The sequence below is a fragment of the Dama dama genome, chromosome X, assembly GCF_033118175.1.
Source record: "Dama dama isolate Ldn47 chromosome X, ASM3311817v1, whole genome shotgun sequence".
In the NCBI taxonomy this organism is placed as follows: Eukaryota; Metazoa; Chordata; class Mammalia; order Artiodactyla; family Cervidae; genus Dama; species Dama dama.
In genome coordinates this window covers 52756276-52900454 of record NC_083714.1, presented here as the reverse complement: position 1 = coordinate 52900454, position 144179 = coordinate 52756276, and the positions used below count along the sequence as shown (strand labels likewise).

General features: G+C 38.6%; 1 protein-coding gene and 1 pseudogene across 1 annotated transcript; one reads left to right on the top strand and one right to left on the bottom strand.

Moving 5' to 3' along the window:
* LOC133052654 (interleukin-31 receptor subunit alpha-like) overlaps positions 1-47236 on the top strand; it is a 63242-nt pseudogene extending 16006 nt beyond the window's left edge.
* Positions 47237-59249: 12013 nt separating this feature from the next.
* On the bottom strand, positions 59250-137691 carry LOC133053037 (probable ATP-dependent RNA helicase DDX4). Its single transcript, XM_061137822.1, has 22 exons — positions 137633-137691; positions 136514-136594; positions 123281-123341; positions 104462-104539; positions 101511-101588; positions 99124-99174; positions 95591-95650; positions 86902-87021; positions 85874-85954; positions 84510-84557; positions 82630-82677; positions 82479-82526; positions 81777-81919; positions 81008-81160; positions 79030-79184; positions 76433-76562; positions 74885-75051; positions 70512-70657; positions 63047-63146; positions 62007-62277; positions 60648-60758; positions 59250-59996 (listed from the first exon to the last, which is right to left on the bottom strand). The coding sequence occupies exons 2-22, from the start codon at positions 136583-136585 to the stop codon at positions 59910-59912; spliced, it is 2208 nt and encodes a 735-aa protein (XP_060993805.1). The 5' UTR covers positions 136586-136594; positions 137633-137691; the 3' UTR covers positions 59250-59909.
* Between the last annotated feature and the right edge of the window lie 6488 nt (positions 137692-144179).

Here is a 144179-nt window from a genome sequence, read left to right as displayed (position 1 = left end):
GGTAATTGCTTCTTTGCTTTTCATTATGGTATTACCATGTAGGCCTGCATCCCTAAACAATGTCGTTTGAGATGGTATATAAATGGAATCCATATGCTTTGTATTTTCTTTATGTTTGACTCCTCTCTCTCAATATTGTTTTTAAGATCCATTCATGTTTTACAGTGCTGGTGTTTATACATTTTTATTCCAATGTAGTCTTCTGTTGCATGTACACAATGGAATCATGGCTTTAATTTGCATTTACCTGACTTTTAATGAGATTGTATGTCTTTTCATGTATTTATTGGCCACGTGGAATCCTTCTTTTTGAAGTATTGATTTAAGCCTTTTGCACACTTTTTTTCTTTTGGAAGATCTGATTTTTTAATTGACTCATAGGAGTTACTTGCATATTCTGTTTATGAGTCTTTATTTTTTATGTGTCTTGTAAACATCTCTCACTAAGCAGCTTGCCTTTTCACTTTCTTAATGGTAACTTTAGAGGAACAGAACTTCTTAACATGAATACTGTCAAATTTTATCAAGGTTTCCCTTTATATTTATTGTCTCTTGCATCTTGAGAAATATTTTCTTACCTCAAAATTCTGAAATAATTATCCTATTTCCATAATGCAGTCTGATATTATATCAACTTTCTATTTCTAACCAACTTACATTATTGACTCTTAGCTTCCAGCCAATTAAATCATTTAAATCTTTAAGATTTCCCCCCCCCAACACACAAAAGATTTTCTAGTAAGAATATTCCCACTGTCTTATAACTTATCCCTTTTTAACCTAAAATGCTGATGTTTTAGTTATTCCTATTGAATTTCTTCAGGTTGGTCTTATCCATCATTTTGGCCTATTGAGAATCTTTATTCTATTACCCAAAGCTTGTAGTTAATTTTCTACTTTCTAACTTTTCTATAAACCTTCTAGTTAACTTTTTACTTTCTAATTTTTTAATATCTTCAGATTTGATAACATTTTTATACCTTCATCTAATTGATCAAAGAATGACTACACTGGAGCCCACCCAAAGACATCAGCCTCTCCTTTGTGCTAAAAGAAGCTCATTTACTCAAGCTTCTTTGAATATAGAAGACCACCACAATCATTAGCCTACTTTTTTCATCTTGGCCATGAGGCCATCACTAGACTTTTTCCTTTATTGAAGCCATGGTACTATATCTAGTGCATCCTCCACTAGACTAGAACTCTTGCAGAAAAGAAAACTGGTTAAGTTTCACTTGTCTTATATTCAAGTCAAGAGAAATAATGAGTTCACTCTTCCTCTCAGCTTCTTTTCTGTACCAACTCTGGATCCATTCTCCTAGAACTGACTATATGAACATAAGACTCACTGATGGGTAGTTTCTGGAACCCAGAAAGGAACCCCTAAGTAGGGCACTCCCGAGCACAATGTAAGCTCATCTTCATACCACATAACATGGGCTCAGTGAATCTGAGGAACTTCTGTGTGATCTACTGTCTAGCAACCCTTGGTTTCTTTTGTCTGATCCCAGAGTCCTGTGACTACTTTACAAAATCCAACAAGAAAAAGAAGCCAGGAGCTATATTCCTCTGGAAAATTACTAAACCACTTACAATACTAAGTGAGGGCAGCACATGCAAACTACTTCAATCCCTAGCATCCTGTACCCCACCTCTTTGAAAAACTTACCTGCATCTGTACTCATCTTTGCCTCCTTCCTTCCGAGGTCCTTCCTCCTGCTAACCTGGAGAACGTGGGAAGGAGAGTGGAATGTACAACCAGAATCTCTCTCCTTTCAGTTCTCAAACACAACCAAGTCTAATCAGTTCTAAATCCAACTAAACCAATCCAGTCTTCTCTGGATGGTTCTCATCCCATTGTCAATGGAAAAAGATCTAAATTCTTAACCCTCCAAGGCCTGGCCCCTATCAAGCCCTCCAAACTCATCTTCCATCTTGCTCTTGCTTCTCTAGTAGTTCTGAATTGCTAGTTTCCCTTGTGTCATGTCATTTCATTACTCTCTGCTTCTGCCTAGAACAGCTCTCTGCTTTGTACCTCTCCTCTTGGCCTAAACCTTGCTAGAGCCACTCATCTCTCAGATCTCTGATCTGACATATTTTCTTCTGGGAGTCTGAGATAGGTACTCCTCCTCTGTCATTGCACTTAACATAGTCACTTAAACTCATCTCTCCCCATATTTGATGATAAGTTCCTCAAACACAGAAACCTTGATTTTCATCTTAGTATTCTCATTGCCTGCCACATGTGCTCAATAAATGTTTAATTAAACTATACCACATAAAAAGCAATTCCAAAATCCCAATATGTTCATATAACAAGACTCATATTTGTGAGATGCTAATATATGGGTTTGCTTCCCAGGTGGCTCAATGGTAAAGAATCCTACTTGCCAGTGCAGGAACTGCAGGAGACTTGTTTTCAATTCCTGGGTTGGAAAGATCCCCTGGAGGAGGTAATGGCAACCCACTCCAATATTCTTGCTGTGATAATCCCATGGACAGAGGAGTTTGGTGGGCTACAGTCCATGGGATTGCAAAGAGTCAAATATGACTGAGTGACTGAGCACCCATGCACACAATATATGGGTTGCAGAGTGCTTTTTTATACTGCAGGCTACTTAATCCTTGCAAATATCATATAAATTGTTGTTTTTTAGTTAATAAGTTGTGTCTGACTCTTTGCAAGACCATGGACCATAGTCTGCTTGGCTTCTCTTTCCATGAGATTTCCCAGGCAAGAATGTTGTTCATTCGCTCAGTCATGTCCGACTCTCTCCAACCCCATGGGACTGCAGCATGCCAGGGTTCCTGGTTCTTCACTATCTCCCAGAGTTTGCTCAAACACATGTCCATTGAGTTGATGATGCCATCCAACCATCTCATCCTCTGTCACCCCTTCTCTTCCTGTCCTCAGTCTTTCCCAGCATCAGGGTTTTTTCCAATGAGTAGGCTTTTCACATCAGGTGGCCAAAGTACTGGAGCTTCAGCTTCAGTGTCAGTCCTTCCAATGAATGTTCAGGGTTGATTTTCTTTCAGATTGACTGGTTTGATCTCCTTGCTGTCCAAGGAACTCTCAAGAGTCTTCTTCAGCACCACAGTTTGAAAGCATCAACTCTTCGGTGCTCAGCCTTCTTTATGGTCCAGCTCTCACATCCATATGTGACTACTGGGAAAACATAAGCAAGAATACTAGCGTGGTTTACCAATTCCATCTCCAGGAGATCTTCCCAACCCAGGGATTGAAACTGTGTCTCCTCCATTGGAAGGTTGATTCTTTACCACTGAGCCACCTGGGAAACCCCTCCTATAAATAAGATATCACTATTCTTCTTGTTGTTGTTGTTTAGTCAGTAAGTTGTGTCCGACTCTTTGTGACCCCATGGACTGTAGACCACCAGGCTCCTCCTCCTTGGGATTTCCCAGGCAAGAATACTGGAATGAGTTGCTATTTCCTTCTTCTGGGGATCTTCCTGACACAGGAATCAAACCCACATCTCCTGCATTTGCAGGTGAATTCTTTACCACTGAGCCACCAGGGAAGCCCCATTGTTATTACAGATTAGTAAATTGCAATGCATTGGAGAAGGAAATGGCAACCCACTCCAGTATTCTTGCCTGGAGAATCCCAGGGATGGGGGAGCCTGGTGGGCTGCCATCTATGGGGTCGCACAGAGTCGGACATGACTGAAGTGACTTAGCAGTAGCAGTAGCAAATTGCAATGTAGAGCACTTTGGTCATCTGTCCAAGATTTGTAAGTTACAGAGTTGAGCTCAGGTTTTGTGACGCCAAGTTCAGTCATTCATTTGACCATACTTTAGCCTCCAAACCACCTTCCCATGGCCGTAGTGGAAAGGGTTTCTACTTTTATAAAAGGGAACCATGTGAACACTCTACCAAAGGATTTCAAGACTGTTTTAAGAATTTGACTTAAGCTTTGCTCCAAAACTTCTGACTCATCTCTTAAGATATAAACACTTGGGATAAGCTAGGACGTGGCACAAAATATAGGTTGCTAGAAACAAAACTGGTGGTTAACTAGTGTTTTGGTAGGAGTCCATTGCTTGTTCTGAGTTTGGGGATTTTTAGATTTAAGCCTGTATATGGAGGATCAATTGGTCTTGGATCCAGTGAGGACCAAAGCCATATAGCCTGGAAAAAAGCCACAGTAAAGAAGCCTTAGAGGAGCACTCTTTGGAACTTTAACTGCATTTTTTTACTGCCCTGAGGCTGGGTCTGGGAATAACAGGTTTGCACAGGTACAGTAAAGAGAGCTTTCTGATTGTGAGGAGACCCAGCAAGAAACCAAGCATATGCTGAGGGTACTAACAAAACAGGAGGAAAATTTTGAGAAATTAAAAATAGAAGAAGAATATTATATATTTTAAAAAGCATGGAAAGTAAAATAGAATGTCATTAGACTTCCTTACATGTGTTTTATGGATTAATACTCTTTTTATTTTGATTTATGCATGGAGAGTTCCATGTGGTTGACCTTCTCTCAAAGGTCTTAATCTGGTTTTAACTGAGCCCCATAACTGAGGCCAGTTGAGGAGGCCACTTCCCCGGAGATGATGAATTGTCCCAAGATGTGTTCCCAACAGCCCTGTTCTACCACTGCAACGTCTCCAGGGGCTTTTGCAGGAAGGTGCTCAGGGAACCTGGGGTTCAGCAGCAAAATTGCCCTCAGGCCTGGATGCTGCTTCCTTGCTCTGATGCCATCTCACTAGACTGGGAGTTCAGAACCGTCCATCTGCAGCTGGGATGCTCAGCTGTTGGCCATATAGACGCATCCTGATTTTGCCCCAATTTCCTTTAGGCCCAGCAGCTATAATTGTGTACCGATTTTCACAGTTGTTGTTGTACACATAAGTGATATCAGGACTTCCTATTCTTGCCAGATTCTATGGGCTAGTGTGCATCCTCACAAAGTAGTCATGTCTGTAAATAGAGTTTATTTTCATTAATAAGCTCAATATAAATTTATATAAACCTACAGCTAAAAGTTCATGTTGCAGCAACAATGATCCTGCTCAGTAAGACATAGCTGAATTTCTACTTTCTTGTGGAGAGTTAAGTCCAGAGGGACTTTATAGAAAGCAACACGCTCATTTACTAACAAGGAAACCGAGGTCTAGAAAGGGGAAGTGGTATATTTGCCTCTCCCTGTTCTGCACACTGAGAGAGTGTCAAAATGAATTTATGTATCTAGGATACTGAGATCTTTAGCAACTTGACTGATCACCCAAAGACCAATCATTTGAACTGGGAAGTTTGAATAAAAGGAAAGAGTCTGGGCGTGAGGGGATCTGTGCTCTGATCCTAGTTCTGCTGATTATAACTGCTGAGGTAGTCCATAATCACTTAACTTGTCTGGGTTTTGCTCATGACATGAGTTTGAACTTAATGTTGTCAAAGTGTCTTTTACATACTGTTCCTTGAGATCTTATCTCTAGGTATTGTTGTCATCTCCAGAAATTAAACTGAGGCCTGTATTGGGTGCCAGGACTCCATCCGCCCTGCATCTTCCAGGACAGCAGGATTCACTCACATCCAGCCCAGAGGCAGAAATATCTACCTCACAAGCTTAGAAAGAAGAAAGGGGATGGGTGGTGGTTCTTGGGGTAACCCCTCTATTTGATGCTAACAGTCTCCAAGCATGTGTAGAAGTTTATTTGTGAAAATTAAAAAATTTGAAATATAATGCTACTAGTTCAGAAAGGTTAGAGAGGGTTGGGGAGTAAAGAAGAAACATGGAAAGATAACATGTGGTCTCCCATCCAGCTTAAGGCTGTCTTTGTCTTTTAGATGGAAGTCAACTTCACCAAAAGCTGTGTGAATGAAGAAGAAGCATATAACCTCACAGGACTGCAGGCTTTTACAGAGTACGTTGTGGCTCTGCAATGTGTGGCTCACAAGTCAAGGTTCTGGAGTGGCTGGAGTCACGAAAAAATGGGAATAACTATGGAAGAAGGCAAGTTGGTCCATTGTGGTTTCTTTTTTGTCTGCTCTGGTTTAGGGCAAACTGAACTGAGCCCTTGTGGATTTTGTCAAGTACTTTGCCATACTTGGGAATGATGGAATCCCACAATCCCAGAGCCAGAGAGTCTGTACAGTGCACCTCCACAGGGCATGCATGGCACATGCCTGAGCCTACAGGATAAGCTGGCCTTCCCCTGATGATGTTAGTGACATTAGCAGCTTTCTGCCTTGAAGGCAAAGGACCATATCTTGAATACTTGTATAAAGTTCTTATACTGTGCTTGAAGTAGTATAAGATTATTTAAAGATGTCCTATGATAAATTAAAGATTGATGTTGCAAACCCTGAGCTACTGCTAAAAAATAAATGTGTAACTAATGAGAAAAAAGGTCACATCTTTAATTATAGTGAAGGAAGGAAGAAGAGGATTGCACCTTGATTGAATGGTTACCATGAGTCAGGAATGGTAATTAAGAACACTATTGGGTTCGCCAAAATGTTCCTTTGAGTTTTTCTATAACATCTTACAGAAAAACTGGAATGAACTTTTTGGCCAACCTAATCTGTGGGCTTGATATAAAATCCAGCCTGGCTGTGGAGTAACTTTGGGCAAGATACCCACCCTCTAAGAGTCAGTCTCCTTACTAATGTTTCCCCTTTTCCATAATGGACTATAATTTATAAAATTGAGTTAATAGTAGTACCTACTTTTTAGTATTATTTTAAAGATTAAATGAAATAATTGTGTTTAGCCCATAATCAACATTTAGTAGTTGACAGATTTCTTACCAGTGTTATTAATTCTCCTAAGAGCCCTATAAAATATGTAGAATCACCTCCATTTGCAAGTGAGATAGCTGAGATGTTAATTTGTTCATTGTCATTCAGCATATTACCATGCTCTATAAATCAAGAGCCTTGCCCAGAGCCTGACCCCAGTAGACGTTCAGTAAGTGTTTGATGAATGTGTTCGTTTCCTGTGGCCACTGTAACAAATTGTGGGGGTGTGTGTGTGCTCAGTTGCTCAGTCATATCTGACTCTTTGTGACCCCATGGACTATAGCGCGACAGACTCCTCTGTCCATGTAATTTTCCAGGTGAGAATACTGGAGCAGGTTACCATTTCCTACTCCAGAGGATCTTCCCAACCCAGAGACCGAACTCCCCTCTCTTGTGTCTCCTGCATTGGCAGGTGGCTTCTTTGCCACTGTGCCACCTGGGAAGCCCACAATTTTTTTTTCTTTTCTAATTCTAGAATTCAAAGGTCCAAAATCAGTTTCACTGGACTAAAGTCAAAGTGCTGGCACAGTTGGAGATTTTGAAGGGAGAACATATTTTCTTGCCTTTTCTATCTTCTAGTAGCTGTCTGTATTCTTTGGTTTGTGGCCCCTTCCTATAAACAAAGCATATTGCTCCAGTCTCTGCTTCTGTCATCACATTACCTTTTTCTCCTCTTCCATGTCAAATCTGTCTGCTTCCTTCTTGTAATGACCATTGTGATAACATTTAGGGCCCACTGGGATAATCCAAGATAATCTCCCCATCTCAAGATCCTAACCCAATCACATGTACAAAGTCCCTTTGGCCATAAAAGGTAACGTTTATAGGTGATAAGAGATTTGTACTTAGATTTTGGGGGTTCATTTTTCAACCTAATACAATGAATGAATGACTAATTAAATGAATGCTTATCAAAGGCCACACATCTTCTGAAATATGTTAGAGAAACAGAAAAATGCTGATCATTCTAACCTTCTGAGGCTTTAACTTTGTTTATGAGACATGTAAGTTCTAGACCATGAATTTCCCCTCACCCCACCGTAGGCATGATTTCAGGCCCTTTTTAATCAGTCTTACAACAAGTCCCTCACTGATCTTATGCAACATGTGGGGTCAGCTCCTGTGCTCCCTGGTCTATATGGCAAAAGTGTATTCCCCTGGATCCTGGTTGAGTTTCCCATGAGACCCAAGTTAGTGTTAACAGATATTTGGCATGTTTGCCCATATGATCATATGTCTGGGAATAATCAGGTGCCTTCTGAATTTTGTATCTCCCACTGGAGATGTTCATGCTTAGTCTGGACTACTCATTGGTGGATGTAGTTACAACAAAGATTCATGTGACACACATAGAGGATTGGGCTGGATGGCCTCTGAAGTCCCTTCTTACTCTGAGATTCTGTTCATCTATGGCATTCAGGCATCCAGGCTTCCATGCTCAACTGTAAGAATACAGGAAAAAGTAATACAAAATTTCTAATCCCTATGTGTTTATATGCTTAGAACAGTGCCTTACAAATGGTAAGTGCTATATAAATTTTAAATAAATAAAAATACATGCATGATTAAAACAAAACTAGTCAAGTTGTGGACCTAATGTGAATTTTTGATTGAAATTATATGCAGTATTTGGGAACACTCTATAGACATCATCTTAAATAATCCTCAGACGGTAAAGCGTCTGCCTACAATGCGGGAGACCTAGGTTCAATCCCTGGGTCGGAAAGATCCCCTGGAGAAGGAAATGGCAACCCACTCTAGTACTCTTGCCTGGAAAATCCCATGGACAGAGGAGCCTGGTAGGCTACAGTTCATGGGGTTGCAAAGATTCGGACATAACTGAGTAACTTCACTTTCACTTTCAAAACAAATATACTAGTTTACAAATACCAAATAGCACTTAAATTGTACAATATAAAATGACCCAATGGTTATAATCTGTTGGAGTGCTCAGTTATTGCTGTCTGTGGCTTGACTGACCCCTATCTTTTAAAATATTAGAACGAAATGCAAGCAATATCCTTGTGTAAGTTGTCCTCTCCCTCTGCTATACCTTTCAGCAGGCAATCTGGGAGAGTGAGTTCTACCCTGGGTTTGATCTTGTTTTGTACAGTTCTCCTCCCTGTAGCTGTCATTCTTCTTAGAGACCTAACATCATTATGGTTCACTGTCTTAAGTTCATCACAGTCCAACCACTTGCTAATGTCAATTTCATACACTTGTTTCACCACTAGAAATGAGATTTACCATTTCAACTGATTTGTTATTTCAGCTTGCTTGGCTAAGATTGACTACCAAAACATTAGATGCTAGTGTCCTCTGTGCCCTGTGCTAGTTAAATAAAATGAACATCTGTCAACATTACCACTGGACAATTTTTGCTTTTCTTAATTTTTTCAGAATCCCAGAAGAAACTAATGAAAATGTACCCACCCTTGGCAAATCCTAATTTATCCTCTTCTAATTCATAAAGTATTTCCCTGTTTCACAAAGAAATGCCAGGTGTTTTATACACACTACCTCAAACCTTTTCTAATTTGAAAATTTCCGTTTTAAGTTGAATATGAAGTACTCTTCCCTTTTGCATTTCAATATATTGATTATTAGGATTATTTACTCACATTTAAGCATATAAATATATACTACATGAAACACGCATACTACACGAAACAGCCGATTCATGAGAAAAGACCCTGATACTGGGGAAGATTTAAGGCAAAAGAAGAAGAGGGCAGCAGGGAATGAGATGGCTGGATCACATCACCAACTCGATGGGCATGAACTTGGGCACACCTCGGGAGACAGTGAGGGACAAGGAGGCCTGGAGTGCTGCAACCCTTTGGATTGCAAAGAGTCGGGCATGACTTAGTGATTGAACAGCCACAGGAAACATATAATAATATTCAAGTCCTGGCGCCATTACTTAAAAGTTATATTGGGCAATTTTCTCACTTCTTAACACCTCAGAAGAGGAAACAGTAATATTGATGTACCTAACTATAAGCCTGTGGAGGTTAGATGAGATGATTCAGGTAAAATGCTTAGTATGTGACACTTGCTAAAAGTGAGTGATTCTTAGTGTTAGTCTTCAGCAAAGGCAGCAGAATGTGTCTAAAGTGCTGATTGGTGGTGACTGTGGGTATTTCCAGATTGTACCTGGAGCAACAGAGCAGCAAATTCTTACTACGTCTGTCCAAACAGTTGATGCCTTGGAATATGTAAACTCCAATATGTAATTGGAGAAGGAAATGGCAACCCACTGCAATATTCCTTGCCTGGAGAATCCCATGGACAAAGGAACCTGGAGGGCTACAGTCCACGGGGTCGCAAGACTTGGACATGACTTAGCGGCTAAACCACCACCACCAATATGTAAATATTTTGGCAAATTTGTAAAAGCTTAGTATTATTCTTTCACAAATACAGAATTATCGCTTTTCCCCATTTGGTTAAGTTGGATTATTAATTTATTCATTATCAATTTATGATCTTGGAAAATTGACTGTAATAATTGTAGATGAGGGTTTTTCAGATGGCTCAAGTGGTAAAGAATCCACCTATGAATGCAGGAGATGCAGTTTCAATCCCTAGGTTGGGAAGATCTCCTGCAGGAGGAAATGGAAACCCACTCCAGTATTCTCGCATGAAAAATTCCATAGACAGAAGAGCCTGATGGGCTACAGTCCATGGGGTTGCAAAGAGTTGGACACAATTGAGCATGCACATGTAATTGTAGAAGATTTAAATGCTAGCCATTTGTTTTACTAAAAGTCGCGTCTGTAGGAAGTCTACATCAGAAAGACTGTTTCTCTTTGGAACACATCTGCAGGAAATAGTGACCACAGTGAAAGAAGAAAATACCTGATTAAATTCATTCGTCAGCACTGTTTACCATCTACTAGAACCAAGTGGCTGCCTATGGGGTAAATCTAAGTAGAATTTTACTCTTTCTAATCAGTGACTGGAATGATTGATTATTTAATGATCAGTTTATTTGTTTATTTTTTCACAACACAATACCTTTATTAGCCTTAATATTTTTTTACTGTTATTAAATATTATGTTTCCTAACCTTGGAATTAAAATCAATAATCATTTGAGAACAGTCATATAATACAAATCTACTTTTTTTTTGACATAGGAATAATTTAGGTGATATAGTATTTGCAATATATTTTTGGGTGGGACTGTCCCCTCCACTCAGGATTTATGAATTTTTGAACACAGAGAAAACACACATAACCATTGTATTGATTATACTAAGGATATTGGTTCTTTTTTTTTGTTTCTCTCTATGCTTCACATGAGTATTTGGAACTGGTTTGTAATGAAAACTTTGCCTTTAGGTTTTTTCTTTCTTATTCTCCATATTATTATCCCAGAGTCTGACTTCCATGTAACTGGAACAGAGAGACTCTGCAAGTAAGAGATGGATTGAGAGTCTTTCCAGTTCTGTGGGTCACCTATGAAGGTCTCATGACTTTGTAGCTTTGTGCTGAGAAGACTGTCTTCTGGGAGGAACACTGTCTTTGCTGACATCTCAGGCTGTAACCTGTTGACAGGCTGAAACTTGTTCTCTGTCTGAGAAAGTTGAGTCCTGACTGTCCAGTCTCTTGATTTGGTAAAGACCTTTGGGAAAACTCCTGGCAGAGCTTGTAAGACAACATTTCAATGGAATGAAGATTGAGTCATATATAAAGTTTAAATGTTCCAATTTCCTTATATGGCACTTACATGGAATTACAATAGGTCTCATCGGGACACTTGGAACCTAGCAATTAGACTGTGTTAACCACACTTTGACTTCTGCAAGCATAGTTGTAGAAATGTCACCCTTCATTGATGACAAGACAGGTCATTGATTTAATTGCCCTTTAGTGCACTTTTCTACATTATGAAGTTGTCTTTAATTAGGGTTCAGTGTGTAATTTCACATTAAACACTCAATTACCTGAATTAAAAACAAACAAATCCCTAAAAATAGTCTCTCAGTACTAAAGTAGTTTAGATCTTGTCCTGAGTAGCAGATCCCATTTTTTGCAGACTGAATTACATTCTTTTCATCCATGTGAATTCCTCAAGAAAAGATTTAGTGTTCATAAACTTCAGCTTCAGTTAGAGACATTTCCTCAATTACAGGCCAATAGCCTCCTGAACAGTTCTTTCGAACCCTGCTTTCCTCTCTTGACTAAAGTGTATGTGTCATTCTTTAATCAGTAGCTCAGCATTTGAAATTTCAGGTGCATGTCAGAAGCTTCAACTATAAATTACCAGTGGCCCACTTTGTGCCAAAACTCCTTGAGACAAGATATTTGGGAGATACAGTCTGGAGGTCAAGTGTAATAGAAATTCCTCTCTCTCCTTCTCTCTTTTTTTTTAAGTTTTATCCCTGAATAGTTAGATCATCAGAAGCTAACACACTTGAACTATGCTGTCTTCAGGTATGTTGTTTTTCATGGGAGAAATGCATGAACCTAGCTTTCACATTATGACCTTGTATTTCATAGAAGACAACCATGAGAAGTGTACACCTGCCATATTTATGTACTTTCGTTCAACTGTGATTGCAGACATCAGCTTTTAGATTATCTTTTGTCTTTTTTGACTGGATCTACAAGGTAATTCCATTTATGAATTTAATGCCCATAGCCTGAAAAAACTTGCCTCTTGACAATGATTTCTATGTGTTCTTTTTATCAGCCCATAAGGAATACACAACTAAATTTTATTCTTTTTCACTCTTCCTGCCTGGAAGATCAGCATTAAATTTAGAGCTCAGAGAGGGGCTTAGGAAAGATTATTTCTCTGCTTCTTTCTTCTTTGATTCTTTGTTCTGCTTTATAACATTGTAAGTGTGTGGTTTCATCTCTTTGGGGAGTAGATATGGCATAGTGTAAGTGAAAGTGAAGTCGCTCAGTCGTGTCTGACTTTTTGCGACCCCGTGGACTGTAGCCCACCAGGTTCCTCTGTCCATGGGATTCTCCAGGCAAGAATACTGGAGTGGGTTGCCATGTCCTTCTCCAGGGCATCTTCCCTACCCAGGGATTGAACCTGGGTCTCCCACATTGCAGGCAGACACTTTAACCTCTGAGCCACCAGGGAAGCCCAGATATGGCATAATTTATATATAAAATCTCTTTAGCAGTTATCTATGTTATTCCTAGCTTTCATGTATGTGAATGATGAGGACATGAGATGTCATATTCCAATCCAGATTTGAATAATAAATTATATTACGGTAGGATCTACTGTAGTTTTATTTTAGCTTACCTTAAGTCATCAGATCCAAGAGCAGTTTTAATTTTTTATTTTATTTTTATTTTTGCCCTACATGATTGTGGTTTTATTTTTTTCACAAAGTAAAAAGCTTTTCACCACATTATAGTAGTGTTCTAATACAAGAAAATCCCAACATTTTCATTGCAGGGGAAGAGTGATTTATATATAGGATATTAATTTTGTAGATCCTTTGTTATTTTTGACTTTTGGTTGATTCTAGTCCTTCAGCCACAGGATGAAGACGTCATTGCAATGAAGTCTTCCACTCTCCACCTTACTCCTGCTGGCCCCCTCGAGCAAATCCTCCCCAACTGCATTTTCTAGACAGACAGCCTCACTAATTTCAACATCTCCTGCTACAACTCCCTTCTGTCTCTGCTGAACACCTCACTCCTATTCTTTACAGCTCCACATGGCCTGGATCTATGGAGAGTCCTGAGATTAGAGAAAGTGGATGGAAAAAGGCTGGTGCAGTTGTTGTGGAAGGTGACCTCTCTCTGGGTTATTTATTTACAATTCTGTGTAAAAGCCTTGGTCTCTTATACCTCTAAGAACTGTGATTATGGACATTTTACCTCCTTAATTTCCTTCCTTTCCTTTGATGCCCCAAATCTCACAATGGTTTCCTACCTCAGAAAAGCCCTGGATGTCATTTTGTAGAAGTCCTGAATGGGCAATGCAGACCCTGAGCCTTCTTCTTTGATCTGAAATGTTAACACTTGGAAATGTTAACACCTGGGACAGGTACAAAGTGTAAGTGCAAGTGGAAGTGCAGGAGGCTCCTTGACCTTCTGGAGAAAACTGTCGCTGGCTGGTCCTCACTCTAAGGCAATGTAAAATTATATAGTCCCCACCCGCACACTGGAGAAGAGCACTGCCTTGGGGGTGAGCTTACCAGTGTGTCCTGAGGTCATTGCACAAGTGCCCCCCAGAGCACTGGGGTAGTGGGGTGCAAGGATAGAACAGGGGCCCAATGGTCCTTTGTAGGATGGAGGCCTCGGAATGAGGAACAAAGGAGGATCCGGGTGGTTAATACAGAGGATACGAGAGAGGGGATGAGAGGTGACTGTAGGAAAAAGGACAGAAAAGAAGGGGAAGAGGGAATCAGTGGGAAAGAAAAGGGCAAACAGAGGGGAAAAACCAGCCAGAAAGTAGGAGAGAGGAGTTGGGGGAAAGAAGAGAGGGAGAAGAGCAGTGAGATGCCCCAACTCTTTGGTGTGTCTCCAAATGGCTCAGGAAATACTCATTGGGTTATCTCATACTTGCTCAAGTCTGGGCAAGTTTCAAATGCTCTTGAAAATGGAGAAATCACCTGCTTTTTCCAAATGACATCCCAATTCCAGTTACTTCAGGGTTGGAGCATCCTTCTACCTTTCTCCTCTCCCCACCCCGAGGACAGAAGGACACCCTCAGTGGCAGCATGCAAGGGAGAACACAGCCAGTGGTGTTGGGAAATCTTCAAGAATTGATCCCAGATGTTGTGAGTTCTTTCTCAGTCATCAAGTGTGGAAAGGAATTACTCTGTCAACATATTTCTGAGAAGGAAAATAAACAAGAGCACATCCTGTGTGTGGCCAGACCCAGATAGATCAAGTAGGCCAACCTGTGAAGTAGGTGAGATGAACTTGAATGCCCTTCTTCTTCTCCCCCTCACCTGGGGACTGGTCTTCCTTTTGCTTCAATAGAGTTTTCTAAGAATCAGAGCTGCTTAAAAAAGAATGAACTAAAATCAGATTGTGGTGATGATTGCACATCTCTTGACTATCCTAAAAGCCAGTGAGTTGCACACTCCAAAAATGTGAATTTTCTGGTATGTGAATTATATCTCAATAAAACTATTATTTTATTATAAAAAGAGAATGAGTTGTCATGAAAGATATATGCTTCCCAGTCATTAGGAAGATTTTTAATGGACTTTTTATGTCATGGGAGGTTTAAAGGAAATTCTCAAACCAGAAAGGCAGTGGGACAAAGTGACTTCTGAAGTCCTTCTGACCTTATGTTCAGTCATTCTGCTCATCTCTGTGTGTTATCAGTAACAGAAAGAGAAAAACAAGGAAGCCCTCTAATTCCTGAGAAATACTCAGCATGCTGACCTCTAGCAAAACATATGATTAATAGGCTCAGGTTCAAGGCTGAAAAAAAGAGGTTGGCCTGGAGCCCCTGGGGTCACCTTCATTTCTCACCAAGGATTTGGTCTGATAGGGTAACCTTGAATGTTCTAGTCCTCTTAGCTGGAATGTCTGGTTGGGGAAGCTAGCTCTCTCCTTGGAGAGGGTGGTATGCAGATAAAAAGACAGGGCACTCTCCAACCCCTGAAGGTTTCCATGAAAGAAGTGACCCAGGGCCAGGACAGACTTGCGATTGGCTCAGAGGAAATGCCTCAGCTTTTAAGTTTATGCTTCTCTGTCCATTACCAATATCCATTGGATCATAGAAAAAGCAAAAGAATTCCAGAAAAATATTTGTATCTGCTTCATAGACTATACTAAAGCCTTTGACTGTGTGGACAACAACAAACGATGGAAAGTTCTTCAAGAGATGGGAATATTAGACCACCTTACCTGCCTCCTGAGAAACCTGTATGAAGGTCAAGAAGCAACAGTTAGAACTGGACATGGAACAACAGACTGGTTCCAAATTGGGAAAGGAATATGTCAAGGCTGTGTATTGTCACCCTGCTTATTTAACTTATATGCAGAGCACATCATGTGAAATGACAGGCTGGATGAAGCACAAACGGGAATAAAGATTGCCAGGAGAAACATCAATAAACTCAGATACACAGATGACAACACCCTTATGGCAGAAAGTGAAGAGGAACTAAAGAGCCTCTTGATGAAAGTGAAAGAGGAGAGTGAAAAAGTTGGCTTAAAGCTCAACATTCAGAAAACTAAGATCATGGCATCTGGTCCCATCACTTCATGGCAAATAGATGGGGAAGCAATGGAAACAGAGAATTTATTTTCTTGGGCTCCAAAGAGCCCACTGTGGATGGTAACTGCAGCCATGAAATTCAAAGACGCTTGCTCCTTGGAAGAAAAGCTATGACAAACCTAGACGGTGTATTAAAAAGCAGACACATTACCTTGCCTACAAATGTCCATGTAGTCAAAGCTATGTTTTTTCCATTAGTTGTGTATGGATGTGAGAGATGGACAATAAAAAAAGCTGAGCACCAAAAAATTTATGTCTTCGAACTGTGGTGCTGGGGAAGACTCTTGAGAGTCCCTTGGACAGCAAGAAGATCAAACCAGTCAATCCTAAAGAAAATCAACCCTGAATATTCATTGGAAGGACTGATGCTGAAGCTGAAGCTCCAATACTTTGGCCACCAGATGTGAAGAACTGACTCACTGGATAAGACCCTGGTGCTGGGAAAGATTGAAGGCAGGAAGAGAAGTGGGTAACAGAGGAAAAGTTGGTTGAATGGCATCATCGACTCAATGAATTTGAGTTTGAGCAAAGTCCAGGAAATAGTGGAGGACAGGGAAGCCTGGCGTGTTGCAGTCCATGAGGTTGCAAAGAGTCGAACACGACTGAGCAAGTGAACAACAACCTCTCCCATTGAAGACAGAGAGCAAGATGCTGCCTAAAGGAATAAGGAGTGGTTTGCTTGCATTGGTTTGGGCATCATGCTAGTTTATCTTTGTGGAATTAGATTTATGTCAAGGGTTGATACCAAGAGACCATTTAGAAATCACCTCTCCTGGCATTTGGAGGGTTAACATGGCACAGTGTATGTTACTCATCCCAGAGGGATCATCATATGATTATAGTTTAGCACCTAATAATTAATATTACCTCCCATCCCTGATTCCCATCACTGATTACTGTCTCAATGACTTTCTTTCCTTGCTGTTAGCAGTAAATTTTGTTTCCTTTGTGTTCAGAAGGCAAAAGGAACCCCAGTCCTGGAGAAAGTACTTGGTTACAACATATGGTATTTTCCAGAAAACAACACTAACCTCACAGAGACAATGAACACTACTAACCAGCAGCCTGAACTGTACCTGGGAAACCAGACCTACTGGGTACATGTGATTTCTTATAATTCTCTTGGGAAATCTCCAGAGGCCACCTTGAGGATTCCAGCTATTGATGAAAAGTGTAAGTATGACATAAACGTCTTAGTTAGATGCCTTACCCCATCTGATTTGCCAAGGAGTTGTCCCTATCCTCTCAATGGTTGCTGTTTTTTTAGCATCAAAATGAAAATGAAGTAAGGACATTTTAGGTTATGGTGGGGTGATCATAATCATGAGCTTCTTGAAATAACGTTCTTTTGGAATAAAGCCTCTGTTGAAAATCAGAGATTTCATAAATCATAGGATACACAGTCATGAGCCTAGAAGTTCTATGTGCAGCAAGTCTTTGTTTTATTCTGAGTGAATATAAGCTGGATTGAGCATTAAAACTGTCAGATCTGCCATGTTTATCCTCAGTGGCTAAGAGATGTCTTTCGAAATCTTCCCTTCACAGTTCTGACCCCATCCTGGTCTTGATTTGTTCACTCTCCTGTTTCCTTCTTTTTCTCCCTTCCATTTGACTATCTAGTTAGGGATAGTTCTAATGTTAATTGTTGTTGTTGTTCAATTGCTAAGTAGTGTCTGACTCTTTGCAACCCCATGGACTGCCCCATGCCATAGGCTTCCCTGTCCTTCACTATCTCCCTGGAGTTTGTTTGGATTCTTGTTCATTGAGTTGATGATGCTATCTAATCATCTCACCCTCTGCCCCCCTCTTCTTTTGCCTTCAGTCTTTCCCAGCACCAGGGTCTTTTCTAATGAGTTGGCTCTAATGTTTATTCTTGCCAGTAATTGCTCATTACACCTTTAATTAAGTAATTTGAAAAATATTACTACTCTCATGCAAACTTATATCCTGTTTTGGAATAAAATAGCTTCTTTGAGTGTTATTCAAGGAATTGCAGGCAATCTATTTCCTCTTCCTGGCTTTATTTTCTCTATAGATCTTATTGCTGTTGTTCAGTTGATAAGTCATGTCTGACTCTTTTGTGACCCCATGGGCTGTAGCCCACCAAGTTTCTTTATCCATGGGATTGCCCATGCAAGAATACTGGGATGAGTTGCCATTTCCTTCTCCAGGGGATCTTCCTGACCCAGGGATCTAACCCTTGTCTCCTGAGTCTCCTGCAACAATGTGCAGCAGTGGCAGTGATGAGTAGTTGCCACAGAGGAGGCCTGCAAAACCTAAAATATTTACTATTTGACCCTTTACAGACCTTTTTGCAGTTCCCAGTCCAAGACATTTAAGAATGTGATGTTTTACAGAATTTTGTTTACTAGAGTTGCCTGGAGAATAGTTATAATAATAATTGTAAGTTTAACAGTCATTAAGTATAATTATCCAATATTGTCCATTAGGATATGTCAGACATTGTGCTAAAATGATATGATTCAATCTAATTTTAGCCTCACATGACCCATGGGATAGGTGCTATCAGGTTTACTTTTGAGCTGATGAAGCTGTGATTCAGGAAAGCTTAGTAATTTGCTCAAAGATCTCTCAGGTGGACTTTAAGCACAGGTCTACATGATTCCAAACTTGTCCAATATATTTTATCCAGGACCTTGGACTTAGTAAAGTGACTTAGAAATCTGATCACAGCTGCTGTGTGACACTGAATGATTCTTTTCCTCTGTGGACCACTGTTTTCCTATCTTTCAAAAAAAAGAATTGGAACAGAAACACCTTCAGGTTCTTTTTGGCCCCAAGACAAGAAGCTCTGCTTCTAAGAGACCTTAGCCAGCAGACAGCTGTGGAGTGGTCTGAGGCAGGACATGGCAAAACATGGCCAATTGTCCGAGGAGGAGGTTGGTCCTGAGTTGAGGGAGGGTTCAGGTTGGGCTAGGATGGTGGGCAAAGATGAAGCACTACTAGCATCTGAGAATGATATTTGATGGGCCCAGAGTGACTGACTTCATGCAAATCATAAGAAATTAACAGCATTTGCAGTCTTAGTGCCTTTCCTCTTTTCTCAAGAGGAATCTATTTCCTACCACATCTGGGGGTGTATTGTGTTTGGAGAAGTTGCTGAAAAAGTGATTGTTGAGTGATAGAGGCAATTAGTCAACATTCAGTAGAACAATGACTTGGAAACTTCTTTCAGCAACACTTAATGCTGCCCAGGCTCTTTCATCTTGCTAGGCTGACTCATGGCTTGATTCCATACCCTCTGTGGTCCTGAATCTGTGCTTGTTTCTTAACTCTTTAGACCTGACTTCTGCTCCTCAGAGTTCCAATACTGCTAAAGAGAAAGAGTGTGGGGTTAACAACCAACACTCACTTCCATCTTCAAGTTGGGATGTTCGTGCAAGTGGTTTATTAATCAGAAAAGGAAGGAAGGCCAGGGAAGAGGAGGAAGAGGAGGCTGAGCCAAAGATGTTGATTGATTTTCCCAGATCTTCCCAACAAAGCACCATAGACTCGGTGACTTCAAACAACAGAAACTCAACTGCCTCATTTTTCTGCAGGCTGAAAAGTCTGAAAAGTCTGAAAATGAGGCACTGGCAAGACCGTGCTCCCTCAGAAACTTCTAAGGGAGGATCCTTCCTTTTTATCCCAGCTTCTGGAAGCCCCAGGCTTTCCTTGGCTTGTAGCAGTCTAATTCTAATCCGACTCATTCCTCACATGACCAGCTTCCTGTGTGTATCTGTCTCTGCATTCAAATTCCACTTTTAAGGAGACCAGTCATATTGGGCTAAGGACTCTCATCTTATTTTAACTACTTATTCCTGCTTTCCAGATGAGGTTACATTTTGCAATACCAAGAATATCTTCTGCGGGCACACAATTCAACCCAGAATGGTTCGATCTGAGTTGACAGTCCTGGGGAGGGTGGTTCCAGCCTGACCCTGCACAGGAACTCTGAAGTTTGTTACAGCTCAAAGTTATCCCAAGCAGGCGACATATAAAGACAGCAAAAAGGCATCGGAGGGGATCGGTTGGCAGTTTAGTCTCTAAGTCGTGTCCGACTCTTGTGACCCCATGGACTATAGCCTGCAGGCTCCTCTGCCCATCGGATTCTCCAGGCAAGAATACTGGAGTGGGTTGCCATTTCCTTCTCCAGGGGCTCTTCCCAACCCAAGAATCGAACCTGGATCTCCTGCATTGCAGGCAGATTCTTTACCGACTGAGGGGATCAGGGAACACTAATGTTACCTGCTTCAAGAGGCTGAATAAGTTTGCAAATGCTCCAATAATGACTTTAAGCCTGATTGCAACAGTGACTAAGGATGCTTAGAGGCTGTGAGCAGGGAAGGGCAGGGAGGAGAGAGCTGGAACGCTAGGGCTTAGGTGGGATTGATTTCCTGGCTCTGTGCTCTTTGCCCTACTCCAGCTTCACGATTTCTCCATGTGTCAGTTGCCCTTCCTCAGAGCTGCCCTTTCAAGTTGACAGATTCTCTGGCCTTGCTTCTAGACCAGACGCTAGAGTCTCTCATAAAGGCCTAGTACGGAGAAAGGACTCCTTTCCCTTCCATTGTGAGCTTCAAGAACAGAGGCTGCTAAATATGTACACAGCCCTCTGGGGTTTGTTGTTGTTCTGTTTTCCTTTTATTTTATTTATTTTTAATTTTAAATTAATTTTTATTGGAGTCTAGTTGCTTTTGGAGTGGGGAGCTTCCTTGGTGGCTCAGACACTAAAGAATCTGACTGCAGTGCAGGAGACCCGGGTTCAATCTGTGGGTCAGAAAGATTCACCTGGAGAAGGAAGTGTCTACCCATTCAAGTATTGCTGCCTGGGAAAGCCCATGAACAGAGGAGCCTGGTGGGCTACAGTCCATGGAGTTGCAAAGAGTTGGACACGACTTAATGACTAACACACACACAGTTGCTTTACAGTGTTGTGTTAGTTTCTGCCATACAGCAAAGTGAATCAGTTATACATATACACATATCCCCTCATTTTTAGATTTCCTTCCCATTTTTTGGCTTCCCTGATAGCTCAGTTGGTAAAGAATCTGCCTGCAATGCAGGAGACCCTGGTTCAATTCCTGGGTCGGGAAGATCCCCTGGAGAAGGGATAGGCTACCCACTCTAGTATTCTGGTGTGGAGAATTCCATGGACTTTGGTCCATGGGGTCACAAAGAGTTGGACACGACTAAGCAATTTTCACTTTCCCATTTAGGTCACCACGGAGAACTGAATAGAGTTCCTTTTGCCATAGAGTAGGTTCTCATTAGTTATCTATTTTACACATAGTAATGTATTTGATCTCTGGGAGTTGGTGATGGACAAGGAAGCCTCGCATGCTGCGATTCACGGGATCGCAAAGACTCAGACATGACTGAGCGACTGAACTGAATTGAACTGAACTGAATGTATTTGTTGCATAGGCATAGTAGAATTTAGTACCGCTTGGCCTCTTATGCTAAATCTCTATACTTGCCTAGTTTTCCAACTTCCAGAGGTATTTTGGCTTTTTTGAGGGACTCCACCTCCTCTTCTGCCCTCATCCAGAACCATCTTTGATGTTACTTTAAACATGCTTCCTGTAGTTTCCAATTCTATAGGCTCAGGTATGTTGTAGGCAGTGAGGAGTAGAAGACGGGACAGCCACATGCTGTGGTCTTCTGAGCCCCACTCCTTCATGCCCTCCTTCTCCTCCTTCTCTCCGCACATCTCCAGTAGTCCTCTCTTCTGCATATTCAGAACATTTTCATTAAGGGAACTCTCTGATTCTGATTAGATCTCAGGTACTAGACTTGAAGCCACATGTTCAACTTTTCCACTAAAGAACACTGTGGACTGTTTCCCCACCTGTCTTTTTGCTAGGTCTTCAGGGAATGCAGTCATTTACTTATTGGTCCACATCTAGGTGCTTTAGTTGGGTGTGTCTATATCCTTCTGCAGCAGACACAGTTCTTCCTACCTGAAGATGGGACTGCATAGCCAGGTTGCATAGCACCAGTTTAGGTAGTTGAAATTAGAAACCATCACCCTGGTATGATTTTAGGGTCACCAGATTCCAGCTTCCCAGTCACAAAGTTATAGATGCCTGAAATTCTACCTTTAGAGATCCATTCTTTGTCTCAGGCTTACTTTCCTTTTGATTTGCACAGACCCCAGAGATGCCCGGTAATTCTTCTTAGGCATCAACGGTCTAGTAAGGTTCTCTGCTGGCAACAGGCAAATTTGGGGAAGATAACAAAAGGCACTTCATCAAATATTAAGAGTAAGGAAAAGGGATACAATAAAAACATTGAAAACAGCATCCTAGTGGAAGGTGGCAGTGGAGATCCTGAACTTTGACCTTCTTTACACTTTGGGCAGTGAATAGATGTAAATATGGTTGGTGCGTTTGGAGGATGAGTTCGGTGTTGTGAAGCAGTCTTTTCCTCTCCTTTCAGTGTTCCAGTGCATTGAGGCCATGCACACCTGCCTCACTCAGGACCAGCTGGTGGTGTAGTGGCAAAGCTCTACTCTGGAGGTCGATACATGGATGGTGGAGTGGGTCACAGACGGACTCAAAGCCCTTGGCCATTTCCTGGGAGTCTGTGTCTCATACCAGGAACTGGACAATCCAGCAAGGTAGCCAGTGCGGACCCCACAGGTTCTTGCTGTGTAGGATTCACGATTGTTTTCACCAGTTTTAAAGTCCTTAATTTTGTCTTCAAACCTGTAAATTATGAGTAATAGAATTTGACAGGCTAGGGCAAGCTTAGTGACGTGTGCTTCTTGGCATTTCCCAGAAATGCAGGAATAAGAAGCCGTGAGTATCGGACTAGGCAGCTGATGTCCTTCCAGGCGGAAAGCACCATCTTTGGTGGTGGACACCCACCATCAGAGAGCTCTTCCCAGATACCAGGATCATGTGGATACAATGTGGAAATCATGCGATTGTGTGGAAACACCAGAGTTTGTATCCCATCTGTCCTATTCGGGATGCCTCCTTCAGTTCTGGCTACATGTTTAGGTTCTAGGGCCCTTCCCCAAGTGACTGATACAGAGAATAGCCTTCTTTTCAAGAAAGTCCCTGCTCCATATAAGACACATAAGTGAGGCTTTACTCTCCCAGTCCTATCACTCCAGCCATTTTTTAATACTTAGTAGCATCTATATGAAGAATTATACTTATGTAGGGATGCAGACAGACAGAAGAGCTAGAATGTATGGTAGCTGAGTTCTCTAAGGTGATATGCTATTGAAAGAAGAATTAAGTTTATTCTGTAGTGCTCCCCAAATGATGTAACAAAATCAGTGATGAAGGAGAGCCTGGATCTCTTACTTCTCCTTTCCTGGGTGGCTCAGCCATTTTGTCAGAGTGGTGCAGGTTTGGTTCCTTTTAAAATTTAATTAATTTTAAAATTAATTAACTTCAAAATGTTAGAACCAACATAAATATTAGAGACCATCCAAGTTAACTTCCTTATTTTTCAGATGTGGAGATGACTGAGAAATAAAGTATCTTCTGTAAGTCACAGGTCATAAGTCTTAGTCTGGCATTCCTTCTTCTATGCCATGCTCTGCACCTAACGCTTCTTTCTCCCTCCCTCACTCCTTCTCTCTCTTTCCCTCCCTCTGCCCCCCTCCCTCTTTACCTCCCCCTTTTCTGCAGATGAACTGAAACCCTTCTGGTGCTATAATATCTCTGTGTATCCAATGTTGCAAAACCGAGTGGGCGAGCCATATTCCATCCAGGCTTATGTCAAAGAAGGTGGTATGTATGGACAAGGTGCCATTGGGCAAAGGAAACTCTGGGGCCTGTCCAACATTTACTCAAGGCTGTGAAGGCCTGTAGCTTGTTCACAGTTGTTTTAGTGCTCATCCGTGCTGCACATTTAGCTTGTAGTAAGCTATGTATACTTATTACAGTTTGTAGAAGTTGACACAGTTGTGGTCAGAGTATGGAGTCAATGAATTTTAAAGCTGCGGTGGACATTAGAGATCATCAAGTCCAAGTCCCTCATCTCACAAAAGCAAGGCTCAGAGAGGTGAACCAACTTGCCAAAAGTCACAAAGAAACAGTGCTAACAGCTCTATAATCAGAAAAGACCAAGCTAGGGACCCTAAGCGTTAACTGTAACTTGGAGATGCTAAAAAATTGTATTTGATTGTATAGCAATAAGCAAAGGTTTTATTGGTGAACCACTCAGACTGTAACTTCTGCCTTTTTGGAAGTTAACATCTTCCAGATTCAACCTTAGCAAATATATCCTGTCACTCAATGATAGCTCATGGAAGCATAATCTTCAACTGTTTGATAATAGCTATTACACGTCTGGATGAAAAAGCTGGGTGCCAAATTAGTGAGAGGTCTATGAGGAAGTACTCTTTCTTTGGTCCTTGTCTCTGCTTCTCTTCCTGTTTGACAGGCATGATTTCAGACAACAGCTTTTCAAGACAAGTTGATTCATCGTTTCCCTACTCTGCCCCACCTCCCACCCCCAGCACTGATTACAGTTTGAGGACTGGGCAGAGACTTCATAGGGGAAAGACCTGCTGGGGTGTGATTTGGTGTTCATTTGTCTCCCTGTCCTATAAAGTTCCATCAGCAGGTCCCGTGATGAAGGCAGAGAACACTGGTGTGAGGACAGTCACAATTACATGGAAGGAGATTCCCAAGCATCAGAGAAATGGTTTCATCAATTACACCATATTTTACCAAGTTGAAGATGGAAAGGAATTCTGTAAGTGAGCTTATATTAGAGCTTATAGTCTAGCTCAAAAAACCCTGAGCCCCAGATAGATGCTGTGGATAGACCTGCTATCGGGGTAGCTCCTATGGTGGGTGCCCTGCCATTTTGCAGGAATCACTTAACTTCCTTGAGATTCTCTGAAAACAGTGTCAAGGGTGTCCATCTCTTGAGTTTTTAAGAGTCAAATGAGATTGAAATGACTGTACCTGAGAGTGCTGTAGGGACCAGAGAAATTGATATAATTTGTGCCCATCAGGCTGTGAACAGTGGGCCTCCATGGAGCTCTTGATCTTTACTCCAGAGTGGGACATGCCTAGATTAAAGGCTAGAGGGGACAGACCCTGTTTGGTGGCACTTGCTTCAGTGCAGGACCCTTTACAATGGCTTCTACCATCCACTGCCTTTTTCTTGCATCTACAATATTGCCTGACATCCTCAATTGTGGGCTAGGCCTGGGTTTCTGTTTAGGCTAATTTTTTTTTTTTTTGTGGTTATGGTAAAATACATGTAATGTACATATAATGTAAATTTTACCACTTCAAACATGTGAAAGTATACAATTTAGTGGCATTAAGTATTAAACATCCGTAATGTTGTAACCATAATACTACTTAATGCCACTCCAAACAGGAACCGTGTACCCATGAATCAGTCACTTCCTTACCCTTGACCCAGAGTCCGCGGCAACCACAAAACTCCTTTCTGTTTCTATGGGTTTCCCTACTCTGGATATTTCATATAAACAGAATCCTACAATATGTGACGTTTTTTTTTTTTTTTTTTTGGCCTGGCTTCTTTCACTTAGCATAATGTGTTCAAAATTCATCCATGTTGTAGCATATGTATTAGCACTTCATTCCTTTTTATGGCTAAATAATATTTTATTATATCAAGAAACATCTTTTAATCCATTCATCAGTTGATAAAACATTTTAGCCACTGTGATTAATGCTGCTATGAACATTGGTGTATAAATACCTGTTTGAATCTCTGCTTTTAATTCTTTGGGGGGTATATACTAGGATTAGAATTGCTGGGTCATTTGGGAATTCTAAGTTAACTTACTGAGGGGCCACCAAACTGTTTTCCATAGCAGTTATACCAATTTGCATTTCCACTAGCAATAAATTAGAGTTCTAATTTCTCTACATCCTTATCAACACTTGTTATTTTTCATTTTTAAAAAGCATGGCTGTCCTAGTGGGTATAAAATGCTATCTCAATGTGGTTTTTTAAAAATGTATTTATTTTTAATTGAAGGATAATTGCTTTACAGCATTGTGTTGGTTACTGTCATGTATCAACATGAATCAGCCATATCAATGTGCTTTTGATTTGCACTTCCATAATAACTAATGATGCAGAGCATCTTTTATATGTGTTTGTTGGCCATTTGTATATCTTCTTTAGAGAAAGTCTTCTCAGTCTCTTTGCTCGTTTTTAAATCAGGCTGTTTGTCATTCAGTTGTTGAGTTGTTAGGGTTTTATTTTTCAAAGCATTCTGGATACAAATTCCTTATCAAATGCATGATTTGCAAGTATTTTTTCCCATTCTGTGAGTTTTTCACTCTCTTGATAGTGTCTTTTGATGCACAAAAACTTTTAATTTTGATGAAGTCCAGTTTAATCTTTCTGCTGCTTCTGTGCTGGTGTCATATTTAAGAAGTCATTGTCATATTCAAGGCCATATAGATCTACCCTATGTGGTTTTCTAAGCGTTTTATAGTTTTAACCCTTATATTTAGGTCTTTGATCCATCTTAATAAGCTAATTTTAACGGATAGAGAGATAGGAGTTTTAGATGGCCAAGCTTGGAAGCACAGGTTCCAGTGCTCTTATTTGAACTCCAATAAAGCACAATTTTCATTTGGGTTTGGCTGTGGTGTTTGACTTCTGTATTTTTCCTTTAGCCAAGACAGTCAGCTCCAGCATCCTGCGGTATGACCTGGAGTCCCTGACACGAAAGACCTCTTACACTGTTCGGGTCATGGCCAGCACCAGTGCTGGGGGAGCTAATGGCCCCGGGATAAACTTCAAGACATTGTCAATTAGTGAGTACTCTTTTAGTCCCTGGGAATGTCTCCTTGACATTTCCTTTAGGCCAGTCACAGATGGTGTTTGCCAGGGGCAGGGGGAAGCCAAAAGAAAGGGCAAAGTAAGAAGAACCATTTGTTGTCTGACTCACTGGCCTTCCAGGAAAGCATATGAGTGATGGGAGGGAGAGCAGGAAGATTGAGAGCTGAATTTGGAAAGATGGTTCGTTTTGCTTCTTCCTCACGGGTAGCCCCAAATCTTCATAGAGAAGAGGGATCAAGTTAATGCCAACTTCACTGACACTTCAAACCAGCCCCACCTCAAGATTGTCCCCAGTTCACAGTTGTCAATCCCTGTGTGTCAAACAAGGAAAAACCTTGCACCACTGACCCACTTAATGTCATCATTTGTGGAGTCTTTTGAGTAAAAAAAGTGCATAATATGTTCTAGTAATCAGATTTTATATTAAAAATGGGAGCAAGAAAAATTTAATAAATAAAACAATAATGTAAAATATAATGTGATGCATCTGATGCTCGTGGGGGCTATTCAAGAGGGGGAAAGAAGATGGGCTGAGAAGGGAGATGAAGGAGAAAGAAGGAAGGAAGATGGGAGAAACAGGTTAATTTTTCCAAGCCTTTGAATGACCGAGATTTGATTGTAAGGATATACTAACACTGTTCTTAAAAATGAAACTTAAAAGTGAAGGGATATTGCAAAATTTCAATAAAAGCTAGAAACAGTCTAAGTATTCTTGGAAGTCCCTTGTTTATCATCATGTTTCCAAGAGAAGAAAAGCAGTTTATGGTTCTAGAAGATGTGGGTATAGTATGTGTTTCTACACAGAAAACACGTTCTTTTTTATTGACTGAAGCATTGTCTTTAGGGACTTCTTTTTTGATATTGCTCTTTAAAATCTTTAAAAATTATGTTATCTTTTTAACACTAGACACAAATTGCATTATCTGGTGGAATTTCTCTAGGGGTCAACTTGAAGGCAAAAGTCTACCTTGGAGCCTAGAAGTTTTTTACCCTTGGTTCTTATAGATCTCCCTGCTTCTATCTTTGATCCTCTACCATCTGTTTTCCACACAACAGCCAGAGTTTAAAATCCTAGACTCCTTGCTTAAAAGCCACCAATGGCTTCTGTTGTATTTTAAATAAAACCTAAACTCCTTCCCAGATTTCAGGACACTTCCTCATCTGTCCCTTCCTGATCTCACCTCCCACCACTTCCCAATTATGTTCCCATTTATGCTCTTGCATCTGCTCTTTTTTTCTGTCTGGAATGCTTTCCCCAGAATGAACATGGCTCGTTTCTTCTCATTATTCACATTAGCTCAAATTTCACTTCTCCCAAGAGTCTTCCTTTGCTATCCTATCTAAAGGTGCTAACTCCTATCCCACTTTACCCTAGTTATTCTCTAATAATAAAATAATTTTAAAAATACCCATTTTATCTGAAATAATCTTACATTATTTATTGTCTGAATTCTTGTACCAGAATGTAAACTCCATGAGAGTAGGGATTCTTGTGTTTCTTGCTGTTTATTTATTTTATTACTCAGAATAGTGTTTGGCAAATTATAAGTGCTCAGAAATGCTTATTAAATGAATGAAACTGGAGGGTGAACCTGGGGAACATAATTTCTGTCAGTATTATTCAGGGAGAGGAGAAATGGAATGAGTTTAAATTAAATTGAAAGAAAAGTGGCAAGGAATATGTTGCTAAAACTACTGGAAGGAAATATTACTCTTTGATTTTTGTCAAGAAAGTAAGGAGCTCAGCCTACTACTGATTTTGTTCTCCTTTTCCCAAAGGTGTCTTTGAGATTTTTCTTGTAACTTCTCTGGTTGGAGGGGGCCTTCTTATTCTCATCCTCCTGATGGTGGCATATGGCATCCAAAAACCCAAGTGGGTTTGGAGACAACAATGCGGGCCCTCAAAATGAGGGGTGGAAAGGGAGTGGAAGGCACCATGGGTGGAAGAGGGTGCTCTGCTATTTAGGCATGTTCATTCATTTTTTTGTTTTTTTTTTACCTAGCTACTGAGTTTATCATGTGCCTTACACTGTGGCACATTAGAATTCTAACTGGAGCAGAGGACCTCCACCCCCAACAGCCCCATGCCCCAGGCCTAGGACTTTTTGAAGCCAGGGAGGTGTCAGCTGCTTTACAGGCTTTATCTACTATGTTCTAAAATTGATACTAGAGTTGGGGAGAAGATCCTCTCTCTCAGTGTCTAGTGGGGACCACTGGCAGCAGCAAAGGGTCTCCAGGTGGCCAGCTTCTCTTCTAGGTAGAGTAGGGAGCAGGGTACCCATGGAGTTGGAGCTCTGGTCAGCGCATGGCCAGGATAGATTGATCCTTGCTAATTACACAGTGTTGGAGGACTGGCTGAAGTCCATTTGTCCTGCCTGCTCTGGCCATTGTAGGGAAGGAAGTCTGTCTTCAGGGTCTTGTCCTTTCTCTCCCCAGGGAGCCTCATTCTACCCTGAGGGTCACGGGCTCCCTCCCTGGTAGACCTCTCTCTCCAGAACTGCACAGTTGTGAGTCTTCTCTGCCAAGCTGCGCTTGTGTGTGCATGTGTGCTAAGTCACTTCAGTGGTGTCTGACTCTTTGCAACCTTAGAGACCCTAACTAGGGACCATAGCCTGCCAGACTCCTCTGTCTGTGGAATTCTCCAGGCAAGAATACTGGAGTGGGTTGCCATGCCCACCTCCAGGGGATCTTCCCAGCCCAGGGATTGAACCCATATCTCTAAAGTCTCCTGCATTGGCAGGTGGGTTCTTTACCACTGACGCCACCTAGGAGGACCAAGCTGTGCTTAGTTATGGTCAAACTAAGTCAACCTCAATTCCCGTGGATTGTAACTGAATCTTCAGCACAAATTCTTGTAAATTTTGCATATCTAAAAGCTCCCAAGTGGTGACGATGCTGCTGGTTGGGAACCACACTTTGAGAATCACTGCTCTAAAATATGAGTATCTTATAAGACTTAGAGTGTTACCTTTCCTGGGGAATAAATCTCAAACAAATGGCTCTGTGATAGTGTGATTCTTGGCACCAGGACCAGGGGGTGGAGATGCGGTGGCAGGAGAGTGGGAAAGAGTAGCTTTCTGGAGAAAAGTCTCCCTCCATTACGTCGCACAAGTGACTTGCAGTTTCAACCCCCCCTCCCTCCCCGCAAAGTACTTTGCTTTCTCAGTTTCCATCAGGAGGCTGTGAGCTTGCCATTATTCAATAGGGGGCCGTACAATTCCCCATGTGTGTTTGCATGCTCAGTCGTGTCTGATTCTTTGTGACCCATGGACTGTAGCCCACCGGACTCCTCTGTCCATGGAAGTTTCCAGGCAAGAATATTGCAGTGGGCTGCCATTTCCTTCTCCAGGGGATCTTCCCAACTTGAACCTGGGTCTTGCGTCTCCTCCACTGGAAGGCAGGTTAGCATTCTTTTGGCTTGGCCATGCAGTACAAGGAAAATGCTTCTTGGACTTACTTCCTGTTTTAAAACCAAGTGGGCTTTATCCCAGGAATGCAAGGATTCTTTAATATCCACAAATCAATCAATGTAATACACCACATTAACAAATTGAAAGATAAAAACCATATGATTCTCTCAATAGATGCAGAGAAAGCCTTTGACAAAATTCAACACTCATTTATGATTAAAACTCTCCAAAAAGCAGGAATAGAAGGAACATACCTCAACATAATAAAAGCTATATATGACAAACCCACAGCAAGCATCACCCTCAATGGTGAAAAATTGAAAGCATTTCCCCTGAAATCAGGAACAAGACAAGGGTGCCCACTCTCACCACTACTATTCAACATAGTGTTGGAAATTCTGGCCACAGCAATCAGAGCAGAAAAAGAAGTAAAAGGAATCCAGATAGGAAAAGAAGAAGTGAAACTCTCACTGTTTGCAGATGACATGATCCTCTACATAGAAAACCCTAAAGACTCTACCAGAAAATTACTAGAGCTAATCAATGAATATAGTAAAGTTGCAGGATATAAAATTAACACACAGAAATCACTTGCATTCCTATATACTAACAATGAAAAAACAGAAAGAGAAATTAAAGAAACAATACCATTCACCATTGCAACAAAAAGAATAAAATACTTAGGAGTATATCTACCTAAAGAAACAAAAGACCTATACATAGAAAACTATAAAACACTGATGAAAGAAATCAAAGAGGACACAAACAGATGGAGAAATATATCATGTTCATGGATTGGAAGAATCAATATTGTCAAAATGGCTATTTTACCCAAAGCAATCTATAGATTCAATGAAATCCCTATCAAGTTACCAACGGTATTTTTCACAGAACTAGACCAAAGAATTTCACAATTTGTATGGAAATACAAAAAACCTCGAATAGCCAAAGTAATCTTGAGAAAGAAGAATGGAACTGGAGGAATCAACCTGCCTGACTTCAGAATCTACTACAAAGCCACAGTCATCAAGACAGTATGGTACTGGCACAAAGACAGAAATATAGATCAATGGAACAGAATAGAAAGCCCAGAGATAAATCCACGGACCTATGGACACCTTATCTTTGACAAAGGAGGCAAGGATATACAATGGAAAAAAGACAACCTCTTTAACAAGTAGTGCTGGGATAACTGGTCAACCACTTGTAAAAGAATGAAACTAGAACACTTTCTAACACCATACACAAAAATAAACTCAAAATGGATTAAAGATCTAAATGTAAGACCAGAAACTATAAAACTCCTAGAGGAGAACATAGGCAAAACACTCTCCAACATAAATCACAGCAAGATCCTCTATGACCCACCTCCCAGAATATTGGAAATAAAAGCAAAACTAAACAAATGGGACCTATTGAAACTTAAAAGCTTTTGCACTACAAAGGAAACTATAAGTAAGGTGAAAAGACAGCCCTCAGATTGGGAGAAAATAATAGCAAATGAAGAAACAGACAAAGGATTAATCTCAAAAATATACAAGCAACTCCTGAAGCTCAATTCCAGAAAAATAAATGACCAAATCAAAAAATGGGCCAAAGAACTAAACAGACATTTCTCCAAAGAAGACATACAGATGGCTAACAAACACATGAAAAGATGCTCAACATCACTCATTATTAGAGAAATGCAAATCAAAACCACAATGAGGTACCATTACACGCCATTCAGGATGGCTGCTATCCAAAAGTCTACAAGCAATAAATGCTGGAGAGGGTGTGGAGAAAAGGGAACCCTCTTACACTGTTGGTGGGAATGCAAACTAGTACAGCCGCTATGGAAAACAGTGTGGAGATTTCTTAAAAAACTGGAAATAGAACTGCCATGTGACCCAGCAATCCCACTTCTGGGCATACACACTGAGGAAACCAGATCTGAAAGAGACACGTGCACCCCAATGTTCATCGCAGCACTGTTTATAATAGCCAGGACATGGAAGCAACCTAGATGCCCATCAGCAGATGAATGGTTAAGGAAGCTGTGGTACATATACACCATGAAATATTACTCAGCCGTTAAAAAGAATTCATTTGAACCAGTCCTAATGAAATGGATGAAACTGGAGCCCCTTATACAGAGTGAAGTAAGCCAGAAAAATAAAGAACATTACAGCATACTAACACATATATATGGAATTTAGAAAGATGGTAACGATAACCCTATATGCAAAACAGAAAAAGAGGCACAGAAATACAGAACAGACTTTTGAACTCTGTGGGAGAATGTGAGGGTGGGATATTTCAAAAGAACAGCATGTATACTATCTATGGTGAAACAGATCACCAGCCCAGGTGGGATGCATGAGACTAGTGCTCGGACCTGGTGCACTGGGAAGACCCAGAGGAATCGGGTGGAGAGGGAGGTGGGAGGGGGGATCGGGATGGGGAATACGTGTAAATCTATGGCTGCTTCATATCAATGTATGACAAAAAAAAAATAATAATAATAATAAAAATAAAATAAAATCTTCTCTCTTATTAACAAACTGAAGCACCTATGTTGGCCTGATGTTCCCAGCCCTGCTGAAGGCAGTATAGCCATGTGGTTTGGGGATGATTTCAAGGTAAACACTCCTGTTTCTATTAAGGAGACTGTGAGCAGGCTGGTTATGGGAGGTAGACAGGATGATGCAGGTGGGGAGCAGTCATGGGCTGAGATTTGCACAGGGTTCCCATAAGGGGCACTCGAGGTTTAAACGTCCCAGGGAATGGCTGGCAGGACAAGTGGAATCAGACTTCCTGGAACAACTTTGACCTCAATCTTTGGACAAGAAGAAAGGGCTTCACCAGGCTCATAGAACCTGGTGTTTGCTGGGTATAGAACTGGTCCTATAAGGGATGCCACAGAAGAAAGACATTGGCCTTACCTTTAAGGACCCGACTGTCCAGTTAGAAAGCAGGAGAGCCCAGCTATAAGGTTGGAGGCCATTGAAACAGCAGCCAAGAACAAATTAATCCAGAGACCACCTGGGGACTGCTTATGTGCATTTCTGTCCGAAGTCTAGGGCAGGCTGCATCAAATTGTTTTTCTCAGATTGGAGAAGTTGGCAATGGGTATTCTCATGAGTTATTCATAATAGAAAGTTTCCTTTCACATACATTTTGAAAGTGAAAACTGTTCTGAAATTTTTAAGGTTTAATTTCCTGGTTAACTAGAAGTAAGCCCAATCAAGTATAACCTTTAAATCCTTATTATTGAAGGACTATTTTCAGTATCCCTTGATGCAGGAATTTTTAGTATTAGCCCTCATTTCAACTCAGAAGACTTTTTTAACATGGGCATTAAAATTATTTTATTATTTATTTAATTAAATTCTTGTTATTTCTATTTTCTTCTCTCATCATTCATGTATTATCCTATTTAATTTCCTACTGATCAAAAGTTATTAACAGAGTAACAATTCATAGGAAGTATTGTTTGATGTCTAAAATGTTTTTTGAATTATCTGCAGTACCCACTTATTAATCACTCAATATATGCCAAGCATTGAACTCGGCACTGGGAATGCAAAGATATCAGACCCTGCCCCTGCCAGGAAGCCATCTTTGATTTTTCTGGTGATGTTGGGAAAGTCATTTGTCCTTATGACTGTGATTTTTCCATCTGTAAGAGTTTTAGTTTTGATGTTTCCATTTCCACTGGAATTTTGTGAGCCCATGATTATATGAAAAATAGCTTTGGGCTCCCTAGAAGAAGAAATTATTTGAATGCATGCCAGGCATCCCTGTTCTTCACTATTTCCTGGAGTTTCCTCAAGCTCATGTCCATCGAGTCTGTGATGCCATCCAACCATCTCATCCTCTGCTGCCCCTTCTCCTGCCTTCAGACTTTCCCAGTAACAGGGTCTTTTCTGCGATGAGTCAGCTCTTTACATCAGGTGGCCAGAGTATTGGAGCTTCAGCTTCAGCATCAGTCCTTTCAGTGGATGTTCAGGGTTGATTTCCTTTAGGATTGACTGGTTTGATCGCCTTCCTGTCCCAGGGACTCTCAAGAGTGTTCTCCAGCACCACAGTTGAAAGCATCAGTTCTTTGCTGCTCAGCCTTATCTATGATCCAACTCTCACATCTGTACATGACTATTGTAAAAACCATAGCTTTGACTATATGGACTTTGTTGGCAAAATGATGTCCCTGCTTCTTAATATGCTGTTTAGGTTTGTCATAGCTTTCCTTCCAAGGAACAAATGTCTTAATTTCGTGGCTGCAGTCACAGTCCACAGTAATTTTGCAGCCCAAGGAAGTAATATCTGCTACTGCATCCACTTTTTCCCCATGTACTGGCCATGAAGTGATGAAACCAGATGCCATGATCTTCGTATTTTGAATGTTGAGTTTTCAGCTGGCTTTTCCATTTCCTTTTCACCCTCCTCAAGAGACTCTTCAGTTCCTCTTCACTTTCTGTCATTAGAGTAGTTTCATCTGCATATTGGTGAATATGTTGCAATCAGTGAATATGTTGTTCAATAAAGTTCTTGGTGAAAATGATGAAAAATGTGTCTTCTGTTTTTGCTTTAAAACCGCAGGAACTTTTTGGCCAACCCAGTACTATAAATTAGCTTTATCAAAGAATTGTGAAAGGAAGTTTCTGAACCTGGAGTGGAAAGGACTGACATTCTTTGAAATATGGTGATGCTCACGGTTAATACCTTTTATTTATTTTTTCCCATTTATTTTTCTATTAGTTGGAGGCTAATTACCGTACAATGTTGTAGTGGTTTTTGTCATACATTGAGATGAATCAGCCATGGATTTACATGTATTCCCCATCCCGATCCTCCCTCCCACCTCCCTCTCTACCCGATCCCTCTGGGTCTTCCCGGTGCACCAGGCCCGAGCACTTGTCTCATGCATCCAACCTGGGCTGGTGATCTGTTTCACCATAGATAATATACATGTTTTGATGCTGTTCTCTCGAAACATCCCACCCTCGCCTTCTCCCACAGAGTCCAAAAGTCTGTTCTGTACATCTGTGTCTCTTTTTCTGTTTTGCATATAGGGTTATCATTACCATCTTTCTAAATTCCATATATATGCGTTAGTATACTGTATTGTTCTTTATCTTTCTGGCTTACTTCACTCTGTATAGTGGGTTCCAGTTTCATCCATCTCATTAGAACTGATTCAAATGAATACCTTTTAAAAGACGTTAGAGGTGCTTCCTTTTTTTGTTCTCTATGTTCTTTTTGTGGAGATAATGTTTCAGCATAGGTATTAGCAAGCAAGTTATTAATAAGCTGTTTGTGTCTTGAGACCCCATACTAAAACCAATCTCAAATGATTAGGGGCTCATTATTAAATGACTTATCTTTGACGATAATCTTGAATCTTGGACTTTGTTTTAAAAGTCAGAGGACTGAATGAAATAGAAGTGAGTATGTCTGTTTATGTCATTTTGTGTATTTATTCTCCTGTATTAGTGTTAGTCTATGACAAAAATAATGCTTTGGGATATTTAACAGTCTAGTCAATCATTGATAGCACTATCCTGTAATATTAGCTATGAAACTCCAGTTCACCTCTCAACCTAATTCATCAGATTTTGAGATATCTTATAGTTGTCATCAAGACTCTAAAAAATGATATTAAATTTCCTTTGAGGGTGCTTTCTGGGGGAATTTAAAGTTGAGGCAACTGAAAATTATCAATTTTCTTACAATTCTTCATATTTATTTGAATATTATTAAATCTCTGAAAGGCACTGGGAACTTTGGATTTGAACTTTGAACTCATTCATGATTTATTTTAACTCATTGAAATATCAGTTTTCTACTTGTTTGGAATAAAAGGCTAATTTGACAATGCAAATTTCAGGTTTACTCAGGAAAAAAAAAATAGATGTTTCTGATTAAACTGGAACTTTTATGTCAGTTCCTGAATATCCTTCATATTTTCCTCAACCCTGATTGCTACTTTTTATTAAGGCTGACTGAAATTTAAGAACCTTTCTAGATTTTCCTCTTTTCTGGTTTCCTAACATTCAATAATCAGTGAAAGTATCATCTCTGGGAGTTCAAAGAATCCTGTTTGTAAATTCAGCCACATCCTAGTTTAGTTTAGGAACCAATACAGTGGAGAGCATTGGTTAGCAAAGTAAGTCAGAACCATGTAAGTGTAAGCATGTATTTCCACCATTGTTTAAGCAGGTAACTTTTTTCCCTACTCTGACTTGGTTATTGACTTTTCATCTGTTTCACTGCTACTAGAAGGATTATTGCTGTCTAAGGAAATATCTAGGGCTTCCCTGGTGACTCAGACGGTAAATATTCTGCCTGCAATGCAGGAGATTCAGGTTGGATCCTGGATTGGGATGATCCCCTGGAGAAGAAAATGGCTACCTACTCTAGTATTCTTGCCTGGAGAATTCCATGGGCAGAGGAACCTGGTGCGCTCTAATACATGGGGTCACAAAGAGTCAGATATGTCCATGGGGTCACAAAGAGTCAGATATAGTAAGGAAATGCCTAGGGTTTCCCTGGTAGCTCAGATAGTAAAGAATCTGCCTTCAACATAAGAGACCCAGGTTTGATACCTGGATTGGGATGATCCCGTGGAGAAGCGAATGGCTACCCACTCCAGTCTTCTTGCCTGGAGAATCCCATGGACAGAGGAGCCTGGCAGGCTGAGTCCGAGGGGTCACATAGAGTCAGACACAACTGAGTGACTAAGTATCCATGGGAGGAAATTATGAAGTTTTCCATTGCTGCAGTGACATACAGTTGACCTTGAGCGATGCCAAAGTTAGGAGCACAGGCTCTCCCCACAGTCAGAAATCCACTCAAATAACTTCTTTCCATACACCCAGTTCCTCCCCATCTGAGGTTCTACAACCTTGGGTTCAACCAATCACGGTCAGTGTAGTACGACAATATTTACTATTGAAAACAAGACACACAGTTAAAATCCATGTTGTTCAAGGGTCAGCTGTACTCTATAACAGGACAATCATTAGACTTCACCACAGCCTTGATGAAAGATACCTCAAAACCCAAAATTTCCATGACTGCTCTGATTCTGTGAAGCCATTTCTGATTATTAATAATTTAGCAATTGTCCCGATCCCGAACAAAGGATGTAAGTCTTCTAGTAATTAGAAAAGACTACCCTCCTTTGTTTAAACCTACCAGTCTCATGAAGTCTTACATGCGGTAATCAGCCTCCCCAAATCTCAGCAATTCTGGGTGCAGCAAGACTGTGGGCTACAGAAAATTCACGAAGACTATCCTGAGCTCTTAAGGAGAACCATTAAACCATTACCTTCATTGCCTGACTCATCAGCGCTAACTTTTAAAATGCAGCAGCTTTGAATACCTGTCTCCACTAAGGAGGCACTTCCTAGGAAATACACACCTTCTCATTAGTGGTGCCTGATTTGAATACAACAGGAGCTCTGGTATTCTCAAACAACACTGTGAATATTCCATACTGAACCAAAAGACTCAGAACATAAAGTGATGCCACTTGAGTAATTTTTAGTGTCTTATCTTTAAAGTAGTAGCTACTGTTAGGAGTACAATGACTGGAAGTGAAACCAACCAATCATTGCTGGCTTCAGCAGTGGCTGGAGACAAGAAAACAAAGGAAGAGACTCTGCTCTTGCCAGCTGATGTGAAACTATCCCTTCCTCTCCATATTCTATCTCTTATCACCCAACCAGAAGCAATAGCATGGCTGTTTTCCTCTCTAGCAATCTCCCATTACACACACACAAACACCTCCACCACCCCACACGCAGGCTGTTCTTTGGAGCTTCAGTTCCCACTCAAGGCTGTGTCCTGGAGGCTGTTTTACCTGATTTCGCCTGCACACAAATATATCACTATATGACCCTGCTTTCATTCATTCATTCATACATTTCCTCAGTTAATGTGTGCTGATACCCATGCTGTGCCACAAACTGTGCAGAGCATGGGATTGAGTTTTTAAAGGATGGACAAAGAAGTAAATTCTAGGGATAGTAACATACTTTTAGGTTGAATTATACAAAAATGCTATTTTCATAAGTCTAAAACAGTCACATATTGACAATTTCAGCCTAGTAAACTAACCGTATCTTCTTTTTGGGTGAGGAAATGCTTATGTACCTTATCAAGAGGAGATTAAGAGCTGTCAGCATGGTGACCAATATGTTAATATTAGTTAATTAATACTGTGCTGTATATTTGAAAGTTGCTATGGCAGTAGACCTTAAAAACTCTCATCAGAAGAGAAAAGTTTTGTAACCATGTATGGGCTTCCCTTGTGGCTCAGCTGGTAAAGAATCCGCCTGCAATGTGGGAAACCGGGGTTCGATCCCTAGGTTGGGAAGATGCCCTGGAGAAGGGAACAGCTACCCACTCCAGTATTCTGGCCTGGAGAATTCCGTCCGTGGTGTGTCGAAGAGTCGGACACAACTGAGCAACTTTCACTTTCATGGCAGTAGACCTTAAAGGCTCTCATCACGAGAGAAAAGTTTTGTAACTATGTATGGTGGTATGTGTGCATGCTAAGTCGCTTCAGTCGTGGCCGACTCTTTGCGACCCTGTGGACTGGGGCCTGCCAAGCTTCTCTATCCATGGGGATTCTCCAGGCAAGAATATTGGGTTGCCGCACCCTCCTCCAGGGGATCTTCCCAACCTAGGGATCGAACCCACATCCCTTACATCTCCTGCACTGGCTGGCATGTTTTTTACCATTAGTGCCACCATACATGTTACCTTAAATAGACTTAATGTGGTGATCATGTCACACTGCATACAGATATTCAATCATTATGTTGTATACTTGAAACTAATAAGTTAATTATATCTCAATTACTTTTAAAAAGAGTTATCAGGAAACTGCATTCAGTTTCAGAGTATAAACCCATTTGAGGTTCAGGCTGCTTTCACACAATGAATACTTTGAGACAGCTAGCAGGAGGATTGGCAAAAACACAAGTATGATGCGACATTACTACAAAGTCTACAAAGTCCTGATTGCATTACATAAGTTACACCTGTCCTTCCTAAAATCCCTGCAGAGTTGGTATTATTACCCCTGCTTTACAGATATGGAAGTTGTGGCTCACAGTATCACTTCATCAGTCCAAAACTCTCATAGTTTGTAAGTGACTTCAGTTTCATTTTCAGTTCAGTCACTCAGTCGTATGCGACTCTTTGCGACCCCGTGGCTGGATTCAAACTTACGCTTCTCTTATTCTAAAGCCTAGATTCTCTCCATCAAAATCAAGCAGAAGTTATTATTGGTTTACTCTCCCTCAGTCCTCCTGCCACAAAATGCCATTACACACAGGGATTTTCTTCTGAATCTCCTAGGTCTAATTTTCTACAGCCTCAAGTTCCCAGAAAGATAAACCTTTAACGTTCCTATGTTTTCCCCAGCCCCTGATCGCTGTCCTCCACCATCTCCCACCCTAGCACCAGCATTTTAAAAAAGATATACTGCCAGAAGATTAGATTCCTTGTCACCGTCAATAACCAGTCTAACTACAGAGTAAGTCATGCAGCGAGTTCTGACCGATAACTTTATTGAAGAAAGCAGAAATAAACCCTCATATAATAGAAGAAGGGACCAGATCTGCAGGTGTTTGCGTTATCAGCTTCTGTGGCCTGATACTCACCTTCCTGTGTGGGGTGGTATCCCACAGAGGTTCTGCTGTTTAAAAAGATCCACGTCAAAGGTGCCCTGTCTTCCACAGCACAAGTGAGAGCAAGGAGAGTGGTTTGTAATTTATCAACACAGTTATGCAAGTGTTTCCTCTCTGGTCCAAGGGCTTTTCCTTTGCTTTTAAGCCCAGCTCAAGCCAGGGTGGCACTTACCCACTTATGCTGGGAAATGGAGTGCATTATTGTAACTTTAAAAAAATCTGCTTCTGTGAGACCACTCAACTTTACAGAAAAAAGTGCTATCTGAAAGTGCCATAAACAACTACAAGGAATGACTAAATTTAAAATGTTCTATACAGGAAGTCCTTACAAATGCAGGTGGTAATGGGTGAAATGCTAAGAGTATGTTTAGTTTCAGAAATATATCATCATGCAATGATCTTTAAATGAAGAAAGAGATGGAGAGAAAATAATGGTAGCTAACTTGGAAAAAGAGATTTATAATTCCTAAGCATGTGTTGGGTTGGCCAAAAAGTTCATTTGGGTTTTTCATCCAGTGTTGCGGAAAAACCAACGTTTTGACCAACCCAATACTAAGTATACTAAACTGGGGGGCTGGAAGCCAGCTAAATTACTAATTAAGTGACTTAATATAATAATTAAATATATATGGAGACCTTACTACATGTCAGTCATAGTACTACAAACTTGAAATTATCTCAGTCTTCACAACAATTCTATGACATCAGTTATATTTTTCCTCTCATCTTATAGATGAGGATACAGAGGCCAGAAAAAGACACTTGTCCAAATCAAGTAGTAGAGCCAGGAACTGAACCAAGACAGCCTGACTCTCAGTAGCCTATAAATCAAAGGTTAAATCTGATGGTTTCTGGGATCACTTTAGGCATTATAATTTTATCTTTTTGTAGCTGACAAAATCATAAAGTCTATGGAACTGTCTACTGAAAAAATGATGCAAAAGGAAAGAAACCTAAGCTTTAAAACAAGATATGCGCTCCAGCTGAATATGGTTTTTTATTTAGTAATTTTTTAAACTTAGTATTTATTCGTTTATGGCTGTGCTGGCTCTTTGCTGCTGCATGGGCATTCTCCAGTTGTGACGAGAAGGGGCTAGTCCTTCTTGCAGGGTGCAGCCTTCTCACTGCAGTGGCTTCTCTTACTGCAGAGCAAAGGCACTTGGGCTTCAGTAGTTGAAGCATGCAGGCTAAGGAGTTGCAGCTTATGGGCTTCGTTGCTCTGAGGTATGTGGAATCTTTCTGGACCATGGATCAAACCCATGTCCCTTACATTGGCAGTGTTCCAACCACTGTGCCACCAGGGACGTCCCCATATATGTCTTAATTTAAATTTATTTCCCATCTTCCTTAGTCAATGTTCTACTAAGTAGGAAAGTTTAGCAGAAGTAAGGAGGAGAAAGTTTTTTTTTTTTTTTTTTTTTAACATAGTAAACTATGAGGTACTAAAAAAATACTGTTATAATGTACTATCTAGGACAGGTACATTTTTGCATGAAAATAGCAGCTCTTTAATTTATTCAACAATTACTTAGTAAACTTATTATACATATAACACGTGACTAATGATGTTATACAATAAAATTCTGGCTCCATGGTTGATTGGATATATACTTTTCTCTCTGCTCTATCAGATAACTCCATGAAAATGACGGTAAAGGCAGAGGAAAGCTACAAAGTCACACAAAACAAAACAAATGGGAGAAGAGACAGCAAAACATGGCAATAAGAGAGGTCAAAAAGTTTTGGAGTATGAGAAGTGAGTCAAGCGGCAGCGGGATGAAGAAACATGAGAAAGTTGAAACCTAAAAACACCTAAAAGGGAGGCCACCAAGAAGCAAGATCTGTGCCATGAATCTCATAATTTCAGAAGATGAGATACTACAGGGGCACAATCTATCCTCATTCCCCATAGATTCATATTTGCAAATTCACCAACTCTCTAAAATTCACTGTGTCCCCAGAATCAGTCCTTGAGCTGTGCCATGGTCATTCACAGACATAAGCAGTGGCAAGAAGCATACATTCCATGCTGAGGTTGAATAAGTAACACTGCTCTTGTACTGTACAAACTTTCTTTTCATGATCTGTTCAGTGCCACAGTTTTCACATTTTTGCGTGCTTTTTGATGGTGATTTCGCCATTTAAAATGGCCCTCAAGCATAGTGCTGAAGAGCTGTCTAGTGGTCCTAAGGAGAAGCTCATGATGTGCTTGACAGGACATACGTGTGTTAGACAACCTTTGTTCAGGTGTGAGTTATACTGCTGTTGGCTGTGACTTCAAGGTTGATGCACCAACAATATACATTGAACAGCTGCTGCTGCTGCTGCTAAGTCACTTCAATCGTGTCCGAATCTGTGCGACCCCATTGACGGCAGCCCACCAGGCTCCGCCGTCCCTGGGATTCTCCAGGCAAGAACACGGGAGTGGGCTGCCATTTCCTTCTCCAATGCATGAAAGTGAAAAGTGAAAGGGAAGTCGCTCAGTCCTGTCCAACTCTTCGTGACCCCATGGACTGCAGCCTACCAGGCTCCTCTGCCCATGGGATTTTCCAGGCAAGAGTACTGGAGTGGGTTGCCATTGCCTTCTCCGATACATTGAACTAGGTGCCTTTAAATGGAAACACATATACAACAAGGTTATGTGCTGAGTATCTGACACGAATGTCGTGACCAGAGGTTCACAGGAACTCAACCCTGTGTTTCCACGAGGGAGAAGTGTTCAGTATTCACTAACTCCGAGTCCACAGTGCCTTTATAAAACATGATTACCACAAATAACACGTGCAATAGAGAAGATAAATGTCAACTGAAGGAAGAAGGCAACTTGGACTTTTAGGGACCATTGAAGCTATGGCAGCAGGAGTTTACTGATAGGGGCTAAAGTCGATCTGAGCATATGACAGAAAGCATGGGACAGAGCACGATAGGAGACAGTGCTGGCTAGAATGGCAAATCAATACACTTGAAGAAAGTAACATTGAGGTTGGAGGAGGAGAGATGAAACCCATGCATTCCAGCCTTTCAACTCAACTCCACAAACATAAGTCAGTGTCAGATCTTATGCTTGAGCTTGTGGAAACAAAGTTGAGGAAAGCAGAGGTCTCAACTAGGAAAAACTCACAACTTAGGTAGGAAAACAGACTCATAAACAAAGGTGCTGTGTGCTGTGCTGTGCTAAGTCGCTTCAGTCGTGTTTGGCTCTGTGCGACCCTGTGGACTGGAGCCCACCAGGCTCCTCTGTCCATGTGATTCTCCAGGCAAGAATAAACAAGGCACTATAGAACAAAGTGGCAAGTGCTGTTAAATGTGTGTATAAAGTGCTACAGGAAACGGGAAAGAGGAGCCATTAATTGTGCCCTAAGGCAAATGGATCCCAGAAAGTAAGAGAAAGGAACATTTTAGCAGAACATTGAAAGTAAATGGAAAAATTATAAAAATAACATGTTTCTGGTAGAGATGTGTAATAGCCTGACATGGCAACTGGCTAAAGCTTATCGATTCTTATCAATTCTGTTTTTCATTTCTTCAAAAAACAGTTCATGCCTTCATCAATCTTTTCTATTGGTTTTTTTCTCTAGGGGGGCTCTATTTCATTTCCTGATTGATCTTTACTATTTCCTTCCTTCCACTGACTTCAGGCTTTGTTCTTCTTTTTCTAATTCCTATAGGTAGTACATTAGGTTGCTTGAGACTTTTCATGTCTCCTGAGGTTGCCTGCATTCCTAGAAGCTTCTCTTCTGGACCTGTTTTTGCTGTGTCCCATAGATTTTGGGCTTCTCTGGTGACTCAGTTGGTCAAGAATCTGCCTGCAATGCAAGAGACCTGGGTTAGGTCCCTGGGTTGGGAAGATCCCTTCAGAAGGGAATGGTTACCCACTCCAGTATTCCTGCTTGGAGAGATGAGGATAGAGGAGGCTGGTGGGCTACAGTCCATGTGGGGTTACAAAGAGTGGGATGTGACTGAGTGACTAACACATTTGCTTTCATAGATTTTGGAAAGTTGTATTTTTGTCTCGAAGTATTTTCTGATTTCCTTTTTTATTTCTTTGTTGTCTCACTGGTTTTTAGTAGCTTATTGTTTACTCTCTCTGTGTTTTGTTTTTTCCCCATTTTTCTTAATGTAGTTGTTTTCTAGTTTTATACTACTGTGGTCAGAAAATACTGCTTGAAATAATTTCTATGCTCTTAAATTTGTTGAAACTTGTGGCCTAGCATATGATCTACCCTAGAGAATGTTCTATGTACACTTGAAAAGAATGTGCATTCTGCTGGTTTTGGATGGAATGTCCTATACATATCTATTCAGCACAACTGATCTAATGTAACATTTACTACTACTGTGTCCGTATTTTCTGTCTGGATGATCTGTCCACCAGTGTAAATGGGGGTGTTAGAGTCACCTATTATCAGTGTCTACTTCTCCCTTTATGTCTGTTAATATTTGCTTTATATATTTAGATGCTCCTATATAAGGTGCACACACGTTAACAGATGTCATATCCTCTGATTGTATTGATCCTTTTGTTATTATATAATGGCCTTGTCTTTTGTTACAGGCTTCGTTTTAAAGCCTATTTTGTTTTAAATGAATATTGCTACCCCAGCTTTCTTACTATTTTTATTTTCAGGAAATATTCTTTTCCATCACCTCACTTTCTTTCCATGTGTGGCTTTAGCTCTGAAGTGAGTCTCCTGCAAGCAGTATATACAGGGGTCTTATTTTTTATCCAATTAGACACTCTTTGTCTTTCCATTGGACCATTTGGTCTATTGACATTTAAATACACTTATTGCCACTTTGTTACTTGTTTTCTGGTTGTTTTTGCAGTTCTTCTGTTTTCTTCTTCCTTTAGACTCTTTTCTCGTGGTTTGATTGCTTCAGCGGTATGCTTAAGTCTTTTTCTCTCTAGTTTTTGCATATCTATTGTAGGTCTATGAAATGTAGTTACCATGGGATTCACATATGTTGGCCTGTATCTATTGTTTTAAACTGGTAGTCATTAAGTTCATACACATTCTAAAAGATTTACATTTTTTTACTCCTCTCCCCTGCAGTTTTGTATTTCTGATGTCATATTTTACATCTTCATGTTTATCCCTTAACTATTTATTATAGTTATGGTTGATTTTAGAATTTCTTTTTGTCTTTTAATCTTTACACAAGCTTACTTAAGTGGTTGATTCACAATCTTTACTATATATTTGCCTTTACTAATTGGATTTTTTCCTTGCCTATAAGTTCTTCTTCTTGCAGCCTTTTCTTTCCACCTATAGAAAATCCTTTAACATTTCTTTCAGGGTTGGTGTAGTATTGATGAATTCTTTTCACTTTTACTTGTCTGAGAAGTTCTTTATTTCTCCTCCAACTCTGAATTATAATCTTGCTGGGCAGATTATCCTAAATTGTAGGTTTTCCCCCTTTCAATACCTTAAATAAACCATGCCACTTCATTCTGGCTTGCAAAGTTTCTGCAGAAGAATCAGCTGATGACCTTATGGGAATTCCCTTTTATATGAGTCTGTTCTGACTGCCTTTAAAATTCTAAATTTTGCTCTTTTAATTATATCTTGGAATGGGTCTGAGTTCATAAATTTTAGGGAACTCACTGTGCCTCTCATACCTAGATATCTGTTTCCTTCTTCAGATTCAGACATTTTTAAGCCACAATTTAATCAAATTACATTTTCAACACATCTTTCTCTCTCTTCTTCTGGGACACCTATAATGTGAATATTAGTATACCTGCTGTTTTCCAACAGGTACCCTAAATTGTTCCCTTTCTTTTTCTTTTTCCTGTTCTGATTGGGGGATTTCCCTTATGCTGTCTTCCAGATCACTTGTGTTGTTTCCTTGTATGTGTGTGTTTGTTGTTCAGTCGTGCCTGACTCTATGCGACCCCATGGACTGTAGCCCTCCAGGCTCCTCTGTCTGTGGAATTCTCCAGGCAAGAATACTGGAGTGGGTAGCCATTTCCTTCCCCAGGGATATTCCTGACCCAGGGATCGAACCTGAGTCTCCTGCACTGCAGGTGGACTCTTCACCACCGGAGCCACCTTCTTCCTGTTCCGAATGCGCAATTTCCCTTATTCTGTCTTCTGTATCACTGTGTTCTTCTGTATCCTTAGTCTGCTGTTTATTCCTTCAAGTATGTTTTTCATTTGTTACTGTATTCTCCAGTCCTGACTGGTTCTTTTATTCATTTTCTAGTTCCTTATTAAAACTGTGTTCATCGATTCTTTTCCTTAGTTCAGTTAGCATTCTTATTACTAATGCTCTGGATTCTTTATCTGGTGCTTGGGTGCTTGCCATGGACTGAGGCATGCACTGCGGTGGTTGAGGGAAACCAAACGAAGTTCTAGGCAGCTTCAATCTGCATCCTCTGCCTTGTTTCAGCAGGCTGGGCTCTCTGCGCTATACAGGAACTTCTCACTATTTGACAGTGTATACATGTCAGCACTACTTTCTCAATTCATCCCACCCTTACCTTCCCCGTGTCCACAAGTCCATTCTCTAGACCTGTGTCTCCATTCCTTCCCTGCAAATACGTTCATCAGTGCCTTTTTCCTAGATTCCATGAATTAATAAATGACATTTGTTTTTCTCTTTCTGTCTTCACTCTAATTTCACCCACCTCACTACAACTGACCCAAATTCATTCCTTTTTAGGGCTGAGTATGCTGGTACTTTCTTGATTTTTATCCCAAAGCATCAATTAAATCACAACTGTTATCTGGATGACATCAATTATAAAATACATCCTGATATCAAAGATATTAAAATGTTGGGAAATGTCCACCCTGGAACAGATAAGGGTAGTTTGAGGTCCTGAGTACAGATTTCATACATAAGGAGTCCATGTCCCAGCCAAAAATCATCGATTTTTTAGGCCTGACCATAAGCAATTACAAAGACTTCCCTTGGTGGGCTTCATAACAAAGGTGTCCTCCCCATATCAGATTTGATACAAAATCAACACACAATGCATTACCATCTCTGAAAGTTGTTGCAGACAAGGATTCAGGTCCCCCTGGATGGCGGTGCTGTTAAACACATCTGCATTTCTGGCCCAGGCACCTCTATCTAGAAGTTTTCTTATGGGAAAAAACTAGAAGACAATTTTCTAGACCCTGACTCAGTAGTTTCCAATTCCTAGCCTTTCCTTCTTCCTTTTCCCAACCTCTGGGTCCGTACGTCTGCAAGTGCCTTTTGTTCAGGGCTCCCTAAACAGTGAGACAACTCCCAACATCTGTGCTGATCCGTCCAACCCTCAACAAGTAGGCCATTCCACAGAAGAAGTGGATCAGAGTGAGCCTTTGAGTTCAGACCCTTGCCTATACAAACGCCGTAAGCGGTTAAAAACGTGACTCACTTTCATCTTGACCTGTTTAATGCAGTACTCCAGCACTTGGCAGTTAGCTCTCCAGCTCAGCTGAACTGTTCTCACTACTCAAGTCAAGAAGGATGCAGTAAAGCAATTTGAACTCAAAGCATGGGAACAGTCAGAGGTTCTTAAGAAGTCTGTCAGTCAGGATTTCCATTTGTCATTTTTTTGCGTACTCAAGCACAAGTTGAGCAACTGTTACTTGTTAAATACTGAGAGGACTGAGTTGAGATGGCTAGACATGACATGAGTCAAATGAGAAACAATTCACAACACTGTAGATATATATTTGGACAGCAAAAGATTTGAGTCTATGAGTTCCGGGATGGGAGGAAGCACTGTGAACTACAGTAAACAAGACAGACTTTGCAAAAGAAGTGTGACTTGAGTAGAGCACTGAACTAGTAAAGTCTGGGTAATTAGTGGGAAAAACATAAGAACATTAATATATAAAACTCTCATTCTCAAAGAATATAGTTCTTTTTGCAGGTTTTTTTTTTTCAAAAACCTTTTTGTTGTTGTTGTTGTTGTTAAATTACATGTGTACGCCTCTGTAACACAACAAAATAGTTTCCTCTGCAGAGCAACATGAAATAGGATGTATGATTATTTTTCAGAATTTGAACCTTAATTGTTTTAACTTTATTTTCCTTTAGTTTCTATTCCCCAAATTCAAACCAATGAATTGCAGAAAAATCAACTTTGAACATTTTCCTCCATAGTTGTTTAGCTAATCCACTATGTGGTGATTAATATGCAATTTGACAAGAGTTGCCAGCCACTTGAGTGGAAAAAGACATCTTCCAAAAATGTATAGCCATTATAGCCTAAATCACTGCATGTATAAATGCTGTATTTAATAATAATAAATGCTATATATAAATGCTATATTTATATATAATATATAATTAAAATATATAATGCTATATAATATATAAAATAAATAATATATATTTAAAAACAAATACACATAATATATAATGAATATATAAATAAAAATAAATCCTATATTTATATATAATAAGCATACTCTAAATGCTTATTAAGAATAATTAAATTTTTGAGACAAAATCTTGGCTTTGGAAGCCTGGCTTCCTCCCAGCTATTCAATTAAATTATTCATTAAACCTCACTCTCAACTCTTACCAACTTCAGAATAGGATGACACTATTTTCAAACCACAAATATTTCTTAAGCACTTTCTCAGTTCCAGGCAGAAGTCCCTGCCTTCCTAGAGCTTACAGTCTGAATTTAGTCTAGACTTTAGAATTGCACTGTTGCTAAAAGAGTCTTAGCCACTAAGCACATGTGGCTACTGAGCACTTGAAACACAGCTAGTTCAACTGAGAAACTGAATTTTCTAAACTTTATTTTACTTAATCTAAAGCTTGAGACTTGATTTGGCTATTGGGAAACTTCAGTGTATCTGAAACAACTTGAGTATGTGAATCTATATTGGGTATTCAATCATAATTTACTATATTCAGTATAGTTTATAAAATCTAAATACTAAATATTTCCAATGAAAACAGCTTCCAAATTGAGATATGAGGGAATTATAAAATATATATTGGATTTCAAAGATTCAGTACAAAAATGTAAAATACCTTAATTTTATACTGATTATATACTGAAATGATATTTGGGATATATTGATCACATATGTCTCTCCCATTCCAGCAAGGCAGCGGTAGAGGATCCACCTGCAAATGCAGGAGACTCAAGGGACGCGGGTTTGATCGCTGGGTTAGGAAGACCCCCTGAAGCAGAAAATGGCACCCCACTCCAGTATTCTTGCCTGGAAAATCCCATGGACGGAAGAACCTGGTGGGCTACAGTCCATGGGGTCACAGAGTCAGACACGACAGAACAACTGAGCATACACACAGCAGCTGGAGATGGGCTAGACTGGAGCAGCAAACAGACTTTTGAGCCAGAATATCTGGGTTCAAAGCCCCACTCTGCCACTTGCTAGCCTCCCTTACAGTTAGATGTGATTAAGTTCTCAACAGTGGAATAGGAAGAGAGATCTATATGCCATTTCTTTGCCTAATTCATAAACATCTTCCTATTGTCCACTGCTGCCCTCCCCTAGCCCCACTCTTTCCCTTTTCCTGGCTTGATGAAGAGAAGCATAAAGTCCTTGGAAACCATGTACCAAAGATAGAAGAGGCACATGACAGAAGAAGCTTGGAGTCTTAAATAACCATTTGAAAGGCGGCCTACCTTGCAGGAATACCCTCCTTGGACAGTTAGGTGAGCAAAAACCTACCTCCATCTTGTTAAGTCACTGAAGTTCTGGGGATTTCTTAAAAGCAGCTAGTGTCATCCTAGTGGATAAAATCAGTGACTCAAAAGACTAACAGTAAACCATTTCACAACTCTTGGTGTCATCATGAAGCAGTAAGATAACATCCTATCCCTTGATTCCATCTCTTCTCCACCCCCTTGTATGACTCCCAGGTGTATTGTTGCCAAGACTGTGATTGGTAGACATGTAAACAGATGAAGAAACAATGAAATAAATGACCAACAGACACATGAAAAGGTGCTCGACATCACTAACCATCAGGTAAACATAAATTAAAACCACAGTAAATGGCTAAAATTTTAAAGCTGGCAATAATAAATAATGGTGAGGATGTGAAACAAATGCAACAATCTTCCTACAATGCTGGTAGCTATAATAATAATAATTCAACTACTTTGGAAAACTCTTTGGCTGTTACTAAGAAAGCTAAACACATACCTACCCTATGACCCAGCAATTTCACTCCTAGGTACACACCTGTGAGAACTGAGAGCTGTGTTCACCAAAGACTTACAGAATATGCTTAGGAGCTTTATTTACAATAGTAAAAAACGGGGAACAACTCAAATGCCCATCAACAAATTAGAAAAACAATTTATAGTATATTCATATGACAGAACACCACACAGTAAAAGAGAACTGATACACACAACATGGAGAAATCTCACCAATACTATGTTGAAAAAAACAACAAAAAAGAGAGTTGATGATCCATTTATATAGAGTTCAGGAACAAACATAATTTATGATTATAAAAATCAGAATAGTGGTTACCTCTGGGCAAAAGAGTTGAGTGCAAAGGGGCAAAAGGGTAATAGAAATGTTACCCATTTTGATTCATGCAATGGTTTTAAGTATATATAAATAAAAATTTAAGCCATACACTAAGTGTTTGTGCATTTTAAAATATGTAAATCATATTTCCAATAAAATGATTAAAAAGTTAACTTGCCCCAAAGCACACAAATACAAGATGTTGGGCTCAGGTTCAAACTTAGGTTAATCTTAGTCTTCTGACTTGAGTAGGGTTCACTTTTCCACCCAATCCATAGAGAAATGAGAAAACTCCAAGAAGACTGTTGTTACTTAGCTTAAATACATCAGTAGCATCACTATTGCTACATAATTTATCCATAATATCTATATGATGATAAACTGTACTGATTTTTCAACAGTACGTGAAACTTGAAGTTCCAGATGTTCAAGCTGGATTTAGAAAAGGCAGAGGAACCAGAGATCAAATTGTCAACATCCATTGGATTATCAAAAAGCCAAGAGAGTTTCAGAAAAACAACTACTTCTGCTTTACTGACTATGCCAAAGTCTTTGACTGTGTGTACCACAACAAACTGTGGAAAATTCTTAAAGAAATAGGAATACCAGACCACCTGACCTACCTCCTGAGAAATCTTTATGCAGGTCAGGAAGCAACATTTAGAACCAGACGTGGAACAACAGACTGGTTCCAAATCGGGAAAGGAGTATGTCAAGGATGTCGTTTGTCACCCTGCTTATTTAACTTATATGCAGAGTACATCATGCGAAACGCTGGGCTGGATGAAGCACAAGGTGAAATCAAGACTGCCAGGAGAAATATCAATAACCTTAGATATGCAGATGACACCACCCTTATGGCAGAAAGCGAAGACCTAAAGAACCTTTTCATGAAAATGAAAGAGGAGAGTGGAAAAGTTGGCTTAAAACTCAACATTCAGAAAACTAAGATCATGGCATCTGGGCCCCATCCTTTCATGGCAAACAGATGGGGAAACAATGGAAACAGTGAGACTTTATTTTCTTGGGCTCCAAAATCACTGCAGATGGCAACTGCAGCCATGAAATTAAGACACTCGCTCCTTGGAAGAAAAGCTATAATCAACTTAGACAGCATATTAAAAAGCAGGCACGTTACTTTGCCAACAAAAGTCCACCTAGTCAAAGCTATGGTTTTTCCAGTAGTCATGTATGGATGTGAGAGTTGGGCCATAAAGAAAGCTGAGTGCCGAAGAGGTGATGCTTTAGAACTGTAGTGTTGGAGAAGGCTCTTCAGAGTCTCTTGGACTGCAAGGAGATCAAACCAGTCAACCCTAAAGGAAATCAGTCCTGAATATTCATTGGAAGGACGGATGCTGAAGCTGAAACTCCAATACTTTGACCACCTGACTTGAAGAACTGACTCATTTGAAAAGACCCTGATGCCGGCAAAGATAGAAGGCAGGAGGAGAAGGGGATGGCAGAGGATGAGATGGCTGGATGAAATCACTGACTCAATGAACATGAGTTTGAGTAAGCTCTGGGAGGCAGCGATGGACATGCAAGCCTGGCATGCTGCAGTCCATGAGGTCACAAAGAGTCAGACACAACTGAGCGACTGAACTGAACTGATTTTGGCACCAAAACATTCTATAGTTCAAATGATGGTTTTAATTTGTGGCACTACAGCAATAACAATTCTGTCTATAGAACTGAAGTAAATTATTGAAATCAAACTTTCCATCATCCCATATAACTGGTAACAGAGTAAGATAATCCACTTGAGGGACAAACATGGTAAGATAAAACTGTCAGAACCTGCCATTTAACTAGCACAAATACATTAGTTGATTAGCACCTGTAGATGATCATGAAAAATCTCAAGTGGTAGAACATCCTAAGACTGATGAAACAATTAATAGATGAAGATACAGTGAGATGATATATGACCAATTAACAAGTGTCACTCATATCCCTGTGATATTTGTAAGCAACTCAAACAATATAGTGACAAATGTGATCCCTACCTGTTTCTCAGGAAAGAACCTATTTATTGATCACTGATATATCAGCTAATTCAATACAGTATGTTCCCTAATACAAACCTTCAAATTGCTAACTTTGAAGGATGCAAACATGAATTCCATCAACATCAGGCATGAGTGAAACGGCAGCTTGCCCTCTGTTTCCTATTGCTGGCGATCCTTCAGGTCTATCATTTCTCATCTCCTTTCCCTCCTCCAGTCAGTAACTCTTCTTGCCTGTTCACTCGATGCCAGCTCCTGTATGCTATTTCTGTACTGTACTACTATACTCTTCAAGGTACTGTGAGACTAAAAGTGTTTTATTTTTTTTTAATGTATTGTTTTTGTGATAAGTATTATAAACCAATACAGTACAGCCCTGTGTAGCCGATTGTTCTGCTTGGGTACCCCGGCTAACTCTGTTGGATTTACAAGCAAACCAGAGTTATGAATGTGCTCCTGGAATAGAATTTCTTTGTATGTAGGGGATTTTTTGTATTAGAATAAAATGAACATTAAAATATAAGGGCACTAGCATACATTTATGATACTCTGCATTCTTACACAGGGCTGCCTCTTTTAAAAGTATTCTATTGTAACTGCCTGCACTGACTGTGTAGCATCTTCACTGGATGCACACTGGATGAAGAAAACTCCAGTTATTGTCTTTCTTTTATGTAAAAGCAGACTGAAGGATAAACCAGATCATTGATAGTGCTAGGTACCACGCAAGTCATCGAATAAGGCCAGTGTTAAGGCTACTCCAACTAGTTCTCTAATATGAAGCATCATACCCACCTTGATATATACAGGAGTGTCTCTTCCTATACATGAAAGTTTATGAGTATTTTAAACCGTTTTTGTACCTGTTGAGAATACATCCCTCACATGGTGAACCTCTGCCAAAACTAAGGAGAAAATCAGGTTAGATAGAGACAGCCAAGACTTTGGGACAGTAAATTCATATACACAGGAAATAAAAAATCAGGCTTTGTTCCTGAATGCTGAAAAAGAATTCTACAAAAACACGATTCCAAATCCAGAAAACACTGATAAAGGAAAAAAAAGAAAAAAAAAAAAAAAAAACCTTTTCCAAGGAATTCTTACATGCAAAATCCCCCACAGAGAAGTAGATTTCAATGCCCTACTATGATTTGGCAATCTCCTAAATTATAGCAAAACAATTAATGAAGCACTTAAAGGATTATCCTAAACTGCCAGACCCCAAACTCTAGGACAAATCATTTGCTCATTTCAATTTCAAGCATCCTTAGTGTTCCAGCACATTCACCTTATTGCCCCTCCCCCCAGTCCTCTCTCCTTACAAGAAATTCCTCAGGGAACCACCAACTGTCTCTAAAGCAGGACTCATTTAATCTTTGGTTCCTTGACCTTTTTGCTGTGTCTATGGATGGAATTACACAGGTAGAGAAATCTAAGCACATGACTAGGCACAGCACAGATAAAATCCCTGAAAATTCAAGTAAAACTTGAGTCGAAAAACCAACGTGATCTAAAGTGATTAGGAGCCGCGATTCTAAAGGGAGAACCCCAAGAGTACAGCAGCGCCAGCCCACCACGCAGGCGTGCCCCACACTCACTTGGATGCAATCAGCGCCAAGTTCTCAGCGGCAGGGACGCCCTCCTATCTGCTTATCCCTGTCCCTGGGATCCCAGGAAGCCAACCTCCGGCTCCGCCCCAGGGGGGAGTTTCCCGCCGCCCCCACGCCCTCAGTAGCTGTCATTCCCATTCCCGGCAGCGGGCAGAGCAAAGCACTGCCCTGCTTCGGGAAAGGGCAGGACCACCAGCTCAGAGCTGCCTCGGTGACCAAGCCGGCATGCAGGCAAAGCTGCTTCCCAGCACCAGCTGCTTCAAAGTGACCACAGCCACACACAACTGTCTGATCACTCACATCTGTCTGACCCCGAGGCTGAGCTCTCTGCTGGTCGGATAGTAAAAGAGCACTTTTCCTCACCACTAGCATCGTGGGACATTATACGAGTCCATTCTGGGCTTTTCCTAAGGAGGTACTAGGTTCCCGGTTCTGCGTGGACACTGGCAGGGAAATCTAAAGCCGACACTGAACGTTAAGTGCCAACTACAGCATCATGCACACTGGCGTGTGGCTGAAAATTTTAACATGGCCATTTTAAACATAGTTTAAAATCTATAATGAACACACAAAACAAAATGAAAAGCTCTCTTCTCCCCAGTTCGGGGACCAATAAAGAGATTATAGGAACAGCACAAAATGTAAAGCCAGGGGTGTAAAGGAGGTTAAAGTGTAAAGAAGGGGTGAACTTCTGTCCAATGCTGCTGCCCTATGTTATCAGTGCTGAAAACTTAAATCAGAAAACAATCACTACTCTACCCAAGACCCTAACGGACAGATGGGCTGGACGGGTCATGTACCCAGTATGAAATCAGGACCACTCTTCATCTTTCCTCTCTACTAACATCACCATTATTTCCAAACCTTCCTTTGTACAGCTGATGCCTGACATTCTACATTTTGAACTTCTTTACTTTGGGCCAGAACCTTTGACTCTGCAGTTTTAAAATGCAAAGAATTCAAGGGAAGAAAATCTAAGCTTTATTATTCACATCTTTTTTTTTTTTCAATGTGTAACAATTTATTTTTATAGACTGAACAATTGAAAATTAACAATTTATAGAAATAGATGATAACATCAAGGACTCAGTGGACACGAGTTGAAGCAGACTCCAGGAGTTGGTGAAGGACAAAAAAGTCTGGCATGCTGCAGTCCATGGGGTCACAGAGTCAGACATGACTTAGTGACTGAACAGAAATAAAATAGCATCAAGAAATATAAAATAGTTAGGGCCGATTTTAACACAAGATGTGAAATGTTTCTATATAAATATTAATACCTCTATAAAACAGGACCACATCTTAACCTATGCCTTTTCAGATGGTGCTAGTGGTTAACAATCCACCTCTCAATGCAGGAGACTGGAGAGACACAGATTCAATTCCAGTCGGGAAGATCCCCGGAGTAGGAAATGGCAACCCACTCCAGTATTCTTGCCCGGAAAATTACCTGGACAGAGGAGCCTGACAGGCTACACAGTCCATGGTGATGCAGAGAGTTGGACACTACTGACAAAAGTGACTAGGCACTCACTTGAGAAGAGGTCTCAACAAACAGATGGAGGAGGAGAGGTCACTAGACTCTAGCAGTTGGCAGGAAAGGCACAAAAATGAACAGATTACTGAATTTGCCTAAAGCCAGCATTCTATATACCATAACAACTTAAAGTTGATAAAGGCTAAAGATTTCTGATATCAAGCAGCAGGAAAACAAATACATAATGTTAAAAAAAAAGATTTCTCAGGTTAAATTCCAGGGATTAAACAAGCATCCGTGAAGTAGAAAATTCACTATTAAGCAACACTTGGAAAAACAAAAGAAAATAAGATAGCTATTGGAAATAAAATATAATTGCTAAAAAATGTATATAAAAAAGATTTAAAGATAATATTCTACCAGAACATGAGCAAAAAGATGAAAAAACATGAAAGACAGAAGACTTAGAGATTAATTTTGTAGTTCTAGCATCTGATTGGAGAAGGCAATGGCAACCCACTCCAGTACTCTTGCCTGGAAAATCCCATGGACGGAGGAGCCTGGTAGGCTACAGTCCTTGGGGTCACGAAGAGTCTGACACGACTGAGCGACTTCACTTTCACTTTTCACTTTCATGCACTGGAGCGGGAAATGGCAACATGCTTCAGTATTCTTGCCTGGAGAATCCCAGGGATGGGAGCCTGGTGGGCTGCCGTCTGTGGGGTCGCACAGAGTCGGACATGACTGATGTGACTTAGCAGCAACGGCAGCAGCATCTGATTAATATCAACAGGAGTTCCATAAAGAACAAAGAAAATCTAGGAAAAATTATCAAAGAAATACAACACACTCCCAGAGTCAGAAAAGTATGATCTGCAAAGCACACCAAATACTCTAGAATTGAAAGGTCCACTCATTATAAAATTTAAGAACATTAACATCTTTGGGGATCTAGCTTCCAGACACTAACTCTGAGCACAGAAAATATTACGATGAAAAGCACGTATTTCTTCTCCCAAAAAGAGAAAGACAATGGAACTATAGGGTAAGCAAACTGCTCTAAGAGTTTATCCAAAATTAAAGCAAATTGGTCTGTGAAATATTTATAGCAATTGTCCCTAGAAACACAGAGGTGACAAAATTGGATAAATAGTAAAGGAAAGATAATCAGACCATGTTAACTGGCCCATGCAGAGAACAAATTATATAATGTAAACCTTATTGATTTTCAGTTTTAGCACCAACTTGTAGATATAACGAGAGCTTTGTCACAGAATGCAGATGTTAACTTTGGAAATGTAAATGTATAGTTTACAGATGTTGCAGTGTAAAAACAGAAGTAGGGTGTCTTTATCATCTCACAAAGTATACTTCTAACTATATTAAAGTTATCAATTTTTTTCTTCTTTTCTCTTTTTACCTACTATAAGATGATGGATGCTAACTAATCTTATTGCAGTAATCATTTCACAATACAGTGTAAGCAAAACCATATGTTATATGCCCTAACTTACACAGTGGTATATATTAACTGCATCTCAATAAAATTGGAAAAAAGTTACCAAAGAAGGGAGCATGAGGTGAGTGGTCTTTACCATGCACAGTCAGTAAACTGTGGGATATGGAATAGCAATTTAGAAAGGGAGAGGCAGCAGGATATTGCTCTGTTATAATCCTTCTACAGAATTTTATTTTCTAGTCGTATGTGTATCTGTTACTTTGATATTTTTTAAAGAAATTTTTCAAATCTATACTCAGAAATAAGGAAAGTAAACGAACACTTGGACATTTACAGTTGGTTTGTTATGATGGTAGGATTATGTGCGACTTTCTCTTTACATTTGTTTCAGTAATGCTCTGATGGTAAATTTGATAAACCAAGCATGACTCAAAATAGTTTTAAGGCAATCAGGCTATGACCAAGAAGCTATTTGAGGAAATAAAAAAAGAAATGACCTATAAATTCTCTTTGTAAACAAAACTGGAAGAGACAATTTAGACATACAGACAAAACAACTAACAGTGCAAACACTTTCATTTAGCCTTTCCCAGAAGAGAGATTCACAGTATTAAGTTAAATGTATCCTGTTTATTTTTTCGCTTGCAGGAACTTAGTTCCCCCAATCAGGGATCAAACCCAGGTCCTTGGCAGTGAAAGCACGGAATCCTAACCACTGGATTCCCAGGGAATTTCTGTCGCTTATTCTTTTTAACTAAACTTCTCATTTTGAGTTGTCTGTTCTTTGTGTATTTGTCTAACGGTATTCCTACAGACCCACATATATAAATAACTATACGCTGATAATCCACTATAGTCATAGTGATATTTTTCCTTTTCTGTTTACCCTTTTTATATAAGCAAGTAATTTTGCTGTGATCAAATCTATTCATTGTTTCCTTCATGATTTCTGTCCTGTGAGCTTAATGTCAACTCTCATTCCCAAGTCAAAGGTTTAATATTTAACTGTATTTTTTTGTAGTTGTAATTTTTACATGTCACACAGGGTTGATTTTTAATATGGCATGGGGGTAGGCATCTGGTTATCCCAGATGAATCTGTTGAATGTTCCATTCCTCTTTTAAATTGCAATGCCTCCTTTACTAACCAAAATTCTTGTAACCAGACATACATGTTCAGGAAATGCTGCTTTGGATATTTTAAGTGAATAATAACATACACTTGAAACAGATTATTTTTGTCCCCCTGTGTTTATGTCTCACTTGCTTTATATTAATATTTTGGTTCATTTATTTAATAATTTAGTAAGAATTTCTTACAATCTAGACACAGTAAGTTTTTGTTTGCCCTTCTTCCCTCTTTTTTAAAATTATTACTCTTTAATTTATTTTAATTGGAGACTAATTACAACACTGTGGTGGTTTTTGCCATACATTCACATGAATCAGCCATGCATGTACCTGTGTTCCCCATCCTGACCCTCCCTCCCACCTCCCTCCCCATCCCATCCCTCTGGGTCATCCCACTGCACCAGCCCTGAGCACCCTGTCTCATGCATCGAACCTGGACTGGCGATCTATTTCACATATGATAATATACATGTTTCAATGCTATTCTCTCAAATCATCCCACCCTTGCCTTCTCCCACAGAGTCCAAAAGTCTGTTCTTTACAGCTGTGTCTCTTTTCCTGTCTCGCATATAGGGTCATCGTTACCATCTTTCTAAATTCCATATATATGCGTTAATATACTATATTGGTGTTTTTCTTTCTGACTCACTTAACTCTGTAGAATAGGCTCCAGTTTCATCCACCTCATTAGAATTGATTCAAATGCATTCCTTTTAATAGCTGAGTAATATTCAATTGTGTATATGTACCACAGCTTTCTTATCCACTCGTCTGCCGATGGACATCTAGGTTGCTTCCATGTCCTGGCTATTGTAAACAGTGCTGCGATGAACCTTGGGGTACACGTAGACACAGTAAATTTAAGATACGTAATGGGGGAAGTGAAAAAAAGTTTTCACGCTCAATATTAAAATATCAAAAAATTAATTATGGCAAGAGTGAACAACACTGTTTCTGTTGATATAGTTTGAGCTCAAAGAATGATTTTCATTACTGCATCTGTGTACTAATGTATATTAAACATATTCAATTTATATAAGACTTTTCACTTCATTGGCTTCACAAGACTCAAAATTTCAAAATACAAGAGTTGAGAACTATAATCTGTAACAAGAAAATTTAAAAGTGCTGTTGGAAAACTTAGGGGGGAAAGAGTTTCATCCTTTTTTTTTTTTTTCATTTCTTTTTATTAGTTGGAGGCTAATTACTCTACAATATTGTAGTGGTTTTTGTCATACATTGACATGGATCAGGGAGAAGGCGAGGGTGGGATGTTTCTAGAGAACAGCATCATCCTTTATTTTTAAGGAGAAGTCTGTATATTATAAATACAAACAGTTGTATCATTGAGTACAGAGTTCACGTTGCAAACATTCAACCATGTTCATCACACATCTGATGATATAAAATCAAAATTGCTTTTAAAAGCTTGTCTTTCACTGTTTCTATCATGAAAATCATGTCATTACATTTCAGTGACACACTATTGTTTAAAGGCTCCTTTTAAGCAATAATAGAACCCAATAATTTTTAACCAAAAGTGTATCTTATAATCCTGTTTGCTCTAGGATCAATAAACACTATACTAAGACATGGCATTTAGACATGAGGTATGTCTAAAACCCTTAAAGAATACAATAGAAATAGGCAAGACATTTAGAATGTTTTAATCTTTCTGGTTAACACCATTTGTATTAGTAATTGCATTGTTGTAACTTTTAGCATTTCACATAACTAGTCAGTAATACGGATTTTTTTTTAAGGGTGGGAGTACGAACAGAAGGATAGGAGATGCAAGGTTTCATACTTCTGTTTTAAAAAATCAAAAATCAAAACTACTTTCTTCTCTGCATCAAAACTGTACCACAAACTTGCAGGTCATTTTCGTTTTAATCCCATGACTCATCATCTACTGGATTAGGAGCTTGTGATGAAGACAACCCTGCTGTGTTCAAAGAGCTCCTGCGGAGGTAATTCTTAAAAAAGAAACAAACAAACATTTAATTTTATGTAGCGTTCAAGTTACACTACCTAGACTGATAGCAAGGACTCAAGCTGTCTACCATTTCTTCCCCAAACAAAAAATTTCATTCTCACTGAATCCAATCTATTTGACAAAAGGTCCATATCAACCTAGGAAGTTTAAATTGCAGAGTATTTCAAGAAAAAAATGTAAGCCAATAGTTTTGGCAAATGGAAAACAAAGCTCTTCACTTTAATGAATAAGCATAAATACTTAATGACTAGTATGCCCATTGTTTCTGTATAAAAATTATGTTGCCTAGACTGACACAATAGAAAAGATATGTAACCACACTGCTATTATCTCATCTTACCTAATAATGTGGTCAGAATTAAAAAAATAAAGAATTACTACGAAAATCTCAGAAGATCCTAAATTAGAATTTAAAATGGGAAAGGAAAGTGTTTGAGCATAATTAAATTAAATCCCTCCCCTTTAAGACCAAAACTATATATGTACATAAAATTTTTAGAGAAACATTAATCTTCCAAGCTTGAAAATAATGGCTTAAGTTATTGTTATAGTTACTTCACAATATTAAGCGCAACATTTACAAAGAGTAAATAACAAAAAGCCAATTTCTAAATTTTCCCCCTCAACTAACCTTTCTGGTATCAACTGGTGCAACCACATTTCCTCTTGTCCTACCACTGAAGCCAGGACCATATGTACTAAAGGCAATTTCTTCTAACCAGGCAGGAACATCCTGTTGAGCCTTAAAAAAAAATTAACTTCATAAACAACATGCATAAAGTCTCAAAAGATTTACATGTTTACTTTTCCTTCAAAAAAGCAAGAGAGTTCTACAAAAACATCTTCTTCTGCTTTATTGACTACACCAAAGCCTTTGACTGTATGGATCACAACAAACTGTGGAAAATTCTGAAAGAGATGGGAATACCAGACCACCTGACCTGCCTCCTGAGAAATCTGTATGCAGGTCAAGAAGCAACAGTTAGAACTGGACATGGAACAACAGACTGGTTCCAAATAGGAAAAGGAGTACGTCAAGGCTGTATATCATCACCCTGCTTATTTGACTTATCTGCAGAGTACATCATGAGAAACACTGGGCTGGATGAAGCACAAGGTAGAATCAAGATTGCCCAGAGAAATATCAATAACCTCAGATATGCAGATGACACCACCCTTACAGCAGGAAGCAAAGAAGAACTAAAGAGCCTCTTGATGAAAGTCAAAGAGGAGAGTGAAAAAGTTGGCTTAAAGCTCAACATTCAGAAAACTAAGATCATGGCATCCAGTCCCATCAATTCATGGCAAACAGATGGGGAAGCAATGGAAACAGTGAGAGACTTTATTTTTTGGGGCTCCAAAATCACTGCAGATGGTGACTACAGCCATGGAATTAAAAGATGCTTGCTCCTTGGAAGAAAAGCTATGACCAACCTAGATAGCATATTAAAAAGCAGAGACATTACTTTGCCAACAAGGGTCTGTCTAGTCAAAGCTATGGTTTCTTCAGTAGTCACGTAAGGATATGAGAGTTGGACTTTAATGAAAACTGAGTGCCGAAGAATTGATGCTTTTGAACTGTGGTGTTGAAGAAGACTCTTGAGAGTCTCTTGGACTGCAAGGAGATCAAACCAGTCAACCAGGAAATCAGTCCTGAATATTCATGGGAAGGACAGATGCTGAAGCTCCAATACTCTGGCCACCTGATGTGAAGAAGTGACTCATTGGAAAAGACCCTGATGCTGGCAAAGAGTGAAGGCAGGAGGAGAAGGGGACGAAAGAGTTGGCATCACCAACTCAATGAACATGAGTTGGACTAAGCTCTGGGAGGTGGTGATAGACAGGGAAGCCTGGCATACTGCAGTCCATGGAGCCTCAAAGAGTCGGACATGACTGAGCAACTGAACTGAAAATCCATATATATAAAATGTCCGCTTTCAATGACAAGGCAAGAACACTATCCACTCAGTTTTAAAAATTAAAAACTTACATCTGATAGCACTTTCACTAGAGGCTGTGCTAAATGGCTATCTGATTCCAGATCAAAAAAGGAAATAGCTCTGCCAGTATTTCCACAACGACCAGTACGCCCAATTCGATAAACATATTCATCAATGGTAGAAGGAAGATCAAAATTAATAACATGCTGAACATTTTCAATATCCAGCCCTCGTGCAGCTACTGAAGTAGCAACAAGAACGGGGCACTTTCCACAGTGGAAATCTCCAAGAGCTTGCTCTCTTTCTCTCTGTTCACGATCACTTGAAAGAAAACAAAGCATGTATTAGAACAGCCCTTAAGAAAATTATTAAAGAGAACCATTACAGTTCAACGGATAGATTTTTTTAATAACAGTAAAAAAAATAGCAACATTTAACATTAATGTCTACTTCTTACATACAAAGTATTATACTAATTTCTTTGAAGTCATCATTTAATTCTCACAATAACACTTTGAGGTTAGGACGATTAACCCCATTTGCAGATGAAGTAAGGTGACAGCTAATACCTACAGCCAAAATACAGACTCAAATATGACAAACATCAAATCTTACCCACTAATAAACTCTGTCTCGTTTTGACAAAAAATAAACAACTACCTGATCAAATGCTTTCTCAAAAATTACTGATTTTTTAAAAGTATAATCTCTGAATTCTACATATTCACTGATTAATATTTTAGATCTTCTAGTAAAGTGCCAATGAAATTGTGTTAATATGACATTTTTGAGGACTCCAATGGAAAAAAATCTCAAGCATGGAATAGATTTAGCTGAATAAACACCTAGATCTAAGGATCAGAGAGACTTTTAAGTGAGATCGCTTGACAATCATGATGAGGAACCTAAGATACTTCTAACTCACCCATCCCTGCCACTTGGTTCTTATAAAACTTAAAAGATGAAGAATAATAGTTAGATCTTGAAATCCTAATTCCAGGATTTTCTACTAGTTAAATATACCAACATTTCTTAACAAACGGCAAATAGAAGTTCCCTCCTTACTAGGAAATCATCATAACCTACTCACCCATGAATACTTGTTGTTGATATTTTTTCTTGACAAAGCAAAGTGGCAATAAAATCTGCTTTTTTCTTAGTTTCAACAAAGACCATAGTTCTTTCATCACCTACAGACAATGAAACATTCAAATTACAAAATTAGGAAAAGAAAAAAATGCATAGGGTGAGTAGGAAACTGTCTTATCCACCACTATATTCCCAGCACCTAAACTCAGGCCTGATAGGTAAGAGCAATTCCAATATTTCCTGAGTGGATGAATGTCAAAGATCGAGAGACAAGGACTTTTTTCTACTTTATGACTAAAGAAAAAAAAAAAGAAAGAAAAACAGCTGCTTGCCCTTTGCCTTCATAGGCCAACCAATAAGTAGAGACTTAGGGAAAGATAAATGGTATCTACCTGCCAACTCTTAGCAGTTCCAAATTTGGCTCAGGCCCTTCATTTCCCTCTCTATAAATAAACATCTTTGTTCGTCCCATGGTCATAGACTCTTTTATTCTACCTTGACTGCCAGAGGCATTCATAACAATTGCATTCAACCCAGGGCTGACAAACTCGACAATATTCTATGTTTCAACATTATCTCAATTCAAACCCCTTAATCCCCAATATGAGGCATCTTTGATTTCTTTCTCCAGAAATAAGAGGACTCTGCTAACAGATCAGATATGTACACTGGAGAAAGAAACCAAAGATGCCTCATATTTTTGTGTCTGAACAACTGGAGTGAGTCTGAGTCACTCAGTCGTGTCTGATTGTTTCCTTGTGACCCCATGGACTATAGCCCACCAGGCTCTTCTGTCCTTGGAATTCTCCAGGCAAGATACTGAATGGAACTTCCTAAGTGACATAGTAGGATTGCAAGAAAGGGAGGTGTTACAGGTGACATTTAATCTCAGATATCAGACACCCAGGTAGGAAATCAAGAGAATAACTGGTACTCACAGTAATAAATGAGCTATATCCTTGAGACATAGTCATTTTATTAATGAGTCATCATTTTATGTTTTATCAAAAATTAATCTTTCAACAGTTTTGGAGATCATCCATCAAGATGCCCAATGCCACAACTGATTCATTTGATACAGTCAGGTACATAATACTACTATGCAGCTTAAAGCCCTGATCTCATCTTTTCCTGGTCCCCCAGTGTGAATCCCAAAATGGTAATAAAAATTTAACTCCGCTGACACTTTCTCTGTTTTTCCCTCTTCTAAAAAGTTCGGATTTTTTCCTAGTTCAGGTAATAAGCTATATCCCTTCAGTGGCAGAGATAATGAAAATTTAGTTTTATGATCAGACCATTTTGTGATCTCTGTAGATGGATTAATGAATTACAACTACTTATTCTGTGAGGTGAAAAATAATACAGAATTCATTTTGCTGGTCCATTATGAACTAAAGTTAATTAAGAATCTAAAAAGAATACTAGCTCTGGTAGGCAAATTGCAGTTTTTTGTATTTCTGTGTACATTCTTGACCTATAGCTTAAGCGACAGAACTGAAGCTATCAGCTCTTTATGTATCTATAATTCAGAAAGAGGTTTATCTACCACTGTACATAATCTTTATGTTAATACTCTATGGACAAGTATTAACAAACATAAAGCCTCTTAAAGGAGCTCAATTCTGACTGGTTTACACAGATAAATTAGAGAATTTATAGAAATCCATAATTCTAAAAACTATGATTCTAAAAATTCCAGAAATCTAAAAGTCCCAGAAAATAGAGAAATTGACTCACAATACGCTAACTATTGGAGAAGGAAATGGCAACCCACTCCAGTATTCTTGCCTGGAGAATCCCATGGACAGAGGAGCCTGGCAGGCCATGGTTCATAGGGTCACAGAGAGTGGGACATGACTGAAGCCACTAAGCACCCACTCTATATCAAATTAAAAACTCTTCCTATAGCAACTAAGCAGAAATATTGTAAGATTCCAAGTTCTCATAAATAAGTGAAACTTTTGATAAACAAGACTAACTTAATAACTTTGGTTTTAAAAATATGCATGTCCTTGCTCCAATTTATCAGTGTTAAGTAGAAAACAAACATATCTTACTTTACTTGGGTTTTTCTAATGTATGAAGATTTGCCAATCAAATTAATATTCTACATAATGTTTAACTGTATGAAAATGTAAATCTGTGTTCAACTAAACTGACTATTCAACATTATCTACTGTTTTGCATACTGTCATCTGAAGATTATTTCCAGGATCTTATCTTTATGGTTAAGTTAAAACAGTAGACTATACTGAGTTAATTAAATTGATGATCACTGAATATTTAGGATAGAATTTGCTTGTTATTTTTCATATATTATAGAGAGGAAATATCTTTGAGTCATAATAAGGAAGATACTGAATTTTGCTACTTTAAGTGTAAAAGGATATGTGTGGTGTAGAAAGTAGGATAGAAAGTTCATGAGTTCTGGAAGTCAGCCTCAATGTCTCTGTATGGTATCTCTCAACTGTCCATCCCTGCCTCTAGTTTTCTCTATGAAACAGAAGTGAACTTTGGTTAAAAGTAATAATTAACCTAAGTGGTCGAGACTATACAAGGAGTAATACTGACCAAGAGGTATAAACTGTTTTTTTTTTTTTTTTAATTTTTTTTTCATTTATTTTTTTTTAGTTGGAGGCTAATTACTTTACAATATTGTAGTGGTTTTTGTCATACATTGACATGAACAGCCATTTTTGCATTTATTTTTCAAGGAAAGAAAAAGCAAAATTTCCCTAAAGTTGCAGCTCTCAAAATTTTGGTCTATGACTCTTTTAAACTCAAAAATTATCAACAATCCCAAAGAGTTTTAGCTACGTGGGTTGTTAACAACTAACATTTACAACCCTGAAAACTAAAACAAAAAAGTTTTTTTAAATATTTACTGGAACATTCTGCATGTTAAAATAATTTTAGTATAATTATGAAAATTGTTTTTACCTCACAGACTCCTTGAGAGCATCTCAGGGAACCTGAGAAGGATTCATTTTGTCCTAAAGTGTCAGTTTGTTCCAGAATATGAAAAATGCACAATGAAAGATAAAACTTGGAAACTGAATTTTATACCAGTTTATAATATGTGACTATTAAAAAAAAAAAAAAAAGCTATGTGCTTGTCTTAAGTCACTTCAGTGGTGTCCGACTCTTTCCGACACCATGGACTGTAGCCAGCCAGGCAACTCTGTCCATGGGATTCTCCAGGCAAGAATACTGCAGTGGGCTGCCATGTCCTCCTCCAGGGGGCATCTACGTGACCTAGGGATCAAAACCGTCTCCTGCATATCCTACACTGCAGGCTGATTCTTTACCACTGAGCCACCAGGAAAGCCCCCCAAAAAAAGAAAAAAAAAAAGGATGAAATATGTTAAAATGTTAACAAATTCAATCAATTTGCATGGAACTATTTCCTGATTTCCTGTTTAATGCCTTTACTTACAATATGAAAGGTTCTTCTTTCTTCTTTCTGTTCCTTATAATCAGCCTATATAGCAGAGATTCTTTTGACTTTATTATGTCTTTGGTTGTTTAAAGAGAAAAAGACCTTTATGAAAGAGCTTTTGTTCTTTATAACCACGTTATCTTCTACTCTTATTTTTAAATGCTTTGTCACTTCAATTAAATTACTGCCTAAGAACTAAGTAATCTTACACTAGTAAAATGTTCAACTCTCTTCTGACAACTTTTGATTTTGTCTTTTTTAAGATCAGCTATAAATTTAGACCTAACAAAAGCAAAAGATATTAAGAAGAGGTGGCAAGAATACACAGAAGAACTGTACAAAAAAGATCTTCACGACCCAGATAATGACGATAGTGTGATCACTCACCTAGAGCCAGACATCCTGGAATGTGAAGTCAAGTGGGCCTTAGGAAGGATTCACTACAGACAAAGCTAGTGGAGCTGGTGGAATCCCAGTTGAGCTATTTCAAATCCTGGAAGATGATGCTGTGAAAGTGCTGCACTCAACATGCCAGCAAATTTGGAAAACTCAGCAGTGGCCACAGGACTGGAAAACATCAGTTTTCATTCCAATCCCAAAGAAAGGCAATGCCAAAGAATGCTCAAACTACCGCACAACTGCACTCATCTCACATGCTAGTAAAGTAATGCTCAAAATTCTCCAAGCCAGGCTTCAGCGATACGTGAACCGTGAACTTCCAGATGTTCAAGCTGGTTTTAGAAAAGGCAGAGGAAGCAGAGATCAAATTGCCAGCATTCACTGGATCATCAAAAAAGCAAGAGTTTCAGAAAAACATCTATTTCTGCTTTATTGACTATGCCAAAGCCTTTGACTGTGTGGCTCACAATAAACTGAGGAAAATTCTGAAAGTGATGGGAATACCAGACCACCTGACCTGCCTCTTGAGAAATCTGTATGCAGGTCAGGAAGCAACAGTTAGAACTGGACATGGAACAACAGACTGGTTCCAAATGGGAAAAGGAGTATGGCAAGGCTGTATACTGGCACCCTGCTTATTTAACTTATATGCAGAGTACATCATGAGAAACACTGGGCTGGAGGAAGCACAAGCTGGAATCAAGATTGGCAGGAGAAATATCAATAACCTTAGATATGCAGATGACACCACCCTTATGGCAGAAAATGAAGAAGAACTAAAGAGCCTCTTGGTGAAAATGAAAGAGAAGAGTACAAAATTGGCTTAAAGCTCAACATCCAGAAAGCTAAGATCATGGCATCTGGTCCCATCACTTCATGGCAAATAGATGGGGAAACAGTGGAAGCAGTGGCTGCTGACTTTATTTTTCTGGGCTCCAAAATCACTGCAGATGGTGACTGCAGCCATGAAATTAAGAGACGCTTACTCTTTGGAAGAAATGTTATGACCAACCTAGATAGCTTATTAAAAAGAAAGACATTACTTTGTCAACAAAGTCCATCTAGTCAAGGCTATGATTTTTCCAGTGGTCGTGTATGGATGTGAGAGTTGGACTGTGAAGAAAGCTGAGCATCGAAGAACTGATGCTTTTGAACTGTGGTGTTGGAGAAGACTCTTGAGAGTCCCTTGGACTGCAAGGAGATCCAAACAGTCTATCCTAAAGGAGATCAGTCCTGGGTGTTCATTGGTAGGACTGATGCTGAAGTTGAAACTGCATTACTTTGGCCACCTGATGTGAAGAGCTGACTCACTTGAAAAGACCCTGATGCTGGGAGGGATGGGGGGCAGGAGGAGAAGGGATGACAGAGGATGAGATGCCTGGACGGCATCACCGAGTCGATGGACATGAGTTTGAGTAAACTCTGGGCGTTGGTGATGGACAGGGAGGCCTGGCGTGCTGCGGTTCATGGGGTCAGAGAGTCAGACACGACTGAGAGACTGAACTGAACTGAACTGATACTACTATGAAATAAGGAAACCTATACATTTTAAAAGCAGAAGAGGAAAGCTACCAGATTTAAGTTAATGATTAGAGAGATAAATTTATATGAACAAAATATATAAAATATGATATGCAGCATAACATTTCTATGCAAAGTAAAAAGAACCCAAGAATAATAAATTATGAACTATAAAACATTTACCCTTTCAAATAATATAGAAGTATACCAATAGTGCTTACATGCTGACCTCAAAGGTTTCCCAAAGGGAAACCAGCACTTTTGAAACACTATCTTCAGCTGAATTATTCTCAAACGTCATTCCATAAATTCACATATAAAAAGTTTTAAGCACTTGTCTTCCCAGTGCACCAAAGTGCTCGGGGCTGGTGTACTGGGAAGACCCAGAGGGATCGGGTGGAAACGGAGGTGGGAGGGGGGATCAGGATGGGGAATACATGTAAATCCATGGCTGATTCATGTCAATGTATGGCAAAAACCACTACAATACTGTAATTAGCCTCCAACTAATAAAAATAAATGAAAAAAAAGTCTTAAGATAATTATACTACAAATGTACTCTAACTTCACCAAAACCATGTATTACTCATCTCCTGTTGCACTTGGAACTTCAATTTATACTGGGCATGTTATCTGACATCTCTGTATTTCAGTGCCCACAATCTTAAAATGAGGATGACAAACCCCACCCTCAGAAGGTTGTTTTGTGAATTAAATGAGTGAACACATGTAAAACAATCAGAGTAGTATATGGCCCAGAGCAAATATTATTTTGCATGCAACAGTACATGCTATAAAACATATCATGAAGTAAAAATAATAACATTTCTCAAACTCAATATGAATATTTGTTTTTTTTTTTTTTATTAGTTGGAGGCTAATTACTTCACAACATTTCAGTGGGTTTTGTCATACATTGATATCAATCAGCCATAGAGTTACACATATTCCCCATCCCGATCCCCCCTCCCACCTCCCTCTCCACCCGATTCCTCTGGGTCTTCCCAGTGCACCAGGCCCGAGCACTTGCCTCATGCATCCCACCTGGGCTGGTGATCTGTTTCACCGTAGATAATATACATGTTGTTCTTTCGAAACATCCCACCCTCACCTTCTCCCACAGAGTTCAAAAGTCTGTTCTGTACTTCTGTGTCTCTTTTTCTGTTTTGCATATAGGGTTATCGTTACCATCTTTCTAAATTCCATATATATGTGTTAGTATGCTGTAATGTTCTTTATCTTTCTGGCTTACTTCACTCTGTATAATGGGCAAAAAGTTTTTTTTTATATAAAACTCAGAAAAAACTGAAGACTAGAAGCCTTTTAAAAGCATTTCCAAATCAACTTTTTCTTATTGTTGGAAATTAGACAGCTTCTTGCCTTTTTATTCCCCATTCCTAACACTGACTTCAAACTGAAACAGACAATTAAAATGGAGGATGAGGAGAAAGGATCCATATAATACATTTAGCCTGTGAGGCAACAAAAAATATTAAAATGGCCATATTATAAAATTTTATTTCTAGGCACAAACCAAAGCTATCTCAATCAAACAAAGAAATACAACTTTCCATAAAAACTGACTTTTTTTGAAGGGAGGGATAGAGTTTCTCATTAACATTGTAAGGAATAGAATTAGACCTTTAAAATCCCTTCTAGCTCCAAAATTCTTTGACTATATGAATACAGGAAGCCTTAGAGAGCAAAAACTGGGAATTAGAAATACAGCAAAGTTAGTACTTTTAGTGGAGTAAATACAGCTTGATGTAAAGATACGTTACTAATCCTTTCTATTTTCTAAAACAAGAACATATATATTTCTGCTGGAATAGTTTTTGGTCAAGCACTGTTAAAAGTCTCAAACTCCTCCTATTTTTTTTAACATTTATAGAGGAGAAAGGACTATGCTGCTGCTGCTAAGTCACGTCAGTCGTGTCCAACTCTGTGTGATCCCATAGACGAATCAAATCATAATAAACAGAACTTTAGAGGAAGAAGAAACAGTGAAAACTTATTTAACTCATGCCAAATAATCTTAAAGTCATTTCTAAAAGTAATTTTTGTAAAAATCAAAATCATGACAAAAGATAATCAACATAAGATATACCTATGTTTTGTAGAATTTCAACAAGTTTTTCTCTTTTTGAGTACTGGCCAACTTGAAGAATGGTCTGCTGAACATCTGTACATGCGCCACCCACTTGTCCAACGGCAACAAACAAATAATTTGACTTTAAAAACTTCCCAGCCAACCTTGAAAGACAAAAGAGTAATCCATAACTTATTCTGTTCTATTAATAATAATAATATTCACTGAATTTCTGCAAGTGTTACTTCAACATTTATAAGCCAGATTATAACTTTTATAAGCCAGATTATAACAGTCATAATAAGAGATGGTAAATATTACATCATCCAAGTATTACGTTCAAATATCATTGTAAAATGTTAGCATTTTTTCAAAACATTTATTACAAATGAAAAAGTCTGTGTCAAATGATGGGTAAGTAATTTCAACTGGAAGCCCCGACCACATGAAACTATACAAAATGTGTATACAACAATAATAAAAATATGCTAAACTATCAGACTACAACAAGAGGAATTTTTTAATTAAAGATTAAAATGCAAACCTACAGCAAAAATTCTGTTCTTCATTCATCACCTTCATATATGTTATTTAAAAGAGCTGTCCCTGAAAATATGAGCTGTTAAATTAGTATACTCCAAATGAACTATAATATTCTGAGCAAACCAGATCTTAAGTCAATGCTTTTCACATCATGACACAGAAAATGATAATACCTGTAGAGCATAACTGGTGAAAAAAACGAGACCAGGTGAACAGACCAGGGGCTAGGCCACACCAAGCTGCAGATGCTCTCCCCAAAGTTTGAGGGTATCAGCATCCTGACACACACACGATTCACGGATAATATATCATGAAGAAGCCCTGCTTTAGATCACAGAAACATGGGGTGGGGAGAAGTGGAATTGCCAATTACAGAGCAAGTTTGGGAGGAAAAAAGAGAGGTCATGGAGCAGTCCTCCTCTCTCCTACATAGTGATTTCTTACTTTCTAGTCATCTCCTAGCATATCAAGAAAATAGCTCAAACTCTGCAGATCTAGAATCTTAATAAATCACTGCTGCTTCTTTTTCATCTGCTCTCTTACCATAAAAGAAAAACTTCTTGTTCATACACTACTTCTAGAGTCAAGAACCCTTTCATCCAGGCACAAACCTTGACATTATCTGAAATTCTTAATTATCAATCATCCTTTACACTCATTAAAATATATACTGAGTGCCTCATGTGAGGTATATGTGGTATAAGGTACTGTGTGTATAAAGATGAATATGATGGTCTCTGCCTGTGTTGCTCATATCAAACAGCATAAATATAGCTATATAAACGCAATTACTATAATTTAAAAATATTTTATTAAGTTTAATATTTACATGTTTTAATTAGTCAATGCTTTACTACAGTAAGTTAGTGCTACAATAGTTAACATTGATTGGACCTTACTATATTACAAGAAAACTGCAAAGTGTTTTAAAGAGTTTCTTTCAAAAGACAGAGGGTTCCTTTACAAGACGGGCAGGAAATGGATGAAATGATGTCTATTAATTCATGTCATGAATTAATGTCTACTGATTCATGTCAATGTAAGGCAAAAACCACTACAATATTGTAAAGTAATTAGCCTCCAAGGAATAAATATAAATGGAAAAAAACTAAAAAAATAAAAAGAACCATTAAAAATAATTAAAAAAAAAATAAACCTTTTTTAAAGTTTTTTTTTTTTTTTTTTTGTAAAAAAGAGTCTTCAAGTTTAAAGCTTGATCTAAGGAAGCAGCAAGCAAGAACATGAAATAGGGATGACTAAGGAAAAGCATTCTATGCAGAAGGAAAGAAGAAATAAGGATAAATAATGAAGAGGAACAGAATTTGGCTTGTGTAGCCAATAGAAAATACTCTAAATAAACCAGAAAAACATGATTCCAAGGAATAAAGTGGCAAATGAGGCAAAAATTGTCACATATAGAAGTATTTAAAAGTTGGTTAGTCTGTGGAAATGGAAAGACATGGGAGAATTTATTTTAAATAAATGGCTATAAAATCAGACTTAGTTTTGCAATTTTAACAGCCCAAAGGTCAAACTACAGACATCTTAGAAAGCTACTATCAATGAGCAGAGGGGAACTGAAAAGGACCTAAAATAAGGTGGTAAACAGAGAAGAAACTAACAAATTTGCAATATTTTAGAGATAACTGCCAAGTTGAATACTTTTGAAGAGCAGAGTTAAAGGAATATGAGGGAGGAATCAACATGCTTCAAATGACTTTGGTTTCAAAAGACCTCGAAGCCAACAAGGAAAACTGGAAAGATAAAAACAGGGAGTTGAAGAAGAGGTTCAATTTTGTACCTGATGAACATGAGTTACTGGTAATTCATCGAAGAGGAAAAATAATCCTGAAGAGTTAAATCTAAAAGTCTGAAGCCGAGGAGAGAGATTAAGCATACAGGTAATAATCAGGCTGTTTTTTTTTTTAATATTAACTTATACAAGTTCTTCATGTATTTTGAATATTAATCCCTCATTGAACATATTGTTTACAAATATCTTCTCCCAATCAGCACACTGTCTTTGGGTTTCTTCATGATTTCTTTCATAGCGTAAGACGAACAACCCAATTTTTTTTAAATGGGCAGAGGTCCTGAATAGACATTTTCCCAAATAAGACGTACAGATGGCCAATAGGCACATGAAAAAATGCTCAATAACACTAATCATCAGGGAAATGCAAATCAAAACTACAATGAGATATCACCGCACTCCTGTCAGAATGGCTATTATCAAAAAGACAAGAAATAACGAGGGTTGGCAAGATGTGCAGAAGAGAGAATCCACATGTACTGATGGTGGGAGCGTAAACTGGTACAGCCACTATAGAAAACAGAATGGGCATTTTTCAAAAAATTCAAAATAAAACTACCTTAGGAAGCAATTCCACTACTGAGTAGATATCTGAAGAAAATGAAATCACTAAAATGAAAAGATACCTGTTTCCCAATGTTCATAGCAGCATTATTTACAATAGACAAGATATGAAAACAACCTAAGTGTCCATCAACAGATGAATGGATAAAGAAGATGTGGTACACACACACACAATGGAATATTACTCAGCCATAGAAAATAATGAAAATTTTGCCATCTTCAATAACATGGATGAATCCGGAGGTTAATTATACTTAGTAAAATATGTCAGAAAAAAGCAAATACTGTATGGTTTCACTTGTAAGTGGAATCTAAAAAATAAAACGAAGTGACAAACATAACAAAACAAACAGACTCAGATATTGAGAATAAACCAATGGTCACCAAAAGGGAGGGGGCCAGGAGAGTAGTAAAAGAGGTGAAACGGATTGAGTTACACACTATGCGGTATAAAATAAGTTACAAAGACAGAATGTACAGCATAAGGAACATACTTCACATTTTATAACTTTGTATGGAATATATTTTATAAAATATTAAATTACTAAGTTGTACACTTGAAACTAATGTAAGATTGTAAATCAACTGTACTTCAATCAAAAATTACAGGTATAAGTTTGGGAGTGCATACAGGTAGAAATGCAAGCCAAGGATATGGATGCCACAATGGTTCAGGGAATATGCAGAATGTGAAAAATGGACTTCAGATGGAATAATAGGCAATTTATAACATTTAAAAGCAGATAGTAAAGCAATCATTCGGTAGGAACCAAAGATCTTTATGGAGTATGTGGGTCTGGGAACCAAGGGATACAAGCTAGAGTGGCCCATTTACCATCACTCCCAGTGACCCACATACTGTGCTCACTGCACCAACTGTAAGTATTGGAGGTCTTGGTTCCCAAAGGGAGAAGAACAGTTCCACCAGAGAAAACAGGAGTTTTACTGAACTGTATAAGCCAGACCTGCTGTGTGGGTACTTCAGGTTCCCTCTTGCTAAGGGATTAGCAGGCAGAAAGAAGAGTCACCATTCTAGCAGGAATAGGTCATGCGAACCTCAGAACTCACAGACCACACAGTGTATATATGATACTCAGATATCTGTCAACAATTAGTACACACATTTTCTAACACAAGTTCAATTCCCCCAAACTCTATAATTTGGGGTCAAAGAGGGGGCACCACCATAAAAATAATTTCATTTAGTAAGCACTTACTAAATCCTGGCGAGGTGCTACGTGCTCTCATGTTCTCACTCACACAACCACATACACTCTAATAAAATGTGATGCTAATGCAAAGCCAGGAATTAAGGTAAGAAACAATGAAAAATATAGTAAACTTTTTAGAAATACTTTTCCTTTTAAACTATCCATGTTATAATCTCTCAAGAATAAGATATTCACATTGTTTCTCCTGCTGTAAAAGCATTTTAGTACACAGCAGCCACTTCTAAGAAGAAAAAATTTACCTTTGAATTTCTTCTGGAAAAGTTGCACTGAACATAAGGGTCTGACGCTGTTCCTTTGATGGCATTCCTGGGCAGGAAATTAACTTTTTCATCTCTGGTCCAAAACCCATATCCAGCATGCAATCAGCTTCATCCAAAACTAAGTATTTGACTTGTCTGAGACCAATCTTTTAGGATATTTTCAAGGGTTAGAGCAGAGAATGCATACTAGTTAGTACAGTAGTTGATATATTAAATGAAAATATTCTCATCAAGTCTAACTATTAATATATTCTCAAAGATGAAGATTAGAAATCAATGCATACAATGATGAGACCACTGTTATGGTTAGCTAGTAGTATTAGTGTTCATTTCATTTCTCAATTTTGTCTTATAAAACATTTCATAAAACTGAAAGAAACCAAAACATTTAGATCAGTATTACACAATAGACCTTTCTGTAATCACTTAACTATTCTATATCTTCAATATTAGCCAGGAGCCATATGCAGCTATTAAGCACTTGAAATGCAGTTAGTGTGCCTGAAGAATGAACTTTTAATTTTATATCAGTTAAAATGTAAATATCCACATGTAGCTAGTGACTACTGTATTGGACAGCACATATCTAGATTATATCATCTGATCAAGTCAGGCTATTTAGTGTAAGAAATAAAATTTCTTAACAGCATGACATTATCAAATGGCCTATAACTGACAAATTTATTTCTAATGCCTTTAAACCCTTAATAAATCCCCGATTCTCTAACCACTCAGCAACAAATGGAAAACTTTTCTTACCTATCATGAATATTTAGTGCTAAAAACAGAAGCACATATTTGCAAAAAGAAAACAAGTGATTTTGTTACCCTATGGAAGATGGGAAACAAGGTGCGAAATCAAGGTGAATTTCTCTGGATACTCTTAATAAGTACCATAAGAAAAATTCCTTTCTGCAGAAAGAGCATATTTTTAATAATCCCTTTAAAGAACAGCCTTAAAAAGCAAATCAGGGTCATGAAAGTGAACTGAAAATACTGATACAGAGATGTAATAATGTGGTATGTGAATACTGAAAATAAATAGCCCTAAAATCGCTCTCCAAAGACAGAAACTTAACAATCCTGGATAATATCACTCTCACACTTAAAATAGGAGACACAATTACTGATACCACAAAGGTTTTCTTCCAGGGGAAAAAAAAAAAAGATTTCCTCAAGACATATACGAAACTAGAAAAAAGCATTGACTTCATTTTTCTCCCAGTAGAGTGGGTCTAGGATATGGATTCTGGATTCAGCTCCAGATTCTAACCCTATCACTTACTAGAGCTAACTTAGAGATTAAAATAAATTACATAATCTCACTAAAAGTTTGTTTTCCCAAGTATAAAATGGAAAATACTATTTACCTATTTGTATTAAAAGAAAGCATTCAAGGAATCAGATGGGAGCCTAATATACAAATGGTGCTGTAATGAACATACATGTCTTTACACAAGTTTCTCTCTTTCCCAAACAAAACAATTACTAGTCAATCTCACAACACTGTATCCCTCTAGAGCTTACCTTTTCTTTGCCTATGATATCCATCAGTCTCCCAGGAGTAGCACATAATATATTACAGCCTTGTACTATTTGTCGAATTGAATGCCTCAACTGGGTTCCCCCATATGTGACAACTGCTCTTACGCAAGTCCTATTGACAATAAAAATAAATGTCATTTTCTAGTTGCTTGAAAATTAGTCATTTGTTTTTAATGAGATGTAAAATGAAACCCATGAAGAAAAAGCTAATACATTCAACATTCTTTTACAATTCTTCCCAGAAAGTTGAAAAGCTGAGGGAAAAAAAATTTGCAACCTGCCTGACAGAGCTCTTCAAAAACAATGATAAACACAACCAACACCCATACAACAGGCCAACAACATGAACAAATGTTCATTAAAAATACAGACGGTTTTTAAACACTTTAAGTTCAATATTACTTTTTAAATCAATAAAGCAAAACAAATGAAGTCTAACAAAATTTTCCCTTAAGTGTGATAATGCCATGTCAGCCAGTGTAGGGAAACTGGCACTCAGGGGGATAAACTGATATAATCTCTTTCACAATTTTAGTCTCTATTAAAATTTTAAAACTTATTTTTCCCAAGAAATTCACATATAGGAATTTTCCCTTCAGATATATCCCCACAAAGGGGTAAAGATGACTGTGTAATATATTCACTGCTAACATGATTTTTAGTATCAAAAGACTGAAAATTATCTAACAATAAAAAACAGAATTATAGGCCTTCCGTACAAAGAACACTGAGCATCTATAAAGATGAGTACAGTTCTATAGTACGTGTTAGCTCCAACATATACCATTTTTTTAAAGGATGGCAACCAAGCTTAGTATGCTAAGATTTGTTGAGAGGAGGATTAAAGTGCATACATGTGCACCAGCTCTTTCTATACTATTTCACATAAAACCATAATAGTGTGTAAACTTTGAAGAGGAGGATTAAAGATAGACAGTTAGACACTTCCCAGTTTTTTGCCACAAAAATGTTCCAACAAATATCCACATACTAATACACATTTTGTACATACATATTATCTGAAATATCGTTATTGTTTTTTTTAAAAGAAAACTTTTATCTTTTACTTGATTTAAAAGCTCGAAGAGCAACACAGTACATGGGGGTCAGTAAGAAATAAACACTGGTATAAGCAATGTACATCTACTTCTTACAAAAAAAGATCTGTCAAGCTTGACATTAAAAGAATTTTAATAATTTTAGTTTTTTCTCCTCTAATTTCAAATAAACTGATTTATACAAATTAAAAGCTGAAGGTTCTAGATCAAAAGCTCTAAAGAACTGTACAGAAAAAGACTAATATACCAACAGATAAATGGGTAGACAACAAATGGATAATTCACAGGGAGAATGTACAAAGCATTCAAAAAGTAGTTCAACCTCTCAATAACCAAATAGATGAAAACATGAAGATAGCTGTAGTGATTTTAAAATATGTACACAAATTCTTCAATACACCTTCCTTTAAATATAGATCCTAACTCCCTCCTCCAAAGATGTGTGCAAAGCTGGCTTCATAGCTATAGAACCTGTGCTGTAATACAGAGTCCTATGCTTAAAAAAGACCTGAACTTGGTTTAATATTCTATTTGCTGCTTTAAAATTCATCATAATTTTTTAACAAAGGACCTTGTACTTTCATTCTGGGCTAGTTCTCGCAAATTATATAGCCAGTCCTGACGATGAGCTAGATTTAGTGACCTGTTTAGTAAGGAACAGAGTACAGCAAAAGTGACTGCAACTGTCTTACAAAAGTCACAGAAACCTCCTCCTTGCTCTTTCTCACTGACCCTTCAATCTAAGTGAAGCCAGCTGTCACTTCCTAGAGACAACCATTCTTACAGAGAGATCCAATAAAGCCAGATGACTGTAATTCTGGATGACATCTTGTCTGCAACCTCTTGAGATGCCAAGCCAGAAACACCCAGCCAAACTGTTCCTCAATTCCTAACCCTCAGAAACTGTAAATAATATGCATTGTTTTGAGCAACTAGGTTTTAAGGTAAGCAGCAACAGATAACTAATCCAATACCAAATAGTGGCAAAGTGTATAGTGAAGTTGGCATTTTCAAATACTGCTGGTAGAATGCAAGCTTTAAAATAACTTCATATTTTTTTTTTAAATAACTTCATATTTTTTACATTAAATCTATAGAAACAACTTAAACCTCCCAAATAGAGAAATAAAATACAAACACATGGACAATCTTACAGTCATTAAAAATTACGTCTGATTGTTAAATAAGCAGTTATCCATTTTATGAAGTTACGGGTTAAAGGAGAGAAAACTATTAGGAACACCATAAACTCATGTTTAAACATATACTTAAACACTACCAGAAAACACATGAATATGTACACTGTCTTATCGTTCTACTTCTATCACCATCTGATTTTTAATAAGCATTTTAAAAAATAGATTCTATAAACAAGATTATGAAAAAGTCAACTTCAGTCAGGTAACACCACATTAAATTATATGACTGCATTCTTATTCATGTACTGAGTTCCTCCCAAAATAAATACAATAATCCTCTAAAGAAAAACTTGTTTGTGAGTGGCATTCCAGATGTACTTACCCAAAAGAAAATTTTCTGGCTTCCGAGTAGATCTGACTGATCAACTCTCGAGTTGGTGCTACAATAATACACTCTGGTTCCTGCAGTTCTTTAGAACGACTGGCGGTTATTCCATCACGCATCATATGAGCCAAAATTGGCAAGAGAAAAGCTGCCTAGAAGTTAAATTGCATACCTTACAAATTTATAGGGCATCATCCTTTTCCCTATGGCAACCTATTCCTCATGTCTTTATATCCCTTAGCTGCTTCTTTCATCTTTTTGATAAATTTAAAATGCAAAAGGGAAATAATATTTATTTCAATGAGTATCTAATACTTTGGTCATCATTCTCATATTATACAATATAAAATGTTTGATAAAGTTAATCTATCTTATGAAACTATCTTTTGTGCTTTTTAAAAAACAAACGCAACCAAAGATTCTACATAAACAAACAGTAACTTATTTTGAGAGGTAAATGAGGAATGTAGCATTTAGTATAAATGATTCCTTTTGAGGTAGAAATCAAATCAGAATGCATGACAAAAGTGGTCCACAAAACAGAGCAAAAATTGGGAAAGCATTCATTTGACTTACTAAAGATATCACCCTCATAAATGTTACATATGGCAAGAGAAACTTTGTGCTACAGTTTTCTTATTAAATAAGACACTAAAATCTACCTCCAAAACCACATTTAAGTCACACATTAGCTGCTATATGGTACAGCTTATTTTCACTTATTTTCCTTTCAACTCTACTATGGAGAATTTTTAAGACTAATATAGTATGAAGCAAGACTAGGATCCTGGAAATGACAGTCTTGAATGCTCATCTCATGGAACCCTATTTAATTCACAAATCTCACAGTTTAGTCCTAAGACCAACTTGGTCCCATCAGAGATCTTTTAGAAATAGCATAACCAGAGGTCACTTCGTACTAAGGACCAGGTACAGTACACAGACAACAACAGTACATACAGCTATTTCTCATTCTCTTGACTCCAAAACTGTATCAGCTATTACACTGTTGTTGTTAGTCGCTAACTCGTGTCCAACTCTTTTTGACCCCATGGACTGTAGTACGTCAGGCTGCTTTACTATCTCTCGGAGTTTGCTCAAACTCATGTCCACTGAGTTGGTGATGCCATCCAACCATCTCATCCTCTGTCGCCCCCTTCTCCTCCTGCCTTAATCTTTCCCAGCGTCAGGGTCTTTTCCAATGAGGTGGCTGGCTCTTCACATCAGGTAGCCAAAGTATTGGCGCTTCAGCATCAGTCCTTGCAGTGAATATTCAGGACTAATTTCTTTTAGGATCGATTGCTTTGATCTCCGTGCTGTCCAAGGGACTCTCAAGGAGCCTCCTCCAGCACCACAGTTTGAAAGCATCAATTCTTTGGCTTTCAGCCTTCTTTAAGGCTCTCACATCCATACATGACTATTGGAAAAATCTTAGCTTTGACTGTAAGGACCTCTGTAAGCAAAGTGGTAAATTTCTGCTTTTTAAAATGCTGTCTAGGTTTGTCATAGCTTTTCTTCCAAGGAGGAAGTGTCTTTTAATTTCGTGGCTGTAGTCACCGTCCACAGTGATTCTGGAGCCCAAGATAATAAAATCTGTCACTGTTTCCACTTTTTGTTTTCCATCTATTTGCCATGAAGTGATGGGAAAAACTTTACCTTACATAAATTATTTTTCCCATGCTCTTATAATCAAAGGTCTCATAACCTTTGGTGCTTTGACTCTCAGTTATTAAGTATTATGTCCCACAGAAGGAGCTGAATACACTTAGAAACATCTATGAACTGCAAAACACTACTCTAGAAATAGTTCAAAATTCTTTCGTCAAAAGTACACAAACTTCAATAAAACCAGAAATCAGAGACAAAAACATGAGTATTTATGACAGTTCACTAAAATCATCTACTTGGGAAGAACCAAAGTTCAAAAAGTGACAGTTTGAATACTAGGCTAAATACATGTAGGGAAGTGACTTACAGTCTTTCCAGAGCCTGTCTGAGCACAAGCCATCAAATCTCGTCCTCCTAGTATAATAGGAATACTGTATTTTTGCACAGGAGTAAGCTTAGTATAACCAGCTTTAGCAATGTTTTTATTCAATATCCGACAAAGATTAGCTTCTTCAAAAGTCTAAAAAAAATCAGGGGGCAGTGGTTAAATGCCATGTATCATACACTAGTCATGCCATAAACATATTCCATTTCAATTAGTTTCAAGTTGTTAATTCTACTTTATATCATACATATGCCCCCATTCAAAAGTAATATCTAGAACCTCTATGCGACTACTTGATAGAATTAAGGAATATTCCATATAGACAGTGGCTCTAAAACCTTTTTCAGCCCCCTTAAAACCTGTGAGATACAAATAACTCTGATCAATAAAAACGGTTCATTATCAACAGGGAACTCTGGGCTCCCCGATTCCTTAGAAAATCACTCCTCTAAGATGCACTTTCTCACATACGTAGAAAGCAGAAATACTGAACCTTTAGGAAAAGTATCCTTTTTAATAAATTTACATCAAGTTTCCATCCTAGTGTGAGGAGGTGGGGAGGAAATATAGTACCCTCCCTTTCAACACAGCAATGAATTATAATGTAGATGTTAGATATGATTCTAAATTTCTCATTAAATACTAAAGGTGAAGTTTTTGTATTCTTTAATATCAACTTAAGGAAATGTTCCAAATTTTTAAAAAAGAAAGTTTGTCTCACAGTCATTACAGAGACAATTATTACACTGACCAGAATTGCTGGTGGTGGATCATGTCCAGATACTTCTACAAGAATAGTATCATATTTGTCAAAGTTTATGCCTGTCTGATAATGTGCAAAGATGGAGTCCTCATCTTCAGGTGGAGGAGGTGGTATGTAGGTCACTTTTCGACCTCAGAATTTAAAAGAAAATTTACATTATAAGGATTAAGATAAAAATAAAAGAGAAAACAGACAAAAACCAACAAACTCAAATTCAAAACAACATGCAAATTCCTGGGCTTTGCTGGTGGCCCACTGGTAAAGAATCCACCTGCCAATGCAGGAAATACGAGTTCAATTCCTGCCCCAGGAAAATCTCACATGCCACAGAGCAACTAAGCCCATGCGCAGCCTGTGCGCTAGAGCCCAGGAGCTGCAACTACTGAGCCTACGTATCACAACTACTGAGGCCCGTGCACCTTAGAGCCCATGCTCTGCATCAAGAAAAGCCACCACAATGAGAAGACCACAACTAGAGAGGAGCCCTCAGTCTCCGCAACTAGAGAAAAGCCTGTGCAGCAACCAAGACCCAGCACAGCCAAAAGTAAATAAATAAAATTACCAAAAAAGTTCCCAACGTTTACCATTAAAGGTTTTACTTCAAACTTTTTAAAGTTATCTCTTTAAATATTCTGCATTTGTATTAAAATATAATATATATTTTTGTGGATCACACAAAAATTAATATACCCTGAATGTCACCACTTTCTCCTCCTTTAGCTTCTGACTTCCAAGAATCTTAAAAGGAATCAAACGAAAACAAGACAAATGTTTTTTAAAATCGAGGGGTAAAACAATACTCACTATAAAAATCAAATACCTTATCTAAAGTAAAACTTACTTTTTCCAGAGCCTGTAATTACTTCTTCATTTAAACCTTTGTAACCACCTATTAAAGAAATACACAGTGACAGCCAGTCAATATACAAGACTGTGTATATCTTTATTTTTGTTGCTTGTTTTCAAAGAGAAAAAGTTCTAAACATGGGTGGTCCCTTCAAACAAATAATATTTTGAGACAATTAAGATAAATAGAATCCTGAATATTTTAAGTTCCCATAGCATTCAAAATGCTGACTTTATGCAGATTACAATGTTAGAACATATTAGTATCTCCCTGTTTAAGCTGTTCTGTCTCTTTCGTATTCCTATATTCCTCAACAAAGGAATGTATTTTCTAAGAGGAACTACAAGTCCATCTCTGCTTAGTCCATATAGGTTCTATGATTTGCTAGGACTCAGAATACAGTCAAAACTATGGCTGTGACTTATTACATAGATGAGATATGAAGCAAAATGAGCAAAGGAAAGAAGGGTATGGAGAAAAGGCCAGAGAAGACCAGGTGCAAGCTTTTAAGAGTCACTCCCACTGGGGTCATACAGGACGAGTTGTGACAACATGCTGAAAATGTTTACCAGAGCAATTTAGAGATTCAATATCCAGGGTTCTTATGAGGGGCTGATAAAGCAGGCAGGCACCTTCTGCCTGGCAGGTACCAAATTTCCCAACTCCCAGAAGAAAAGGGGGTATTCATCATAAACCACATTGTTTTACAAACCATTTAGGTACAGTGGACCACTCACACTGGTTAAGGGTGTTGAGACCCCTCCCCAAATCCAAGTTCCCAGAAGCCAGGGAGGGGTCTTGTAAGAAGGACTTTCCAAGAAGACCAGTCAGGTCTATCATGTTAACTCTTTTCCACACACTACCTTTCTGGTTTCTAGACAAGGAGTCACTGACTGTGCCACTTTCAGGTACTAACACAGAAAGAATCAGGACTGTACTAGCTTTGAAAGGCTAACACATAGATAGCACTTTTATATGTGCACTCTCTAATTTTCTTCTCCTGTATGTCCACAGGTCTTCAAACCTCTTTTCAAACAAGATCTAAGAATTTGTATAAAATATGGCTTAGCCATTCATAATCTTTTTCTACACTGGAGAAACCAAGAATCTGAAAGAGTGAAGCAGGGAAAAGTGGTTCAAGGGAACTGCCACTCTGAATGCTCTCAGACTAAAAATGATCACGGAATTTTTCAGAGATATTAAACAAGCTTTCTTGTTTTCCTAGTCTGGAAAATATTTTAACTTTTATATGAAGTTTAAGCATTTTCAACTCTGAGATTTTTTTAAGAGTATAAAATTATCTATACTGAACTTTCTTTTTCCCCTACACCAAGCTAACTATCTCATAAGAAAGATTATTTTAATATAAGAATCTGTAAACATAGATTACATCTCAGTCTTTAACATTTGCATGGTAACTCCCATTTTATGGTTATGTTATTTATTAAGCAGTTATTTATTGATGAATTTTAGGTGATTTTCAGTTTTCACGTATTACACATGAAGCTTAAGTGAACATCCTTTTACATGCACTGAGCATATACACCTACAGTATATAATGGAACTGCTGGATTAAAGAGTAGTAGTAAACAACTGGCTTCCCCTGGAGAAGGAAATGACAACCCACTCCAGTATTCTTGCCTGGAAAATCCCATGGACAGATGAGCCTGGTGGGCTATAGTCCACAGGGTTGCAAGAGTCAGACACCACACAGCCACTAAACAACAAAAGTAAACAACTTCTCCAAACTGGCCGTGCAAATGTATACTCCTCAAAATGTGTATAAAAGCACCAAGAGTTACCTTTACCTTCAAAAATTAAACTTGGATTACAGTCATTTTAACCACTTACAGGTAAACCAAATAAGAACTCACCTCGTCCACTTCTACGACCTCTTCTGCTTTGGAAAGTGTCACCATTACCTGTAAGGCATTGTTTTACAGAAATATTCAGAGGAAACACAGCTCCTCTTCAAGCACATAAAATATATAGCTATTTCTTTTCAAATACTGAGTAATTTCTCAGGATTCCTAGACCCTTAACCCACCCATCTCCTAATTCTATGTTTAACGAAAACCGTTTTCTCGTCTGAACATTTTATTTAAACACTTCATTTTTTAGGGCAATTTCAGGTTCACAGAAACATTAAGAGGAAAACGCAGAGACTTTCCAGATACTTCCAGTCCTCACACCTGCATACTCCACACCCCCCTGACATAATCAACGCTCCCCACAAGAGAGGTATTTTGTTACAGTTGATAAACCTATACTGGCACATCACAATCACCCAAAGCCCATGGTTTACATTACAGCTCATTCATGGTACTGTACAGTGTTTTTTATGTTTGCAAAAATGTATCATGGCATGTCTCCATCATTATAGTATCATACACAGTAACTTCACTACCCGAAAAATTCTCAGTGCTCTGTCTGTTCATCCCTTCCCTGACCCCTAGCAACCACGCAATTTTTTTCAGCCCTCTTCTTACAGTTTTTTTGCCTTTTACAGAATGTCATACAGAGTTGGAATCATACAGTATACTGTCTTTTCAGATTGGCTTCTTTCACTCAGTAGCACATATTTAGAGCTTCCCCAGTGGCTCAGCAGTAAAGAATCTGCCTGCAATGCAGGAGTCACAGGAGACGCAGGTTCAATCCCTGGGTTGGCAAGATCCCCTGGAGGAGGGCATGGCAACCCACTATAATATTCCTGCCTAGAGAGTCCCATGGACAGAGGAGCCTGGTGAGCTATAGTCCATGGGGTTGCAAAGAATCTGACACAACTGAAGTGACTTAGCATGCATGCAGTATGCATTTAAGGCTCCTCTATGTCTTTTCAGGCTTGATATAGCTCATTTCTTTTTAATACCACAGTTCATTTAACTACTTTTAAACATTTCATCAACAGGATGCTTCTTTTTTTTTTCCCACTGTCTCATCAAATTCCCTCAGAATCCTTTCTTTGAAACCAAAGGAAACTTCATTTTCCTTCTTCTAATTAAAAAAGTATAATTTATATCTCAAATTAACTGGTAGATAAGAAAGAGGGAATAATTCTCACAGCACAAATTTTATAAGGGAGGAAAAACTGTCCATTTTCCTTTTGCCTACAAATCTACAAAGCAGAGATAATCATGAACCAATCTAATATACTTAAAAATATATATTAGGTTCAATAATCCTAGAGCTAAAAGCAAATGTGAATGATTAATATTCAGTAGTAAATTCAATTTCTCACCTGCACCACTTAATGCTGATCTTCTAGAACCAAAAATGCCACCAGAACGCTGGGTCCTCTCATCTTGTTCATATTCACTCTCTAGATTTACAGATTAAAAATTTAGATTATGTTACTTTTAAAAACTTTTAAGTCATGCAGTAAACAGAAAAAAATCAATTTATGGTGCCATAAGTTAAAAAGATGCAGGATAAAATAATTTAAATTTAACAGGAATCATAGTGGTTTTGAAGTATCACACAGAAGGATCTTTCCATAAATTATTTCCTTCAATTATGCATTACTTTCTCAAAATTTTATTAAAATTATCTTATAAAAGTAGTCAGGGCTAATACTACACCAAAATATGATATAAGCAAGTTAAATTCCCTTTGAAAAACAGCACTGTTGCTGCCCCTCAAAATTTCACATTACATAATCTTAGTGCTTATTCTCCAGAATAGCATCCCTTCCTACCCACTGCACTCAAATCAAACTTTATCAGTCTTAAACAGCAACTCTGTGGATCTCTTCACTTTTTAAAAAGTGACAATTCACGAATCTGCTACATATCTATTAAATCGTTATATCAATTTACGTTTTTAGTTTCACTATTCTGTTCTCTTCTGTTAAGAGAGACATGCATTCCCAAAGTGACTTCAGGAGACAATATCTTAGCACCAAGGAAAGACGACTGGAAAAATTCAGGTAGAAAGCCACACTGGTATAAGAAGGTATAATGGAATCATGAGAATGCCACTTATTTGTAAGGTCAGCCATCTTTATCAAAGCTCTAAAACGCTTCACAGCATGTAATATTAAAGAACTGCATCACATAAACTGTTAGAAAGTTCACATATTCTCATTTAATCTATAAGGAATTACATATGTCTACAAAATAATATTTTGCATAGCATAAGTGATTATGTACCTACCAGCCATTATACTAAACCGTTCTTATAAAGTCATAATAATCTTATATGTGATAGGTGTTATTTTTAATCATTTCTTTAATAAATGAAGCACAGTATTTGCAATCCACTACTAACTTGGACTTCCTAGACCAAATCCTCCACGGCAACCTCGGAAACTACCTCTTCCACCTCTTCTGCCTCTTCCACCTCTTCTGGACGATCCTGAAGCTTCTGAATCATTGCCGACTTGATAACCTATAATATTAAAACACAAACACACAAACGACACAAAAACCAACAAAGAAATCTTGGGGACATGGTGGCCAAGTTAATTTAAGCCTTGCATAATTCAATGACTTTAATATTTTAAGTCATCAACAGATAGTTACTAAAGAGAAATGCTGTGTTTGACCTACAACTGTTCAACTTCACCAGTAAATAAATAAAAGCTATGATCTTTTTTTTTTTTAAATCCACTGTTTGCTTTCCGAACAAAACCTAAAAATGACTAAAAAGAAAAAGTGACACCTATAAACACTGTGGTGTTGGAGAAGACTCTTGAGAGTCCCTTGGACTCCAAGGACATCAAACCAGTCAATCCTAAAGCAAATAACTCCTGATTATTCATTGGAAGGACTGATGCTGAAGCTGAAACTCCAATATTTTGGCCACCTGATGCAAAGAACTGACTCATTGGAAAAGACCCTGATGCTGGGAAAGATTGAAGATGGGAGGAGAAGGGGATGACAGAGGATAAGATGGCTGGATGGCATCACCGACTCAATGGACATGAGTTTGAACAAGCTATGGGTGTTGGTGATGGACAGGGAAGCCTGGTGTGCTGAGACCACAGGGTCACAGAGAGCCTGAGGGACTGAACTGAACTGAATGTCCTGAAAATATCAATTAGGTCTAACTGTCCTAATATGTCATCTAGGACCTCTGTTGCCTTATTGATTTTCTGTCTGGAAGATTTGTCCACTGGCGTCAGTGAGGTGTTAAAGTCTCCTCTATTATTGTATTCCCATCCATTTCTTCCTTTAGGTCTGTTAGTATTTGTTTTCTATATTTCAGTTCAGTTCAGTTGGGCAGTCTTGTCTGACTCTTTGTGACCCCACTGGACTTCCCATCTCTCAGAATTTTCCACAGTTTATTGTGATCCACACAGTCGAAGGCTTTGGCATAGTCAATAAAGCAGAAATAGATATTTTTCTGGAACTCTCGTGCTTTTTCGATGATCCAGCAGATATTGGCAATTTGATCTCTGCTTCCTCTGCCTTTTCTAAAACCAGCTTGAATATCTGGAAGTTCACGGTTCACGTATTGGTGAAGCCTGTCTTGGAGAATTTTGAGCATTACTTTGCTAGCGTGTGAGATGAGTGTAATTGTGCAGTAGTTTGAGCATCCTTTGGTATTGCCTTTCTTTGGGATTGGAATGAAAACTGACCTTTTCCAGTCCTGTGGCCACTGCTGAGTTTTCCAAATTTGCTGGCATGTTGAGTGCAGCACTTTCACACAATCATCTTCCAGGATTTGAAACAGCTCTACTGGAATTCCATCACCTCCACTAGCTTTGCTCATAGTTAGTGATGCTTCCTAAGGCCCACTTGACTTTGTACTCCAGGATGGCTGGCTCTACACTATCATGATTATCTGGGTCATGATCTTTTTTGTACAGTTCTTCTGTATATTCTTGCCACATCTTCTTAATATTTCTGCTTCTGTTAGGTCCATACCATTTCTGTCCTTTATTGAGCCAATCTTTGCATGAGATATTCCCTTGGTATCTCTAATGTTCTTGAAGAGATGTCTAGTCTTTCCCCTTCTATTGTTTTCCTCTATTTCTTTGCACTGATCACTGAGGAAGGCTTTCTTTCTCTCTTTGCTATTCTGTGGAACTCGCATTCTTTGGAATACCTTATTCTTACTCTATTTTATCTTATTTTATGACTGCAGATAGGATATCTGCCATACATCTACTAACTCAACTGCATGGAAAGCTGTTATCTTCTGTATGCTGATTTCACAATCTAACACATTATGATATTATTTTCAGTGGTTGATAAACTATGTAGTCTTTTGGATTTTACAAATATATAATCAAGTCATATGCTGTGCTTTCTTGTCAAGGTCCTGTATCTTCAATAACTTTTTTCTGATTGCACTGGCCTTCCACACAACATTAGGTAGAAACGGAGGTGGTGGAGTAGCAGGCAATGATGATGCCCCTCCTGGACTCCTTCATTGGGCCAGTGCACTGTCGCCAGCCCCAGTATGCAACTGGGTCATATTTGCATACTCATTTTGAAGAACTGCCCTGGACCAATGGGAGTGCCTCCATGGGATGCCATGGGAAGGGGTGCCCACCCCATGGAGCAGCCCACAGCCATGTAACCCCATACATTTTTATACGTTCTGTTTTTATAGTCATTCCATTCTAAATATTTCATCATTTCCACATAAATTGCTATTCATAAACTGAGAAATGCAGTTCCCAAAGCACAAGGGTCAGGCATCTGTTATTGATTTCTACTTTTAATGTATTTTAACAAGTACAATATGCACCTTAATAATTACAATATGGTCTACGATATAAATTTTATGATATATCTTGGGCCTTTCCTTTAGCCTTAATAGATTTTCAAATTGTGTATATTTTCTATATGCTGGAAAAGGATTTGTAATTTGGGAATATATCACTTCAAACACAACTATTAAATCAGGCTTAATAACTGATATTCAAATCTTATATTCAAATCTTCTGTAATCTTACTCATTTCTGGTCTATTCTATCAGTTTTTGAAAAATTAAATAGTTTAAAATCCTAATGGTGATTAACTGTTTAACTAGTGTTTGCACATTTTTCCTTATTTCAATTTTTGCCCTGTATATTTTAAGACTATGTTGTTAGATTCAAAGCATGTTCAGAACTATATCTGCCTTAAGAGTCTATTTTGTCTATTTCTACATCAGCTTTGTTTAATAGTGTACTGATATTTTTTCTCTTTATTCTCAACTCTGCACTGAAATGCTTACATAAAATTACTGATACATGTATTTTTACTCCTATCATCTTATTTTGTGTTTTCTCTTCACTGATTTCTTTCAATGCTTCCTGTTTTCCTTTCTGGCCATCTATTAGATATCCCCAAAGGCTGTATTCTATTTAATGATCTTACTGACATCCTTCAATGTCACCATGGATACTGAAGCTATTATTAAAATTATTTTCAACCTAATCTCCTTCCTACAAAGTCCTCTCCTCTTTCTACTGTATTTCCTCCACTAGTAAGTTACTTATTTTATTCTTTTTCTGATTACCCCAACTTTTACCATATTTAAGAAATCTTTAATTTCAATCTATTCTCGTTTTCACTAATAAGAACTGACAAAGAACTGTCTTTTCACTTGTTAAAATTTTAGTTCTTTTTATTTCTAAATAACCCTAAATTAATCATCATTATTACTAGCTCATGCAGTCAATATGCTTTCAGTTATACCAATTATGCTTACGAATTTTGAAATTTTATTTATTTATTTTGGCTCATCATTGCTTCCTACTTTCTTCCAAAGCTCAGTTTCCTTTTTACTAATATGATTTAATAGTTCTTTCCTCAATCCCCTAAAGGTATTAAACATCAACTTTACCCAAAATATTATTTCTAACACCCAAATTATCTGAAAACAGCAGCTTGGGTTCAGAGTTATTCTCCCTTAGTATTCTGAATTCTACCTTACACTGACCTCTGCCATTACTGAAAAAAATTTATGCTGTTGACCTACTGTTCTTTTATCAGTTCAGTACAGTCTCTCAGTCGTCTCTGACTCTTTGCGACCCGACGGACTGCAGCACACCAGGCTTCCCTGTCCATCACCAACTCCTGAAGCTTACTCAGACTCATGTCTATCGAGTCGGGTGACACCATCCAAACATCTCATCTTCTGTCGTCCCCTTCTCCTCCCACCTTCAATCTTTCCCAGCATCAGGGTCTCTTCCAACGAGTCAGTTCTTCACATCAGGTGGCCAAAGTATCGAAGCTTCAGTTTCAGCATCAGTCCTTCCAATGAATATTTAGGACTGATTTCCTTTAGGATTGACTGGTTTGATCTCCGTGTAGTCCAAGGGACTTTCAAGAGTCGTCTCCAACACCACAGTTCAAAAGCATCAATTCTTCTGAGCTCACTTTTCTTTAATAGTCCAACTCTCACATCCATACATGACTCCTGGAAAAACTGTAACTTTGACTAGGATGACTTTTATTGGCAAAGTAATGTCTCTGCTTTTTAATATGCTGTCTGGGTCATAGTTTTTCTCCCAAGGAGCAACCATCTTTAAATTTCATGGCTGCAGTCACTATCTGCAGTGATTCCAGAACCCAAGAAAATAAAGTCTGCCACTGTTTTCCCCATCTATTTGCCATGAAGTGATGGGACCAGATGCCATGATCTTAGTTTTCTGAATGTTGAGCTTGAAGTCAACTCTTTCACTCTCCTCTTTCACTTTCATCAAGAGGCTATTTAGTTCCTCTTCACTTTCTGCCATAAGGGTGGCGTCATCTGCGTATCTGAGGTTATTGATATTTCTACCAGAAATCTTGATTCCAGCTTAAACACTTCATCCAGCCCGGCATTTCCCATGATGTACTCTGCCTATTAGTTAAATAAGGAGGGTGACAATATACAGCTTTGAAGTACTCCTTTCCCAGTTTGGAACCAGTCCATTGTTCCACGTCTGGTTCTAACTGTTGCTTCTTGACCTGCAAACAGATTTCTCAGGAGGCAGGTAAGATGGTCTGGTATTCCCAGCTCTTTAAGAATTTTCCACAACTTGTTGAGATCCACACAGTCAAGGGCTTTGGATTTCCTTTGTGGCTCAGCTGGTAAAGAATCTGCCTTCAATGAAGGAGACCTGGGTTCAATTCCTAGGTTGGGAAGATCCCCTGGAGCAGGGAAAGGCTACCCACTCCAGGATTCTTGCCTGGATAGGTGGATCTTTTTCCTCTGGTGAGTTTTCAAATTATTTTTTAATCTCTATAGTATTTTTTAAGGGTGTAAATTTGCTTTTATTTACCTTGCTCAAGACTCTTATACCTCATTCACTCTGGAAAAGTCTCATCTATTATCTTTGAACAGTCTCCTCTCCTTCTGTTCCTATTCTCTCCTCTGGAGATATTTAACTATATGCCAGAATAACAGAGCTTCTTAATCTGTTTTTCATATCTAGTAACAGTTTTCATGCTTTACATTTCCGAATTTAGAGAACTTCTACAAATCTACCTTTGGATTCATTTGTTCTATTCATCTGTGTTTAATCTTATTACATTCAATATGCTTTTAACCACTGAAATCTTTTCTATAAATTCAGTTTCATTCCTTTCCAAATCTACCTTCACCGGTGGACCATCAACAACATAATGCATCAGTACCTCTGGTAGCTATAGCTTAATGATTCTACACACAAATGTCACTTTTCATAATATGACATCAATATTCTTTTAAAGGTAACCTAAGTCCTTCCCATGAACTATATCCTGCATTTTCTAAGGGAGAACTGACAGTTTTGAGCAGCTCTTAAAGATGTCTAGTAACAATCTTTAGAAAAGAATGAATTTATAAATCAATTAAACTTTGATAAAAGAACAGGAAAATTTTTGTCATTTTTTGAAAAATTACTTATAAGTTTAGTGATGTTACTGAAGCTTCAATATACAAAACTTAACTGTATTTCTTTATACTAACAAACAAAATAAAATTACTAAACCATCTGTATCACTAATATCAGTAAAAACAGCAAAGTAAAGGTCTCCACATGCTGGTACACTAAAGAACAAAATAAATTGTCCAATTAACACTTTCCAAACTGAAAGTTAATCTAGGACTTGCATCAACTCAAGCAACATTAAAAAAATAAAAAACAACATTAAATGCACTAGTCATAGCAAACACCATCTTCCAACATCACAAGAGATGACTCAACACATGGACATCACCAGATAGTCAACACCGAAACCAGATTGATTTTATTCTTTTTAGCCAAAGATGGAGAAGCTCTATACAGTCAACAAAAACAAGACTGGGAGCTGACTGTGGCTCAGCTTGAACTCTTTACTGCAAAATTCAGACTTAAATGGAGGAGAGTAGAGAAAACCCCTAAGTCATTCAGTATAACCTAAATCAAATCCCTTACCATTATACAGTGGAAGTGACAAATAGATTCAAGGGCTTAGATCTGACAGACAGAGTGCCTGAAGAACTATGGACAAGGTTCATGACACTGTACAGGAGGAAGTGATCAAAACCACCCCTGAGAAAAAGAAATGCAAAAAGGCAAAATGGTTGTCTGAGGAGTCCTTGCAAATAGCTGAGAAAAGAAGTGAAAGGAAACTGAGCCACAGTCCATAAGGTCACAAAGAGTCAGACACAACTGAAGCCAACAAACATCTAAGAAGCTTAATAAACTGCAAGTTGGATATATTTCAAGAGCTCCAGACCTATACATGTCAATGTAAAACATGAACAAATGGTACAGGGACAACTGGTCACATGCCAAAGAATTAAGTTGGACCCTTATTCCACACCATATACAAAAATGAACTCAAAGACCTTAAATGTAAGAGCAGTGTGAAAACTATAAAGTTCTTAGAAGGAAAGAAGTGAAAACCTGCATGACCTACGAACAGGCAAGGGTTTTCTACATGATATCAAGAGAAAAAGCGACAAAAACAAAAATACTGGATGCATCAAATTTTAAAACTTTGTGCTTCAAAGGATACCATCAAGAAAGTTTAAAAAAACAACCACTGAAAGGGAGAAAATATTTGCAAATCATGTTTCTGTTAGCCCTTGTATCAAGAATACATAAAGAATTCTTAAAACAAAAAGATAAATAACCCTGATTTTTTTTAAATGGGCAAAGGATATGAATTACATTTCTTCAAAGAATATATACAAATGACCAATATACACATGGAGAGCTGCTCAACATCACAGTCACCAGGAAATGCAGATCAAAATCACAATGATACAAGGATATGTTGTGCAATTCAGGGGATACAGCCAACGTTTCATAACAACTATAAATGGAGTATAACCTTTAAAAGTATGAATCACTATGTTTTGATACCTGTAATTTACATAATATTATACATCAACTATATGTCAATCATAAAAATCATGAGATACCACTTTATATCCATTACAATGACTATAGTCAAAAAGACAAAACACTAGCAAGCATCACCAAAAGAAATGTACTTGAATATTCAGAGAAGCAGTTTCAGAACAGTCCAAAACCGTTCATATTTACAAAATCAAACTACCCATCATTAGCAGGAGAACAAAAGAACACTATACAGCAATAATGATCTTCAACTGCAACCAACAATAAGACAGTCTCACAACTACATTAAGAGGAAGACAGACACAAAAAGATTACATACTATGTGATTCTATTTATATTAAGTACAAAATTTTTAAAAATTTATGCTGCTACAAGTCAGAATAGAGATTAACTAGAAGGGCAGTGCTAGTGACTAAAAATGAGCATGAAAGGGGTTTTTGAGGACCTAGTAATTTCTACTCCTGATCTGGGTGCTTGGGAAAACACAGAACACAGGTGTTTTCAGTTACTGAAAAATCACTGAGCTGCATACATTTATGACATACGCACCTACCTGTTCCTGTATGACATCATACTTCAACATAAACTTAGATACGGTTCTATTTACACACACCTCTGTATTTACTGAGTGACCACCGTGTCACACACAAATTTTCTACCTTCAAACATATACATCTAAAGAAAACAGCAATCAGGGACACCCTACTAGTCAACCTACACTAGTCAATAAGCCAGGATCAAGCACAAAGGGCTACAACTGGCTTTTCACGCTTCACTTAAATATGAATTAAAATGATTTAAAGAAAACTAAATAGTAAGAAAGCCAGGCACTGTTCTGCAGAAAATCAAACATTTTAAAGAAGAGCTATGTTTTAGGAACATTTGTGTCAAAACTGCTTGTTAAAGGGGGAAGGAGAGCAATGCTAAAAGAGGAGTCTGTTTCTTAGCTAAATGTCTGCCCCATCACTGCAGGACCCCCTGCAATTGCCATTAAAGACTCAACTTAGGAGATAAATAAGCCATCCCTCATTCACCACCGAATTCCTACCCCCCTCACAACTCAACCAAGGCTACAGTGAAATCCACAGCAAGTCTCAGCTTCACTAGGAAGGCCTGCTAGTCAATGATCTAGTCAATCAGCCAATCATTTAACAGGCAAGGGAAAAGGACATCCCCAAGTTGCAGCAAAAACTAAAGATCTATCATAAATATATTTGCACACTTATAGCAAATTTATAAGTTCACTGTGGTTTTTCGTGGGTATTGTTGCTAGTTTAACATGTCTGCCTATAGATAATCCCGAACTGAGCACGATAATTTTTATACCATCTCACCTCAAGTAGAGGCAGGATTAGCAAGTATGGTAATTAATCTACAATTTCTCCCTTCCCCCATATCTCCAATGTTCCTACTCAGAGACAAAGACATCCCAGGTTATCTATACCGTGACTGACCAAGATTCACACAGTCCCGCCTGTTGTACTTCATAGAACACTCTAGAGGTCTTAGGAAAAGACAAATCCAGCGACAGAAGGAGAGACACCTACTGAATATTAACTCAAATATTAACAGCATAAAGGATATGCCAAAGTATTTTTCTTGAAAGGTTTTCACCACCAGAATTTTTCTTTCAGCTCTTCCAAAATCAATTTTTCAGTTTAACTTCTGTCTTAAGTACAAGTTGTTCCAAAACATGGTCCTTACCGCCTCTCTTGGAAAACACTCTGTTCCGTGTTTGATTATCTTCACAGTCATTACTAGACTCTTGAATAAAAATTTAACATGTGAATAGCATCTAAATAATCACTGCAGTATTTATATTATTGTAGTATCTAAATAGTATTGTCACGAGAAATTACCAAGAAAAAATAAATATATTCATAAGTTAGCATGTGAACAAAATTTTAAATTTTAAAATAACAACAAAATACAAACACATTATTCAGGCAGTTCTTTTTAAAACTCACCTAATATACCTAAATACTAAATGTTTAGCATGTATCTGTCATGTTCTAAGCACAACCAAAAAATACAAATTTCATAAATGTCATGAAACAGTTTCAGAAATATCTGAACATTTGAGTAGTCAATCGGATCTCAGAAATGCATAACTATTATATTTTTAATGTCATCATTATTTCTGTAAACTGCCTTTCTTAATAAACCTGAGACATTAGTGTTTTTTTAATATATGCAAAGTTTCCCCTATCCATCCTAATGGAAGCATTTGGGGATATCCTGGCTTTCTGTTCTTAGTAACATTATTAAGTAACATTATCAGAGTTTCTGCATGGTAGTATGAGGATCACTACACTGAAGGATGACTAAAAATTATCAGGAAAGTTGGTTAAAAATAAATTATCAGAACCCACCCTAGAGATATTTATTTTGAATGTGCAGAGTGACATCAAGGAATGAACAATTTTTCTAAATTAAAAAATTATACATTATTGATATAACATTCAGTAATACCTTTAAGCTTTCTAGAAGATTCCAATAAAGCCATATTTGGAAAATACCAGGATGGTTTCAAGGAATCTTTGTACATATCACCAACATTTGGTACCGGAGAACTTTAGATCCCAGTAACGACATATGTGGCTAGCCAGATAAAAAGCGATCAGTTGTTTATATACAAAAGTACTAATCTACTCAATTAATATTGATTTATAGTAAACAATGACCCACAGGTCTTGTTGCAGGCTCCTATTTGAGATGATATCAACAATTGACAATACTCCTAAAGAGTCATTTAACATCAAGACAACCTTCTCAGAAGCAAGATTTCATACAAGGGAGTTGAAGAGGAAAGAATGAATTCTGGAAAGATTCTTAGAAAAATCTGGAATAATGGAATTATTAGTTGATGATATAATAATTCATCATCATCTGGAATAATGATGATGGTAGCTAACATTTATTGCCATATATGAAAGAAAACCTATGAATTAATTTGGGACCCGACAAGGAGAAAGACACCTCACATAACCTTTGGCCAACGCTTCTCCTAAAACAAACTTAGTTATTTTGACCACATTGGGAATTAAAATAGGCTAATGACATTAGGAGAAGTTGGGTGAGGAGTACAATTACATTAGAGGCAAGGTGAAGGAAATCTTCTGTACTATTTTTGAAACTTCTTGAGTCAAACGATTTCAAAATAAAAAGTTATTTAAAAACAAATTATCTCTGTAGAGTTAAAAATAAAGCTAAGCACAAACAAAAATGAGATAATGATCCCAAGATTAGTTATAATCTATTAATTATAGAAAACTAATGTAATAATAACACATAAAACTTAGTATCTGTCTGACACTCTTCTAAATGAATTCTATTTTAACCTTTTAAATCTTCACAAAAACATTACGAGGTGGGTATTATCCTCAATTTATAAACAGAGAAAAAGAAATACAAAGTTAAACATGTTTTTTTAAGATAATACAACTGACAGGAAGAGAAGGATCTGGGTCTCAAACCCCAGGTGTCTGATTCCAAAATCTGAGCTCCTCCTTGCTATACTCTATCAGCTAAGGGACACAAAATACAGGAAAAATAACCACAAAGTTCACTATATATCTGTGTGCAGAGAAAAAAAGCTTCTATCATGATAGCAAACCCTGCTTTTTAAGTTATAAAGGCTCCATAGATCAGTGGTTACCAAATCAAAGAGGCATCAGAGTCATCAGGGAGGCTTTTAAATACAGGATCCAGGGCCTCACTCAAACCTCCTCAATCAGGTTCTCTTGGGAAAGTATTATTAATTATTTAAGTCTATCTTCTGCTAACAATATCCTCACCATTTTCTGTATTCCTCCAAACCAGAGTGTCAGTACCTTTACATAAATGTCTTTGATTTCAGCAATGATCCAGTCTCAAATCCTTTTCCACTGGAAATACTTATTTGAGTCTGAATAAGGACCTACATGCCCCAAATTGTATTTATATATGAAAGTGAAATTTTGCTTCCTGACTTGCTCTACTATCCTCTTTTTCTTAAGGCAACACAGCATTCAAAAGTTGTACTGCATAGATTAGTTAAGATAGATGACAACAGCCCAGATGAGGAAGGCTGAATTCTTGATTAAGGCTCTGCCTATCCTACTTTGGTCACAAAGAGTCAGACACAACTGAGCGACTGAACTGAACTGAACTGATACTGCTTTGGGGCTTCTGTGGTGGCTCAACTGGTAAAGAATTCACCTGCAATGTGGGAGACCTGGGTTGGGAAGATCCTCTGGAGAAGGGAACAGCTAACCACTCCAGTATTCTGGCCAAGAGAAGTCACGGATGAAGCACAAGCTGGAATCAAGACAGCTGGGAGAAGTATCAATAATATCAGATATGCAGATGATGCCACCCTTATGGCAGAAAGCCAAGAGGAACTAAAGAGCCTCTTGATAAAAGTGAAACAGAGTGAAAAAGCTGGCTGAAAACTCAATATTCAAAAAACAAAGATCATGGTATCTGGTCCCATCACTTCATGGCAAATAGACAGGGAAACAATGGAAACAGTGGCTGACTTTATTTTCTTGGGCTCCAAAATCACTGCAGATGGTGACTGCAGCCATGAAATTAAAAGACGCTTGCTCCTTGGAAGAAAAGCTATGACCAACCTAGACAGCACATTAAAAAGCAGACACATTACCTTGCCAACAAAGGTCCATCTAGTCAAAGCAATGGTTTTTCCACTAGTCATGTATGAATGTGAGTTGGACCATAAAGAAAGCGGAGCGTCAAAGATGCTTTCAAACTGTGGTATTGGAGAAGACTCTTGAGAGTCCCTTGGACTGCAGGGAGACCAAACTAGTCAATCCTAAAGGAAATCAGTCCTGAATATTCATTGGAAGGACTGACGCTGAAGCTGAAGCTCCAATACTTTGGCCACCTGACGCCAAAGAATTGACTCATTAGAAAAGACCCTGATGCTGAGAAAGATTGAAGCCAGGAGGAGAAGGGGACGACAGAGGATGAGACGTTTGGATAGCATCACCGACTGGATGGAAATGAGTTTGAGCAAGTTCCGGGAGTTGGTGATGGACAGGAAAGCCCTGCGTGCTGCAGTTCACGGGGTCGCAAAGAGTCGGACACGACTGGGCGACTGAACTGACTGATAGGTGCCTTATAAAACCGTGTTTAAATAAATTAGAGTTGGAACAGACTAAGATAATTTTATTTCCTCCTTAGCATGTATTCTAGACACTAAATTCTTAAGTCACTACGAAAAACAGTGAACTTACCTCTCCAGAAATCAGAGCTATCACCTTCTTCAAACTTGTTATTTGGAAAACCTACATGAAACATAAAATTAAACTTGTAAATTTCGGAAAACAACTACCTAAATCAAATGACCAAAAACCAATTTCTTCTGCAGAAGAAAGAGAAACCCCTTACAGGGACTGCTAGTTATGATGTCCCTTTAAAACTGTATAAATTACACACAACTATATATACAAATAGTGACTTAGAATGCATATGCATTGTATGACAACTTCTGCCTTGTGTCAGTTTATTAAGATTAAACTACCAGCCAATCTTATACTACCTGAAATGTTACATATTCCTCCATATGTACATGAGTGAAACATGGTATGTGTGTGTGTATCTCATTATAACCACTATGTACTTTCTATTCAAAATATCAAATTTTTAATTTTATAAATTATACTTTCATCTGATGGAGGACAACTAAATTACAATCCAATATCATATCATTTTTCCCTTCTCAGTATCAAGGAAATTCTACCAACTTCTGTTTATAAAATTTTAAAAACAATCTTTCACCAAACTCTGCTTTCAAGTTTCTCATTTAATAAAACCTTGTGTCTAAATCTATGCATCTCTGGAAAATATAGATGTGGCTCTAAAATTCACTTTAAAAGCATCTATCAGTAATATTTCATACATTTTTAAAAATATGAGTTTTAATAAAATGATCTTTTTGGTACCTGAGTAACTACAAGTTACTCAGATAATGTAACTTAAAATTAAATGTCAATATGCAATGACTCTCAATCATGATCTAATTCAAATAATAAAATATATTAAATTATGGCTTCAATAGTACAGAGACCAATCAATTACTGTTTGCGAGACATTAAGTTTATATGCAAAGTGTCTACATATCAAGTCATTTAATATCTCAGGCTCAACAAAATCTCATGTCCCAGCATTAAACTCCAGAGACATTTAATACACAATTAGCATATTAAAAAGTAAGTATCAGGCCACATATGGCCTCTATATATGAATGGATAACACTTTTTCCTTAAGCAGATATAGAATTTCAAAATAAAGATAGTCCCTACAAAAACAGTATATATAACAAAACAGATTTTTTGGTTATTTTATTTATTTAAATACTTGCAAGTTTTGAAGTTGGTTCAGAAAAAGATTACACTCAACTACCCTCTACAATTGCCCCTTCCCCTCCATATACCTTTCCCAGAAAAGTCAAGTGCTGAGTCTCCAAAATGCTTGAGAAGTCTTCCATCTATGTACTATCGGTTTTGATCTTAAACTCTACATAAATTCTACTTTATAGTTTTTAAATTTTTTTAGACACAAAACACAAATTCAAAACTCCTACTGGTTCTTTTGGAGAAGGAAATGACAACCCATTCCAGTATTCTTGCCTGGAGAATCCCAGGGACAGAGGAGCCTGGCAGGCTACAGTCCACGGGGTCGCAAGAGTCAGACACAGCTTAGCGACTAAACCACCACCACTGGTTCTTTGTTCAAGTAAAGATGGAAACTCAGATTCACCCCCTGGAAGTTTAAGATAGATCTCTTGCTGCAGGAGCAGGGCAAGGAACTCGTGAGTACAGGAGAAAAGAGGTGGGGTTCACCTGTGGGGTAAATCAATTTGATGAGATGCTGCAACAAGTAGCATGGCTATTAAAAAGGAAAACAACTTCATCCATCTCATTAGGACTGGTTCAAATGAATTCTTTTTAATGGCTGAGTAATATTCCATGGTGTATATGGAGCCCATTATACAGAGTGAAGTAAGCCAGAAAGATAAAGAACATTACAGCATACTAACACATATATATGGAATTTAGAAAGGTGATAACGATAACCCTATATGCAAAACAGAAAAAGAGACACAGAAATACAGAACAGACTTTTGAACTCTGTGGGAGAAGGTGAGGGTGGGATATTTCAAAAGAACAGCATGTATACTATCTATGGTGAAACAGATCACCAGCCCAGGTGGGATACATGAGACAAGTGCTCCGGCCTGGTGCACTGGGAAGACCCAGAGGAATCGGGTGGAGAGGGAGGTGGGAGGTGGGATCGGGATTGGGAATACATGTAAATCCATGGCTGATTCATATCAATGTATGACAAAACCCACTGGAAAAAAAATAATAATAATAAATTTAAAAAAAAAAACTGAAAAAAAAAAAAGGAAAACAAGAAAACTAAGTAGAATAGCAAACACATCCAAAGCAGCATAAAGTGTTGCTCTGAACTCTGATTAGGAAAGTGATAGCACTCCCTTGTGATCTCCATGAACTCTTGGGAAAGGCACACACTTCCTATGTATGTTATAAGGAAGCAGAACTCAATGACTGTAAGGTATCACTTAAGTTTCCATTGAAAGACATCATAAGCAGATTACCTCTGTTTCCAAAACTCTTTCCAACTCCAAAACCACCCACTCTGGACGTATTCTCTCTTTTATTACACTCACCAGGATCTGAAAAGGTTCAGATACAATTAAAACTTTTTAAAGTATACAATCAAGTGTGTCATCAATAACTAGGAATTAAATGAATCTGTGTGGTAAGGGAACTTCCAAGGATGAGGAGAGAGTATTACAGGAACTTATGAAATTAAAATATACCTGCAACTTCTTTTTTAAAAATTCTTACATTATACCAAAGTAAAAACGTAAATATACTACTGCTGAAATACAGCTCTCAACTAGTTGCTATTCTACTAGAGAACTTTAACCAAGAAATTCAATTCTACAATTCAGCTCTATTCAATTCAACTCTCATTTTCTATATATTGAAACCTCACCCTGACAGATTCAGCTATTTAAATTATACCTCTATGTGAAAGTCACTGCTAATGAAAATTCTATACTCTTGTCCTATTATTATTCATTATTTATTCATTTTTTAAAAAATATTTACTATTTATTTGGCTGCACCAGGTCTTAGCTGTATCATGAGAACTCTTAGTTGCAGCATGTAGGATCTAGTTCCCTGACCAAGGATCAAACCAGGGCCCCTGGTATTGGCTGCATAAGAGGCTTAAGTCACTGGACCACCAGGGAAATCCCTATTCATTTTCCTAGTACTTAAATCACACTCAATCTACTTTTTAAAATTAGAATTAAGAAGGGGCTAATATAATAACGAAAAAATGCTAACAATACCACTTCCCTTTACCTCCCACTCCTCCATAGTATTTCCCCTTATCAACCTTCTTAGTTTTATATTCCACTATACAACTCTGAACACCCAACATTTTAATTCCTAAAACAACTTTCCATACTCCACGCTGTGAAATTCTAATATCTTCTATTTCCTACATGCTATTCCTTCAGCATGACATTCCTTGCTTTCCTATTTTTCCTAGCAAAATTCTTTTCACTCTTCAAAAGCCTGATTCAAAACCCACCTCTCCTGTGAAGTCCTCCTTCAGTCCTCCATCTGTAATCAATTCATCAATCACATTCCCACAGCATACTATGTGTATCTCTTTTTAAGCAATATTTCTTTCCATGTGCTTCTCTACCACAAAATTAAGAATTTTGAGGGCAGAGTTTCTATGGCAAGCAGCACAGTTATTTAAAACATAAACTTAAGCACCCCAAACTTCACAAATAGCCACTTTAAACTATCATTGGGATAATTATCATAATCTTGTGATTTTCACAAATTGTCTTCCCTACATCTATAATATCCTAATACAGAGGAGCTAAGAGATCTGTGAAATTCCTAATGCCACATGAAAAACTGTATATGCAACTATCAGTATTTTTATCAGATTCTAAAAAAGCATGTGATTTAGGAAGATAAGGCTTTTTAGGCCATATCTCACAGAAGATAAAAAGCCAACCAATATATATTTTAGGTAATTAAAAGTCAATTTTAAAACCATGTTACTAGATATAGCCCAGTTGTGAGAAAAAATACCATAAAGATTGAAACAAACTAGAATGGTAAACTGAATCATTTGGGAAAGGTGTGGTTCTTCTATAAATTTCCAGGATTATATGCAGTATTAAAGAGTACTTTTTTTTCTTAAATATTATCAGAGTATAGTTAATTTACAATTCTGTGTTAGTTTCAGGTATACAAAGTGATTCAGTTTACATATACATATATTCATTCTTGTTCAGATTTTTTCAAAGATAACTTTTAAAGTATCAATCTTCACAGTTTCGATCAGAAATTTAATGTATTTAAATCTACAACATATTGAATTAACAATTCATAGTAAAATCTCAGTGATGGTTTTCTCATTTCAAAAGGCTCTAGTCAACAATGTTTAGAAGTCTGCATCAAAAAATATCATTCTAAATTAGGATTTTAAAATATATTCAAATATTAAGTAGCTCCCTGAGTGTCGTATTAAGGTATATGTTATTTCTTACCAGTAGCAAACAAAATACACCCTTGAATCTCTAAGCACAACTACATGGTCCAAAACATTACTGCCTCTCACTTAATATGCAGGCTTAAAGATAAAAATATATATATATGCATCTTCAACAAATTTCATTAGTAGAAGAAATATGTCAAAACATAAAATTCACACTTATGTTAACTGAATATTAAAAAATTAAGTTTTCTAAGAAGCAAATGAAATAACATATACCAACATTCAGTTTCCAATGAATAAAAATATATACAAATACCAAAGTTTTTCAAAAACTAACATTTAATGAATTCAAGAATAAGTATCATATATATATAAAACTATTAACCCTAGCTTAGGGCCCCATAAGAGAAATTTATTTAAAAATCCATATGACCATTTGAGGTTCTAATAGTATTTTGTTGCACTATAATAAAACACAGTGCACAATATTTTCAGCAGTTTAATAACAAATCTAAAAATGGAAAGGAGGAAACTATTTTGCTGTGTCATTATCTGTCACATCTAGTGCTGGTTGTTCTGAAAGTGACAATAAAAACTTTCAATTTTGGGAAAACAACCTCTTAAAACTAGTGAGCTAACAAAACTGTTTCACATACTGCCTTTTCTTGAGAAACATAAAACTTAAGAAAAAGGGCCTTCACACTCTAGTCTCTGGAGTTTCTCCCATTCCTCCCATGCCAATGGGAACAAGAACCATCAACACATCAAGAAGCAGCTCTGGGAAGCAACTCTCTTTAGCCAATCTACCCATCTAATCAATTCAACTATTTCCTACTATCTTAAAATGTAAAACAGTGAAAAGAATACTGGTATTAAAAAAAAAAATCATCATCCCAACCAAGTCTACTGCACACTAAGTTATATCAGATTTAACCTTGCACTAAACAGCCATAAAAGCCTCTATTCATTCCACTATTCACCTATTATAACAGATGATTAAAGAAAGATACTTACCTCTGTTTCCCAAACTCCTCCCAGAGGCAAATCCACTTCTCATGAAATGATCTCTTCGAGACGATCCATCACCCATTTCTAAAGTAAATAACATTTGAAGCAAGTCAAAATAACAAAAAATATCCTGGTGGTAAGTAAGCTTTAAACCATCTAAATGTGCCATCCACACGGCATAGGAGGAATTTTACATAGCAGTAAGAAAGATGAGTAGCCTAGTAGAAAAATGGTCGATGAATAAGAATAGGTAGTACTCCAAATGAAAAAAAAAAACGCTGACTAACTCCCACTCATAATTAAAGACACTGAAAATCAAAAGAAGAATATAACTTTTCCCAACCATGACTGACTGGAAACAGTTTGCTAATACGAATCTAGTAGAAGACCTTACATGGGGCTTTCCTCGTAGCTAAGTCGGTAAAGAATCTGCCTGCAATGCACAAGATCTAGGTTAGATCTTTGGGTTGGGAAGATCCTCTGAAGAAAGAAATAGCAATCTATTCCAGTATTCTTGCCTGGAGAATACCATGGACAGAAGAGCCTGGCAGGCCACAGCCCATGGGGTTGCAAGAGTTGGACATGACTCTGACATGACTTAGTGACTAAACTACCACCAGAAGACCAAACATTTCTCCAAAGAAGACATACAGATGACCAACAAACACATGAAAAGATGCTCAACATCACTAATTATTAGAGAAATGCTAATCAAAACTACAATGAGTTATCACCTCACACAAGTCAGGATGGCCAACATCAAAAAGTGTACAAACAACAAATGCTGGAGAGAGTGTGGAGAAAAGAGACCCTCTTCCACTGCTCGTGCGAAGGTAAATTGATACAGCCACTATGGAGAACAATACGGAGGTTCCTAAAAACTACTAAAAACAGAAGGAACCTATGACCCAGCAATCCCAACACTGGGCATATACCCAGAGAAAAACGTCATTCAAAATGACACATGTACTCCAATGTTCACTGCAGCACTATCTACAAAAGCCAGGACAGGGAAGCAAGCAAAATATTCATCAACAGAGGAAATGAATAAAGAAGATGTGGTACACACAGATAATGGAATATTACTTGGCCATGAAAAGGAATTAAATTGGGTCACCTGTAGAGACATGGATATACCTAGAGACTGTCATACAGAATGAAGAAAGTCATAAAAACAAATATCATATATTAATGTACAAATGTGGAATCTAGAAAAATGCTACAGATGAACCTATCTGCAACGCCGAAACAGAGACACAAATATAGACAACAAATCTAAGAATATCAAGAGGCAGGGGCTTGGGGGAAGGATGAACTGGGAGACTGTGTTTCACGTATATACACTATTGGTGCTATGTGTAAAATAGATCACTAATGAAAATCCTACTGTATAGCACAGGGAACTTTATTCATTGCTCTATGGAAGGAAATCTAAACAAGTGGAAATATATATATTACTGATTCACTTTGCTGTACAATAGACGCTAAGACAACATTGTAAAGCAACTATATTCCAATAAATATTTTTTTAAATGCCAAGACTAGTCAAGGACGTAAGGAAATAAGCACGAATCAGATACAACATTGAAACTATAAACTAGATCCACCTTGATCCTAATTTTAAAGGAAAATACTTTTTGAAAATATACTAGTATACTTTTTCCTGTGGATATACTCACATGGTAACACAGATACACATAAAAATGTTTTGATAAGCACTGTCTATAACAGCCAAGAAAAACAGTCAAAGGAGAACAGACAAATTACAATCATCCACAGAACAGAGTAAACATTCACAGAACTAAAAACATTAAACTGGTGACTTTCTTCAACAATAGAAAGTTCATAAAAACTGACCACATGGAAGGCCAAAATGTAAATTCAACAATTTCAAAAATCAGTTATCACATACACAAAACTCTCTAATTGCAATGCAATCAAGTTAAAAATTGCTAGAAGACAAATACTGTATATTTTTGCTTATAAGTGGAATCCAAAAAATAAAACAAGTCAACAAATACACAAAAACAGATAAGATGAACAGATATAGAAAACAAACTAGTGGTTTGCCACATGGGAGAAGGGTGAGGGAGGTATGAAATAGGTGAAGGGGAGGTAAGAGGTACAAACTACTAGTTATAAAATAAATTAGCTACAGGGATGCAATATACAGCACAAGGAATATAGTCAATATTTTACACTAACTTTGTATGGTGTATAATCTATAAAAATAGCAAATCACTATTATACACTGACAACTAATGATCGAGTAACTCAATTATACAATTTTAAAATTCTCTTACATTTGGAAACACTTCTATCAAAACAGTTCAAAGAAAAAAATTACAATGGAACTTTAGAAATACTTAGAATTGTATGATAAAATGACACATATCAGAAATTACATTTTTATACAATAAGAACTGAAAATTAATGAGGTAAACATCCATCTCAACTAGTAAGAACATTAGAAAAACAACTAATCACAGAAGAGTAAAGGAGAAAAATGGTGGTAAAAGCAGGCCTCCCTGGTGGCTCAGTGGTAAAGAACCCACCAATGAAGGAGACACAGGTTCAATCCGTAGTTCAGGAAGGTCCCACATGCGATGGGACAACTAAGCCTGTGTGCCACAACTACTGAATCAGTGCTCCAGAGCCCATGAGTTGCAACTACTGAAGCCCATGCACCTAGAGTCCGTGGTAAACAACAAGAGAAACCAGTGGAATGAGAGGCCCATGTACTGCAACTAGAGAGTAGCCCCCACTCACCACAAGTGGAGAAGGCCTGTGCAGAGCAATTAAGACCCAGTACAGCCGTAAATAAATACAACTAAATAAATCTTTGAAAAATGTTCACAACAAAAAATAATGAAAGAGGAAACAAACATATAATAGTGGCTCAATAAAGCCAAAACTAAGTTCTTTAAGAAACCAATGAACCACTCCAGCACAAAGGACTCAAAGTGGGGAGATGGAAAAAGGTATTTCATGCAAATGAAAATGACAATAAAGTGGGGGATGCAACACTCCTATAAACAAAACAGACTTCCAAACAAAAGACATAAAAAGGCTAAAGAAAGACACTATATAATGATAAAAGAATCAATACAAGAAGAGGATATTACTCTCAATGTCACATACACACTTAATATACGAGCATCTAAATTTATATAAATATTTATTTATTTTATATTAAAAATTATATTTAAATACTTAAATAATTATATATAAATACAAAAACATATAAGTATATAAAATATCATATTCTTTGCAGAGAAACATGGAGAACTCTATACAGTCAGCAAACACAAGACCGGGAGCTGACTGTGGCTCAGATCATAAACTCCTTATTGCAAATTCAGACTGAAACTGAAGAAAGCAGGGAAAAATCACTATATCCTTCAGGTATGACCTAAATCAAATCCCTTACAATTATACAATAGAAGTGAGAACCAGATTCAAGAGATTAGATATGATAGAGTGCCTGAAGAACTATGGATGGAGGTTCATGACATAGTACAGAGGGCAGTGATCAAGACCATCCCCAAGAAAAAGAAATGCAAAAAGGCAAAATGGTTGTCTTAGGTGGCCTTACAAATAGCTGAGAAAAGAAGAGAAGTGAAAGGAAAAGGAGAAAAGGAAAGATATACCCATGTGAATGCAGAGTTCCAAAGAATAGCAAAGAGAGATAAGAAAACCTCCCTCAGTGATCAGTGCAAAGAAATAGAGCAAAACAATAGAGTGGGAAAGACTAGAGATCGCTTCAAGAAAATGAGTGATACTAAGGGAACATTTCATGCAAAGATGGGCACAATTAAGGACAGAAATGGTATGGACCTAACAGAAGCAGAAGATATTAAGAAGAGGTGGCAAATACACAGAACTATACAAAAACGATCTTCATGACCCAGATAACCATGATGGTGTGATCACTCACCTAGAGGCAGACATCCTGGGATGTGAAGTCAAATGGGCCTTATGAAGCACCACTATGAACAAAGCTAGTGGAGGAGATGGAATTCCAATTGAGCTATTTCAAATCCTAAAAGACGATGCTGTGGAAGTGTTGCACTCAACATGCCAGCAAATTTGGAAGACTCAGCCAGTGGCCACAGGACTGGAAGAGGTCAGTTTTCATTCCAATCCCAAAGAAAGGCAATGCCAAAGAATGTTCAAACTACCCCACAATTGCACTCATCTCACATGCTAGCAAAGTAACCTTCAAAATTCTCCAAGCATGCTTCAACAGTACATGAACTGTGAACTTACAGATATCCAGGCTGGATTTAGAAAAAGCAGAGGAATCAAAGATCACATTGCCAATATTCACTGGATCATTGAAAAATCATATATTCCATAAAAACATCTACTTCTGCTTTATTGACTACACCAAAGCATTTGATTGTTTAGATCTCAACAAACTATGAAGAATTCTTAATCAGATGGGAATACCAAACCACCTGACCTGTCTCCTGAGAAATTTGTATGCAGGTCAAGAATCAACAGATAGAACTGGACATGGAACAAAAGACTGGTTCCAAATTGGAAAAGGAGTGTGTCAAGCCTGTATACTGTCACCCTGCTTGTTTAACTTATATGCAGACTACATCATGCCAAATGCTGGGCTGGAGGAATCACAAGCTAGAATTAAGATTTCCAGGAGATATATCAATAATCTCAGCTATGCCGATGACACCACACTTATGGTAGGAAGCAAAGAAGAACTAAAGAGACTTTTGATGAGGGTCAAAGAGGACAGTGAAAAAGTGGTCTTAAAATTCAACATTCAGAAAATGAAGATCATTGCATCCAGTCCCATCACTTCATGGCAAATAGATGGGGAAATAATGGAAACACTGAGAGACATATTTGGGGGGGGGGCTCCAAAATCACGGCAGATGGTGACTACAGCCATGAAATTAAAAGAATCTTACTCCTTGGAAGAAAAGTCATGACCAACCTCAACAGCATGTTAAAAAGCAGATACATTACTTTGCTAACAAAAGTCCATCTAGTCAAAGCTATGGTTTTTCCAGCAGTCATGTAGGGATGTGACAGTTGGGCTATAAAGAAAGCTGAGTGCCGGGGAGGAGCCAAGATGGCGGAGGAATAGGACCGGGAGACCACTTTTTCCCCTACAAATTCACCGAAAGAACTATTGAACGCTGAGCAAATTTCACAAAACAACTTCTGATCGCTAGCAGAGGACATCAGGCGCCCAGAAAAGCAACCCATTGTCTTTGAAAGGAGGTAGGACAAAATATAAAAGATAAAAAGAGAGACAAAAGAGTTAGGGACAGAGACCAGTCCCAGGAAGGGAGTCTTAATAGAGGAAGTTTCCAAACACCAGGAAACCCTCGCACTGGCGGGTCTGGGGGAAGTTTTCAAATCTCGGAGTGCAACCTAACCGGGAGGAAAAAGTAAATAAGGCCCACAGATTACGTGCCTAAAAGCAACTCCCAGCAGAAAAGTACCCCAGACGCCCGCATCCGCCACCAGCAGGTGGGGGCAGAACGGAGAGAAGCGGGTGACATTGCTTACGGTAAGTACCAGCCCAAAGGCCCTGATAGCAATCGGAGGGAGCTTTTTTAAACTGTGGGATAGCAACAGAGAAAATTAACCGGCCCAAACACACTGCCGGCCGTTCGCAAAACAAAGGGACTGAGAAACTCCAGAGAATATATAGCCTGCGGCAGACCGGCCCATCCCACCGGAGGTAGGAGGCAAAGGGGAGGGGAAAGGGGCAAACTCGGCCCCAGAGATGGCATCCCCTCCCACACTGCAAACAGGCCTCCAGTTTCTATCCAAAGACTTCCTGAGATTCTGGATGGTCAACATCTGCCACCGGGAGGATGGCGGCTAGACGCCAGCTGCTGAGAATAAACACAAGCTGCTGGCACCCGACCGGCATGCACAGAAACTGAGGCTGGGGCCGCGGAGGGGAAAGGGCGCGCCGCACCCAGGGAGAGTGCGCCCCTCAAGCTCCTGGCTGCCTGAGCCGCTCAGGCTGGGGAAGGCACAAAACGCAGGCGCAACCGAGTCCACGCTTTTGTGGAGTACGCGAAAACTGGAACCGCACGCAACACAGGGCACACTCCCGATAGAGCAGCCGGGAGCCTGAGCAGTGTAGACGGGGAAAGCACAGACACCCATGAGCAGGGGCAAACCCAGTGTGCCCGGAACACTGTGAGTGCTCCCCACACACAGCGATATCTGTCTGCAGCGCCCCGCCCTCCCGGTAGCAGGACTGAACTAGCGAACCTAAATAAGAGATCACCTCTGCCCGCCTGTGTCAGGGCGGAAATTAGACACCGAAGAGACGGCAAACAGACGCCAAATAAACAAAGGGAACCGCTTCAGAAAGGACCGGTGCAACAGATTAAAATCCCTGTAGGTAACACCGACTACACCAGAAGGGGCCTATAGATACCGAGAAGTGTAAGCTGGAATGAGGAGCTATCTGAAACTGAACTGAACCCACACTGACCGCAACAGCTCCAGAGAAATTCCTAGATGTATATATATATATATATATATATATATATATATATATATATATATATATGTATATATTTAAATTAGAAAAAAATTTATTTTTTTTAATTTTATCTCTTTTCTTTTAAAATTCCCTACTAGTCCCCCATTACTCCTTAACTTTCATTCTCATATATTTTTACGATTTTTTTAATTAGGGGAAAAAATTTTTTTTCTTTTTTCTTTTTCTTCTTGTTTTTCTCTCTTATTTCATTTTAAAGTACTCTAATACTACTCTGTTATTTCTTAATTTTCATTTTCATTTCACTATAACCTTGCAAAAAAAAAAAAGAAAGAAGTCCTATTTTTAAACTGAACTTCATAATTATTTCTACATTTTTTGTGTGTTTTTGTTTTTAAATATTGTATTTTAAAGAGTCTAACCTCTATGCTTGATTTTTAATCTTTGTTTTTCAGTATGTGATATAAATTTTGGACATTTAAGAATCCAATATTCAGTTCCCATTTCTATTCAGGAGTGTGTTGATTACTCCTTCCCACTTTCAACTCTCTGTTTTCTACCTCAGAACACCTCTATTTCCTTCTTTCCCCTTTTCTTCCCAATCCAATTCTGTGAATCTCTGCGGATGTCTGGGCTACGGAGAACACTCTGGGAACAGACAACTGCGTAGATCTGTCTCTCTCCTCTTGTGTCCCCCTTTTTCTCCTCCTGCTCATCTCTATCTCCCTCCTCCCTCTCCTCTTTTTCATGTAACTCTGTGAACCTCTCTGGGTGTCCCTCACAGTGGAGAATCTTTTCACCATTAAACTAGAAGTATTATTATCAGTGCTGTATAGTTGGAGAAGTCTTGAGACTACTGGAATAAATAAAACTGAAATCCAGAGGCAGGAGACTTAAGCCCAAAACCTGAGAACACCAGAAAACTACTGACTACTCGGAACATTAAGTAATGAGAGACCATCCAAAAGCTTCCATACCTACACTGAAACCAACCACCACCCAAGAGCCAGTAAGTTCAAGAGCAAGACATACCACGCAAATTCTCCAGCAACGCAGGAACATAGCCCTGAGCATCAACATACAGGCTGCCCAAAGTCACACCTAACACACAGGCCCATCTCAAAACTCATTACTGAACACTCCATTGCACTCCAGAGAGAAGAAATCCAGTTCCACACACCAGAACACTGACGCAAGCTTCCCTAACCAGGAAAACTTGACAAGCCCATCGTCCAACCCCACACACTGGGTGAAACCTCCACAATAAAAAGGAACCACAGACCACCAGAATACAGAAAGCCCACTCCAGACACAGCAATCTAAACAAGATGAAAAGGCAGAGAAATACCCAACAGGCAAAGGAACATGAAAAATGCCCACCAAGTCAAACAAAAGAGGAGGAGATAGGGAATCTACCTGAAAAAGAATTTAGAATAATGATAATAAAAATGATCCAAAATCTTGAAAACAAAATGGAGTTACGGATAAATAGCCTGGAGACAAGGATTGAGAAGATGCAAGAAATGTTTTATAAGGACCTAGAAGAAATAAAAAAGAGTCAATTAAAAATGAATAATGCGGGAGGAGCCAAGATGGCGGAGGAGCAGGACGGGGAGACCCCTTTCTCTCCTACAAATTCATCAAAACAATAACTGAACGCAGAGCAAACTTCGCAAGACAACTTCTGATCGCTAGCTGAGGTCATCAGGCGCCCAGAAAAGCAGCCCATTGTCTTCAAAAGGAGGTAGGACAAAATATAAAAGATAAAAAGTGAGACAAAAGAGCTAAGGACGGAGATCCGTCCCGGGAAGACTTAGGCGGCAGTGCTTGGGGTAGGGTCCGGGCCTGAGTGCCCTGAGGACAATTGGAGGGAGCTTCTGTGAGTTGCCAACTTGAACTGTGGGAGACCAAAAGAGAGAGAGTAAATTAACCGGCCCAAACACACTGCCGGCCATTCGCAGAACAAAGAGACCGAGAAAATCCAGAGAAGAGCTCGCAGGCTGTGGACCGGCCCAGCCCCGCCGGAGGCAGGAGGCAGGGGGGAGGGGAAGGTCGCGGCGACACACAGGGCGCAGGCACCGGACCGGCGTGGGTGGGGACTGGGGCCGGGGATGCGGAGGGCAAAAGGCGCGCGTACCGACTGGCGCCAGCGGTCACTGAGACTGGGTCCGTGGAAGGGAGTGGGCGCGCCACACCTGGGGAGAGTGCGCCCACCAAGCCCCTGGCTGCCTGGACCGCTCTGACGGGGAAGGCACAGAGAGCAGGCGCAGCTTTTCGTTCCGTGCTTTTGTGGAACACCGGAGGGCTGGAACCTCGCGCAGCGCGGAGCGCGCTCCATATAGAACAGCAGGGAGCCTGAGCAGTGCCCACGGAGAAAGCAGCGTCAGCCCCTCCCGGCAGCGCCAGCCCGTCCCCGCGGCGCAAGCCCGTCCCTACAGCGACAGCCCCTCCCTGCAGTGCCAGCCCCTCCCCGCAGAGTGACGGAACTAGCTACCTGAATAAGAGTCCACCTCCGACCGCCTGTGTCAGGGCGGAAATGAGGCTGTGAAGAGACCGGCAAACAGAAGCCAAATAAACAAAGGGAACCACTTCAGAAGGGACTGGTGCAACAGATTAAAATCCCTCTAGAAAACACTGACTACACCGGAAGGGGCCTGTAGATATCGAGAAGCATAAGCTGGAACGAGGAGCAATCTGAAACTGAGCCGAACCCACACTGACCACAACAGCTCCAGAGAAACTCCTAGATATAATTTTACTTTCTTCTATTTTTTTTTCCTTTTTATTTTTCTCTTTTATTTTCCTTTCAAATCCCCTATTACTCCCCCATTACTCCTTAACTTTTCCATAGATTTTTACAATTTTTTTAATTAGGGAAAAAAAAATTTTTTTCTTTTTTTTTTCTTTTTTCTTCTGTTTTTCTTTCCTTTTTCTCTTCGATTTTCTATTTTTCTTTTTCTCTTATTTCTTTTAAAGTCCTCTAGTACTCCTCTACTACTCCTTAATTTTCATTTTCAATACACTATAACCTTACAAAAAAAAGAGAAGCCCTATTTTTAAACCGAAAATTATTCTCTCCCAATCTTGACACTCTGTTTTCTACCTCAGAACACCTCTATTTCCTCCTTTCCCCTTCTCTTCCCAATCCAATTCTGTGAATCTTTGTAGGTCACTGGGCTACGGAGAACACTCTGGGAACAGACAGCTGCGTAGATCTGTCTCTCTCCTCTTGAGTCCCCCTTTTTCTCCTCCTGCTCATCTCTATCTCCCTCCTCCCTCTCCTCTTCTTCATGTAACTCTGTGAACCTCTCTGGGTGTCCCTAATGGGGAAGAATCTTTTAGCCATTAACCTAGAAGTTTTCTTATCAGGGCTGTATAGTTGGAGAAGTCCTGAGACTACAGGAAGAATAAAACTGAAATCCAGAGGCAGGAGACTTAAGCCCAAACCCTGAGAACACCAGAAAACTCCTGACTACACGGAACTTTAAGTAATAAGTGACTCTCCAAAAACCTTCATACCTACCCTGAAACCAACCACCACCCAAGAGCCAATAAGTTTTAGAGCAGGACACACCACGCAAATTCTCCAGGAACGCAGGAACATAGCCCTGAAAATCAACATACAGGCTGCCCAAGGTCACAGCTAACACATAGACCCATCTCAAAACTCATTACTGGGCACTTCATTGCTCTCCAAAGAGAAGAAATCAAGTTCCATGCACCAGAACACTGACGCAAGCCTCCCTAACCAGGAAATCTTGACAAGCCAATCATCTAACCCCACTCACTGGGTTAATCCTCCACAATAAAAAGGAACCACAGACCTCCAGAACACAGAAAGCCCACTCCAGACACAGCAATCTAAACAAGATGAAAAGGCAGAGAAATACCCAACAGGTAAAGGAACATGGAAAATGCCCACCAAGTCAAACAAAAGAGGAGGAGATAGGGAATCTACCTGAAAAAGAATTTAGAATAATGATAATAAAAATGATCCAAAATCTTGAAAACAACATGGAGTTACAGATAAATAGCCTGGAAACAAAGGTTGAAAAGATACAAGAAATGTTTAATAAAGACCTAGAAGAAATAAAAAAGAGTCAATTAAAAATGAATAATGCAATGAATGAAATCAAAAACACTTTGGAGGGAACCAAGAGTAGAATAACGGAGGCAGAAGATAGGATAAGTGAGGTAGAAGATAAAATGGTGGAAATAAATGAAGCAGAGAGGAAAAAAGAGAAAAGGATCAAAAGAAATGAGGACAACCTCAGGGACCTCTGGGACAATGTGAAACGCCCCAACATTCGAATCATAGGAGTCCCAAAAGAAGACGACAAAAAGGAAGGCCATGAGAAAATACTCGAGGAGATAATAGCTGAAAACTTCCCTAAAATGGGGAAGGAAATAGCCACCCAAGTCCAAGAAACCCAGAGAGTCCCAAACAGGATAAACCCAAGGTGAAACACCCCAAGACACATATTAATCAAATTAACAAAGATCAAACACAAAGAACAAATATTAAAAGCAGCAAGGGAAAAACAACAAATAACACACAAAGGGATTCCCATAAGGATAACAGCTGATCTATCAATAGAAACCCTCCAGGCCAGAAGGGAATGGCAGGACGTACTGAAAGTAATGAAAGAGAATAACCTACAACCTAGATTACTGTATCCAGCAAGGATCTCATTCAGATATGAAGGAGAATTCAAAAACTTTACAGATAAGCAAAAGCTGAGAGAATTCAGCACCACCAAACCAGCTCTTGAACAAATGCTAAAGGATCTTCTCTAGACAGGAAATGCAGAAAGGTTGCATAAACGTGAACCCAAAACAACAAAGTAAATGGCAACGGGACCACACCTATCAATAATTACCCTAAATGTAAATGGGTTGAATGCCCCAACCAAAAGACAAAGATTGGCTGAATGGATACAAAAACAAGACCCCTATATATGCTGTCTACAAGAGACCCACCTCAAAACAAGAGTCACATACAGACTAAAAGTGAAGGGCTGGAAAAATATATTTCATGCAAACGGAGACCAAAAGAAAGCAGGAGTCGCAATATTCATATCAGATAAAATAGACTTTCAAATAAAGGCTGTGAAAAAAGACAAAGAAGGACACTACATAATGATCAAAGGATCAAAGAAGAAGATATATCAATTATAAATATATATGCCCCCAACATAGGAGCACCGCAATATGTGCGGAAAACACTAACGAGTATGCAAGAGGAAATTAATAGTAACACAATAATAGTGGGAGACTTTAATACCCCACTCACAACTATGGATAGATCAACTAAACAGAAAATTGACAAGGAAACACAAACCTTAAATGACACAATGGACCAGCTAGACCTAATCGATATCTATAGGACATTTCACCCCAAACCAATCAACTTCACCTTTTTCTCAAGTGCACACGGAACCTTCTCCAGAATAGATCACATCCTGGGCCATTCATCTAGTCTTGGTAAATTAAAAAAAAAATGAAATCATTCCAGTCATCTTTTCTGACAACAGTTCAGTAAGATTAAAACTCAATTACAGGGAAAAAATTATTACAACTTCAAACATATGGAGGCTAAATAACATGCTTCTGAATAACCAATAAATCATAGAAGAAGTCAAAAAAGAAATAAAAATATGCATAGAAATGAATGAAAATGAAAACACAACAACCCACAGCCTATGGGACACTATAAAAGCAGTGCTAAAGGGAAGATTCATAGCATTAGAGGCCTACCTCAAGAAACAAGAAAAAAGTCAAAAAAATAACCTAACTCTACACCTAAAGCAACTAGAGAAGGAAGAAATGAAGAACTGCAGGGTTAGTAGAAGGAAAGAAATCTTGAATATTAGGGCAGAAATAAATGCAAAAGAAACTAAAGAGACCATAGCAAAAATCAACAAAGCTAAAAGTTGGTGTTTTGAAAAAATAAACAAAACTGACAAACCATTAGCAAGACTCATTCAGAAACAAAGGGAGAAGAACCAAATTAACAAAATTAGAAACGAAAATGGAGAGATCACAACAGACAACACTGAAATACAGAGGATCATAAGAGATTATTACCAGCAACTCTATGCCAATAAAATGGACAACTTGGAAGAAATGGATGAATTCTTAGAAAAGTATAACTTTCCAAAACTGAACCAGGAAGACATAGAAGATCTTAACAGACCCATCACAAGCAAGGAAATCGAAACTGTAATCAGAAATCTTCCAGCAAACAAAAGCCCAGGACAAGATGGCTTCACAGCTGAATTCTCCCAAAAATTTAGAGAAGAGCTAACACCTATCTTACTCAAACTCTTCCAGAAAATTGCAGAAGGTAACTTTCAAACTCATTCTATGAGGCCACCATCACCCTAATTCCAAAACCAGACAAAGATGCCACAAAAAAAGAAAACTAGAGGCCAATATCACTGATGAACATAGATGCAAAAATCCTTAACAAAATTCTAGCAAACAGAATCCAACAACATATTAAAAAAATCATACACCATGACCAAGTGGGCTTTATCCCAGGAATGCAAGGATTCTTTAAAATACGCAAATCAATCAATGTAATACACATTAACAAATTGAAAGATGAAAAAAATATGATTATCCCAATAGATGCACAGAAAAGTCTTTGACAAAATTCAACACCCATTTATGATTAAAACTCTCCAGAAAGCAGGAATAAAAGCAACATACCTCAACATAAAAAAGCTATATATGACAAAGCCACAGCAAGCATTACCCTCAATGGTGAAAAATTGAAAGCATTTCCCCTAAAATCAGGAACAAGACAAGGGTGCCCACTCTCACCACTACTATTCAACATACTTTTCGAAGTGTTGGCCACAACAGTCAGAGCAGAAAAAGAAGTAAAAGGAATCCAGATAGGAAAAGAAGAAGTGAAACTCTCTCTGTTTGTAGGTGACATAATCCTCTACATAGAAAACCCTAAAGACTCTACCAGAAACTTACTAGAGCTATCAACAAATATAGTAAATTTGCAGGATATAAAATTAACACACAGAAATCCCTTGCATTCCTATACACTAACAATGAGAAAACAGAAAGAGAAAACAATACCATTCACCATTGCAACACAAAGAATAAAATACTTAGGAGTGTATCTACCTAAAGAAACAAAAGACCTATACATAGAAAACTATAAAACACTGATGAAAGAAATCAAAGAGGACACAAACAGATGGAGAAATATACCATGTTCATGGATTGGAAGAATAAATATTGTCAAAATGGCTATAGTACCCAAAGCAATCTATACATTCAATGCAACCCCTATCAAGCTACCAACGGTATTTTTCACAGAAACGGAACAAATAATTTCACAATTTGTATGGAAATACAAAAAGTTCGAATAGCCAAAGTAATCTTGAGAAAGAAGAATGGAACTGGAGGAATCAACCTGCCTGACTTCAGAATCTACTACAAAGCCACCGTTATCAAGATAGAATGGTACTGGCACAAAGACAGAAATATAGATCAATGGAAAAGAACAGAAAGCCCAGAGATAAATCCATGAAACTATAGACACCTTATCTTTGACAAAGGAGGCAAGGATATACAATGGAAAAAAGACAACCTCTTTAACAAGTGGTGTTGGGAAAACTGCTCAACCACGTGTAAAAGAATGGAACTTGAACACTTTCTAACACCATACACAAAAATAAACTCAAAATGGATTAAAGATCTAAATGTAAGACCACAAACTATAAAACTCCTAGAGGAGAACATAGGTGAAACACTCTCCGACTTAAATCATAGCAGGATCCTCTATGACCCACATCCCAGAATATTAGAAACAAAAGCAAAAATAAACAAATGGGACCTAATGAAACTTAAAAGCTTCTGCACAACAAAGGAAACTATAAGCAAGGTGAAAAGACAGCCCTCAGATTGGGAGAAAATAATAGCAAATGAAGCAACAGACAAAGGATTAATCTCAAAAATATACAAGCATCTCCTGCAGCTCAACTCCAGAAAAATACATGACCCAATCAAAAAATGGGCCAAAGAACTAAACAGACATTTCTCCAAAGAAGACATACAGATGGCTAACAAACACATGAAAAGATGCTCAACATCACTCATTATCAGAGAAATGCAAATCAAAACCACAATGAGGTACCATTACACGCCAGTCAGGATGGTTGCTATCCAAAAGTCTACAAGCAATAAATGCTGGAGAGGGTGTGGAGAAAAGGGAACCCTCTTACACTGTTGGTGGGAATGCAAACTAGTACAGCCGCTATGGAGAACAGTGTGGAGATTTCTTAAAAAACTGGAAATAGACCTGCCACATTACCCAGCAATCCCACTTTTGGGCATACATACCGAGGAAACCAGATCTGAAAGAGACACGTGCACCCCAATGTTCATCGCAGCACTGTTCATCATAGCCAGGACATGGAAGAAACCTAGATGCCCATCAGCAGATGAATGGATAAGGAAGCTGTGGTACACATACACCATGGAATATTACTCAGCCATTAAAAGGAATTCATTTGAATCAGTTCTAATGAGATGGATGAAACTGGAGCCCATTGTACAGAGGGAAGTAAGCCAGAAAGATAAAGACCATTACAGTACACTAACACATATATATGGAATTTAGAAAGATGGTAATGATAACCCTATATGCAAAACAGAAAAAGAGACACAGAAGTACAGGAGAGACTTGTGGACTCTGTGGGAGAAGGCGAGGGTGGGATGTTTCAAGAGAATAGCAGCAAAACATGTATATTATCTAGGGTGAAACAGATCACCAGCCCAGGTTGGATGCATGAGACAAGTGCTCAGGCCTAGTGCACTGGGAAGACCCAGAGGGATCGGGTAGAGAGGGAGGTGGGAGGGGGGATCGGGATGGGGAATACATGTAAATCCATGGCTAATTCATGGCAATGTATGACAAAAACCACTACAATATTGTAAAGGAATTAGCCTCCAACTAATAAAAATAAATGAAAAAAAAAGAAAAAAAGAAAGCTGAGTGCCGAACAAGTAATGCTTTTGTACTATGGTGTTGGAGAAGACTCTTGAGAGTTCCTTGGACTGCAAGGAGATCCAACCAGTCAATCCTAATGGAAATCATTCCTGAATATTCATTGGAAGGACTGATGCTGAAGTAGAAACTCCAATACTTTGGCCACCTGATGTGAAGAACTAACATTTGAAAAGATCCTGATGCTGGGAAAGATTGAAGACGGGAGGAGAACGGGATGACAGAGGATGAGATGGTTGGATGGCATCACCGATCGAGGGACATGAGTTTGGGTAAGCTCTGGAGTTGGTGATGGACAGGGAAGCCTGGGGTGCTGCAGTCCATGGGGTCCCAAAGAGTCAGACATGACTCAGCAACTGAACTGAACTGAAATATAGAAAACAAATACTAACAGACAAATGGATGGGAATACAATAATAGAGGAGACTTTAAGACCTCACTGACATCAGTGGACAAACCTTCCAGACAGAAAATCAATAAGGCAACAGAGATCCTAAATGACGTATTAGAACAGTTAGACTTAATTGATTTTTTCAGGACATTCAGTTCAGTTGCTCAGACTCTTTGGTTAATACAGTAAATTTTGTTGTTATATGTATTTTTTTAATTGAAAAAATACTAGAAGTAGCATATTAGCCTGCTGTGAACTTCAACAAAACCAAAGACTACTGTCATGAGTTTAATTTTCTAGCCCAGGTCCTACCACTTCCACCTATCTTCTCAGCTTTATAAAAAATGTAGGTGAACAAGATGGAGACAAGTGACAGGGGGAAAGCAACAGCTCCCTTATCTTGATTTGTTTCTCTTATTTGCCAAGGACCTCCCTAAGTTAGTTTTCAGATCCCAAAGAAGCTCATATTATCTTTTTTTAATTAAATATTTTACTTTTTTAATTAATTTATTTAACTGGAGGTTAATTACAATATTGTGGTGGGTTTTGCCACACATTGACATGAATCAGCCACGGGTGTACAAGCCATGTGTGTACATAGCTGTACCTGTGTACAGCCACAGGTGTTCCTTGTTTGGAACAAGGCTGTTCCAAACCATCCTCCCAGCTACCTCCCCATCCAATCCCTCTGGATTGTCCCAGTGCACCAGCTCTGAGTGCCCTGTTTCAAGCATTGAACTTGGACTGGTCATCTATTTCACATATGGTAATAGACATGTTTCAATGCTATTCTCTAAAATCATCCCATCCTCACCTTCTCCCAAGAGTTCAAAAGCCTGTACTTTATGTATGTGTCTCTTTTGCCGTCTCGCATATAGGGTCACTGTTACCATCTTTCTAAACTCCACCATATATATGCGCTAATATACTGTTATTGGTGTTTTTTATTTCTGACTTACTTCACTCTGTATAATAGGTTCCAGTTTCAATCACCTCATTAGAACTGACTCAAATATGTTCTTTTTATAGCTGAGTAATATTCCACTGTGTATATGTACCACAACTTTCTCATCCATTCATCTGTGGACAGACATCTAGGTTGCTTCCACGTCCTAGCTACTGTAAACAGTGCTACAATGAACACTGGGGTACACGTGTCTCTTTCAATTCTGGTTTCCTCAGTATGTGTGCCCAGCAGTGGGACTGCTGGGTCATATGGCAGTTCTATTTCCAGTTTTTTAAGGAATCTCCACACTGTTCGCCATAGTGGCTGTACTAGTTTGCATTCTCACCAACAGTTTAAGAGGGGTCTGTTTTCTTCACACCTCCAGCATTTATTGTTTGTAGACTTTTTGATAGCAGCCATTCTGACCAGCGTGAGATGGTACCTCATTGTGGTTTTGATTTGCATTTCTCTGATGATAAGTGATATTGAGCATCTTTTCATGTGTTCGTTAGCCATCTGTATGTCTTCTTTGCAGAAATGTCTGTTTAGTTCTTTGGCCCATTTTTTGACTGAGTCGTTTATTTTTCTGGTATTGGGCTGCATGAGCTCCTTGTGGGTTTTTGACATTGAAAGTTGCTTTGTTTGCTATTATTTTCTCCAATTCTGAAAACTGTCTTTTCAACTTGCTCATAGTTTCCTTCGTTGTGCAAAAGCTTTTAAGTTTAATTAGGTCCCATTTTGTTTGTTTTTTGCTTTTATTTCCATTACTCCGGGAGGTGGATCATAGATGATCCTGTTGTGATTTATGTCAGAGTGTTCTGCCTGTGTTTTCCTCTAGGAGATTTATAGTTTCTGGTTTTAAATTTAGATCTTTAATTTATTTTGAGTTTATTTTTGTGTATGGTGTTAGAAAGTGTTCTAGTTTCATTCTTTTACAAGTGGTTGACCGGTTTTCCCAGCATCACCTGTTAATAAGATTGTCTTTTCTCCGTTGCATATTTTTGCCTCCTTTGCCAAAGATAAGGTGTCCATAGGTGCGTGGATTTATCTCTGGGCTTTCTATTTTGTTCCACTGGTCTATGTTTCTGTTTTTGTGCCAGTACCATACTGTCTTGACGACTGTAGCTTTATAGTATAGTCTGAAGTCAGGCAGGTTGATTCCTCCAGTTCCATTCTTCGTTCTCAAGATGCTTTGGCTATTCGAGGTTTTTTGTGCTTCAGTACAAATTGTGGAATTATTTGTCCTAGTTCTGTGAAAAAATGTTATTGGTAGCTTGATAGGGATTGCATTGAATCTATAGATTTCGTTGTGGAGTATACTCATTTTCACTATGTTGATTGTTCCAATTCATGAACATGGAATATTTCTCCATCTATTTGTGTCATCGTTTGATTTCTTTCATCAGTGTTTTACAGTTTTCTAAATATAGGTCTTTTGTTTCTTGAGGTAAATTTATTCCTAAGTATTTTATTCTTTTTGACGTAATGGTGAATAGGGTTGTTTCCTTAATTCCTATATCTATTTTCTTTTTGTTAGTGTATAGGAATGCCAGGGATTTATGTGCATTAATTTGATATGAGTTTGGTTTAAATAGCTGCTATCCTGACAGGTCACCATCACTGTAACCTGCTTCAACACCTGAGTCTACTCTCCTACTGCCTTATATCAGGAATCCTGACAATTCCCATAGCAGCCTGAAAGCCAAACATGCAACTTGGAGGCTGCGCAAAGGTTTTACAGCAAACCCACTAAAAAGGAGGATACACTCTAACATTACACTGTCTCTTCTCTCCCTTCCTTTAATTGTAAGAGGCTCCAAACCCAAAATATTCAAGCCAAAACGTCTCACTAGAAAATTTAAAAACATCTTTGACAAGGTATCTATTAGTCTGCTTCTCATCCAGTGGATGAAGCCCTTAACCTAAAAACAGTTCTGCATTTTTGCTTTAACACATACCTGATGATGAAGCCAGAGTCCTGTTAAAAGTGTCTCCATTTGCTCCAGAAGAATACCTATCCTGTAAGAAAAAAGAAAACACTAGTTTTCTACTTTGAATAATAACAATGAGTAACCTATCTCATAAATACTAGAAAGTTTTAACAATTGGGTTTTGTCCAGAACAAAATAATTAAAGAATGTAAGATTTCCTGGGTCACTGCATGTTCTTTTATTTACTACTCTACAACACCTTCACTTTAAAATTGTATGAATAGGGAGGAGCCAAGATGGCGGAGGAGCAGGACGGGGAGACCCCTTTCTCTCCTACAAATTCATCAAAAGAATAACTGAATGCAGAGCAAACTTCACAAAACAACTTCTGATCGCTAGCTGAGGTCATCAGGCGCCCAGAAAAGCAGCCCATTGTCTTCGAAAGGAGGTAGGACAAAATATAAAAGATAAAAAGTGAGACAAAAGAGCTAAGGACGGAGATCCGTCCTGGGAAGGGAGTCTTTAGAGGACGTTTCCAGACACCGGCAAACCCTCGCACTGGCGGGCCTGGGGGAAGTGTTTGAATCTCGGAGGGCAACCTGACTGGGAGGGAAACAATAAATAAAACCCACAGATTACAAGCCTAAAAGCAACTCCCAGCAGAAAAGTACCCCCGACACCCGCATTCACCACGAGCAAGTGGGGGCGGCACGGAGAGGAGCGGGAGGCATTGCTTGGGGTAGGGTCCGGGCCTGAGTGCCCTGAGGACAATCGGAGGGATCTTTTGAGAGTTGCCAACTTGAACCGTGGGAGAGCAAAAGAGAGAGAGAAAATTAACCTGCCTGAACACACTGCCGGCCATTCGCAGAACAAAGGGACTGAGAAAGTCCAGAGAAGACCTCGCAGGCTGCAGACCGGCCCAGCCCCGCCGGAGGCAGGAGCAAGTCACGGCGAGACACAGGGCGCAGGCACCCAACCGGCACAGGCGGGGACTGGGGCTGGGGACTGGGGCTGGGGATGCGGAGGGCAGAAGGCGCACGCACCCGACTGGCGCCAGCGGAAACTGAGACTGGGACCGCAGAAGGGAGTAGGCGTGCCGCACCCGGGGAAAGTGTGCCTGTCAAGCCCCTGGCTGCCTAGACTGTTCTGACGGGGAAGGCACAAAGAGCAGGCGCAGCTTTCTGTTCCATGCTTTTGTGGAACACCCGAGGGCTGGAACCTCGCGCAGCGTGGGGCGCGCTCCATATAGAGCAGCCGGGAGCCTGAGCAGCGCAGACGGCGAGGGCAGCGCCAGCCTCTCCCCGCAGCGCCAGCCCCTCCCTGCAGCGCCAGCCCTTCTCTGCAGCGCCAGCCCCTCCCCGCAGCTCGACAGAACTAGCTACCTGAATAAGAGTCCACCTCCGCCTGCCTGTGTCAGGGCGGAAATTAGGCTCTGAGGAGACCGGCATACAGAAGCCAAATAAACAAAGGGAACCGCTTCAGAAGGGACCGGTGCAACAGATTAAAATCCCTGTAGAAAACACTGACTACAACGGAAGGGGCCTGTAGATATCGAGAAGTGTAAGCTGGAACAAGGAGCTATCTGAAACTGAGCCAAAACCACACTGACGACAACAGCTCCAGAGAAACTCCTAGATATATTTTTACTTTCTTTTTTATATGTAAGAAAATTTTTTTTTATTTTATTCTTTCTTTTTTATTTTTTCTCTTTTATTTTCCTTTAAAATTCTCTATTGCTCCCCCATTACTCCTTAACTTTCATTTTCATAGATTTTTACGATTTCTTTAATTAGGGAAAATGTTTTTTCCTTTCTTTTTTTATTCCTTTTTTTCTTCTACTTTCTATTTCTCTTTTTCTCTTATTTCTTTTAAAGTCCTCTAGTACTCCTCTACTACTCCTTAATTTTCATTTTCAATACACTATAACCTTACAAAAAAAAAAAGAGAAGAGAAGCCCTATTTTTAAACCGAAAATTATTCTCTCCCAATCTTGACACTCTGTTTTCTACCTCAGAACGCCTCTATTTCCTCCTTTCCCCTTCTCTTCCCAATCCAATTCTGTGAATCTTTGTAGGTCACTGGGCTACGGAGAACACTCTGGGAACAGACAGCTGCGTAGAACTGTCTCTCTTCTCTTGAGTCCCCCTTTTTCTCCTCCTGCTCATCTCTATCTCCCTCCTCCCTCTCCTCTTCTTCATGTAACTCTGTGAACCTCTCTGGGTGTCCCTAACGGAGGAGAATCTTTTAGCCATTAACCTAGAAGTTTTCTTATCAGGGCTGTATAATTGGAGAAGTCCTGAGACTACAGGAAGAATAAAACTGAAATCCAGAGGCAGGAGACTTAAGTCCAAAACCTGAGAACACCAGAAAACTCCTGACTACACGGAACTTTAAGTAATAAGAGACCATCCAAAAGCCTCCATACCTACACTGAACCCAACCACCACCCAAGAGCCAATAAGTTTTAGAGCAGGACATACCACGCAAATTCTCCAGCAATGCAGGACCATAGCCCTGAACGTCAACATACAGGCTGCCCAAGGTTATACCTAACACATAGACCCATCTCAAAACTCATTACTGGGCACTCCATTGATCTCCAGAGAGAAGAAATCAAGTTCCACGCACCAGAACACCGACGCAAACTTCCCTAACCAGGAAACCTTGACAAGCCAATCATCTAACCCCACCCACTGGGTAAAACCTCCACAATAAAAAGGAACCACAGACCACCAGAATACAGAAAGCCCACTCCAGACACACCAATCTAAACAAGATGAAAAGGCAGAGAAATACCCAACAGGTAAAGGAACATGAAAAATGCCCACCAAGTCAAACAAAAGAGGAGGAGATAGGGAATCTACCTGAAAAAGAATTTAGAATAATGATAATAAAAATGATCCAAAATCTTGAAAACAAAATGGAGTTACAGATAAATAGCCTGGAGACAAAGATTGAAAAGATGCAAGAAATGTTTAATAAAGACCTAGAAGAAATAAAAAAGAGTCAATTAAAAATGAATAATGCAATGAATGAGATCAAAAACACTCTGGAGGGAACCAAGAGTAGAATAACGGAGGCAGAAGATAGGATAAGTGAGGGAGAAGATAAAATAGTGGAAATAAATGAAGCAGAGAGGAAAAAAGAGAAAAGGATCAAAAGAAATGAGGACAACCTCAGGGACCTCTGGGACAATGTGAAATGCCCCAACATTCGAATCATAGGAGTCCCAGAAGAAGAAGACAAAAAGGAAGGCCATGAGAAAATACTCGAGGAGATAATAGCTGAAAACTTCCCTAAAATGGGGAAGGAAATAGCCACCCAAGTCCAAGAAACCCAGAGAGTCCCAAACAGGATAAACCCAAGGCAAAACACCCCAAGACACATATTAATCAAATTAACAAAGATCAAACACAAAGAACAAACACTAAAATCAGCAAAGGAGAAACAACAAATAACACACAAAGGGATTCCCATCAGGATAACAGCTGATCTATCAATAGAAACCCTCCAGGCCAGAAGGGAATGGCAGGACATACTGAAAGTAATGAAAGAGAATAACCTACAACCTAGATTACTATACCCAGCAGGGATCTCATTCAGATATGAAGGAGAACTCAAAAGCTTTACAGACAAGCAAAAGCTGAGAGAATTCAGCACCACCAAACCAGCCCTTCAACAAATGCTAAAGGATCTTCTCTAGACAGCAAACACAGAAAGGTTGTATAAACGTGAACCCAAAACAACAAAGTAAATGGCAACAGGACCATACCTATCAATAATAACCTTAAATATAAATGGGTTGAATGCCCCAACCAAAAGACAAAGACTGGCTGAATGGATACAAAAACAAGACCCCTATATATGCTGTCTACAAGAGACCCACCTCAAAATACGGGACACATACAGACTAAAAGTGAAGGGCTGGAAAAAAATATTTCACACAAACAGAGACCAAAAGAAAGCAGGAGTCGCAATACTCATATCAGATAAAATAGACTTTCAAATAAAGGATGTGAAAAGAGACAAAGAAGGACACTACATAATGATCAAAGCATCAATCAAAGAAGAAGATATAACAATTATAAATACATATGCACCCAACATAGGAGCACCGCAATATGTACGGCACACGCTAACGAGTATGAAAGAGGAAATTAATAGTAACACAATAATAGTGGGAGACTTTACTACCCCACTCACAACTATGGATAGATCAACTAAACATAGAATTAACAAGGAAACACAAACCTTAAATGACACAATGGACCAGCTAGACCTAATTGATATCTATAGGACATTTCACCCCAAAGAATCAACTTCACCTTTTTCTCAAGTGCACACGGAACCTTCTCCAGAATAGATCACATCCTGGGCCATAAATCTGGTCTTGGAAAATTCAAAAAAATTGAAATCATTCCAGTCATCTTTTCTGACCACAGTGCAGTAAGATTAGATCTCAATTACACGAAAAAAATTGTTAAAAATTCAACCACATGGAGTCTAAATAACATGCTTCTGAATAACCCACAAATCATAGAAGAAATCAAAAAAGAAATCAAAATATGTATAGAAATGAATGAAAATGAAAACACAACAACCCAAAACCTATGGGACACTGTAAAAGCAGTGCTAAGGGGAAGGTTCATAGCATTACAGGCTTACATCAAGAAACAAGAAAAAAGCCAAATAAATAACCTAACTCTACACCTAAAGCAATTAGAGAAGGAAGAAATGAAGAACCCCAGAGTAAGCAGAAGGAAAGAAATCTTAAAAATTAGGGCAGAAATAAATGTAAAAGAAACCAAAGAGACCATAGCAAAAATCAACAAAGCTAAAAGCTGGTTTTTTGAAAAAATAAACAAAATTGACAAACCATTAGCAAGACTCATTAAGAAACAAAGAGAGAAGAACCAAATTAACAAAATTAGAAATGAAAATGGAGAGATCACAACAGACAACTGAAATACAAAGGATCATAAGAGATTACTACCAGCAGCTCTATGCCAATAAAATGGACAACTTGGATGAAATGGACAAATTCTTAGAAAAGTATAACTTTCCAAAACTGAACCAGGAAGAAATAGAAGATCTTAACAGACCCAACACAAGCAAGGAAATCAAAACTGTAATCAAAAATCTTCCAGCAAACAAAAGCCCAGGACCAGATGGCTTCACAGCTGAATTCTGCCAAAAATTTAGAGAAGAGCTAACACCTATATGCAAAACAGAAAAAGAGACACAGAAGTACAGAACAGACTTTTGAACTCTGTGGGAGAAGGTGAGGGTGGGATGTTTCGAAAGAACAGCATGTATATTATCTATGGTGAAACAGATCACCAGCCCAGGTGGGATGCACGAGACAAGTGCTTGGGCCTGGTGCACTGGGAAGACCCAGAAGAATCGGGTGGAGAGGGAGGTGGGAGGGAGGATCGGGATGGGGAATACGTGTAAATCTATGGCTGATTTATATCAATGTATGACAAAACCCACTGGAAGAAAAATAAATAAATATGGTTAAAAGAAAAATAAAATAAAAAAAATAAAATTGTGTGTATAGCATACTAATATATCACTTAAAACAATGGTAGGCAAACTATAGCCACAAGCCAAATCAGGTGGGCTACCAGTTTTTATAAATAAAGTTTTATTGGAAAAAAGCCATCCTCAATTCATCTAGGTATGTAACAGGCTGCTTCCTCTCAAACAAGTTTCCAATACTAATGGCAAAACTTTTGAACAGAGCTCTGAAATTCTTCAAAATCAAATTCAATAATTTGAGCACAAAAAGTGATCTAAAATTTACAGATAACACTTCAATTAACTGACTGAATTAGAAAAATCACAATATTTTTGTCAAATAAGCTTCTTTAAATAAACCTAAAGCTGGAGGGAGTGCACCAATGTAGGTATTAACATCGTCAGGTAATACTTTTGCTCCAAAATTTCTTTCACAAAAGACACTGACTTTTAAAAACTACCTTTATAAAACTCAAAAGACATTCAGTTATTTTTCTAACTTACTAGAAACATATGATAAAATCGTTGAAATGGCTTGGGATTTTGATAACTGCTACAGTAAAAAGTTCCAATTTATCATTACCATAGATGATAAGACAAACAAGCAAAGTAATCCAGCTTTCCCTATTTAAAGTGAAACACTGAAGACTTTTTTTTCTCTTTTCTAGTATCCAAAATACTACTGGATGAATAGAGCCCCCAAAGAGGCTAGTTTTATAAGTGTTATAACATTCAGCTTCATATAACTGATAAAAAGTAATGAAACACTCTGGCACCAAACAACTGAAAAATTATTGTTACCCAACAATCTTCAGAAGATGGAATTTAACATCCCACACACTTTCTAAGGCAAATTTTGAAGAAAAAAAAAAGTCAATAGAATTCATCTTTCATCATAAAAATCCTTAATATTTTTCATAACCTTAAAAATAATGTAACTTCATACTCCCTTCCAGCTACTGTACCATTTCTCTGCTCCATTATAGGCAAAAAAATTTGTCTACATTTGCTGCCTCTGTTTTCTCACATTCTGTATTTCCTTCAAGCTACTCTTGCTAGCCTCCATCCTCACCTCTGCACTGAAAAAGCTTATAGTAAGCATATTATGTAATAAAATTACTACTTTTAAGCTTCATCCTGCCAGAGCTCTCAGCAGCATTTGAAACAACAGACTATCTACTTGCTTCTCTGGCTTAGGGAACACATCCTTCCCAGGTTTTCCTCTTGCCCCATGGCCACTCCCTCCACAGTCTCCTTTGCCAGCTCCCCAGCTAATGTACCTTTAAAATCAAAGTGCCCCACAGTTCATGGCAGAGCCCTCTAAGTCTGTTTTATTCCATCCAACTTTACCCACTCCACTCTCACAGATTTAAATCCTATTAAAACAGATAAATTCCAGATTTGTACCTACAGCTCTGATCCCTTTCCTAAGCAACAACTAATGACTAGTATCCTTACTTAAATCTTTTCTTAGGCATTGGAAATTCAACACTGCAAATACAGAATTCTTGATTTTTTCCCTCCCAAATTGGTTCACCTTCCACATATTTCCCATTTCAGTAATGAGCACCATCATCCATCTACTTGCTTCAATATAAAAACTTAGCATCATTCTCTCTTGCATTCCCCATATCCAGGCCATCTAGTTCTATCAACTCTATGTCCACTTCTGTCTTGAGGGCCCTCTCCCTCTCTTCCTTTTCTCTTTCCTTCTCAGATTTCACTTTCTACAAATGTTGCCTTACCTTACTATAGTTTAGCCATGCTAGAAATTTGTTGTTGCTCAGCCACTCAGTCATGTCCGACTCTTCGCGACTCATGCACTGCAGCACAACGGGCATCCCTGTCCTTTACCGTCTCTCAGAGGTTGTTCAAAGTCATGTCCACTGAGTCACATGATGCCATCCAACCATCTCATCCTCTGTCATCGCTTTCTCCTCCTGCCATCAGTCTTTCCCAGTATCAGGGTATTTTCTAATGAGTCAGCTCTTTGAATCAGGTAGCCAAAGTACTGGAGCTTAAGTAACAGTCCTTCCAATGAATATTCAGGACTGATTTCCGTTAGGATTGACATGTTTGATCTCCTAGCAGTCCAAGGACCTCTCAGGAGTCTTCTCCGACATCTCAGTTCAAAAGGATCAATCCTTGGCACTCAGCCTTCTTTACAGTCCAACTCTCACATCCATACATGACTATTCAAAAAACCATAGCTTTGTCTAGATGGCCCTTTGTTGACAAAGTAATGTCTCCACTTTTTAATATGCTATCTAGGTTGGTCATAGCTTTTCTTCCAAGTAGCAAGCATCTTTTAATTTCATGGCTGCAGTCACCATCTGCAGTGATTCCAGAACCCCAGAAAATAGTCTCTCATTGTTTCCCCATCTATTTGCCATAAAGTGATGAGACCGGATGCCATGATCTTCGCTTTTTGAATGTTGAATTTTAAGCCAGCTTTTTTACTCTCCTCATTCGCTTTCATCAAGAGACTCTTTAGTTCCTCTTTGCTTTCGGCCATAGGGCTGGTATCATCTGCATATCTGAGATTATTGGTATTTATCCCGGGAATTTCGATTCCAGCTTGTGCTACATTCATCCTGGCATTTCACATGATGTACTCCACATATAAGTTATATAAGCAGAGTGACAATATACAGTCTTGATGTACTCCTTTCCCAATTTGGAACCAGTCCATTGTTTCACGTCCAGTTCTAACTGTTGCTTCTGGCCTTGCATACAGGTTTCTCAGGAGGCAGGTCAGGTGCTCTGGTATTCCCATCTCCTTAAGAATTTAACACAGTTTGTAGTGATCCACACAGTCAAAATCTTTAGCGTATTCAATGAAGCAGAAATAGGTGATTTTTGGAACTCTCTTGCTTTTGCTATGCTCCAATGGATGTTGGCAATTTGATCTCTGGTTCCTCTGCCTTTTCTAAAACCAGCTTGAACATCTGGAAGTTCTCGGTTCCTGTGGAAGCCTAGCTTTGAGAATTCTGAGCATTACTCTGCTAGAGCATGAGATGAGTGCAACTGTGTGGTGGTTTGAGAATTCTTTGGCATTGCCTTTCTTTGGGAATGAAATGAAAACTGACCTTTTGCAGACCTGTGGTCACTGCTGAGTTTTCCAAATTTGCTGGCATATTGAGTGCAGCACTTTCACAGCATCATCTTTTAGGATATGAAATAGCTCTATACTAGCTATAGTAGCGGAGAAAGCAATGGAACCCACTCCAGTACTCTTGCCTGGAAAATCACATGGATGCAGGAGCCTGGTAGGCTGCAGTCCATGGTGTCACTAGGAGTCAGAGCCACTTCACTTGCACTTTTCACTTTCAGGTACTGGAGAAGCAAATGGCAACCCACTCCAGTATTCTTGCCTGGAGAATCCCAGGGACAGGGGAGCCTGGTGGGCTGCTGTCCATGGGGTCACACAGAGTTGGACATGACTGAAGCGACTTAGCAGCAGCAGCAGCTATAGTAGATTGAATAACGTCCACTCGATATCAAGCCCTAATTTCTGAAAAGTGTGTTATATTATTTGAAATAAAAGCAGTTCTAGCCGATACAACTAAGAGTTTTGAAATGAGCAGATTACCCTGGATTATCTAAGTGGGCCCTAAATGTCATCACAAGTGTCCTTAAGAAAGGCCAAGGGTATTAACAGAGACACAGAGAAGGCCCAGTGAAGACAACAGAAAGAGATGCAGCCACAAGCCAAGGCTGCCTATAACCAACCAGAAGTTGGAAGAAGCATGGATTCTCTCCAAGAGCCTACTGAAGGAAAACAGCACTGCTGAGACCATGGTTTCTAACTTCTGGCCTCCAGAACTGTAAGAGAAATTTTTCTGTTACTGTAAGCCATCTAGTTTGTGATAATTTATTATAGCATCTATAGGAAACTAACACATTGTACTTCTTCCTGTTGTCCTGATACCCTAAGTTTGTTCTCTCTTCAGATCTCTGCACATCATGTGTTACTGGGCCTCTTTCAGGTCTCCGGCTCATGAGTCATAGTCTCAAGGAATATCTTCCTCTCCACCTGATCTGAATCTACCCATACCAATCTTCTTCTCCCTCTTGCCCTCACACACAGAGAGTTTCCTGATTATTTTATTACTATTATTATTCAAGAATTTTCACTATTAGTATATGATTTTTAATGTGCTTATTCTGTCTCCTCCAGTAAAATACAACATCCATGCCAGCAAGCCCCTTACCTATCATGTTTACCACTAGCTCCAGCATCTAATAAGGCTCAAAAAAATTTGTGGAATGAGTCTTAGGTCTTAACATTACCTATTTTTAGAACACTTAGCTATAAAACATTTATAACCTCTTTACTCATCCAAGTGAATCAATTTAGAAATTTTAAAACTTAACATTATTTCAAATATTATAAATTTCAAAATAATAATTGTGGATGCACTAATTATCTTAAGCAGTTTCCACTTTAATCACAAGAGTATATATGCCTACTGAAATATGCCAGAAAAAAAGGCAAAAAGATCAGACAGAAGAGACGAGTGTGTAGACTCATTGGTCATTTAATAAGAAATATTACAACTAGCAAGCAAACCCAGTATCCTGTTACAGTCATCACGCTCATTCATTTCATCTCTCACCCCAACAAGCGTGTGCACAATATGCAAACGCCTAACAGATGGTGACTGCAGCCATGAAATTAAAAGACGATTACTCCTTGGAAGGAAAGTTATGACCAACCTAGATAGCATATTAAAAAGCAGAGACATTACTTTGCCAACAAAGGTCCATCTGGTCAAGGCTATGGTTTTTCCAGTGGTCATGTATGGATGTGAGAGTCAGACTGTGAAGAAAACTGAGCGCTGAAAAATTGGTGCTTTTGACCTATGGTGTTGGAGAAGACTCTTGAGAGTCCCTTGGACTGCAAGGAGATCCAACCAGTCCATCCTAAAGGAGATAAGTCCTGGGTGTTCATTGGAAGGACTGATGCTGAAGCTGAAGCTCCAGTACTTTGGCCACCTCATGCGAAGAGTTGACTCGTTGGAAAAGACCCTGATGCTGGCAGGCATTGGGGGCAGGAGAAGGGTATGACAGAGGATGAGATGGCTGGATGGCATCATCGACTCAATGGGCATGAGTTTGAGTAAACTCCGGGAGTTTGTGATGGACAGGGAGGCCTGGCGTGCTGCGATTCATGGGGTCTCAAAGAGTCGGACATGACTGAGCGACTGGACTGAACTGAACTGAACTGAACTGAACTGAACCACTGCTGGACTACTGTAACTGCTAGATGACCAAATATTTCTCAACCTCACATTTTGTATTATTCTATCCCCACATAGTACACTCACTTCAAAAACCAGCATTGGGAAGTTCTAAAAACTAACAGAAAAGCAAATTTTGAACTGTTAGTTCAAAATTATATAAGCCTGTGTTAATACTAAATCTCCGAAGAAGGACCCTTAGAAGCATTCAGAAAAGGCTTATCACATAATAAGAACCTCCTGCATAGCACAGGGAATTCTAGTCAATACTTTGCAAAGACCTATATAAGAATAGAAGATAAAAAAGAATGAATATATTATATGTATAACTGACCTATTTTCCTGTACAGCAGAAACACAACATTGTAAATCAACTATACTCCCAATTTTTTAAATTAAGAAAAGGCTGATCACAGATATTACTACCAATCCAAGATGATCTCAGAGGCAATACAAATTGCACAAAAGGGAAGCCCAGTTGCTTCTTGAAACAGAAATCCAATTACAACAACCAGTCAAAGGGTGCCTTTAAAAGAAAACGGGCTGAAGACCTCAGATTTCTCCTACATAAAAATGTCATGTGTTCATCCTTAGCTTCTACACATCTTATTCAACGAAGACAAGCAAACAAAGCCACTGAATGCATCGTGTTCCTTCAAGTTAAGTAGGTCAAATTACTAACTGCACACCTAGCACCAGGCGTTAAGTTTGTGAACAAATGCAAAAAGTTTACTACAAATTGGCCCCACACAGATATGTACTAAGAATCGTAAGGTAGAAATATTAACATTAATATTAACATTAAGATTATTAACATTTACATTATTAAATAATGTTAATAATGTACATTAAATATTAACATTAACATTAATATTAATTAACATTCAGTCAGTATGACCAGCATTGAGAAACAAAGTTTGTTACTGAATAGCACAAAGACTCCCAAAAGGTAAATCTGGAAGCCGGACAGTTGACCATCCTCAATTTCAGACACCCTTTGCAATAACCATGCACAACATTCTACAGTGCAGTATACCATTTGAATAATACTTAGTTAAGACAAAATCTCATAGTAAGAAAAAGTAAAAATTAGACAAGTCCAAGTGGAAGAACATCTGTACCTATGAGTTAAACTCTGTATTACAACAAATCTACCAAGAACCTGGGAAAAAAAGAACCATAGAAAATTATTTGACCAAGTAATTCCATTTTTGAAAAAAAATACTCCCAAATTAAACAATAAACTGTAGCTATTCATGACAATACTACAGTGTAAAGATAACACTTTAATTTCTACCAAAAGAAAATCAATTATGCTTTGGTAGTTCTAGTCCATTAAATACTACACACCCATATGAAATTATTTTTAGGAAGTTAGTAATATGGAATAGCTAGTGCTGAGGAGTGAAAAAGCTGAAATCAAAAACTACTATTACATACAATCATTAGAATCCATGGAAAAATGTGTTTGGGAAATATAGAAGAAAATTGACTAAAACCTCAACAGAGCATCTGTGCTAGTGAGCGAGACGATAGGTAATATTTGTCCTCTTTTGGTCTTACAATATTCTTACGATATTGTAACATAAAGAAGACTATAAAAAGATAACATACAAAGAAGTTATTTCTAAAAAAAGTCCCAAAGCAAGAAACATGATAAATTCAGATTAACATCTTAGGTATTTTAATCTAAAGTTTATATGCAAACAGGCCAAATTCAAGAAAGACAAAGAATTAAATTTTATATTTTGGGGTAAATTAAGAATTTCTATTAAGACACCACTTGAAATAGAAAGTGTCAGAATTGACTGACATAAATACAAACTGGAAATCCTAAGAGGAAAACAAATTGACTTTTGGAGACATTTTCAAGTGGATAAAACTTATGTAAAAGCAATCCATTAAATACACTGTCTTCCAAAGTAGACTCTCTTCACCATCTTAAAGTCAAAACTAAAATCCAAAAACCCACTCCATAATCCCCTCAGGTAAATTTCAGTGTAACTCTTCAAAAGCTATTGAGGAAAAAGATCTGCAGATTTGTACATCTGAAGATCAAACTGAGGTTACCATCTGAATCAACCTAATGTTTTCATCTTGAGAGCCCTGCTTATATAAAACCATATTTCAGAATTCAAACTGCCACCCAAAAACGAATTTTATTTTTCCATTTTCTATATACAACTGTATCTTAGAGACATTCAACCACATTAACACAAGCTTGCTTTCACCCACAAGAAGTTCTAAATCACTGAGATTTAAATTAAGTTGCTAAGAATATTATACCCGTTTTAGGTTTTAATTATTAAATTATGTCAGACTGTTTTCTTCTATTTGAGGCTTAGCATGCTTCATCATTCCCTATAAGACAGTTAATAACAATCACATGGAGAAGCACAGCATGCTTCTCACCACAGATGAACTTTCTCACCACAGAGATTTTCAACTCTGATAAAATCTGTAGCATTCAATAACTACAAACTTTAAATTTTATTACCTTCTCAAATACAGGAACATAGGAAGACACATGAGGGTTGATTAGTTCTGCTTCCCAATCTTCATCTCCCATGGCGGCTTCCTGTTCAGTTTTTATAGAAATACAAACATGCACATTTAGGCTCAGTCAGAATCAGAGACCAGAATTTTACCTTTAAAAGCATAAGTCTTCATTTCACACATATACCTCCAAGCTACACAATTAACTCTTGATCCTCCCCAAAAGTTTTTGCAAAAAGGCCAATTAAAGTTTTGTTTCTTACCGAGAGATACCATTTATATTCATCCTTTTGGCTGAGACGGTAAAGAATCCGGCTGCAATGCGGGAGACATGGATTCGATCCCTGGGTTGGGAAGATCCCCTGGAGAAGGGAATGGCTACCCACTCCAGTGTTCTGGCCTGAAGAATTCCATGGACTGTATAGTCCATGGCGTCGCAAAGAGTCGGACACGACTGAGCGACTTTCAATGTTTTATCTTTAAAAATTAGTTGAACCACTTATCTAATCACTCTAGCAATCACCATGTCCCGGTGGAGTTCAGGCCTTTCCCCAAAATCTGTTGACAGAATTTATTTTCTCACCGAAGGGTTCCCAATGCGTCTTACTGAATATTAAGGGGGAGGGGAAATTTTTTGGATACTACTCCAGGTTTCTCCCTTCGAAACTGGGTACGACGTTTCGCATGGGGTTTATTTAGTTTCTTTGCGGGGGTCGGGGGGAGTGACCAGGGATCAAGGCCTTGAAGTTTGGCAGGAAAGGAAGGGGTGATTAGGTGGCCCAAATGTCTCCCACAAACACCAGTTTCGCCAAAGAGGGTGTATACACGAATAGTTCTACAACCATCCATGTTTAGAGAGTCTTTTTCTCTCAACACGGATGGTGTACCACCATGTGGTAAAAAATGCTCCTTCGCCTTTCCTGCAGGCCTCAACCCCAGACTTCGGACACGCACCGTGCTACTGGACCCTCCGGCAGGAAGCAGAAAGACCCCAAAGGACGGCTTCAAACCCCTGCCCACCCCAACCGTTCTTCACTTGGCCCGAAGTCCAGCTACAACTAGGAAGCCCAGAGCGTTGGGATGAAACCCGTACTGGGAAAAGAGCCGGCGGCCCACTCACCTCTCTGCAGCTTGCTCTCCCGGAGTCCTCACTGGCGCTGACGCGACTTAAACGGCGGCACGTGCACGACGCACACTGCGTCTGCACGTGCACGACGCAGACTGCGTCTGGTGCGCCGATCCAACAACAAATGACACCAGGCGACGAACTCCATCAGCCAATCAGCGTCAGGCAGCAATGTCGTCCCGCCCCCATCTCCTGCCTCTCCTACCCTATGTGTTCGCGTTCAAGGTCGCAATCAGCTGACCCATTAGGTTCCGGACAGAGTGGCCCGTTAGGCCTAGGGGTACAAGGCTGACCATGGGTCACTTTCTCTGGATTTTTCTGCGGGGTCCTCAATCTGGAGAGACTATAGAATTTTCCTTTGTAAGCGCTGCAAGTCAAAGTTAAAAATAGAAGAAGAATTAAAACGTCCTCCTACCTACCTCTTTAAACTTTCTCTCCTTTTTTGCCTACTGCAGTCCCTGGCAGTTGGCCTCTATTTCTGAGGCGCTTGCTTCACATCCAGGGGGTTTCCAGGCACCTCAAAGTATGACTGAGGCTCGGGGTGGTGGGGTATTTCTTTTTCTTCCCAGACTGAAGGATGAGACTGTCACGCCGATACCTAGGAGGCTGTGAAGTCAGTAACTTGTCTTACAGAGCTAGAGGTCGAATTCTTTGGGAAGGAGACACTCTCTGATCCAGAAGGAAAAAGTAAAATTGTGCTGGTGAAGGTCGTTCGTTAGATTTGTGACCCAGCTGTTTATATCCCCACTTACTGGCCAAACCTAAGGGTGTCCGAAGGTCATTTCGGTACTTACACTCGTCAACCAGTTAGTGTTTGTTCTGTCCCACAAAAAGTCAGGGAAATCTTTCCGTATTTTCCCATCCCTCCAAAAGGCATAACAGACTGCTTGAAAAATACCATTTTTATTTTTGGCTTTATTTTCATCATTTTCCATGCTCTGAATCTTTTAATAAATCCCTGAATAGTTCAGAAATGGAAGTCCCAACACAGTCTGACACTCAGGCATAGAGGCTGAGGTACTTTATGGAACACTTTACACTTTCCAGCTCTTGAACCATCATTATTGATCTCTTTAATTAAAAATACTTATTTTCTTTGAATCCTTAAAAATATTTATTTAGTTAGCATCAAACTTTGTCAGACTATTATCAAGGTGAATTATCTTTAAAAGATTACATTGAACAAAAGTGAAACCAGAATATTTTTTTAATTTTATTTTTTTCATTTTTAATAATTTCTCTTTTTAAACAAAATTTTTACATCACACTCTTGAGGCATCTTATACTTTCAATCGTATATGTATGGGGGAGAGCTACCAACACTCTTTCTGATGCTCTGAATTTGTACACAGGGTCCTCTGATGTATTTTTACTCACCTTGAATTGAATGTTCTTTCAAAAATTTTTATGTTGTGGGAAAATATCTATTAGGTGAAAATAACAAGATATGAAATTGTGTGGATAGAATGATAACCAACTAGGTTTTTTTTTTTTTTTTATTTTAGGAGTGGAAAGCTTGGAAACATTTTCTAAAATGAGCATATGTTTTTAAAACATTTGGCAAACATTCTCTACTATTAACTCTAGGAGAGAAGAAATTTTTGTGCTTTCAGGTACTGCAGTGAAATAGTTCTTTATGAAACACTCAATATAATCCTTGAGAGTTCCTGGTTAAGAAAAAGTGCATTCTGATGAGAACTAAAGTTCAGTACTGAGTAAAGGATAAACAATGGATAAAAATCATGCAATTCAAAAATTGAACATAAACAGTGAAAAAAGACAAGCCCACGGTTTAGTAAACCTTAATGGGTGTCCCAAGAAAATGAAGCCAGTATATTCTATTTTCTTGTTCTCACTAACAGATCCTAAGTTACTGGTGGTAATAAATCACAATGTATGGAAAAGGCAGGGATTCATTCATTAGTTAGATAGGCTTTAAATGAGCACCTACTGTATGTCAGGTATTATACTAAATGTTTCAGGTAAAATTAGCTTCTCAAGGAACATTCTAGTGACAAGAATGGCAATGACCAATGGAATTTAAACCGTAACATTCTTATCTCAAAAGATACCCTGGAAAGCTTATATAATGTTTCTCCGAATTTCCTAAATCCTTCTTTAATAAGGTAGGACAAGAGTTTCCTCAAAGCTGTCTCTCAAGTTGGAATCAATGTAGTTATTTCAAAGTAATACATGTAAAGATGACTAATATTTTAGATTTTATGTTCCTAGCATTCTCTCCACATTATTCAAGTAATGATTTTTTAATTGATGTGTACTGTGCCTTGCACCATGTCAAGGCTATTAAAAATTCTTTTAATCTACCAGTAGTACATGGGGCTTCCCTGGTGGCTCAGTGGTAAAGAACCTGTTTCCCAATGCAGGAGACATGGGTTCAATCCCTGGGTCCAAAGACTTCCTGGAGAAGGAAATGGCAACCCACTCCAGTACTCTTGCCTGGGAAATCCCATGGACAGAGGAGCCTGGTGGGCTACAGTCTGCGGGGTCACAAGAGTCAGACACAACTTCCTGACTGAACAACAACAAACAGTATAAAAATGGATTACCTCACGTGGGGAAGAATTAGATGTTCATCTTTAAGGATTACAAATATTTGAGAATCTTTTATTATGCACATAACCATACAACAGGCTAAAAAAATTAAATACTGCAGGTTGGAGCCCTATAAATCAACACAAAAACAAGGTGGAATGGGTTATAATGTCTCAGACAGCACATCTTGTACTAGTGCAACATCTAAGGAAGAAAGCAACTTGGACAGGGGTTTTCAGCATACCAAGCAGGGTTCAGAGAGGCCAAAATATCTGAATTTTTCAAGTAATGGCTAAGGCAGTGTTTATGAATGTGTGGTACTCATACCACTGATTTTAGGCAACTCAGACAATTTTCATTTTGATAGTCATTTTTTTTTAACATTTCAAAGTGTTTTTATTTAACATCTTCGTATATATTAGACACATTCATCAGTGCATATGTTGATAATGAACTCTGTTAGGGAAGCTTTGAGGTAACAGGCACCCTCTTTTATCACTGTTGGGGATGTTCCATGGCCTAAACCTTGAAGGAAGGGAATTTGAAAACATCTAGCAAAATCACATGTGCATTTATCCTTGGATCCTGTAATCCTACTTCTAGAATTTATTTCAAAGATACACTAACAAAAATATAAAAGGACAACTCTGTTGTTCAGTTGCTCAATTGTGTCCAACTCGGCAACCCCTTGGACTGCTGCACGCCAGGCTTCCCTGTCCTTCACCATCTCCTGAAGCTTGCTCAAACTCATGTCCACTGAGTCAATGATGCCATCCAACCATCACATCCTCTGTCATCCCCTTTTCCTCTTGCCTTCCATCTTTCCCAGCATCAGGGTTTTTTCTAATGAGTCAGCTCTTCATGTCAGGGGGCCAAAGTATTGGAGCCTCAGTTCAGCATCAGTCCTTCTAATGAATATACAGAATTGATTTCATTTAGGATTGACTGGTTTGATCTCCTTGAAGCCCAAGGGACTCTCAAAAGTCTTCTCCAACACCACAATCCAAAAGCATCAATTCTTTGGCATTCAGCTTCTTTATGGTCCAACTCTCACATCCATACATGACTACTGGAAAAACCATAGCTTTGACTAGACGGACTTTTGTCAGCAAAGTAATGTCTCTGCTTTTTAATACACTGTCTAGGTTTGTCATAATTTTTCTTCCAAGGAGCAAGCGTCTTTTAACTTCATGGCTGCATTCACCATCTTAGGTGATCTTGGAGCCCCCCAAAATAAAGTCTGTCACTGTTTCCACAAAGTTATTAACTGCAGAACTAAAAGTTAATGAGAAATAAGCCAAAAATCCCTCAATAGCTGACTGCAACATCCACCCATGTAGTTGAAGGGGCAGAAAAATTTGCCCTTCTTCCTTTGTAGGCTTTTGGGCTGTCCCAATAATTAAACTGACGTTAAACAAAAGGAGAAAAACAATTTTAATTTCATACATACAGGAGTCACATAAAAATATGAGACTCAAAGAAGTGACCAGGGGTTTCCTTGGTGGCTCAGTATCACTATAATGTCCTTCCAGTGCATATTCAAGGGTTTAACTTTAGCATTGACTGGTTTGATCTCTTTGCAGTCCAAGGGACTCTCCTAGTCTCTTCTAGCACCACAATTTGAAAGCATCAATCCTTCAGTGCTCAGCTTTCTTTACAGTCCAACTCTCACATCCCTACATGATTACTGGAAAAACCATAGTTTTTGACTATATGGACCTTTGTCGGCATGTCTCTGCTTTTTCTAATATGCTATCTAGGTTGGTCACAGCTTTTCTTCCAAGGAGCAAGTGTCTTTTGATTTCATGGCTTCAGGCACTATCTGCAGTGATTTTGGAGCCCAAGAAAAGAAAATCTGGCACTATTTCCACTTTTTCCCCATCTATTTGCCATGGAAGTGATGGAAACAGATGCCGTGATCTTTGTTTTTTGAATGTTGCATCTCAAGCCAGCCTTCTCACTCTCTTCTTTCACCCTCCTCAAGAAGTTCTTTGTTCCTCTTCACTTTTTGCTATTAGAGTGGTACCATCTGCGTATCTGAGGTTGTTGATATTTCTCCAGGCAATCTTGGTTCCAGTTTATGAGTCATCCAACCTGGCATTGCGCATGATGTACTCTGCACAGAAGTTAAATAAGCAGGATGACAATATACATCCTTGACACTGACATACTCAATTTTGAACCAGTCTGTTGTTCCATGTCCAGTTCTAACTGTTGCTTCTTGTCCTGCATACAGGTTTCTCAGGAGACAGGTAAGGTGGTCTGGTATTCCCATCTCTTTAAGAATTTTCCCGTTTGTTGTGATCCACACAGTCAAAGGCTTTAGTGTAGTCAAGTATGTTAGGTCAAGTATGCTGGCTTATATCTAATATATGTGCTTATATTTTTTTAATGGAAGGATAAGCCAAAAATTATAAAATGACTAAGAGAGAATAGGTTGAGAAGGATAAGAATGTGTGTCAGACTTCTCTGAATGAGTGGATTTGATTGTGAAACCATGTGATTGTTATACAAACTTATAAAACTAAATCAAATCAAAATTTAAAAGGCAATCTTTAAAGTTAAAGCCAAAAAACAAATGCACTTAAATAAATGTGTATTTAGTTAGTGGCTTAACCACACAAAGTTATTTCAAATGCTTTAAAATACAGTAATTTGACCATTTGTCCCTAGTGAGATATATCATAAGGCAAAAAATACTGCACAAAATTCATCAATTCTGTAGTCATATTGTCAGTAATAAACTGCTACATAATTAAGTTACTATTGTTTCAGAAGTAAGATTTTTCAGTGTGAGAGAAAAGAAATTGAAAAAGAAAAGCAGAGGTTAAGAAATAACCCTATCCTCTTAAATTTGAATAGAAATATCATTATGAACTCATTATATATCATCTCCTTTAGAAAAAATAAAAAATTTACAACACAAAGACGTCCTTAACTCTGCCCACTGACAAAACAGCAACAATGACAAACCCATCAGCAGTACACATGCTAGCACATAAGACTAATGTTGACTTGAAACAAAAACACTACTAAATATTTCTCCAGCAGAGATCTGTTTATTCAGATCAGAAGAGAACTGCAGTGTGGGGTCGGCAGCCCTCCCGAACCACAGGCAAGTCCTGGCGTGCCAAAGGAAGGAGAACAAGGTTTGTCAAAGTACCTGCCCAGTAAGGTGGGTCCCTCATGGCTCCAAGGAGTTCCCCAGGGAGGGGTAACCACTTCTAAAAAGACTTTAGCCACAGAAGAGGTAGTCTGTCTTCAAGGAAAGTCCAGTGCACAAACATACAGATCATGACTAAAACAGAGCTCATGGCTTTTCACTGAGTCCTTGTCAGGAAAGGAGTCTTTCCTCTTCCTGTTGGGTTCTATTATCATCACAGGTTACGAGAGCTCCCCCTTCTGGTCTCCAAACTCTATTTAACTGAGGTTTCTGTTCATTTTTTACATCTTCCCCTTTTGATCAGGATTTTTCTCTGAAAGCATTGCTGATCAAGAGTCAGGGTTTCTAGCTTTAGCAGCTTTTTGTCCCTCAGTGTCACAAAGGACCATTACTGAGCACAGCGTCTCACATTAGATTGGAAACCCATTAAGGTCACATTTGAGTAACAAGGCGGGGAAGGAGGGAAGACTGTCAAGCACTTTTTATCTAAAGTCCTGTTATCAAAATCATAGACATTGGAGATCTTCTGAAGCATTATGCCATCATCAAAGGTTTGGCAACAAACTTCCATCAGGCCTGGTCTACATATCTAGGGAACGTTGTCTCATCAGGTGTCATCTGCTTCAATTCTGGAAAATCTTCATTTTCATGTCACCAGACGATACGCAGTTTCAGTCAGGGTTTGGTGCTTTCTTTAGGTGTAGCTCAGGAATCCAATGAAGAAGGCAATGGCAACCCACTCCAGTACACTTGCCTGGAAAATCCCATGGACGGAGGAGCCTGGTAGGCTGCAGTCCGTGGGGTCGTGAAGAGTCAGACAGGACT

Coding starts and splice junctions, on each gene's coding strand:
- LOC133053037 (XM_061137822.1), bottom strand. CDS start 136,585: ATGGGAGATGAAGATTGGGAAGCAGAACTAATCAACCCTCATGTGTCT. Junction 82,527..82,629: donor AATTACAGGCTCTGGAAAAA/GTAAGTTTTACT, acceptor ATTCCTTTTAAG/ATTCTTGGAAGTCAGAAGCT. Junction 59,997..60,647: donor CACCAGTTGATACCAGAAAG/GTTAGTTGAGGG, acceptor TTCTTTTTTAAG/AATTACCTCCGCAGGAGCTC.